Source organism: Mercurialis annua, linkage group LG7 (assembly GCF_937616625.2).
Source record: "Mercurialis annua linkage group LG7, ddMerAnnu1.2, whole genome shotgun sequence".
NCBI lineage: Eukaryota > Viridiplantae > Streptophyta > Magnoliopsida > Malpighiales > Euphorbiaceae > Mercurialis > Mercurialis annua.
The window spans coordinates 40,396,349-40,540,527 of NC_065576.1; the positions used below are offsets into that span (position 1 = coordinate 40,396,349).

General features: G+C 33.1%; 13 protein-coding genes across 14 annotated transcripts; 4 read left to right on the forward strand and 9 right to left on the reverse strand.

Moving 5' to 3' along the window:
* Positions 1-2,927: 2,927 nt before the first annotated feature.
* LOC126657584 (uncharacterized) lies at positions 2,928-9,052 on the reverse strand. The gene is made up of 6 exons (XM_056103802.1): positions 8,963-9,052; positions 4,427-4,628; positions 4,217-4,349; positions 3,834-4,109; positions 3,631-3,738; positions 2,928-3,368 (listed from the first exon to the last, which is right to left on the reverse strand). The coding sequence occupies exons 2-6, from the start codon at positions 4,624-4,626 to the stop codon at positions 2,928-2,930; spliced, it is 1,158 nt and encodes a 385-aa protein (XP_055959777.1). The 5' UTR covers positions 4,627-4,628; positions 8,963-9,052.
* A 42,039-nt stretch (positions 9,053-51,091) lies between these two features.
* Positions 51,092-53,659, forward strand: LOC126656566 (protein NRT1/ PTR FAMILY 5.2-like). Its single transcript, XM_050351160.1, has 4 exons — positions 51,092-51,227; positions 51,440-51,657; positions 51,939-52,510; positions 52,736-53,659. Exons 1-4 carry the CDS (start codon positions 51,098-51,100, stop codon positions 53,580-53,582), a joined length of 1,767 nt encoding a protein of 588 aa, XP_050207117.1. The 5' UTR covers positions 51,092-51,097; the 3' UTR covers positions 53,583-53,659.
* A 150-nt stretch (positions 53,660-53,809) lies between these two features.
* Positions 53,810-58,373, reverse strand: LOC126657574 (BRCA1-associated RING domain protein 1). Its single transcript, XM_050352282.2, has 13 exons — positions 58,214-58,373; positions 58,045-58,098; positions 57,881-57,951; positions 57,708-57,797; positions 57,321-57,616; positions 56,897-57,202; positions 56,473-56,573; positions 56,177-56,363; positions 55,956-56,065; positions 55,603-55,693; positions 55,152-55,317; positions 54,784-54,902; positions 53,810-54,323 (listed from the first exon to the last, which is right to left on the reverse strand). The coding sequence occupies exons 1-13, from the start codon at positions 58,309-58,311 to the stop codon at positions 53,943-53,945; spliced, it is 2,070 nt and encodes a 689-aa protein (XP_050208239.1). The 5' UTR covers positions 58,312-58,373; the 3' UTR covers positions 53,810-53,942.
* A 7,945-nt stretch (positions 58,374-66,318) lies between these two features.
* On the forward strand, positions 66,319-67,303 carry LOC126657455 (E3 ubiquitin-protein ligase MBR1-like). The gene has a single exon (XM_050352145.1). It carries the CDS (start codon positions 66,345-66,347, stop codon positions 67,194-67,196), a length of 852 nt encoding a protein of 283 aa, XP_050208102.1. The 5' UTR covers positions 66,319-66,344; the 3' UTR covers positions 67,197-67,303.
* A 44-nt stretch (positions 67,304-67,347) lies between these two features.
* On the reverse strand, positions 67,348-70,593 carry LOC126657183 (exocyst complex component EXO84B-like). Its single transcript, XM_050351835.1, has 6 exons — positions 70,456-70,593; positions 70,291-70,388; positions 68,333-69,828; positions 67,981-68,228; positions 67,765-67,889; positions 67,348-67,594 (listed from the first exon to the last, which is right to left on the reverse strand). The coding sequence occupies exons 1-6, from the start codon at positions 70,591-70,593 to the stop codon at positions 67,348-67,350; spliced, it is 2,352 nt and encodes a 783-aa protein (XP_050207792.1).
* Positions 70,594-71,547: 954 nt separating this feature from the next.
* On the reverse strand, positions 71,548-74,008 carry LOC126657479 (proteasome subunit beta type-1). The gene is made up of 7 exons (XM_050352172.2): positions 73,850-74,008; positions 73,670-73,777; positions 73,354-73,435; positions 72,503-72,632; positions 72,260-72,402; positions 72,081-72,167; positions 71,548-71,877 (listed from the first exon to the last, which is right to left on the reverse strand). Exons 1-7 carry the CDS (start codon positions 73,894-73,896, stop codon positions 71,803-71,805), a joined length of 672 nt encoding a protein of 223 aa, XP_050208129.1. The 5' UTR covers positions 73,897-74,008; the 3' UTR covers positions 71,548-71,802.
* A 9,599-nt stretch (positions 74,009-83,607) lies between these two features.
* On the forward strand, positions 83,608-85,889 carry LOC126657184 (exocyst complex component EXO84B-like). Its single transcript, XM_050351836.1, has 3 exons — positions 83,608-83,757; positions 83,830-83,927; positions 84,551-85,889. The coding sequence occupies exons 1-3, from the start codon at positions 83,608-83,610 to the stop codon at positions 85,887-85,889; spliced, it is 1,587 nt and encodes a 528-aa protein (XP_050207793.1).
* Positions 85,890-87,206: 1,317 nt separating this feature from the next.
* Positions 87,207-88,058, reverse strand: LOC126657185 (E3 ubiquitin-protein ligase MBR1-like). Its single transcript, XM_050351837.1, has one exon. The coding sequence runs from the start codon at positions 88,056-88,058 to the stop codon at positions 87,207-87,209; it is 852 nt and encodes a 283-aa protein (XP_050207794.1).
* Positions 88,059-93,021: 4,963 nt separating this feature from the next.
* On the reverse strand, positions 93,022-94,385 carry LOC126656409 (uncharacterized). The gene is made up of 2 exons (XM_050350978.2): positions 94,282-94,385; positions 93,022-94,117 (listed from the first exon to the last, which is right to left on the reverse strand). The coding sequence occupies exon 2, from the start codon at positions 94,114-94,116 to the stop codon at positions 93,787-93,789; it is 330 nt and encodes a 109-aa protein (XP_050206935.1). The 5' UTR covers position 94,117; positions 94,282-94,385; the 3' UTR covers positions 93,022-93,786.
* A 1,998-nt stretch (positions 94,386-96,383) lies between these two features.
* On the forward strand, positions 96,384-107,996 carry LOC126655951 (phospholipid--sterol O-acyltransferase). Of its 2 annotated transcripts, XM_050350364.2 has the most exons (16): positions 96,399-96,798; positions 97,538-97,673; positions 97,998-98,142; positions 98,845-99,014; positions 99,106-99,182; positions 99,480-99,693; positions 99,774-99,951; positions 100,515-100,614; positions 101,119-101,213; positions 103,618-103,669; positions 103,755-103,826; positions 105,948-106,116; positions 106,583-106,687; positions 106,759-106,843; positions 106,925-107,014; positions 107,462-107,996. In XM_050350364.2, the coding sequence occupies exons 1-15, from the start codon at positions 96,562-96,564 to the stop codon at positions 107,004-107,006; spliced, it is 1,917 nt and encodes a 638-aa protein (XP_050206321.1). In that variant the 5' UTR covers positions 96,399-96,561; the 3' UTR covers positions 107,007-107,014; positions 107,462-107,996. The 2 variants fall into 2 exon arrangements, with proteins under 2 accessions (XP_050206322.1, XP_050206321.1); XM_050350365.2 differs by lacking the exons at positions 103,618-103,669; positions 103,755-103,826; positions 105,948-106,116; ... (2 more) ...; positions 106,925-107,014; positions 107,462-107,996 and adding an exon at positions 101,417-101,625 and having other exon boundaries at positions 96,384-96,798; positions 101,081-101,213.
* Positions 107,997-108,243: 247 nt separating this feature from the next.
* LOC126655952 (E3 ubiquitin-protein ligase MBR1-like) lies at positions 108,244-109,347 on the reverse strand. Its single transcript, XM_050350366.2, has one exon. It carries the CDS (start codon positions 109,268-109,270, stop codon positions 108,377-108,379), a length of 894 nt encoding a protein of 297 aa, XP_050206323.1. The 5' UTR covers positions 109,271-109,347; the 3' UTR covers positions 108,244-108,376.
* Positions 109,348-110,805: 1,458 nt separating this feature from the next.
* LOC126654543 (rho GDP-dissociation inhibitor 1-like) lies at positions 110,806-114,315 on the reverse strand. Its single transcript, XM_050348438.2, has 5 exons — positions 113,788-114,315; positions 112,424-112,487; positions 112,107-112,328; positions 111,573-111,697; positions 110,806-111,030 (listed from the first exon to the last, which is right to left on the reverse strand). Exons 1-5 carry the CDS (start codon positions 114,070-114,072, stop codon positions 110,962-110,964), a joined length of 765 nt encoding a protein of 254 aa, XP_050204395.1. The 5' UTR covers positions 114,073-114,315; the 3' UTR covers positions 110,806-110,961.
* Positions 114,316-116,131: 1,816 nt separating this feature from the next.
* LOC126656188 (protein NPGR2) lies at positions 116,132-121,153 on the reverse strand. Its single transcript, XM_050350694.2, has 6 exons — positions 120,856-121,153; positions 120,128-120,420; positions 119,608-119,860; positions 117,510-118,726; positions 116,946-117,105; positions 116,132-116,692 (listed from the first exon to the last, which is right to left on the reverse strand). Exons 2-6 carry the CDS (start codon positions 120,395-120,397, stop codon positions 116,373-116,375), a joined length of 2,220 nt encoding a protein of 739 aa, XP_050206651.1. The 5' UTR covers positions 120,398-120,420; positions 120,856-121,153; the 3' UTR covers positions 116,132-116,372.
* Positions 121,154-144,179: the final 23,026 nt, after the last annotated feature.

Here is a 144,179-nt window from a genome sequence, read left to right on the forward strand (position 1 = left end):
TGTCCAATCACGTAGCCATTCCAGCTAGTCGGCTTGGTAACTCGTCGATACGTCGGTTACCTATTCAAATTATATGTACGTTTAATTTATAAACGTAAACTCGATGCCTAAACCCTAAGTTACAAACTTAGGTTATTCCAATTTGATCCTATTACGATTTGTAAACTTAAGAACCTTCAATCCCATTCTTACACTTGGTTAATACCATTAGTGGTGTTCAACTGATCAGTTAAGTCTTGTTTAATATGCTTATTCCAAAAGCCTAGCTCAAAACGTCAAGTTCCATGTCCATTTCACGCTATCGGAAATTATTTTTCGCTCACGGAAACCCCCCAGGAGGTCACCGACAAGGCAAGGCACGTCGTGCCAGCTTGGCACGTCGTGCCCATCATTTGTCATGAAGGGCACATCGTGCCCTTCACTTGTGCACGTCGTGCAGGGCACTTGCACGTCGTGCACCAGCCCGACGTACTGAAATTCAGCACGTCGCGCCCAGTGGCGGATCCAGAAACTTTGGATGGTGGGGTCCGTATATAGAAATATTTAATAAATACATTGCTATTTCACTATTCAATATTTTTTTTTATACGAAAAAAGTATATATTAAATAGTGTGAGTAAAAAGTTACTCATCATTTTATTTCGACTAGAAATTTATTTTCATGTGGAGTCAGATAATTAAAATACTATTTTTTTATAATTAATTAGAAAATTAAATTAGTAATTGTGTTTCCATAATATCCCAACATAATTAACTATATAAAAATTTTAAATGTTTTTTAATTAAATTTACACTTTTCAAATTTAATAGTAATCAATAAATAAAATATAAAACAAAATATATAATTTTAACTATTTATTTATATTTTATATATAAATAAAATTAAGATATAAAAATGATTTAATAAATAATATGTACTTTAATAAATTTTAAATTTGTTTATAATTTTCGTTTGAATTCAATAATTTCTAATATGGATCTCAATTTAATGAGAAATTTATAATTTTAATTTGACGCATGTGAACAATTATAAAATTTTAAAAGAATTTTAATTAATTTTTAGTTATGTTTGTTTTAGTTAACAAAAAAATCTATTAGATTAGCTAATAGAAAAATGGTTTGAGTAATATTTGTTATTCTATTATTATGAGCTAATTTGATAAAAAAAAACTATCTATGTAATTATGTAATGATTTTGATAAAATTATATAAAGATGAGATATTAATATGTTTAATTTAATATATATATATATATATATATATATATATATATATATATATGAGTATATAGGTAATCATTTTCTTCCCAAAATAGGTGGAGTCCATGGAACCCACCCTCCATAACCTACATCCGCCACTGGTCGCGCCCCCCTTCGATTGCGACTCAAACGATGCTTCTGGACCGTTTTTGATGCTTCAAGACACTTAAAATTCATACTAACACATACCTAACTCCATAATTATTATCCAAATCATAAAACGCATGAACCAAACTTAAAACAAACAAATTACGTGAGTTCAATACGTTTTCACTAAACCCTAACCTTAGGCAGAAACTAAACCCTATTTACAACAACCAATAACTGATTCTTATATTGATTTTATGCCTTAGGATGATATAAAATCATTTCCTCTTTCCAACGCAACGAGAATCGCTTAATTCCGAGTCCGAACGAAGAAATTATGCCAATCGCAAGTCCGCTCGCGTCGCGAGGTTATGTCGCACGTTGTGAGACATTGTCGCACGTCGTGCGACACCTTCCAACAGCCCCAAACATCGTCTCGACATGCTCCCGACACCCCTAACTCATTCTGACATGCTTCTACATCAATAATGCACAAAATCCAACTCAATAATCATCAAAAACGTCAAAAACGACGTGGTTACGATTAGTTCGACCCGATCGGAACACAACAGCCATGAATTCTTAAATAACAGCACCCAAAACAACAAAATTACCTTTATTTGAACCTTGGAACAGATAGAGGATTGAATTCTTGATCCAAAGGCGCAAGAATCGCTCGATTCCGTCTAGAAATGAAGAAACGGTGTCGATCACAAGTTTCTCGTTCCAAAACCTTTACCTGATACGTTTTTTATTTCTGTTGCCTCATCTTCTTCATCTTCTTCTTTATATATATATATATATATATATATATATATATATATATATATATATATATATATATATATATATATATATATATATTGCACTACAAGAATGTCCGGTGTTAGCGACGGAAATTTCCGTCACTAACACATGAAAATCCTTCGGTAAACTTAGTTACCGACGGACTGCCGACGGATACCATCCGTCGGCACGCTTTTCGTCGGCATTCATTGGCGACAAAAACTATCCGTCGGGAAATGTCACCGACGGAAAAAAAGTGGTCGGTAAATATATAAATCCGTCGGTGAGTTGTGACTAACACACCGACGAAGATCCGACGTTTTACCGACCGATATTTCCGTCGGCAAATATTGCGGCGGATAATCGTCGGTAAAACCGTCGGTGAAAGAGGGCCGTTGCCGACGTTGATCCGACGATATACCGACGGATATTCCGTCGGGAATATATACCGACGGACAATCCGTCAGTAACTTCCGTCGCCCCTTGTTTTCTTTACCGACGAATAATCCGTCGATGGTTGTTGTCGGAACGTGGTATTAAATTACCGACGGAATAATCCGTCGGTAAAGTAGAAATCCGTCGGTAATACGGCTTCATTTCCGACAAAAAAATTGCCGTTTTCCTGCCCATTATGGGATGTTTTTTTGTCTATTATACCTGTGCAGAATTACAAAAATAATATACACATACAAACAGACTAAATAAGAATCAAAAGTATCTATATATAAATACGGAATAAGCGTTAACAAATTTGTCGATGTTTATAAGCATAATACTGTATAGGAATACAAAAAACTAAAGTCTAGTAATATCCTCGTCATCTGGACCTGAGGGGGGCTGCGGGGGGCGCATGGCTTCTGGTAGAGTGCTCATCATCTTTGCCAGCTCCGAGCGGACCCTCTCAGCAATCCGCTCGTCGACGGAAGACTCCACATCCCTCTGAATCTCTTCCCGCATCCCTTGCACCCGAGCGGATACCTCTCTCTGGTTCCGCTCCTCGATATCCTCGGTCGAGTGAGTCTGCTGGGACGACGAGCAGGAGCCGCGGCGTACACCGGTGCCCTTGAATGACGCGATGTACGAAGCTGCAGCTGAACCAACTCCGTAAACCCGCTGCTTCTTCACCTCCTCGAGAGACAAGAACAGTTTGTTCTCGTCGATGGACTGCGGGGTCGACGAACTGCCCTCAGCCGGGGAGGACTGGGTCCCAGCTGCACGCTCTGCAAGGAAACGCTCCTGAAAAAATAAACAAGTAGTCAAGTTAGTACGATTTCGATAATCGAAAACAAAAATAGTTAAACTTTAAATTCCTAACTAAAATTCGGCAGCATCTCCTCTATAATACGAGCATCACCCATTTTCAGGGACTTTCTGCAAACAAACATGGACTACATACAATTCACAGTTCACAGTTCACAGTTCACAATTTATATTTCACATGTTTTAATTAACTACAATCAAGTAATAACGATTCAATTTCAAGTTACATCAGACTTACATGCTTATCTTGTGACCTCTTGTCGACAAACTTGTTCCGATCGTCCTTTGTCGAGTGCATACGAACATGCAACTCAGCATACGTCGCAGGACGACCGAGCTCCTGACTCTGAGACAAAAATCATAAATTTAATTCGATATAAATAATGAACATTTAAACACTATAATCATTTAAGTCTGAAGAATACAAATTTAGAAAATTACCAAAACGGTCATATGCTTCACAGCTGAGCGCGATCCTGCCGTGTGGCGCACCGGTCCAGTCCCGGGCCCTGACGGCTCACTCATCCTGTTAGCCCGAGCGATGGCGGACTTCCTCTTCGCCGCAACCGTATCCCAAATCGCATTCCATGCCGCCCAAATATCATCTGTGACACTGTTATCCCTAACACTCTTCATCGCGTGAATTGTGTCCTTGTAACGATTAGCAGCATGTCTCATAAAGACATCTCTAATCGCCTGCTCGGGATAGATGGAGTCCTACCAAAACTTCTTCTGCACGTATTTAACAAATGAATAGATAATTAATTAGTAAATTTAAATAATATGAAACTTAAAATTGAATAAAATGTTAATGTAAATATTACCTTGAACTCCTCCCAGTAGAACGTCTTCTGCTCCGCCTTCAATCCCTTCCAGGAAGAACCTTCTATGAACCAGCAGGAACGAAAGATGTACAGCAAGCCTCTGGAGACCTTCCCGCTGTCATGTAGCCGCTCCCTATCATTTCAAAACATAAAATTAGTTAAATAGTGTTTTATAACTAAACTTTAAAAAATGGATAACAGTGATAATACCTCAGAGCGTCAGGTGCGACCTTTAACCTCCCCGAGGCATCAATCTCGTACTCGACCTGCTGCTGGGCCTCCCTCTGCGGCCCAGGCGCCGCCTGAAGCTGCGGATCGTCCCCGTCAGGTGGAGCGTCTGTGGGGGGAGTGTCTCTCGGATCTCTCTGATGACGGTCCTGAACATGTCTGCGGCTACCCTGACCCCTCATATCTACAAAGAAGTAGATATGCACATACAATTTCATACATAAATAACAAATATTAATAAATAATTAATCAATTCGTCGATAAACATACATATAAAAACATAAATATCAGTCATTAATGCATGTAACAATACTAGTCATACAGATTCTATTACATTAATTAGCCTACACTACAACTCTTCGTAGTCCTCTGCTTCGTCTGATGAGGATGGTAGAAAATCATCGGCTGTCTCTGCTGTTGGCGTCGTTTCCAACGCCTCCTCATCTGCTTCCTCGTCCGGGTCAACCAAATTAGTCGGATCATCAGCTGTTTCCACATTAAGAGCATGTTCTACGACGTCGTCCTGGAAAGCCAGAATAACCTCATCTAGCATGTCAAGCTCAGATCTAGCCTTTATCCTGCATACTGCCCACCAGTCCTTTTTATCTCGTCTTTTACTTGGGTATGGTAAGTAATGGACTTGACCGGCCTGTTCGGCTAGAATAAAAGGTTCGTACTTGTTGTACCTCCTTCTGTGATTAACGTCTACCATGTTGTATCGACGATGCACTGACATACCCACGTTTGGAGTTGGATCGAACCAATCGCATTTAAATAGGACGGTCCTTTTAATTGGCAGCGCTAGATACTCTATCTCAATAATATCAGTCAGCATTCCATAAAAGTCGCTTACGGCTGGACCGAATAGAGACCCTTTAACACAAACTCCACTATTCATAGTAACTCGATCCTCGCCATAATCTTGAGTATTGAATTTGAACCCGTTTACACGATATCCCTTATATGTTTTGACTGATCTAAGTGGGCCTTTCGCAAGACTTAGAATATAGGGATTCATACATGTAGCTGGGTCCTTCACCTGGAGGACAGTAAACATTTACATGAGTCGGCAATTAAAACGAACGAGAAATAAAAGAAGCCGTACGTTGCCAATACTTACATGTCCTTCAAACCAGGACACAAATTCCCTTTCTAACTTTCCTTCAACTTCGATCTGCGTGATTGCAGGGTTGATTGCATGCAATTCGTCTTCGAAAACACTTTCAGAAGAATACATCAGAATTTGTGAGCTGGCACATTCAATTTTGTAACTCAGTAATATATTGAAATGTGTAGAAGCAATGCTTACTCTCTGTAAGGTTCGATTTCCGCACAATTCAAAAGGACGTAACTCCGGGCGGCGACATATTCATACTCGTTCAGATGTCTTTTGCGGCAAGCACCTATGGGTTCCCCAACTGTTCTGAAAATTGAAAGTCGGTCGACATCATCATCCATATCGGTATCGAATACCTCATTTCTTTGCAGTCGACAGGGTAACGTCGGATCACCATCCGTGAAATAAAAAGAGGCAAATTTTGCTGTTTCCTCCATTAGGTATCCGCTACTAATGCTGCCTTCCACCCGACTTTTGTTGGATACCTTTTTTTTCAATTTCCGCAAATATCTGTTCAATCATGAATTGATTAATACAATTAAACACTTCAAACAAAAACCGATGAATATAAAAGATATTTATTTACATCACCTTTCAAATGGATACATCCACCGATACTGAACCGGTCCAGCCATTCTAGCTTCGTATGGCAGATGTACAGGAAGATGTTCCATCGAATCAAAAAAGCTGGGAGGAAATATGCGTTCCAACTTGCAAAGTATCTTCGGGATTTCTTCTTCCATACGTTTCAGATCCTCGCCCTTAAGTGATGTAGCAGTTAACTCCCTGAAGAAGATACTCAACTCTGCTATAGGCTCCCATATCTCTTTTGGGAGAAGCTCACGCAGCACAATTGGTAGGAGTCGCTGCATAAACACATGACAGTCGTGGCTTTTCATGCCCATCATTTTCTGTTTGGTTGAATCAACACACCGAGACAAGTTTGACACGTAGCCATCCGGGAATTTAATTTGCTGAATCCATTCTAGCAATAACTTTTTTGCTCCTTGTCCAGAGCATACAGTGCCTTCGGATATCTACCAGTAGTTGGGTCTTGTGCTAGTTCCGGACGATCGCAAAAATCATTTAACTCTGCCCTTGATTTTGCATGGTCCTTTGTCTTTCCAGGAACATTCAGCACGGTATTGAAAACGTTGTCAAAAACATTTTTCTCGATATGCATGACATCCAAATTATGCCGAATCACATTTGTTCTCCAATACGGCAAATCCCAAAATATACTTTTTCTGTTCCAACCACACTTCTTCGACAAGTCGGCATTAATAACTTCTGCATGGGGCTCATATGCCCTCCTAAACCCTAGGTGGTCCACCTTTGCCAACAGTTCATCTCCTGTTTTCACCCTACGAAAATGGTTTTTTTCTTGTTTACCTTTTCGAAAATCGGTGACATTTCGACGAAAACGGTGCCCCGGAGGTAGAAACCTTCTGTGGCAGTCAAACCACGATTGTTTACCACTCTTAGTAAGCGTGAATGCATTCGTATCTTCCATGCAATATGGACATGCCAATCTACCTGATGTGCTCCAACCAGATAGCATTGAATAAGCCGGGAAATCATTAATTGTCCACATAAGGGCCGCTTTCATCTGAAAGTTCTGACGCTTGTGAATATCAAAGGTCCGGATCCCAGATTCCCACAATTGGTTTAACTCTGCTATCAACGGCTGGAGGAAAATGTCCATAGTGTTTTTCGGATTACGCGGACCCGGGACAAGTATCGTTAAAAACATGAACTCATCCTTCATGCACATGCCTGGCGGCAGATTATAAGGCGTCACAATTACCGGCCATGAAGAATAAGGTGACCCGAAACTGCCAAACGGTTGAAACCCATCAGTGCATAAGCCAAGTCTAACATTTCGAGGTTCGTCAGCAAAATCCGTATGCAACTCACTAAACCGTTTCCAGGCTGGAGAATCAGACGGATGACACATTTTCCCGTCTTCCATTTCATGTTCGGCGTGCCATGTCATATGCCCAGCTGTGGCTTTCGACGCATACAACCTCTGCAGCCTCGGAGTAATTGGAAAATAAAACATCTTCTTATATGGCACGTTGGCCTTTCGTTTTCTGGAAGAATTGCTTTTGGTAACTGGTTTCCACCGTTCGTGGCCACACACTTTACAGCACGTTAAAGCCTCATCTTCCCCCCAGAAAAGCATGCAGTTGTAAAAACAGCATTCAATAACCTCCACCGGCAACCCCAAACCTTTCACCAGCTTTTTAATTTTAGCAAAATTTGCTGGCATCTTGTTCTCCTGGCAGCAATTATTGCATTAAACTACAAATGTCGTCAATTAAAGCAACTGAACCCTGATGGCGACATTTAATGTCCAATATGTTAGTTGCTGCGGACAAAGGGGAATGTCTGTTATTCCCGGGCCATATTTCTTCTTCCGCCGAACGCATCATATCATAAAATCTCTGGGCTTCCTGATTAGGAGGCTCTTCATCAGTAAACATTTCAGGACCAGCTGCATCGATCACCATTCTCTGAACTGCATCAAAACCATCCTCGTCATTTCCGTAGTCAAACTGATCGTAATTACCCGATGGCAGTGCCCAAGGAGGAGGATCCAAGACAGTGCCCTCACCGTGATGAACCCACACTTGGTAATCTTCAACAAACCCAGACTGCAACACATGTAACTTGACATCTTCTGGATTTCGGTAATTTGTGTTTCTGCATTTTCTCCTAGAGCACGGGCATTTTATTTTTGCCCCACTCTTACATTCAGGATGTCGTAAAGCAAACTCGACAAACTCCTCAACCTTATCAAAAAATCCTTCCGCTAGCAATCCATTACTATGTCTAATATACATCCAACTGCGGTCCTGATTCATGTCTGTTGCACAAATAATTAGGTGGTTTACAGGCTCAAGGATAGCAACGTCAATGAAATTGACTGCTAAAAGGGTATGGACCTATCCCATTCGCAAAACTGGCGCCCCGTAACCCGACCACCATATATGTGTAGGAACGGAAAAAAATATTCGGCAGCCTTCCGGCGTCGTTCTCCTTAAGTGCGCTATGTACTATATCCCGAGTAACGCTGATTAAATATTCTGTGAAGAACAAGCGTTACGCGGTATATACCAATATGCACCCGGAGAACAAACGCTAGAAAAACCACAAAATATTTTTCTACCGTAACTACGCATATATTTTTTCGGCAGTCAGATTACGGAAGCACGAGTTTTGCGAACTGTACAAACTGTACAATCCCGCGACATTCAATAGATTGAAGTCACGAGACGGGAAATCTACGGCTAGGATTACGATTTTATTCGGTGGGAATAAAATCGTGTTTAATTAATTAAATTGAAGTGTTTTTAATCTAACTATGTAAATAAAATACAAAAAGAAGTAAAACCTACTTGTTGTAGGGCAGAACCGCACGCCAACGCTGGATCCCGGTCAGAAAAATCGGAGCAGGCGTCTACTGTCACCAGCTATCAGGAATCCACAACAGAGAGAGGTCTACAATAAAATTGTAATCTAATTGTTATTGTTTACTAATCTAATTGTTATTATTTTCTAATCTAATTGTTATTATTTTCTAACAAAAATCGGACAGCATTTCCCCTAAAAATGAGCATCGCCCATTTTTCAGGGAAAGCCTGCAAGCAAATAAAACATATACGAAAATATCCAACATACCAATTAAAGTTAATGTTTTCAATTTAAGATACTTCTCAATTAATCACAATTATTTTTAATTACTAACGCAAAAATAATACAATTGAAATCTAATTAACCAAACGTCTAATAATTACTATTTAATTATAAAATTACCAAATATTATAAATTTAGCCTACAATTATAAATTAATTAAGTAATTAAACGGTTATGTACTAATTACGTATTAAATTAACCTTACTTAACACATTTGACCTAAATTAAATATGTTTATCAATTAGGCTTAATTAACCGGTTAATTACTAATTAATTAAAAATGAAACAGTTATTTACCAAATAAACCTAATTAGGCTAATATATAATCGATTTTAAATAAACTAATTAAATAAACCTAATTAGGCTATTATCGAACCTAATTTAATTTTAAAAAACACCTAATTTAATTTAATCTAACCTAATCTAAATAAACTAACTATTTAATTTAACCTAATCCAAATAAGTTTAATTTAATCTAAATATTTAATTTAATCTAACCTAACCTAATCTAAATAAACACCTAATTTAATCTAACCTAATCTTTTTAAATAAATTATTTAATTTAATTACTACAATTATAATAACTTAATTTAATTAAAATCAAATTTTATAAAAACTAACCTAGGTTGACGGGGGCAAAATTGCAGGCAGCGGCAAGCGGCGGCGGCGGGCAGCAGCAGCGGGCAGCAGCAGGCGGCAGGCGGCAGCGGGCGGCAGTTCACTATTTTTAAAAGATTAAAAAATTAATTACAAAAAATAAATACAATAAAAATAATAATAAATAAAAATGTTACTACCCTAAAATCGCAAACCGGAGAAGATGACCGGCGGCGGCGTTGGTGGCCGAAAGAAATGGAAGGCGGCAGCGCAGCCGGAGGTGGCAGGGGAGGCGGCAACGGTGGAAGGCGGCAGCGAGGTGGGTGGAAGGCGGCAGTGAGATGGGTGGAAGGTGGAAGAAACGGCTGGAGAAAAGAAGAAGAAGGCGGAGAAGAGAAGAAGAAACGGCTGGAGAAATGGGGAAGAAGAAGGCTGCTCGCGTTTTAGGGCTAAATTTACCGACAGATTAGTCTGTCGGTAAATTTAGCCCTAAAACGCTGCGTTTCATTTAGCTGGGCATTACCGACGGATTAGTAAATAATCCGTCGGTAACCATAGCTACCAAACGCAGCGTTTAAAGATGTGGAAAAGTGCCGACGGATATGACGTCCGTCGACAAATTGTCCCGACGGATTCCTTAATCCGTCGGCAAAGGCAGTCGTAAAAAAGGCGGGAGTTTCCTTTGCTACTTCGCGCCTCAACTTCCTGGGAAATTGGCGACGGATTATGCCTTCGGTCGGTAAACGTCCCGACGGCTTTGTAATCCGTCGGCAATATCAGTCGGCAAAAACGCGGGAGTGTGCTTTCCCTCTTCCCGCCTCAAGTTCCTGGGAAATTGGCGATGGAATTTTATCCGTCGCCGATTTCCGTCGGTAATATGTTATATAGCGACGGAAATGCCGTCCGTCGGCAATTTCCGTCGCTATCTTCGGACATTCTAGTAGTGTTGGTTAATGTGCTCCTTCGGTCCTTCAATTCTTTAACTTACTCCATTTCTTTTTTAAACTTTCTATCTTAATCAAATGGTTAATTATTCACTTAAACTCAATTACTTACGTATTATTTATATCTAATAAATAATACTAACTCAAGATTATTATTTTTTGTCAATAATCCTTTAATTGCAATTTTCGAGGCTTAGTTGGCTAATTTATACTTTAGTCCTTGAACTTTTTAAAAATTGCAATTTAGCCCAAAACGCATCCGCGTCCAAATTTTAAAAGGTCTCCGATTGACTCGACAGTTTTACCACTGATACTATAAAACATTTCGCGGAACTTGGCGAAATAATTTCTATTTCGGAATTTATATTTTATTTTATGTGATTTTTCTAACCTTTTTCTCACATTCTGCTAATATCGTTTATTATAAATTATTTTAAATTTCTAATTTTTATTAATTTAAATCCATCTTAACTTAAATTGTCGGTATTTATGGCACATGGCACAATCCAATCACTTTAAAATATTCGGGGTATTACAGAGTACAAAAATCAAAAGACAAAAACATATATGTATAATAATAAATCACAAAAAGATAAAAAAGAGCGTATGTTATTATAGCACGACTAAAGTATCGCAAAAGGCGAGGCGATGTGGACACTCAACCATCAAAATATAACATAACTGCATGATTAAAAGTGCATGACATACGAGAAGCATTGAAGCATCTGATGAAAATAGTTGTACAACACAACTACTAAGGTATAAATACCACCATAGATAAAAGAAGCAATAACATCACAACAACAATAAAAAATTAAAAACAAAAAAGAAGCCAAAGAGATAACTTCTCTTCGATCTTGTAAGTAACTTCTAGATTTAAGCAAACACCTAAATCCAGAGTTATATCGGAGATCAAAGAAGTAGTAATCTAGCAACGATTATAAAAAAGATGAAGAAGCAGAATAGATTTCTTCAAACTTTTGAAATACTTACACGTTTAGGTGAACTTCTAGAACCATAGGTAGTTTTAAAAGTTTGAAAACCTATGATAGAGAAACACGGATGGACACAATCACCAAGTTGTGTCAAAATCTAGACATAAATATCTAGTGGACGCAAGCACTGTTAGGGGAGATTAATGATGGAATAGTATAAAACAACCAAAATCACACATCGCCAACGAAAAAAGAACCACGTCAAGAAGCTTATAAAAAGGATAACAACCTCATTTTCTACTTGTTCATTTACTGTTAACAATTAATACCACATCTACCCTACTGACTTATGGATCGAAATGAATTCAGATTCCAAAGTCCAAGTTCTCCTATCGCTTTTTTGTGTTCTCCTACTACTGGTCGCCCAATCCGTACCTACCTACCAAATAGTTCCACAAAACTCAAAACAGATCCTCAACCGTATCTCCAGATCCACTAATAAGATTAAAGTAAAATAAATAAACAGATAGGCTATTCAAACTGCAAATTCATACTAATGTTATCGTTTTTATTTAAATATTTTTAAGATTATTTATAAAATTGAATAATTTTAAAAGTAACAATTTAAAATTAAATCCTTATAAAAATTATAACTTACAATTTGATACTTATAAAATAAATATTTTAATATAAGTAAAATTAACAAAATTTCTTTTAATGATAACTTTTAAAAATTAAATAAGTATTCTATTCTTTAAAAGTTATAAATAAAAAAAGTTCTATTAGTGATAGCTTTTAGAAAACATTTTTTATTTTTAAATTTAAATTTATTTAACCATTGATAAAAATTATCTATTAATAATACATATTGAGATAAAATACAATATTATTTAATTTCAATAATTTGAAAACTAATAAAAAAATTAATAATTATATCTTTTAAAAGTTTAGTCATTTTTTATTTAAATTGAAAACTAATTAAACATTAAGAAGTATTATATCTTGATATAGCTTCTAAAAATTATTAATTTATTAGAAAATGAAATCACAAGCCGAATATAGAAAAACCCGAATTGGCAATTTTAGAGATTGTGAATAAAAGATTAAAATTCTTTTAAAAACAGAATAAAAAAATTAGAAGGAGTGAGAGATGAGAGAGATTGACATAAAAGGTTTAAAGTGGTTCGAACTACAAATTGATTCTACATCCATTAGTCAATCAAAAATTGAGACTTGAAACCACTAATCAAGATATACAATAAGTTTTCTAAACTAACTTCAAACTTAATATTTTATAGCTAAACACCAACTAATCTGAGTTTTCTCAAAGTTAAACTCTAACTTACAAAAGGTTGATTTTTTACGGTTAATCAAGAACTCATAAAATCAGGACTTTACAAGCTTACTCTAAAACTACAACAAACAATGATTAATTACAAGATGAATGTTTGTTATTTTAAAGGTGTAAATCATTAACCTTAAAACGTCACAAATGAATATATATTTATATCCATTGCAAAAGTCAAGCAAAACATAACAAATAAAACATATTTTGTTGGTAGATAGAGGGTCGCGCCGGTGACCTTCAAAACATGAAAAAATCTTCAAATGATGCTAATTCCACATGTCGACCATTCTTTGGGGCTTCCAAAATATATTTGTTGAATCTTTAACGGCTCTAATTGTAGCACCCTTGACCCCAATTTTTTACGTGCAATGTTCTTTAGAAAGTTAAGTTTGTGATCATTGTCAATGTCACGCCCGTGAAGGTGATGGTTGAACCTGCGATCCAAGAGTCGCGCTCGTGACTCCATTCTGTCATGGGCGTAAAAAAACAGATTGTTTCTCCAAATAGTGGGAAACTCGTTTTTCACTAGAAGATTCTGAATTGACCCGTGAGTGTTCCGAAATATTCGTACACACTTATTAAAATGATTAGAACACTCAAAGTTGACTGTTATAGTCAAAATAAAGGGGTATGAAAATATAAAGGTCCAACATTCTCCCCCTTTTTGATTTTAAAAATTAAAATGCTAAAACAACTAAGTTAAGTAAGAGATAAATTGATTTTGGCTCCTCCTTACTTTATGCACAAAGTATAAAAACAAATTTAAGGCACAAGCAAGAAATGTTCGAAAAACTTAGCATTTTAAGCATATGGAGACTTCTCCCCTTTTATCAAAAACAAAAGGAATAAGAGCAATTTAAAACATAGACAAATGAGAGATTTTGATACTCTCATTCAATTGAAGCACAAAGCACGAATTTGATATGCATATCAAGTCTAAAACTTAATTAATTGAACTATATGGATTAAAATGATAAAAGAAAATAGGACTAATATATCAAATTGAATTATACGAAAATCCAATAATTTATACAATTTTAAAGGCATGAAAGGGCACATCAAAAACTTAATGAGCATAAAATCTAAAAGTTGATTTTCCCCCTTAATAAAAGAAATTTTGAGAGTTTGGCATAAAAAGGGATCTCTGTTGGAAAAAAGAAAGAATATTTAAAACACATAGATTATTTTAATAAAAAAATATTACCTATCTTGTCATTTTCTAACATTCTTCCCTTGATCATCCACCATATGATTTATAAAATTTATTTAGTGGACATCAAATTCCACATATAAAACAAATCACTTACGTACACAAACAACTGTCGATCCTTGAAAGTTAATGCTTGAATAGTCTAATGGAACTAATCCTAATTGTGCTTTTCTTACATAAAAATGAACATTTTTGTGATCATATTTCGTACAATATACACAATGAATTATATGGTTCACATGTGAATGTATTTGAGGTGGTTTGGCTATAAAGGTTTCATGTGAACAAGTACAAGCATGTGAGGAAGTAGTGGCGTATAAAAATTTATGAATATATGAGTTCTTATATACTTTTTTGTAATACTTGTGACTGTATTGAGAAATATAGCCATATCTAAAGAGTCTTGTATAGGGGTGTAAATGAACCGAGCCGTTCGCGAGCAGCTCGGTGTTCGGCTCGATAAGAGCTCGGTTCATATTTGTTCGCATTCTAAACGAACCGAGCTTGAACTTGATTTATGTTCGTTAATATAAACGAGCCGAACATGAATATAGTGGTGTTCGGCTTGTTTATGTTCGCGAACAGTTCGAATAAGAGTTCATGAACAAGCTCGTAAACGAGCTCAATTAAAAGTTCGTAAACAAGTTCGTGAACGAGCTCGTATATAGTTCACGAACAAGCTCGTTTAGAAACTCGATTAGGTGTTCGCAAACTAATTCATATTTAGATTAATTTGTATAATTATGTTTCTAATTTATTCATCTCATATTCGTGAACGAGTTTGATTAGATTGTTTTTAATTTATTTAGCTCATATTCGTGTTTGTTTGTTTAAAAATTCGTGTTCGTTTATCCGCTAAACGAGCGGGCTCATGAACGAGCTCGTTTAGTACTTATCGAGTTCGTTCACGAGTTGGTTCGTGAACGAGGTATTTTAGTACTTATCGAGCTCGTTCGTGAACTTGTTCGTTTAGCGGCTAAACGAACGAACACGAGCTGAACACGAACCGAACGTGAACACTATAAAATCTAAACGAACCGAACATGAACACTCTGTTCAAAACTCGACTGAACATAAACTGAACATGAACACCTTGTTCGCTAAACGAGTCGAACATGAACACTTCAAAACTCGGCTCGGTTCTGTTCATTTACACCCCTAGTCTTGTACCCTTATTGCTCTTAGCCTTTTGAAGAAAAAAAATAGTTTAGGCCTAGTTGCATGCGCATGCACCTTTTTTATCCCAATTTATTTGACCAATTAAGGAGGAACTTCTATGGAAGTAATTTAAGAAAAAATGGCTTTAACAAATTTATTCACATTAGAACTAGAAGCATCTTGACTATAGTCAAGTCCAAATTGTACAGTTGGGTTTCTTTAAGATACAAGAATTGTATTCAAAGTCTTTTTCCCTTTTTGGAATATTGAAATTGAATCTTTTAAATCAAGAATTCCATTATTTAATTTATCATTTTTCTTACGTAAGTTATCAAGATTTAAATCTTCCTTAGGAATAGATTCTAAAGATGATTTGAGAGCTTCATTGGATAATTTAAATTCACAATTTTTTTAAACTTAAAATAAGCTTTTAATTTTTATCTTTTAAAGTTTCATCTTGACAAAATAATTACCACATTTCAAAACAAATTCATCAAGCATGTTATTAACATCATCATCACATGCATCATCATCAACATGTAAACATTCATATGATTCAACACTAATACCATTCTAAGATAAAAAGGGTGTAAGGTTTACCTTATGTGTTGGTTTATCCTCAAATGCCATGAAGCATAGATTGGCATCATATTATCTTTCATTATCGAATTGTGAGTCATCATCCCATAAAACCTTTGAGCCCCTTTTAACCCCTCTTCTTTAAGAGAAGGGTCTCCCATGATTGCCTTTTTTCATACCTCTTTTGCTCTTGGGCTCATTTACTCTTTTGGTGAGCCTTATGATCCCATGCTCATCCTTTTTCTTCTTATTTTCTTTATGTTGAAGATTACTTGTGAAGGCCTTGAAAATAATGCCATGTCTCTTGGAATGTCCTTTTAGATGCTCTTGATGTATGACATCTCATGAAGAAGTAGCATGCCAATCATCTCATCGATTCTCAAGGTGGACAAGTCATGAGCTTCTTCAATAGCGGTCACTTTGAGTTTCCATAAAAGAAGAGGAATAGATCTTATTTTCTATTGATTTTCTTTAGTCTAAAGTAATTTTCAAGCAACTCAAGATTTATGACAATTTTAGGGAATGTTGTTGTCATTATGGATCATCTTCATGAGACAAACACTTGAAGCCTTTATACTTTTCAAGAAGCAACTCAAACTTCTTTTCCTTTATTTGGATAGTGCCTTTATAGTAATTTTCCAATGTCTTCCACATTTGTTTGGCATAAGTACAATGTTAAATTCTGCCCCATTTCTTCTCTTTAAAGAAAGAAGAATAGTGATGGCTTTTTTATTTTGAGCATTCTCTTTTATTTGATCTTTGGATAAGTCATATCTCTCCAAAAGAACTTCAATGTTGTTGAAACTTTTAACTAGATGCTTCTATCCTTTGAGAAAAAAATTTCAAACCCTTTGTATATCAAGAAATTTATCCATTATATATTTCCAATTAGTGTAACTGAAGCAATCAAGAAACGATTTAAGAGTGATGAAGAAATTTTTGATTGTCATTTTCTTATCAAACACTCTTGCAATAAAGCATAAAGAAAAGCACTGAGCTCTAATAGCAATTGAAATCTGAAGCCAGGTATAGAAAAATCTGAATACGTAACTTTATAGATTGTGAATGAAAGATTAAAATTCTTTTAAAAATAAAATAAATAATTTAGAAGGAGGAGAGATTAGAGAGACCGACACAAGAGGTTTATCGTGGTTCGGATCACAAATCGATCATACATCCACTACTAAATCAGTAATTAAGATTTAAAATCCACTAATCAAGATTTATAAGAAATTTTCTAAGTTAACTTCAAATTTAGTGCTTTATATAAAAACACCAACCAATATGAGTTTTCTAAAAAATAAACTCTAACTTACAAAGGGTTGATTTTCGAGGGTTAATCAAGAATCCACAAAGTGAGGAGTTTACAAGTTTACTCCAAAATTACAACAGACAATGATTAATTGAAAAATGAAGGTTTGTTGTTTTTAATCACAATAAAATGCCTAACTTATGTGCGAGGAGTTAGTTGTAAGCAAACGTTTAAAAATCGGCATAGATAGCCATTTTTACAATCTCAAATTCTTTTATAGCCATTGATAGATCAAACCAGATTTTATTGCCACAATGGCAGCCACGTAACTGCAATCATCAAAAATTGTTGACATGGCAACATTCCTAACCAAACCACATTATGATTCGACCAAACCAAATTCAACCTCTAAATCAAATCAAATTAATATTATATGTATTATAAAATTATAAAAAGTTTAAAACACAATTAACACAAATAATTAATATATATTCTTTATTTTGAAATAAAATTTATACGGAAATTCTAACTTCGCCGCCTTCTATCACTCACACTCCAGCCGACTTCTCCATTGAAGCAGAAGACCAACTCAATCTTCTCTTTTTATGGAGAAAACACAGATCTTGGTCTTCTCTATTGAAGAAGAAGACCAAATTTGGTCTTCTCTTCCAATGGAGAAGAACAACAGCTCGGTCTTCTCCATTGATGGAGAACACTAACTGGGTCTTTTTCTTGTATGGAGAATACCCAAAAGGAGAAAATCCACATTTGGATCTTCTCCAAAGATTGGGTTTTCTTTGTTAATGGAGAAGACTAGCTGGTCTTCTCCAATGAAGGAGAAGACTCAGCATCCCGATCTTCTTCTTCAATGGAAACGACCGAGCTGGAGGATTGCTCCATTGGAGGAGAGTACCCTGCTGGTCTTATCTTTCAATGGAGAAGTAGTCCTAAGTGTGAGTTATTAGACGGAATTAAAATTTTCGAATAAATTTTATCTCGAAATAAAAATAAATAAATATTGATTATTTATGTTAATTATGTTGTAAACTTTTTATAATTATGTATTAAATATAATATTACTTTAATTTAAAGGTTGAGTTTGATTTGGTCGAATTATAATGTGGTTTAGTTAGAAATATTGTCATTCAACAATTTTAATGTTGGTAGTGATGTGGCGGCTCAATGAAATTCCGTCTGATTCACCAATGGCTATAAAAGAATCCGAGATAGTAAAAAATGGCTATTTGTGCCGATTTTTAAACGTTTGGCTATAACTGACTTCTCACGCATACATTTGGCATTTTATTGAGATTAAGTCTTATTTTAAAAGTGTAAATCATTAACTTTAAAACATTACAAATGAGTATAAATTTATACCAATTGCAAAAGCCAAGCAAAGTATAAACAAACAAAACATATCCTGCTGGCGGATAGAGGGTTGCGTCCATGATCCCCTATGTCGCGCCCGCGACCTTCAAAACATGACAAAATCTTCCAACGACTAAATTCACGTGTCGACCATTCTTTAAGACTTTCAAAATGTATCTTTTCAATCTTCAACGACTCTGAGTATCGCGCCCGTGATCCCAATTGTTGCACTCGTGATGTTTTTCAGAATGTTAGGGTCTTGATCAATGTCAATGCCGCAGCCATAAAGGTGATGGCCGCGTCCGCGTTCCAAAAGTTGCGCCTTTGACCCCATTTTGTCATGGGTGCGGAAACCAGATTGTTTCCTCAAAAATTGAGAAACTTGTTTTTGCTATAAGGTTTCAAATTGATCTTTGAGTGTTCTGGGATGTTCATACACATTTATGAAGATGATTAACATACTCAAAATTGATTGTCAAAGTCAAAATAAATGAGTATAAAAATACAAAGTTCCAACAGTAATTAAAAACATATGAGAAAAATTTATTTATGATTATTTGAAGAGGTATTACTTTTAACCCCCTGAGATTTGACATATTACTTTAGTTAAACTCTGAGATTTGACAAATTACACTAGTTAGATCTTAACATTTAAAAATTACACTAAAACACCCTTCCGTCATATTTTTCATTATTCAACTATTAGTTAAGAGAAATGATATACTATATACCCCTTAAAATTTGATATATTATACTAATCGACGCTTTTATTTTGTAATATAATACACTATACCACCATATATATTATTTAACATGTTTAGTTTTTCAAATTTAACAAGCTAAAAAAAATATAAATAATAGATAAAAGGAATTATTGTTTTGTTTTCTATTATAATTAATATTTTGTATTATGATTTACTTTTAATATAGAATAAATGTAAATGGTAATAAGTATGCATTAAAGATAGTAATATATTTAATTATTTTATAAAATAAGATAAGTTGAAAAAAGTTATATTATAAATTATATAATAATTAAAAAAGCTAAATTTTAATAATAAAAAATGTCAAAATCGTTATCTTGTTTATAGAAGTACATTAAAAATAAATGGATTAATTTCATATAAAAATCACCATCTGTATACGCTTTTTCATTTTAAACATGTCCTTTAAAATCTGTCTTTTAAATTCACCACCTTTTATTTTTTTGCAAATCCATCACTGATGTAGAAATCTGGTGTCTTTCTCATTGTAAATAAATGTTCTAATCTGACAAATATCCTAATTAAAACAAAAAAACACCTTCCTCTTTCTCTTTTTTGTCGATTTTATTAGTCAAGTCAATAAAAATGCACTGGATTTTTACATCGGTGATAGATTTGTAAAAAAATAAAAGATCTATGATACCTTTTAAATGGCGTGATTAAAATAAATAAAAAAATATAAACATGGTGATTTTATATGGAATTATCCAAAATAAATTAATGCATACTTATTACTATTTATATTTATTTTACATTAATATTAAATTACAACAAGAATTATTATTATAATATAAAATATTTTTTCTATTTTTTCTATTTTTTATATATTTTTTATCTTATCAAATATGAAAAATTAAATATATTAAAAATATGAATGGTGGTGAAATGTGTAATATTGCACAATAAAAAGGACAATTAGTATAATATATCAAATTTTAAGGAGCATATAGTACATTATTTTTCTTAATTAATAATTGACTAACAGAAAATATAATAAAAATGTATTTTAATATAATATTATAAAACTGAGGGATATTTTAGTGTAATTTTTAAATGTTCAGTGTTTAATTAGTATAATATGTCAAATTCTCAAGGAGTTAAGAGAGATAGAGAAAGAGACTTAAAAGCATCTTTAATTGACTCTTTAAAAGAGTCTAACTCTTTATTTTAAAGAGTTTAATATTAAAATAGCATTTTTAAGGACACTCTTTATAATAGAGAGCATCTTTTATAATGAGAGCATCTCAAATATAAAAAATATAATCTTTAGTTTTAATCCAATAAATTCTCTAATTTATAATTTATTTTATTTATTTTATTTTTATAAATATTAAGTAATATTAATCTATTAATTTATTCATTTATAATTTATTTATTTTATTATTTTATTATTTTTTAATGTTAATAATAAGATAAAATTATATTCTAAAGAGCGAAAATCATCAAAATCATTTTAAAATTTAAATTTTTGTTGATAAGTTTTGAAATAGAGAGTGAATTTGGCTGTCTACATGTAAAGAGCCAAATTCACTCTCTACTCTATATTTAAAATATAAAGCGTCTATTGGAGTTTATATTTTGCATCAATTTTTTTAAATTGAAGAGTTTTATATTTTTAAAGAATGTATTGGAGATGTTCTAATAGACTTCTGTAATGTAAATTTAAAATAGAGAGTGTATTTGACTCTCTATATGTGGAGAGTCAAATTTACTCTTTACTTTTTATTTTTTCAATAAATTTTCAAATTCAAACCACATGATCTATTTTTTTTTCCTTTAAAATGTATTTTTTCATTTTATTTCAACATAAAAAAAACAAAATAAATATAATAATTAAATTAATTAATATTTATTAAATAAAGTGTCATATTTTTAAAATTTATTAGTGTAAAATTAAAAATCATGTTCTTTATATGTAAGATACTCTTTATTTTCTAAAATATGCTCTCTAAATCAAAGATGCTTTAAGACATTTCTAAATAATATAAAATCTTACATGTTTATTGTTTTTAATTTAAAAGTATATTAATTTTAAAATTATATATTATAAATAAATTATTATTTTTATTAAAGATACGTACAAGATTGCAACCTCTTTTTAAATAGGGTTAATGTCACAAGAATTTACCAACTTTATTTTTTTTAATTTTAATCATGTCGTTTAAAATCTTTATTTTTATATACGAACTATTAATTTTTCTCAAATTCATATACCGTTTGAAAATTCGGTGACAATTGTGGAGTCGGCAACTGGATAGTGACATGTCATAACAAACCAGATAGTGACACGTCAGTAATTTTCACCGAACTTTTGAATGGTATATGAAGTTGAGAAAAAATGGTGGTTGGTGTATTAGAATGACGATATTTAAAAGGCGTGATTAAAATGACAAAACGTGTAATGTTGGTGAATTTTTATGACATTACTCCTTTTAAGTAAGTCGTGTATCGATATTATAGCTTTACAAATAGAACATGTGACCGTCTAAAAAATTTAATAATTTAATATTTGTCGCAACTAGTTAAGTAAAAATAATTATATTTGTATTATATAAAAAATAAAATTAATTACAAATTGAATCACGAGTTTTAACGCAAATTTGTATTTATAACAAGAATTATAAAATTTTACAGTATTATTTATCGATTTTCATTTTTTGATAAATCACAACAACGAACGAAACACTGACGTCCACATTGAATAAGTAAACAATCTGAAATTTTTTGATGTTTTGATTTGAAAAAATAAACAATTTTTTATTATAATAAATAAGCCTAATTAATTAAAAAAAACTGATCTTGTAGCCCCTTTTCGATCCTATTCTGACATTGAAAACTTGTCAATTTTATCCTATTTTGTATTTTATTGTTCAGTTATATCCCAATTTTTTAATTTTTGTCAATTGTTTTACTTAAATAATGAAACCATTCAATTAACTATGTTTAAAAATAAAATAAAATTTATTTTCATTCAGAAAATACAAATAAATCCTTTATTTTTAAAAATTAACTAAAAACCATAATCAAACTAAAACTAATTTAAATTCTTAATTAATTTAACTAAATCTGAATAAATTTTAAACATATACAATTAATATATGTTGTACATGAAAAACGTTTTTGAACTTTTTCCAAATAAAAAAGACATCAATTTAGTATTTCAGGGTTCAATTGAGACGATAAAATGAGAAATAAGGTAAAATTGACAAGTTCAACGTCGGAAAAGGATCGAAAAAAGGATCGAAAAAGAGTTATAAAGTCGTTTTTTAAAATATTAAACCTAATAAATAACCAATTAGACTGGATTTTAATTTACGGTCAAATCAGCTTGGTTTAAAACATTTAAATAATTAAAAATAATAGGCAATCCCAAGAATATGTGCTGTGCTGGTGAGGTTTTTTGTTCTGCTATTATTTTAATTTATTGCATTGGATATTGGACCGACATTTAAAACGGTGGATGATAAAGTTTTGTTTGGATGTGTATTTGGCATTAGGAGGGACAGTGACTTAATAAGTGAGCTTCATTGTTATGGTGACTTAATGTGTTTGGTTACCCTTAAAATTAAAAAAAATATAAAAATATAACTAAGTCCTCATCTTTGGTCTAGAAAAAGGTAGGGTAGGAGTAAGATTAATGTTAATGACATACTTAAATTAGCTAAAGCATGGTTAAGCACGTTTTAGGACTTAGTTTTACTAATTTTATTAGTTATGTGTCAATGTTGTAACTAAAATATTTTGTATAAATCAAAATATCTATATTCAATGCATGTGTGTGTAGAAAATTACAAAATTTATTACAAATAAGAACAACACTTAGCATTTAGTCCTGGTTCATACCTTTTGACTAGGTGCATGTCTGACTTATGCCTAAAGTTTTAGGTGGGTTAATTGTACTATTGATGGCATATGATATATAGCAATAAATTGATAGAACTAATGAATTAATTAAAAGGGTGAATTATCTAAAAAAAAATCAGATCTTAAATTGTTAATAAATTTAATATTATGATTTCACATTTTTAACATTTTATAAAAACAAATTACTATAAAACTCCTTATATTTATCATAATTCACATTTTTAATTTTTTTTATTTGAAAATCAATCGATAAATTTTTTTGCTTTTGTTTCTATCAGCGATTTATTCCTTTTGTTCATTTTTGGTGTTACTCAATAAAGTCGATAAATTTATATGATCCCTCACTTTGTTTTTCTCAACAATTTTATCCTTCACTTTTATTTTGTCAACGATCTCATCCCTCATGTTTGAAAATAAATTTACTCATCTTTTGATTTCATTGACTAACATCAAAAATGACGGATGGATTAAACTGTTGACGAAAACAAAAGTGAGAAATCATATCGTTTGATTTTCAAATAAGAGGGATTAAATTATGAAATTATAAAAAATATGAGACCTTATAATAGTTTGCTCTTTTTATAATTATATAGTTAATCACACTTTAATATTATAAATAGAATCATAAATTAGTAAATATTCTGAGCAAGTAGTGATGGGACATAACAAAATTCCACATTTCCAAAGAAAAGAGGGTCACCGCAAACAGCCTATTAAAAGGTAACGGTCTCATTCCCTTCGTTTTTTTACGTTTATTTATGATAATTACCAAATTTCCAGAAATACCCTATTAAGGTAAACATCGGAGTAAACTCGAGGTTCAAAATCCAAGTTCCTTCCTTGCCATCTGATATCATTTCTTGCAGGTAATTGCTTCTAAATCTTTTATAAGACAGCTCAACTTTACATTCCCGGATCCATCATTTAGCGCTGTTTATGGGAACCGAGAGTCCCCATAAAATTCAGTGGCTGGATCTGATAATGATGGAAACCAATAAAAAAAAACCCCTGAACACCCCAAAAGAAAAAGCCACATTACAGCCAGGAACCGGAGAAACGCTCCCACCACTTTTGGCCTCAAAGGAGGACCGCGTGCCCTCTAGCCCATTCACCCCGCTTGTTCGGCTGCTGGTGGAATGCTCGTCCATATTGTTTCATATATTCAGAACGTCCAACTCCAACATCGGGGAAAGCTCTGAATGAATACTTCAAGAAATAGTCAACCAAACCATTGAGAGCGCTTTAAAGCAATTCCGGGACGATATAGCTATAGTAATCAAGAAGGCCACAAGCACACTGATAGCAAGAAACCCAGCAGCAAGAGCAAGAGGAGGATCATAGGAAAGAACAAGAGTTGGAGAGACAAATGGAGACATAAGCACGAGGCCAGCAGTGCTAACCGCCGAAGCGGTAAGGCAAGAATACGAAGGACCTACGACAAATTTAAAAGCAGCAGGAAAGGGGCCGACAAAAACGCCATCGAAGGAGACACGAGTTAGGCGCTCGAAAATAGCCACTAAAGGAGTGGACCTATTGGAAGTACAAAGACAGATGGCAAAGTCCATGCATCCGACAACGGAAAACAAAGATATTCAACACACCGATACTAGAAGCTCAACTCGAGGAAAGTCATATTTGGTGAAACGCATCCTATCAGAGAAGCTACCAAAGAGATTCAAAATGTTCGATTTGGACAATTTCAACGGGACCGGATGTCACCAAATTCAAGTAACTAAATTCTACAACAAAATGATCTTCTTGGACGTTTTTGATGCTATTTTATGCAAAACATTCCCTACTACCCTTAGCGATACCGCACAACGGTGGTTCAACCATCTCAAAACGGGAACGATCACCTCTTAGAAGAATATTAGCCGATAATTCATGATGAGATTCTTCATGTCTCATTTTCTGCGGTAACTTCACATTTCGCGCGTTTTCTTTGATCCACATTAGGACTTCGATCATGTTTGTGTTGAGGGGCATATAGTTTCGTTCGTCATCAGTGGTACCATATCTTTCCTCGTATCTTCTATATGGGGCGAATCGCTAGCTCTCTTTGTGTCGGTGGATGTTCTCCTCATGTTTTAGTTTTTGCTTTTCCTTCGACTTCTCTTGTTTTGATTTCTTTGATTTGGATTCTTTTTCTATTATGGATCTTCTTCCTTTGTCTATCTCAAAGTATTCCTAGGCAATTTCCGTTAGATTTGAGAAAGACATCGGCTTGTTGACTAATAATTCATCAACCAGTTTTCCAAATCTTGTTCCTTCTCGAAGCGCTTCGGTCGACGTTAAGATTGTCGATCTTCATTGCTTTCTTATAGTTTCTCTCTCCTCTTGGATACAAGCTCTTAGTACGCTGGTGGTAGTCTTTGCTAGGATGTTTGTCAAATATCTGTTCTAGAATTTATTCGACAAATCTCTGTAATTTTTGATGGATCGTGACTTGAATCTGTTGAACCACCTTTGCACCGTTCTATTGAGTGTTGTAGGGAAAACCCAACACATGATAGCATCAGTTACGTTGAGTAATCCCATTGTTGCGTAGAATATGGATGTGTGGTCTCTCGGGTATCCTTCCAAATTAAAAATTGGTAGAGTTGGGAGTTTCATGTTGTCGAAATGTCACGACCCAAATTATTGAGTCGAGACCGTCGCTAGGGAATGAGAGTGGTAGCTCCAAATCCCGTAACAAGCCTAAAATCCTCTATAAATTTTTCTCAATTATAAATATATTATTCGTAAAATGTTTTCAGAAAAGTCTTTAAACAAGAGAATTATGATTATTAAAATATCATATTCGTTTTCTGAAAACCGAAGCGAAACAAATCTTAGAAACCAGGGTCTTACCAAGCGATATCTCATATCCAGCATTGCCCTGTTTCTAGTCATAATCACGATCAATTTCGCTATGGCAATTGGTAAAGAACTCAAACGGACAGAATACAATCTTTATAAATAATTTACATATATGTATATATCATATCAGACTTAGCAATTAAAATACCGTTTGAATTCAAAACATACATCATTTACAGACATCTACTAACCTACTGCAGCTCTACGAAGTAAAACATACTTTAACACATACTTCAAATACTTTAGACTTCCGGAACAAGAACTGGAAGTCCATCCTTCAAAATATTTTCACTTGAAAGGAAATTGTGAGGGGTCGGTATATGGGAATATACTGAGTGAGTTCATACAATACTGTAGAAAATTAATGAAAATATAAAACATCTTTGTATGCATCCAAATACCGAACTGGATGAAACCCTAAGTTCATTATGTTTCTTATACATTATGTTTCTCTATTAAGTTAGTACTTCTTATTTATTCAAGCAAAGCTTAGTTATTAGCCCAAGTCCGGGGATAGTTCCACCGTGCTGACTGGGCGAGATACAGGTCCCGGGATAGTTCTACCGTGTTAACCTCGTATCTCGATTGATGTAGTCCCGGGATAATTCCAACGAGTTCAACTCACATCAATCATCTTAAAGGACATTCTTCATGGCTTCATATTTTATTGAAAATTGGTTGTATTTTATGTGTATTAAGTTTATTATGACTGGTGTACACACAGTTCTATTGTTGCCCAATAGATAGCTTGTTTCATCGGATCTATATTAGGTTTTAAAACACTTAAATGCAATTATGCAGTTTAAATAAAGCATTTGATAAAGTAATGCAAGTATTAATAGTAAACAGTATAAATATAACTCACTAAACACGCTATTCCAAAACACCACGTTGCTCAGAAACCGTTAAACTTCTCGAGCTCCTTGTCCGGTAGCCGGTTGTCTCGCCGGATCTAAAATGATTTCAAATCAACATACTCACATTAGAATCCTATTCTAATATCGATTCTAGACTCAAGACACGATACACTAAACTCATCGCATATGGACGTATAGACTTTAAACTATTTCTGTCTATAAACTACTCTAACTAAATCTCGATATTGAACTTCTCGTTCAATTCCCGATATGGTATTTAGGTTTTTCTAAGAAAACCAATTGATAACCATATTCAACCTTCCTCCGAACCTCAAGTCATATTTTACACGTTTAACATCCGAATTTCGCATTTTTGGAGTCTGGAAGTCGATATCAGGTTAGGGGATCGTCGGATTAGGTCTTGGAACATCATTTCCTTCAAAAATGGGGAGGTGCACGCCGTGCACCCCCCCCTGGCACGACGTGTGCACCTCATTTGGGCACGTCGTGCTCAGATTTTAAGCACATCGTGCCCCGTCGTGGGCACGACCCTCGGCCACTGAAAATGGCCATTCCGACCTCCTAACTCGACATTTAAACACCCCAAATCAATATATTCACCAAAACATCAATTAAACTAGTCGGAAACGCAAGAAAACGTAACCTTAACGTTTTAACCAAAAATCCATCAAAAAAACTCACACGAACGACGAAACGACGTGCTTACCGTGATTCGCCACTGAAATACGATCGATTCAAGCTATAGAACATTGAAAACGGACGAGAAACGGAGATCGCGCGACGAAACGGCAAAAACGACGAAAAAATGATGAGTCTGATGATGAAAATGAAAAGAATGGGTTTAAAGCTTCTAGATTCTTCACTTTGAAGAAATCATCTTCTATATATATGGTTAACTTACACCTTGGTCCTTGAAAATTTCAAAAGTTGCAATTTAGTCCAAAACACCGCGTCCAAATTTTAAACGATCTCCAATCGACATGAAACTTTAACCATAAATACTATAAAATATTTCGCGGACTTTGGCAAAACAATCATTAGCTCGGGATTTATATTCTATTTTATATTAATTTTCTACGTTATTTCCTAAAATCCCGCTAATCCGCTCAATAAAAATTATTCTAAATTCCCGATATTATTAAATTAAATCCATCTTAACTCAATTTATCGGAATTTACAACACGTGGCACAACTTAATTATTTTAAAATATTTGGGGTATTACACGAAAATTGTTTCTTATATTATTTCAACTAATAGGAGCAATACCTTCGGTTTTAAATTGTCCAGGTCAAGCTCTTCTTCTTTCATCTTTTTTAGTGCTTCGACAATTTTCTCTCCTTTAGACCTTCTTCCGCTACGTACGTGGTTTTGCTCAAAAGTGGAAATTCAGAGGATTCACCCTCGTCTTATTCTTGGTTTTTATTCTTTGATTGTACCGTTTGGGGTATTTTTTCTGCTCCTTTTTCTGGTCTTTTGCTTTTTGCAAGAGCTTCTTCCTCTTCCACTCATTTCTTTCTCCTCGCATTCTGTCCGCTTCATGCAGGCAGATCCTCTTTGCCGCTTTGAGTAGTATTCCCTCGGTTTTCCTCATTCCTTTCGCCGACTTCGTTATTTCTAGGGGTGTTTTGCTCAACTTCTGGGGTTCTTCCTTCATTAATTTCATCTACATTTTCTAGAGTTTCAAGATTTTTTCTTTCAATTTTTACTCGTTGCCTGTGACGATTTGGGGGAGTGAGTTCTTTGCAAGTTTATGCTCTCCACATGTGCGCTAGCAGATTTTCTCACTTCTTTAGCAATTTTGTCAAGATTGGCATGGAATATTTCTAGCATTTTTGTTAGCATCTGGTGGTATATGTCTAGAAAACCCAGCGTGGGAATTGTCCGTTTATCCATCTAAAGATGGGAAAGAGATGGGGTTATTTCCTCTTATTTGCTGAGTTTGGTACTCGTGTGGAGCTTGGGGATTCAAGCTTAAATCCCCTGGTATAGTTGAATTTCATATGACCGTTGAAGCGTTTTATCCTGTTGGAAATGTTGGTTGCGGAATGACCTCCGCGTCCTGAGGATCTATCAGTTGCTTGTTCTTTGAATCTGTTGGTTGTATCTTTTATGGTCAATTCTGCTGGAATTCATCCTTGAATAGAATTTGTTTTGAGTTCAAAAAAGCTCCTTCATTCTTGAAGTGTTTATGCTTTCTCCACAGACGGCGCCAATTGATAGAGTATGTCTTCAAACTGGTGATTGACCTGCAAAACAAGCTAGACGATTAAACAGACGTTGGTTGTCTGATGAGCACTCTAATGCTTAAGTCAATATTGAGCTTAAGAGAGCAAATTCGTAATTCATTGAGCTGCGTGTATAGGCATGTTAGTGATATGCACTAGGTCAATCATGTTTGACCATGTATTGACTTTATCTTTTTGTTATTAATTAGTTGGCACTTTTATTATCATTTTATATTATGATTAAATGCTTGAATGGCTAATTTTTTTTAAGGTCATCAAGTATGTGACTTGATAGTAAAACCCTTAGTATCAATAAAGAATTATATTCAAACTATCCTTAGTCTTAATTGTTCATTAAGACAAGTATGATTGATTGATACTAATCATATATAAAAGTATTGAGTCAAATTATAGGTGTCATTTAAGAAATGAAGCACTGGATGACCAATCATGAGAATACTATATAGATCATTGTCGTAAGTATCTCTCATTATAGTAATATTAAACATATTTTTTGACCTTGAAATCACCATGAATTTCTAAATAGTTATTTCACATTTTGATACAGTCTTACATTATCTTTAATAGGATAATGGAATAGATTGTCGTTGGATATGAAAATAACCATGTGAAAATTGCGAGGTGATTGAGAAGGAATTTGTCCCTCAATTATTTGAGTAAGTTATCTATGGACCCCTTAAAAGGATAGACTGAAGAAAATGCATGGCCATGCTAAATGAATTGATAAAGAGTTATCCTTTTCAGTCTACTTGAAATAAGGAAACTAATGATTGAATATTATAAGGATGACAGTACTATGTCTTATATTCAAACTGGATATCATGAGACAAACGGATCAAAATATTATATATAAGGTTAAATCAGACAATCGATATTCATATGGATTGGATAGTCATAATGTCTTATTAGAGGACACTTATGATTGTGGGCCGAAAGTGATTAAGTATATATATATATATATATATATATATATATGTGTGTGTGTGTGTGTGTGTGTGTGTGTGTGTGTGTGTGTGTGTGTGTGTGTGTGTGTGTGTGTGTGTGTGTGTGTGTGTGTGTGTGTGTGTGTGTAATTATCAAAAAGGCGTTTTTGATATACATAAACTTAAAAGAGTTGTCAAAAACGTAGTGTTTGGATTTGATTGCAAAAATACGTTTTTTTAGTAAACCCTAGATGTGTTTTGTTCCTATAAATATACTCTTATGCCTAGGGTTTTACATATGTGTTTTTTGAAATAAAACACAAGACATAATCACTAAATATTATTCACAAATTCTTAATTGCTATGTGAAGCAATAGTGCTAGCACACAAGCGCTTGTTTTGGCAAAAGTTTGTTTCTGTGGATACTTGTAGAGGACGCATTTTTTTGGAGGCGTTTCTAATTCGAAGTAAGATATCACCAAAATGAACCACCTCCTTCCTTCCTACATTGCTGTTTGAATTCGACATTCGAGTAAGTTTTATTTATACAATTGTGTCTATCTCTTCAAATTACATGGATTTTGTTTTGTGTTTTTGATATATTTTTAAAATTCCGCTGCGTTATGAACCTAGAAAACCGAACAAGGCATCTCAAGTCTTTTTATAATGAGCATGGAGGAATACTTTGTAGAGTTGGAATAGGAAATGAATTCTTATTCAACGAATGAATTCAAATAGGAAACAAAATCCTATTTAGCAAGAGTCCTATTTAGGAATGACTTCTAATTAGGGTAGGACTCCTAAATAGGAACATTACTCCAACTAGAAAAGCATCTCTAAGATCCGAAAAATCTGGATCTCTAGTATCTTTAGAGTAGTTGAATCGTATACGCAATTTCATATCTTTAGCAAATCGTGTTAGATCTAAGATCTGAGATCTACCGAATCCTAGTAAATTCAGTCATCACTGAGTTTGGGCGAACCCTTTCGGATTGTCTATATTGGGCGAGTCCTCCGAGATTCGGCTATGACTTGTGAAGGCGAGTCCGCAGATTCTCCTTAACGGGAGGATCCGATGCGACTCGATTTCATTATATCATCTGTAAGTCGATTTCCATCAATTATCATAAATTTTACATTAGCACTGTCTTTTTGAAGAATAAATTATGAATTTAAATGTTAAAATATGGAAATATAGTTAGTTGATTCTTTGATGATACGAAATGGTAGAGGTTTAAATTGTTTTGACCGATTTTGGTATATAACTGAATTGTTTTAAATATTATGTGTAAATTTGAAGGGGTGAACTAGTCCTTTGCTCATTGAAGTTTATTTACATGTCATATTTTAGAAAAAAGGGTCAAATAAACCCCTAACATTTAGCCTATAGGTCAAGTAGGCTCTCAACGTTCGGAAAAGTGTAATTAAGCCCCTAACGTTTATAAATTATATCATATAAACCCTCGTTCTTAATACCGTTTCAACCTCTGTCTGTTTTTGCCAACGTGGACTCATAAATTGCCAATGTGAGTTGCCAGCATGGACTTAGCAACCTTATTCGGATCAATTAAGCCCCTTAACGTTTGACTATTGGATCATCATATATACCCTTAACGTTCAGAAAGGTGCAATTAAAAATTCAAATTTCAAAAAATTATTTCAGAATTTTAATGTTTGATTATATATTTTAAAAATTATTAAAATTAAAATTAATTAAAATTATGATAAAATTCATGTGTTTGATTATTATATGTCTAATAAACAATTAACACATCACATAATTTTTTTTAAAATGTTAAATTTTTTTAAAAAAATTAAATTGCCGATCTTCGTCTTACCCTATCGGCCATTTTTATCTTCCTCCAGCTACCCTTAAATCCACCGCTCCGACCATCAAATTTATAGGTATCCAAACTAACAAGCTCTATCACCACCAATGCTACCTTATCCACCAGTTTTCCACCTCCATATCCACCACCACCTCTATAGATGTAAACGATCACAGTTTAAATAGATCTACTTTGTTGAAAAATGCAGGTCATGAAAACTTTCACGGCTAAATCTTTTAACGACATCATCAAATTTAAAATTAAATCAACACCTAAAATCCTAAGATTAGCTTGAATAAGTTAAACAAGGAGAATTCCGCGGTTGAAGACAAAGCATGGCTTATCTATTCATACCATTGGAAGAGATGCAATATAGCTGGCTGTTAGAACCAGCATTGTAAACGGAGAAGAAGCAATATGAGCCAGGGTGCATCATTGTCGACCGTCTTCATTTGGACGGTCTAGTCTGCACAGCCATAGTCTTGTCCAGTTTTTCAATTTCTTAGTCAAGTAATCGGCTACTGGGCACTTCAAATTTCTTAGTAAAGTAATTGGACAATGGGCACTTCAATTCCTGATTATTTCTTCTTTTTTTCCTCAAACATGATTACTTCTCAAGAATGAAATTGTGGAATTTGTTTGAATTAATTCTTCCAAATCAGGTTGAATAATTTTCTTCTTTTTTCGTCAAATTAGAAGCCGCACAGCATCCTCTCCCAACAAAAAAAACAAACCCTAAGCTTGGCTTTCTTTAAGGCCACCGCCGATCAATATTTTGATCGGCGGTGGTCTCGTTTTCCTTTAATTTAGTTTTTATTTATATATTTTATATATGATCGTTGTTTTTTGCTATTTTATGTTTTTATTTATGGTTGTTCTCATCTCTCCTTTTATGGAGTTTATATTTTCCTCTGTGGAAATTTTATATTGTCCTTTATGGGATTTGGTGTTCCCTTTGTGGATCTTCTATTGCGGTGCAGATTTGAATCGTTTATGATGGAACTTTTGTTTTTAGATTTTCAATTGAATTCATTCAAATATATAATCCAGTTGAACAATTCAGATTGAAACTGTCAGAGCTGTAGATTGTATTTCGATAAAGTGCACTTTGAATCTAATGCCCAATTGACGAAATCCATATCAGTTGCGTCCAGAAGACATTGTGATGCTTTATCAACAATTTGTAATTTTCGATTTCATATTGCTATAATCGGGAATTCTTATCTTATAGATTTGCGCAAGAGGATTGCAGCTTTTGTTATTTAATTGTCTTTTAATGTATTCGCAAGAAGTTATATGCTTGAATTGTAATACTTTTTCTAGTGCTGTAATAAAATCCTACATTTCTTCTCAAAAAAAAAAATTCTTCCAAATCTGAAAACGTCTTTCTTTTCGGGGTTTTGATAGTGGTAATTGAATTTTAATATATAAAATTAAATACATTTTTATAAAATTAAATAAAATAAAATAAAAACCCTAATTCTATATTCGGCCTATTTAAAATAAAAAAAATAATTAGGATATTTATGGCTTATTTGCACTTTTTTTAAAGTTGGCAGTTCTAGCTGGCAATTAATGAGTCCACGTTGGTAAAAATAGATGGAGGTTGGAACAGTTTTAAAAACGAAGGCTTATATGATACGATTTGCAAACATTAGGAGTTTAATTGCACCTTTCTGAACGTTGAAGGTCTACTTGACCCATAAGCTAAACGTTAGGGGCTTATTTGATCCTTTTTTCCCATAATTTAGGTAAGAAACAACATTTCACGTATCCATTATTGCCATGTCATCTCCAAAATAAATTAGTAGAATAAGTGGACCATTATAATTTTTTTTAATGATCTTGTAATTATATGTAATTATATAAAAGATCACGATCTTTACATGTAGTTTCATTTTAATCACGACTTTTAAAAGTTGGCATTTATAAACACGACCTTTCATTTTGTTTCAAATCTATCACTAAAGTAATATTTTTTTATGACTAAAAATTCATAATCCTCCATACTCTAATCGAAAGATAATAAAATTTAGTGTCGATTTATAATTTGGGTCTTTAATTAATGGTTTAGTGAAAAATTTAGTTAACAAAAATACATTGAAATAATAAATTTGAAAAAGTTAAAAGGTCGTGCCTTTTAATGTCATCTTTTAAAAGTTATGATTAAAATGAAATTACAAATAGAGGTCGTGATTTTTTATATAATTAACTTTATTTATTATGGTTTGTCATAAAAAACGACATGACACAACAAATACCTGCAATAATAATTAATTTTTTATATTTAACAATTCATTTTTATTTAGTTTTTTTGGATCATAAGGCACAGCATTCCGCACATTAATTCTTAGGGAAACATGAATAATAAACTCTATATATAATGCAATAAAAAAAACTCTATATATAAAATATAGATCTAAAACTGTAAAACCGAATATAATTATAGAGAACGGAGTTTAGTTACATTTTATTTTAAATTTTTTTAATTAGAAAGGAAAAACGTTTGCGGGAGAATTTAAATTCATAACCTAATAGTTAAATGCTGCTGTTATTTAAGTTATAGCTGTAGGTAGCTTTTTATTTTTTGAAATTGAGCTTTTGGTAAGTTCTGTTTGAAAGTTGAATCGAATATGCGCGATACCCTCCAAATTTGACCGTTTATTTTCTGCACGTGCGGTTGTATCGCAAAGACAAAGAGTAATGTAGTAAATGGGCATGGTCAGGGCAGGTCAGAACAAAGGTCCAAAGTCTCAATCCATTGAACTTGGACACCTTTTTAAGTGTGAAATCAATCCATTTGAATGAGATATTCAACCAATTTATTTTAAAAATTAAATTAATCATATTTGATTTTTTGGCACATAAAAATATACTCCCTCCGTCCCGTTTAAGAAGGGACAAATAACTTTTTCACATAGATTAAGAAAGCATTAGTTACTATAGTACTTTCTTATTTTACCCCTATTTATGATAGTGTTGTATTTTATATATAGATTAATAGTTATTAATTATGGAAAGAGAAAAGGTGGTAAAAAAGGAAAATTTATACTCCCTCCGTCCCATTCTAATTGACAAAATAACTAAATTACAATAACCAATACAAACTAATAAATGACATAGATAGTTACTTCTATACCCCTCTATTGATAATGGAGCTAATTAATGCTATTAGTATATTAGTCAAATTCTCATTAAATATTCACCATTTTCCCATAAAAAGTTTAAATTTAAATGAGGGTAAAGATGGAAAGTTAAAGAAAAAAATTATAGTTATGTTAGTTTTGTCAATTAGAATGGGACACCAAAAACTCCATATTTTGTCAATTAGAGTGGGACGGAGGGAGTATAAATTGGCACAAAAAAAACGATATGGCCTTTTTAAGTGGGACAAATAAAAATGAGATATGTCCCTTTTTAAATGGGACGGAGGGAATATATGTTTGTATTTTATTATTTTCATATAAACTGGCAAAATAGCTAAGCATTACCTTGGCAATTTCAAATAACAATAAAAACTTAAGAAAAAAACAATAAAAATGCCAAAAATTGGCCTCTAATTACACTAATTACCATTTAACTCATTTATTTTACATTCATACCACAAAACACCAAAACTTTACATTCATGCCATCCCAATAAAAAAAAACATGTGGTCCCTTTTTCTCTTTCCCACGTGGTCTCCTTTTCTCTCTCATGTGTTCCCTTTTTCTCTTTTTCTCTCCACGTGGTCCCCCTTTTTCTCTCTCATGTGTTTCTCTTTCTCTCTCCTTCTTGTCACGTGATCCCCCTTTCTCATACACACACACCATATATCTAAATAATTCATTTATATAACATAAATTTTAAAAACAATATTACTTTTAATTCTAAAAACTTAAATTTATTAAATTTATTAAATTTTAGAAAAATACATAAATAAACAAATAATATAATTTTTATGCCATGTATAATTATATATTATGATGTATCTATCATGTATAAATATATATCATGTTAAAAATGTATCTATCATATATAAAATATGTATCGGAAAATGTATAAATATATAATGAACCTATCGAATTAGTCGGTTGATTCAATTAAATCGATAAAAATTAAAGATAAAAATTAAAATGTTTAATTAATTCGGTTAATTAAACTCCAATTTACTACATATAATTCACTTTCTCGATCAAAAGATTTTGAAAAAGATAAATTAGTAATCAAATATGTATCGGAGATGTATCAAATATGTATCGGAGATGTATCAAATATGTAACGGAGATGTATCAAATATGTATCGGAGATGTATTTATTTTTTAATCACGAAAACTGAATTATATTTAAAAAAACAAAGTAACATATTTATATTTTTAAATATAAATTAAATATATAAAACTTTAAAAAATAAAAACAAGCCGATCGAATTAGGCGGTTGATTTAATTAAATCGATAAAAAAATAGAAAAAAGAGTTTGAACGGCCGAATATGTATCAAATATGTATCGGAGATGTATCAGATATGTAGAAACGATGTATCAAATATATATCACAAATATATCAGATATATGTAATAATACTTATCATATTACGGGTTACGTGCGTAATACGTAAAGTAATTCTAGTACATTTTATAAGTAATCACCCTCTTCGCTACTTTTAGTTTATTCAGAAATATATTTATTCATAAATAGATAATTAATGTTTTAAAACTTATAAATGTCTTTTATTGATTGTATTCTAAATTAAGCTTGTTTATTTAAAAAAATGTTAGGTGCTGCATGTAATATTTAGTCCGAAGTTTTGAAACTACATTGACAACATCTACTTTTTTTTGTCTCTTTCTTAAATAATCCTCATCTTTACTTTTTTTGAATTTTCTTTGAAAATGGAGCTTATATCTACTCTATAAATATTTCAATTAAAAAATTAAAAAAGTAGTAAAATAAAATAAATATTTAAATTTAAGCAAAATAAAATTTTCACTTGAATCTCCATTACTTCATTTAATATTCAAATGAATTATATAAAACATAGGAAGCAGACCTAATAAAAATGAAGGACTTGAAGATAACTTTACAACCAAAAGCGCAATTCACCATTCTAAACTGAATGGTGAGTAAGAAGTCACAACTTTATAACCAATGGTAAGAAATGGTAATGGTCAACTATATTCTACAAAGGAAGAGATGGTGATAGTGAAAGAAAACTGATTATTATGACATTAAATGTAAACTTTTTGATAAAATGGAATTGTGCGTAAACTTTTTGATAAAATGGTATTGTGCGAAAATAAAGTTCATTTTATGACTTTTCTTGTTATTTTCTCAAAATTTAATGATAAATTAAAATATTTAAAATAAAACATATAGTATATTTTAGAGAAAATAACAAAAACAGTTATAAATTATAATGCTTTTTAACAATGGCCATCTTAACTAAAATTATTTCTTTATTACCATTATTATTTCAATTAATAGCACAAAATTCATTTAGTTTTCATTTACTGTTATTTTTCTCAAGTTTACATGTTTCCAAATTTCCAATCTTATTAACTGATTTGCTCAAATTTGCTCCCGCGTGTGACAGTGATTTTTATTCCAACACTTCAAACTGCTCTTCGAAGTTCTAACTTGCAAGCTCAAAATCCACGTGCAATTTTCCAACTATTTTGGCCATCCACTTCAACCAATTTTGCTGACCATGTCTCATTCTCTACTTCAAAATATATGATTGAATTTCTCTTTTAACAAAATCATATATAAACTTAATGACTAATAAATTTAAGGGTTTTCATTTTAAGGTCTTTATGAGTTTTGTCCATTTAACTTTTAAATTTTTAGTTGGTTTTATCTAGTTTTTTAATTTTATATTTTTTATCTATCCAATTCTCGAATTTTCATTTTATCTTACATGGTCAATTAATTTTAAATTTTTTTCTCTGATCCTTTAATTTTATATTTTTTTTAATTATCTAGTACCTTAATTTTCTATTTATTATTAAATAGAAGCTTTTTGAAACTATTCAGAAAAATATTTATAAAAATACTGTCAAAAAATTAAAAAAATATTCAAGATATTAGAAAAAAATATTTATAGAAATGCTGGAGATATATTTGATATATTTCCCAAACATATATTTCTGATACATATTTGATACATCTTCGATACATTACCGGTACATATTTGATGCATCTTCGATACATATTTGATATATATTCGATCGTTCAAAATATTTTTAATATATATATTTTTTCGTTTGGGTTAATTCCATAAAAAGTCACGACCTTTACACGAATTTTCATTTTAATCAAGACTTTTAAAAATTGCCATATAAAACCATGACCTTTCATATTTTTTCAAATCTATCACCGACTATTTTTCCGGTGAATTTTACCATTCATTTTTTTTCAAATCTGCCGGATTATGGTGGCCACGTCATCAAAAATACACCAAAAATTAATTTGGTGATAGATTTGAAAAAAAAATGAAAGGTCGTGGTTTTATATGACAACTTTTAAAAGTCGCGATTAAAATGAAAATTCGTGTAAAGGTCGTGACTTTTTATGGAATTAACCCTAAACAAAAAAACATAAAGTTAAAGGATTATATAAACCCAAATGAAAGTTTAGGACCATATAATATAATCTATAAAGTTAAAGGATCTTAAAATGGATTAATCCAAAATAAAATTTACCTACATATGTAAAATTAGTAAAATTAATATTAAATAGGTTTTTTTTTTATAAATCTACCTATTGCAAACATAAAATCTACAAATTATGTAATACAAATTAAAATTATAAATAACTAAAGAAAATTCATTGAGATATATATTTATAGTTTGTTAATTTTATTAAATTTGTACATTTATTTAATAATATATATATATATATGTAATATAAAAAATATATAAAACTGAAATACATAATTTATTTATTGGTATATTTATTATTAAAATGGACATTAACTTTGTACGTAGATATAATAATAATAGAATAGCATTTCTGCAATCAAATTTATAAAACTAAACCCATTCTAAAAAATTTGTATAATTAATACATTATTTCACTTGATCCCTTGTAAATTTTTAACATTTTAGTATTCTTTTAACTATTATTTGTACTTATATGGTCATTTTAGGCATAAAACGTTTGTTGTTTCATACCTGATGGATACCGAATCCTATTGCAAGTATAATGGAGCCGAGTTGCAGGAGATCCACTCTCAGGTGATACCGGACTCCCCCTGAAGATCCGAAGATATGAAGAAGACGCCGAATCTCTTAAGATCCGGCGACATAAAGACCGAATCCCACATGATCCGCCGACAGCGCGTCGGGTCCGGGATTCGGGTAATCAACTAAGTATGGAAATATTGTCCTATTCGGACACAAACACTACATATGGAAGAATAAGCTCTACTTTAGGAAGATAAGACTATTTAGGAAGACGTTCCTAAATAGGACTCTTATCAGATTAAGGTAGATCCCGACAAATCAGGAGAATCTCTACGATATTGCCGAATCCATATAAAGTAGGATTCACCTGCCTAATACAACTCTACTAGGTATATTCGACTACTATAAAAGGAGCACGAGATATGCCTAGAATCATAATTACATTCATATACTCAAAACGCTGCTCAAAGCTCTAAACTGACTTTAGCATCGAAGAGTTAATCGACAACCACCGTCCGGTTAGCTTCTACCCTGTTTTGCAGGTCTTACTCACCGGTTCAGAAGGCAGACTCCATCAATTGGCGCCGTCTGTGGGAAAAGCTTAACTAAACTTCAAAAGAAGGAGCTTTTCTGAACTCAAAAACAAATCTCATTGAAGAAGATGACTTCTGAAAGAGTAAACCTGAAGAATCAAACGTCACAAAGAAAACGAAAAGCAACAGAACTCTCAACTCCTCCTCCAGTAACTTTTGATGGGGAAGACTTCGGGAGAATAGCTGAAGAGCACAACGAAGCTCTGGTGGTGGCCATGATCATCGAACACTGGAACGTTGAGAGAATCCTGATCGATGAAGGAAGCGCAATAAACCTAATAACAAAAAAGACCTACGAAAGCCTAGGAAGAGACCTAGCGGAACTAAAAAAAAATGCCACGCCTATGGTAGGATTTGGGGGCTTGCCAATTAAGCCCAACGGAACAATTACACTCGATGTCAAGCTAGAAAGGACAAGGAAAAGCGATACTGGGGAGACCCTTCCTCCACGACTCAGCCGCCGTGACGAGCATAAAGGCACTAACCATGAAGATACCGACGAAACAAGGAATTATCACGATACAAGGAAACCGAGCCGAGGCGAAAAAGTGCTACGAACAAGCAATAAAAGAATCAGGCGAAACAATGGCAATAGAAGAAATCCTTAATCACGACATCGAAGAAAAAGAAACAGCACCCGAAGGCGAAACAAAGAAACTCCAACTCGACAAGGAGAAAAGAGTAAATCTCGGCGCAAACATGAACCCAAAGATCGAAAGCGAAATCACGGCCATGCTGAAAAACAACGTCAAAACCTTCGCTGCTAACGCGTCAGAAATAGTCGGAATAGACCCCCAAGTCATTACTCATGATCTAAATGTAGCAGAAGCGGCGAACCCGGTGAAGCAAAAGAAAAGGAAGTTCTCGGAAGAAAAACAGAAAATAATCGCTGAAGAAGTAGAAAAACTGGAGAAAGCAGGATTCATACGAGAAGTCCACTACCCCGAGTGGGTAGCTAACATAGTTATCGTAAAGAAAGCCAACGGAAAAAATAGAATGTGTGTAGATTACACCGATCTAAACAAAGCGTGTCCTAAAGATAGCTACCCTCTCCCAGACATCGATCAACTCGTGGACTCTACTGCTGGACACGCAATGTATAGCCTAGCCGACGCAGCTCAAGGCTACCACCAAATTCAGATGAAGGAGCAAGACCAGGAAAAAACTTCATTCATCACGGAGGGAGGAACTTACTGCTACACGGCAATGCCTTTCGGTTTGAAAAACGCTGGAGCGACATACCAAAGGCTTATGAATTTCATGTTCAAAGACGAGATAGGAAAACGAGTCCACGTGTATGTAGACGACCTAATCATCAAGAGCGAGAAAGAAGAAACCCATGCAAAAGATCTTGAAGAAACATTCAACATACTAAATAAGTTTGGAATGAAGCTGAACCCTGACAAATGAACGTTCGGTGTACAAGGCGGGAAATTCCTGGGATTTATGATATCTCAAAGAGGAATAGAGGCGAACCCCGAGAAGATCAAAGCAATTATGGACATGAAGGCACCAAGAAACATAAATGAAGTTCAAAAACTCAACGGGCGAATCACAGCACTCGGTAGATTCATGTCCTGCTCAGCAAAAAGATGCTTGCCTTTCTTCAAAGCCCTCAAAGGAACACAAAAATTTGAATGGAATGAAGACTGCGAGAACGCTTTCGAAGAAATAAAGAAGTTCCTCGTCACCCCTCCATTGCTCAGCAGACCGCTGAAAGGGGAGACGCTATATCTATACATCAGCACCACACACGAGACTATCGGGACAATGCTGGTAAGGGAAGAAGATAACGAGATGAAGCCAATCTACTACATTAGTCGAGTCCTGAAAGGCGCGGAGACGCGATGCCCCGAGATCGAAAAAATGGCACTGGCCGTATTAACCACAGCTAAAAAACTGAGATACTACTTCCAAAGTCACAACGTTGTGGTAAGAACAAATCAACCATTGCGAAAGGCGATCCAACGACCAGAAACTTCCGGAAGATTAGTCCACTGGTCCATCCAACTCAGCGAACACGACATAAGATACGAACCTCGTCCGACTCTAAAAGCACAAGCTTTGGCGGACTTTGTAGCAGAAATAACTCCAACCGAGACTGGTCAACCCAAACCAGCCTTGGTATGGGAACTCCACGTAGATGGAGCGTCGAACGAAAAAGGAGCTGGAGCAGGAGCAATCCTCAGAGGACCCGAAAAAATCAGAATCGAATATGGAGTAAACATCCAATTCACCGCCAGCAACAATGTAGCTGAGTACGAAGCCCTAATCGCAGGCCTCGGCCTCGCATTAGAAATAAGAACGGAAGTCCTAAAGATCTATAGCGACTCCCAGCTGGTGGTAAATCAGGTCAAGGGAGAATATCAAGCCAAAGAAACAGGGATGATCGAATACCTGGGACAAGTCAAAACACAGCTCCAACAGCTGGAAGCACAAGGAGGACAATGGGAAATCATTCAAATCCCGAGAGAGGAAAACACCGAAGCCGACGCCATCGCCAAATCAGCATCAGAACTCGGAGATCTATTTGCTAAAATGCAGTTAAAGGAAATTCTCGAATCACCAAGCACCAGAAAAACAGAAGTCATGGCAATCGAGGAGACCAACTCCTGGATGACTCCATTGATCAAATATCTAGACCGCGGCGAGTTACCAACAGACAAAGTCGAAGCCATTCGCACCATCAGAAAATCTGCCAACTACTCTTTTCACAACGGAGTTCTCTACCGAACCTCCTTGACTCATCCATGGTCTAGGTGCGTCTCGCCTCAGACAGGAGAATCCATCTTAAGGGAAATCCACGAAGGAATATGCGGCGCGCACGAAGGAGCAGTCACCATAGCAAGAAAAACAATACTCCAAGGATACTACTGGCCGACCATCAAAGAAGACGCGAAAACATTAGTCAAGAAATGTGATAAATGCCAAAGACACGACAACATCAGTCGTGTACCAGCAGTACCTCAAGGATCAATGGAGAGCCCGTGGCCGTTCGCCACATGGGGGATTGACATAGTTGGACCGTTTGAAACGGGAAAACATCAAGTGAAATTCCTAATCGTCGCAATAGAGCACTTCACAAAATGGGTAGAGGTAGCGCCTGTCGCAACCATCACTGCAGCCAAAGTAGAGGAATTCTTCAAGAACGAAGTAATATGCCGATTCGGCATACCCCACACTGTAATAGCAGACAACGGCAAACAATTCAATTGCAAGCGGTTCAAGGCATTTTGCAAAGGACTGATGATCAATTTGAAATTTACTTCGGTGGCGCACCCTCAGACGAACGGAATGACAGAAGTCACCAACCGAACCATAGCACAAGGAATAAAAAAGAGGCTTTCTCAGTATAAGGAGAACTGGGCAGAAGAATTATACAGCGTTCTATGGGCATACAGAACAACTCCTCGAAAAGGAACTGGCGAAACACCTTTTCAGGCTCGCCTATGGCACAGAAGCAGTAATTCCAGTAGAAATTGGCATACCCAGTATCAGGGTAAACTATCTAGAAGAAGGAACTAACGAGGCTAGAACAAGGCTATGTCTAGACCTACTAGAGGAAAGAAGGGATGAAGCGGCAGCCCGAGCCGCTACATACAAGAAGCAAGCTGCAAGATACCATAACAAAAGAATGAATTTTAGAGAATTCCAAAGAGGCGATCTGGTCTTACGAAACGCGGAAGTTGGCAGAGGAAACGCAGGAGTAAAGAAAATGCAGGCTAATTGGGAAGGCCCCTTCATTATAGAGGAAACTACTGGCAAAGGCGCATATAAACTAAAGACAATAACTGGGTCCATGGTACCCAGATATTGGAATATAGAGCACCTGAGAAAATATTATCAATAGATTAATTCATGGCATGTACTTATTTCCATTTTTGAAATAAAAAGGCGATTTGGCGACAAGAAGCAAATCTTATAGGCTCGCTCGAGACCTAATACATACAATTTAACAAGAGTCGTTTGAATCTTAGTTAAAAAATAATTTAGACTCGTCCGAGTCAAATAAATAAAAGGATCCGTTCGGACCTACAAATAAATTACACCAGCAGAAGTTTAGATTAACTTCTCAAAATAACAAACGAGTTTAGATTAACTCTACAACTAAAGAAAAGTAATGGTCAAAAGATCATTATATTCACAGAAGCAAAATTATAAAGGATCCGCCTACGATCCAATACAAAAATAAGGCGAAAGCAAAAAATAAACAAAAGCAAAAAATACAAAAAAGCAAAAAATACAAAAAGAAGAAAATAAAAATTAAGCCTTCTTCAGAGCATCTTGCTTCTGCTTATCAAGCTTCGCCTTCACCTCCTTCGCCAAAGAAGCAGGATCCAGCTGATTGACTCCAGAAAGATCGACGCCAGGATTCTGCTCCCGCAGCTTTGCCCCGATCGCCAACCGGTATTGAGTCATGACTTGGGAATAAAAACTCCCAGAGTCACCCAAACGCCGGCGGAGACGTCCCTCTTCTTTCTTCAGATCATCCCTCTCTTTAGTGAGAGCATCTGAAGAAGACTTTAGAGACTCGACTTCATCGGACAAAGTTCGAACCCGAGCCTCTAAGGCGGAAATCTCCCGAGTCTTGGCAGATACGGAGGACCTCAGCTGTTGGATCAGACCAGTCGCCTCGCCAGCTTCATCCTCCATTTTTTGTTTTTCGGAGAGCCAAGACTCCGAATCCTCCTGAAGCTTCTTCAGCTGATCCACCGCATCCCTTCGGCGGCGCTCCAAAACAGCGATGGACTGGACCACCTACAAAAGAAAGCAACAAATAAGAAAAATATAAAAATAAATCATAATATAAAGTAAAAGAAGACAGACATACCGAAAAACCGCCGAGACAGGCGAACTCGGCCAAACTATCGCCATGCTCGCGATCAATGGATTCGACGTCCTCTTTTATCATAATATTCTCCATGCAAGCATGAAGAATGGCGACGTTTGAAAGTCGAGGCGGATTCTGTGCGTCCGCCCAAGCTGCAAACCGAGGTGCCTCCTCGATAGACACCCCAGAAGATTTCTTCTTCTTGGGACGCTTGGCAGAAGCTCCAGCCTGGTCCTCAGCAGGACGCTTCTGGCCGGCGGTAGGCAACCCCTTCAGAGAAGGAACTGATTCCTTCGAAGGAAGCAAAGGCGACTCAGAAGTCGCAGCAGGAACTTGATCGCCAGAAGCAGGATCAAGATCCACCGAATCAGGCGTCGGATTCGGCACGGCGATCGTAGATGGATTAGGAACGCCACTAGTGACCTCGCCCATATCTACAGTCATATCGACATGAAAATTGTCAAGCAAATGTTCAAGAGAAGTCGACATCCTACAAAATAAAAACATAACAACAAAAGATTAGAAAAATACCTTCTAAAGGAAGACCCGCCAAAAGTATTTCACGGCGACTCAAATATTGTTCTAAAAGAACGTTGTACTTGGGCTTATCAAAACGACAATCCGACAACAAAGACAAGGCGAAGTCCTTCTCCCCATCAGCCAGATCAGGTACATCAGTAAGCGAAACCTTACTAGAAGTAAAACTCCGCGAAAAAGAGGAAAAAGAAGAATGTTGAACCAAGAAAAACTTAGGGGTCCAACCCTTCAAAGAAGACGGAAGACTAAAAAGAGATCGGTTCGGTCGACCACCAGCAAAAATAAATTCCTCACCCTTTCGGCGGGAGAAAACATAAAAATAATTAAAAAGAGCAAGCGAAGGCTCCTGCATCCGAACCCTACACGATTCCATAAAAGAACAAAGAAGGCGAATCGCGTTCGGATGCAGTTGACCCAAAGGAACACCTAAATTATGACAGACCTCTACAATTAAAGACTCTAAGGGAAACCTAAGACCCGCTAAAAGCTGTTCATGAAAAATTACTATCTTAGAAGGCGAATCGGTGCTATGATTCGCCCGATACAACTTTGCCGGTCTCAGAATAACATACGACTCAGGAAAGTTAAATTCCTCGGCATAACCAAGTATCTGCTCTCTCGACAAGGAGCTCCGGGTATATTCTAGCTCGTCACGAGCACCCTTCGCCCCCTCAGTTACTTCTGACATTTTAAAAAAATTTAAAATGGGGGGGAAACACGGAGTGATGATGAAATTAAAATTCTAAAAGATCAAAAGAAAGGAAAAGACGAAGAACAAGAAGAACAAGAGGAATAGAATCAAAACTGAAAACTACCAAGAAATTAAATTAGCGAAAAGGTAAAATACCTCGCAAGCAAATACGCAGGATCGAAAGAAAGATAAGGAGCAACTTGAAAACGAGGAATCTTGATAGCAGAAGAAAGAAACCCACAGAAAGCTTGAAGAAATCGAAAATTTAGCAGTTGCAGAGAAAGCAAAGGTTGAAGAAGAAGGAAAATGAAAGAAAATGAGCAATTATATAGCCTGAACCAAAGAAACTGAAAAGACGAAATCCCATAATTACAAATAAGGACCAACTAATAGCGCACGAAAACACTTGTCCTTCATCCAGTCATAACCCTCTACTGATAGACAACACGTGGCAACGCAGAATCTTACTAAAGATGAAACGTCGCCCACAAACATATGAAACGACTCGCCCGGAATATAAAACGACTCGCCCGTATAAGAGAACTCAGCTCCAAAAGAGCTAAAATCCACTAAGGCATAAATGCCAAACTACTTCAGCTCACTTGCGGGGGGGCTAATGATGGATACTGAATCCTATTGCAAGTATAATGGAGCCGAGTTGCAGGAGATCCACTCTCAGGTGATACCGGACTCCCCCTGAAGATCCGAAGATATGAAGAAAACGCCGAATCTCTTAAGATCCGGCGACATAAAGACCGAATCCCACATGATCCGCCGACAGTGCGTCGGGTCCGGGATTCGGGTAATCAACTAAGTATGGAAATATTGTCCTATTCGGACACAAATACTACATATGGAAGGATAAGCTCTACTTTAGGAAGATAAGACTATTTAGGAAGACGTTCCTAAATAGGACTCTTATCAGATTAAGGTAGATCCCGACAAATCAGGAGAATCTCTACGATATTGCCGAATCCATATAAAGTAGGATTCACCTGCCTAATACAACTCTACTAGGTATATTCGACTACTATAAAAGGAGCACGAGGTATGCCTAGAATCATAATTACATTCATATACTCAAAACGCTGCTCAAAACTCTAAACTGACTTTAGCATCGGAGAGTTAATCGGACAACCACCGTCCGGTTAGCTTCTACCCTGTTTTGCAGGTCTTATTCACCGGTTCAGAAGGCAGACTCCATCAATACCAATTAAAACGACGATTTGTTTTGTAATTTCATCCATAAAAAGGACCATAAATGTACAAAATAAATAGTTAAGAGACTATTAAAAGCAAAATGTTTATGAGGATCACTTAAATAAAAACTATTCTCAAAATGAAATAACAATTATTTAATAATATACAGTGACATATAATATTTAATAGTGTGAGTGATTTATAATATGAAAAATGCATTGATGACAATTATAAATAAAATATTTTAGTACTTTAATATTATTTCTAAAAATTTAAGTTCTAAAAATATCTAAATTTTTTTAGTGTATATATATATATATAGACCCCACCATATAAATATTCAGATCCGCCATTGATATTTACTCAAGTTATATGAACTTGAGGGATGAAATTAATAAACTATATCATTCATTATTAAATAAATGGTGTATATTAATAAAATACCATTTTAATTAAATTATTTTATAAATCCTAGGATCATCCATAAAAAAAAAATCTCTCTCTAAAATAAACTCTCTCTCTTTCAATGTTGTCAAAACCGACCCGATCATTAAACCGGTGAGGATAAAAGGTGAAGGGTTAGAGGTTCAACTGGGATTGAACCGGGGTCCAACCGGGAGTCAAAAATAATAATATATTTAATAATTATTAATGTAATTTTATAAGAACCAATATTTTATATAATAATAAATATAGAAAAATAAAATTATACATTACAAATTATAACATACTATTAAAATAATAAATTAAAAAAATTAAGTAATCTATAAATAAAAATAAACTCGTATTATTAAGGTCAAACCGATATTAAGTTTATATTATAGAAATAAATTAAATAAAGATGTAACAATCAAAATCTTTTCAGTAATTATGTGTCTATAATTTAATTAATCAATAAAAGGCAATTTTATTGTCTAGTTTAATTCTAAACTCTAATCATGTTTGTTAAAATTAAATAGCTATTAATATAATATAAATAGGAGCATTAAATATATAAATCAAGTTACCTCAGTGATTAAGAAGGGGAATAACATAGTTTGTGGTGTGGGTTTGAATTCCACACCTGTCACTGTTATTTTTTAATAAGAGGTACTCCCTCCGTCCCGTTTAAGAAGGGACAAATAATTTTTTCACATATATTAAGAAAGCATTAACTATTATAGTGTTTTTTTATTTTATCCCTATTTATGATATTGTATTTTATGTATAGACTAATAGTCATTAATTATGGAAAGAGAAAAGGAGGTAAAAAAGAAAAATTCATATAAATTGGTACAAAAAACATGATATGTCCTTTTTAAGTGGGACAAATAAAAATGGGATATGTCCCTTTTTAAATGGGACGGAGGGAGTATTTATTATCAGAACGAACCGAAATCGGGTTAACCGGTTTAACTGTTCAATTTCAATGCTTATTACGCCGGTCCTTACGGGCCTCTTATAATCCGGTTGTTAGTCCATTCCGAACCGGTGCTATGACTCGTTTCCGGTTTTTTCGGTTGAACCGGCCAGTACAGTTCGGTTCTGACAACCATGCTTTTTTTTCTTTAAAAACCAAAAAAACTAAGCACATAGTTTAGAGAAAGTGATTTAGCCGGAAAACCACCTCCTCCATCCTTCCAATCTTCACATTTTTTCTCTAATAAAACTCTATACATGTGGACCCTTCCATTTTAAGTGATTGACGATTGCTAACTAGAGGTGATGGTTTTGGTCGCTGAAAAATCGCTTCTATTTTTAGCTAGCGATTTTTCTCAAGATCTATTAAAAAAAATTATTGTTGGTTTGAAATTTAAATTTTTTTTTAATTGGATTAAGATTTCAAACTTAAAAATAAAAATTTATTAATTTTAGATTATTTTAAAGGATGTTTGTATAATGGTTGTTTTTGTCTTCTTAGATAATTTTTGGGTTTATATTGAAGATAAAACTTGAAAAATTTGAAAATTCAATAATTAAAGGTTTCAAAATCGTAGTTTCAATATCTGAACCTTATGTGTATTTGAATAATGGTTAAAAAATCTTATTCGATTACTGTATTAACAGCTCTCATTATTATCTTAGAATAGTTCTTTTAATTTGTTGAAGAACCGTTCATCTCTCAACTTTTTATTATTATAATGGAAGTTTTAATCTTTAATGACACCATTTATTTTATAATGAACGTTACAGATAATATACATGACCCTCTAAAATTCTTGTAACTATGATCTAACTGAAGTAAGTATATATTATTGAGGGAATGATCCTGCTAAACATAAAAGAAGAGGACTGCACCATAAAAGCTACACCTCTTCAAAAGGACCATAAAACCAAATCAGATTGTTTAGTTGATTTTTTTATTCATACCAAAACTAAAATGAAGTTTTTTTTATAATATTAAACCGAACTGATAAAGTGAAATTGGAACTAACGGTTTAGCCCAATTTTTGCACACCTCTAGTCCGAGTGTTACTAATATTTTAATCTCATTTCATTTTGGTATTAAAACTTTAATTTGTAGTGTTAAATCTTTTTAAGATCATCGAACTATATGATTTTTACAAAATGATTATTAAATTATGGTTTTTTTATAATTTGGTTATCGAACTTATTTAATCTGGAAAAAATAAAAATTAGATATCAAATTAAAACATAGGATAATAATTTAATACCAATCAACCTTTTAGCCCTCATATTTTTACATTATGATCATTTGCAGATTCCTTGACAAAGCAGGGGTGGATCAATCTCAACAACACCTTGGAAATTATGTCCAGTGACCCAAGTTGAAGAAACCAAACAAATGATCAAAATTAAAATGAAAATTTAATTAATTTCTCAAGCAATCGAATTTTAAATCTCAAGCATTCGTCACACTCTTCATGCTCATCACCAATTCTTCTTTCTAGAAAGATGTATAGTTAATTAAAATGAAAATTTAATTAATTTCTCAAGCAACCGAATTTTAAATCTTGCCGTATTGAAGATACCCTTATTTGGGTTTTGGCTTTATGATTAGAAATTTCATCAAAACAAACGCCTAGGACAAATTAATCCATTATTTTCAGTGTGATTACAAATGCAAAAATCTGATAAAATGTATAGCAAATCTGAGTACATTCGAAAAATTATTAAGATAATCTCTCAGCTTTTTTAATTGTCCATTTAAGTATGAATTAATTTATCAATAGATAATTATTTAAAATTTATGAATAATTTTTATAATTATTTGGGCTTTTTACACATTTTTAAAAAAAAATTAGAAAAAAATACTGATATGGAAAAGTTATTTTCAAACTATAAAAAAATTATTTACAAAAAGCCAGAATATAAAAAATTACTAAAAGACCACCGTCGGAATTAGCAGCCAGAGATTTTTGATGGATTTTTGATGGTTTTTTTTAGTATTCAAATTAGAACATAATTCAATCCTGATGGTAGATCCGGCATTGATTTTGCTGAATTTTATATTATCATGTGTGTATAATGTGAATCTGAGGTGGACCTAACGTTGATTATAAGTGGATATATTCAATATATTTTAAATGGACCTAAATAAATTTTATATTCATGTCAGATCGGAAAAAAATTAAGTGACGTGTGTTGAAATTCATAGTAATAAGAGGAGTTGATCTTAAAATTAAATGAAATAATATTTAGTATAGATTTGTATGAGACTTGGTCTTATACGGTACTATAATCATTTTGCACCAATATTAATGTAAAAAAAGAAAAACAAACTTCAGTATGCATTATCTATATACATTGACATGAAAATAAAGAAAGAAAGATTTATTCTTAACTCTATATTTTATTTCTTCTTCTTGTATTATTTTAGTAGTACTTGTCAATTACATCTACGACATTTTCAAGTATGTCGATAATATCTATAAAATTTGGACGTTACATCGTTAATTATATGACTGTAGAAATAAGAATTTGTTACACAATGAGGTCACTATAAAGAGGTCTTTGTCCTAGCTAGCTTTGAATATAACTTGTTTTATATAAAAAGCTCGATCTTACATGCTGTTTCGATCGATATCAGTACAAACTCCCCTGAATATAGGGATATCTAACCCTAAAAATGGAAGAGAAAGGCCCTGCAAACGGGAGAGATGATCGTGATTATACGGAAGATGGAACAGTGGATCTTAAAGGAAGACCTATTTTAAGATCAAACACTGGCAAATGGAGAGCTTGTGGCTTCATTGTAGGTAATCGTCATCTACATGCATGCTTTGTTTTGCACCAAACTTGGTCCAGTTATGTTACGCTTTCGTTTCTATTTCCGAAAAATGATTCTCAAACACTAAAACTTTATGTTTATATAGTGAAATAACTTCATATCATTATAACATATAGTATATTGTTTTAATAAAATGCAACAAATACTCATTATATATTATCCATTCTTGTGGATTTGTAGGGTACGAGGTGTTTGAGAGGATGGCATATTATGGAATAGCATCAAATCTAGTGGTGTTTTTGACAAATAAACTGCATGAAGGGACTGTAGCATCATCAAACAGTGTTACCAACTGGATAGGCACTGTTTGGATGTTGCCTATTTTAGGTGCTTATATTGCAGATGCTCATCTTGGCCGATTTTCGACTTTTTCCATTGCATCTGCCATTTATCTCTCGGTAATAATTAAACCACTCCACTTCCATATTGTACTATCTTTTTGACAATCATTTTCTTTCAATCGATAACTTTTAAAAGAAAATCATTAGTTTCACTTACTTTTAAAGTAAAATTTATACCAAATTAAAAATACAATAAAGATTCTAAACCACTCAAACTTTTAATTTGGAAGGTCAAGTTTCAAACTCGACTCGATATAAAAATATTCGACAAAAATGTCAAAATTCTTTATTAAATTCTTGTAACTTTGATCTAACTGAAGTAAGTATATATTATTCAGGGAATGGTCCTGCTAACCCTAGCAGTGTCACTACCAGCACTAAGACCATCACCTTGCGGTGCCAACATAAAAGAAGAGGACTGCACCATAAAAGCTACACCTCTTCAAAAGGGTGTCTTCTACGGAGCACTATACATAATCGCAGCCGGCACCGGCGGAACCAAGGCCAACATTTCCACGATGGGAGCAGACCAATTCGATGACTTTGAACCCAAGGAAAGGACCCAAAAGCTCTCGTTCTTTAACTGGTGGATGTTCAGCATTTTCTTCGGAACCCTTTTTTCAAACACGTTCTTGATTTATATTCAAGATAATGTTGGTTGGAGCGTCGGGTATGGTCTTCCGACCGTTGGATTAGCTGTTGCGATCGCTGTGTTTTTGGTCGGGACTCCGTTTTATAGGCATAAGTTGGCTGGTGGAAGTCCGTTTACGAGGATAGCTCAAGTGGTTGTTGCTGCTGTAAGGAAGCGAAGTGTTGTTGTGTCGAATGATCCTAAGGAGCTTCATGAGCTTAGTCTTGAGGAGTACTCTAAGTTAAAGAAATTCAGAATTGATCACACCCATTCTCTAAGGTGCTTTTAAAATTTTTGTTAATTCGGTTAAAAATGTTAATTTAACAGGTTTGATTAAAAAGATAAACTAATTTAATTGCGATTTGGCCCCCTTAAACTGGAATTTCTAGCTCCGTCACTGCCCCCATGCACAGATCTTTCTGAGTGAGAGTCCACCCACCATTATCACAAGAAATAGTTGGTCAACTTCTAACACTTAATTAATCTTAAAAAATTAACTTGCAGATTCTTAGACAAAGCTGCAGTGAAGAGCACAAACTCAACTTCACCATGGATGCTATGTCCAGTGACACAAGTAGAAGAAACTAAGCAAATCATGAAAATGCTCCCAGTTTTGCTAATCACATTCTTACCAAGCACAATGTATGCACAAATCCACACACTATTCATCAAACAAGGCACCACTTTAAACAGAAAAATGGGACCTCATTTCGAATTCCCACCAGCTTGTCTAACTGCATTTGTCACAATCTTCATGCTCATAAGCTTAGTCTTGTACGACCGCTACTTCGTTCCGTTCGCGCAACGCTACACGAAAAACCCTAGAGGGATCACATTGCTACAAAGAATGGGAATAGGCTTTGTTCTGCATGTGATTATAATGGTCACAGCTTGTTTAGCTGAAAGAAGAAGACTTAGTGTTGCTCATGAACATAATATTACTGAAAAAAAGGGTATCGTTCCGCTTAGTGTTTTCATACTTCTGCCTCAATTTGCTTTGATGGGTGTTGCTGATACTTTTGCTGAAGTTGCAAAGTTGGAATTTTTCTATGATCAAGCACCAGAGGGTATGAAGAGCTTAGGGACTTCGTATTTTACTAGTAGTTTAGGAATTGGGAATTTCTTGAGTAGTTTTCTGCTGAAAACTGTTGCTGATTTGACTAAAAGAAATGGTCATAAAGGGTGGATTTTGGATAATTTGAACATTTCTCATCTGGATTACTATTATGTTTTATTGACTATCTTGTTGTTCATCAACTTTCTAGTTTTCTTGGTAGTAGCTAAGTTTTTCGTTTACAATATCGACGTGGACGCCAAAAAAGATTTGCAGGAAGCCATTGAAGCTTCATAAAAGAAGCTTCATACCCAGGATTGCTGATGGTCATTCCTTGTTTGTAAATCTTCATAAATATAATACATATTACAGAAGCTTCACGACTTTTACATTTCCGCATTTTATTTCATTTTCAGAAGCATATGTTTCTAAAAAGTTGACAAATTCTTCTAAAAAATATCATTTCACTAATTCCGTTTCAACATTTTCCATTTCAACATTTTCATAGAGGTTAAAACCAGAAAGACAGAATAGCACATGTATTAGACTTCATTTCCAAAATCAATCAGAATTACAGCATCCTGAACAGGATTATATAGTTGCTAGATCAACAAAAATGTTACATATGATGAATTAAAATCTAGATCATTTTCTATGCTATACTAATAAGTTACTGTCATCACGAATACTATTTAAGCTGACAAAAGGTTGCAATTTGTATGAAGCAATAGACTCCAAAAGCCATGTATGACCAATGACTTGGGATCCAATTTTAGCAGCTAAATTTTCGGCTTCGCTTAGTCTCTGCCAGAGAATTGTAACTTCTTCTCCCAACTTGCACCCCAGTGGAGGATCAAGGTTATAGACAACTAATGTTCTTGAAAAAGTGGCCTGCTCATGACTTTGCTCCAATACTTTTTCCTTGTTCTTCAGAATATTTCCGCCGGCAGCAACTACCAAATTCTGGAGATCTTGCTTGTAACCAGACACAAAGTCACCAACGAAAATGAAATTCATGCCACTGAAGAGTTTTGGTGCCTGTGAACAATGTAAGCAAAGTAATCCTAAGATATCCAGAGCTTTAATGCAGAAAAGCAGCCATAAAACCAAATTCTTATATTTTGGTAACTAAATCTCAACTTCACCAGCAATGGCATGTGGACAACAAATATAGAATATTCGCAATAATTTATTTGTTTTAAAGTTATCAAACTATGTATTTTATTCAAAATGAATACTAACTTTTAAATAACTTGCTCAAATTATGAAGGTACACATTTTTTTCATCGAATATGTAAGAATGTTTTGCCTAAATTCATTTAGTGACCTCATATTGTTGGTAAAAGATTTGATTACTAAAATGTAAGAGTGAGAAAATTCGATAAGCTTTATAGAAACACTATAGTTTGGAAAGCGCAAAAAAAATTAACCACATAATCAACTATAATCTCCATCATTTGTAATTTCAAAAAATGTGAAGTTTCAGAAAGAAACTCACATTATCCAGCACACTCAGCCTGCCAGTTTTAGGGCCATTGCAGCATCCATGGCTGTCGAGACTGACTTCGTAAGGTTCCTCATCCACAGGACGCATAGACTTCATGCATGCCTTCACCCCTGCAAATTCATCAATTTGCATCTTTCAAACAGTTAGACATGTAAAGCATCAATAAAGACAGCAAAAGATTAAAAGGGCACAAATAAATTTTAAAATATGAACATAAAAATATTCAATATCATGATATTCTAGCGATGAACTTCATTGCACAACTCAAAAAACACATACTGGGCCAATTTGCCAGAATATTCAACTACTTGGCACAAATGAGAAAATGTAATGAAGTGTAATATAAAGATTAAACTCACAGTCAATAGTAAGAACCCATTTTCCGTTTAAAATAGCCATCAGAACTTTTAGTGTCCTGGTGCATGCCCCCTTCATATCCGTAGCTGCAATGACATGTGTAACATTTGGTTTCCAGAATTTGGTCACAGGCACATCAATCATGCTCCCAAACTCAACCAAAAGAACCTGTCCCAAATGCAAAAACTACGGATCAGCCATTTTAACAAATAAACATATTGTAGTCACACAAACCCAGGATTTCTTGGCCATACAATAAACATTGATCTCAATCCAAGAGAAGCTATTATAAGTGTTTAGGCTAAATAGCAATTATGCATTCTTATAGCACAAACAATTTCCAAAAACTCATAACTGGTACAAATGTGATTAGACACTTGCCAGTTGCCAGCCATGTTCACTGCTAATCAAGCTACTGTGTGGAACAAAGAAATCAATCTTAAATACACTAACCTTCTCCTCAGAAGACAAAGCAGATCCACAAAACACCCATTCCTCAGCTTGAGTAGATGAATCTGCCCCAAAATTAGGCTGTTGTAGGGCTCTGCATTTGGAAAAGCACAGAACACATCAAACAAATAGAACTATAGAAGTACATGGAGAGATTATTTCTTTTTGATTTTGGGGAGAAGAACTTGTGTCAAAACCTAGTGCGGCTACCAACTAATCAGATTAAGACCTAATGGGTAAGGATATGTCCGTTTAATGAGCAAAAAAGCAAACAAAACTGTCACTTAGATAAAAAGTCCTAATAGATTATAACTTCAAGATGCTGGAAACTACGAGAGCTAAGATACAGAACATACACTTGAGCTGGCATGAGATGATGTTCTAAGCTAGGTTTCTTAGACTTGGATTTCTTCTCATCTGGAAATCTGACTGATGTATGAGATGGACAAAGCATAAGGAAGTTTTCCTGAATCAACACAAAGAATAAGAAGTCATCAGCAGCCAAACCTTAACTCATTGCCGAAATTAAAAAAAAAACCACAAGTATATCGAGTTAAACAAGAGTAGAAGAACGTACATAATCCCATCGGCAACCAGAAACTTCCATCGCACAGGTAACATGGTAGCTTCTACGGCAAGATTTATGATAGCAACCAAGGGCTGCTCCCTTCATATCACATTTGCTACACTTTAATTTTGAACCTCTAGCCAGTTCTGCCTTCAGATTCTTAACAGTTTCATTAACATAATAGACTTGTGGAGCCCTACATGTCATTGAACACGGAATTTAAGACTGGTAGATATCAAAAGGATTTTCTGAGAGGAATTAATTACTTAAAAAAGAGTCTGTTAAAAAGTGCAAGCACTGCATACCAATCAATGCATGTACTGTGAACATGTAGGGCACTAGATAGAGATGATTCCTCTCCCTCTACCAACTTTCCATTCACATAATGCAGCATTGGACCTGTGCTCTGAAAAGCAAAAAATATGAATAAGAATAATAGCATCCAAGCATAAAGATACACTTTTCTCCATTACATGCAGTAAAGCTACTTGTTCAGTAACTTGTAGATAACGGGTTTGACGCATGGAATTAACCACTTGGCAAAAGGTAACGGAAGGCTGCATGTAAATGCATCCATGCTCGCCTATAGCCCAACAATAGCATGGAGCACTCATGCATCAGATGGGCTCTTTACATTTTAAATAAACTTCAACAATTTTTTGCAAACTGCTGCTCAACCACACCACTAAATAAGGATCATTCCTTTATTAACAAAGTTTGGATGTTTACCTTTGAGATTTTAGAGGACTGGCAAAATCCACAAATCATATTCCCTGTTGAAGAGTCTTCCAATAATGCCTGAGGCTGCCCATCAGTATGAGGTTGCACAGACTTAAGTTCTACTTGACTTTGAGAGTTTAATGGACTGATCATATTTGTGCATTGATTTAATGATCCATAGTCCAATTTCTTTTGTCGTTTCGGGTCTCTCAAAATCCCTTCCTCGGTTACAGAAGCAAAACCATGGCTTTCCTGCCGTGTCCTGTCATCAGGATTTCGTTTGCCTAAACGTGCTGCTTGATAATTTTCCGGGCTCTGCAATTAACAAAGGAAATTTCAAACAAAACCAAGAAAAAAAAACAATACAGAGTGAACAATATAGGCAAATAACTAAACGAACAAGTGTTAATAAAAACAATAATTGAATTCTCACATTATCACCCTGATCACAGCTATCATCTCCTGGACTTTTAACATCTCCAAATGAAGGAGGGCTACCAGCTGACAATTGATCTGCTCGATCCGTGATTATCGGCACATCACATTTATCTATCGCATCAATATTCCGAGCCCCATCTTCGAGAGAACAATTCACAGGAGCCGCAGGTAACTGATTGCTTCTTTGCGAAAACATGGACCTCCCACTACTTGAATTATCCTCCTTACTCAATTTATTATTGCAATCTGTACTTGCTGAAGTCGGGCATTGCTCCAAAACCTTCCCAATATCTGCAGGGCTCAACATACAATCTTAAACACTAAAGTACCAAATCAAGTCAAGAATACCAAGCAAATCAATGAATATCAATAGAAAGCATACCCGAGCAGCTCGACTGGGAGACATTAGCACAGAAATCCAAACTTCTATAAATAGACACCATGTTTTCAATGACATGTAACGGTCTCAAATCTGCAACCCATTTTACTAAATTAGCATAAACCCTAATTATCCAATAAACATTTGAATAAGCAATGTCAGATTATTAAATTTACCTCGTCCAAAATATTCAGCTTTACAAACAGGGCATTCTGAGGCAATCAGGTTCGTTTCGGGCAGGCAAGAACTGCAATAAATTCAAGTACCCAGAACAAAAATTTAGACATCTAATTAAAATGAAACATAAAAACAAAGAAAAATTGAAGGAAATGATAGAAACCTGCAAAAAATGTGATCACAAGGAAGCAAAAATGGTTTCTTCAGAAAGTTTAAACTGAAACATACCCACAAAAATTAGAGATTAAAAATTAGTACCCATTAATTCAAAACAACAAAAAAATAAACAAAAAATTATAATCAAATTACAAATAATAATAAATTACACACACCAGAGTGGGCATTTGAGTTCAAGGCCAAGTTTTTGAAGATGAAGAACCCATGGATTCATTGACCTAATGACACTATTTTGCTTCACTGAATCTGCCATTTCAATTAAAATCTACAAAACCCAAACCTAAGAATTTGAATTTGCAGTTTTGCAAATTATGGTTGTTCTTGCTTTCTTTTACTGTTGCTGTATCGGTAGTAGTGTAAGAAACGTTTATGGGTTAAATACTGTAGTTGATTGATGGAGGGTAGGATGAGTACACGTGGACGGACATGATTTTAGTTTTTTTGAGTTATTTGGGTTTTTGTGAAAAATTGTGGAATTAAGCGGTAAATTAGAAAATGTTTTGGCGGTTATGATTTGAGCGAAAAGTAAAGGTTTGGCGCGCCTTTTTTTAGTTTCACATATTTATGTTGTGACAGCTCTCTCCCGCGCTTTATAATATTTAAAAGACTTTGCTCCTTTAACTAGGGGTGAGCAACGGTCGGTTCGGTCATCGAACCGCCCAAAAATTTAAAACCGTTCGGTTTTTTAAAAATTTCGGTCACCGAACCATATTAACCAAATTATATCAAAACCGTATTAACCAAACCGAAATATTACAGTTTGGTTCGGTTCGGTTCGGTTCGGTCGAAACCGTAATATTTTTTGTATGATTTTTAGAAAGAAAAAAAAAACAGTTTTTTGAAAAACTAAATTAAAAAAATGGAAACATTTAACCTAAAGAGTACATGTGCTTTAAATTAAATCTATATTTATCGTTTTTTATTATAAAACTATAAAATTAAACAAGTTTAATATATAAATGTGAGTATATGAAAGTTTAAAACAACATAATTTTTAAATACGCTCGGTTCGGTTATTACGGTTATTTTTTTGTAAAAACCGTAAACCGAACCGAATAGTCAAAATTTTAAAAATTCGGACCGTAATCGAACCATATTTTCAAATTATATTTCGGTTTGATTAATTAGGTTCGGTTCGGTTCGATTATTCGGTTTTGACCGTTTAATGCTCACCCCTACCTTTAACTTATAAGCAATGGACAATTAACATATAAATTAACTTTGTTGGCAAATCAATACACGAACTTGGTGATTAAGGGCAATTAACTCGTTTTGGCAAATTAACTTACAAATTAAAGGAATAAATTGCCAATTTAAAATATAATTAACTTACAAATTTAAGGGTTAAATTGTTAAAATGGGGCAAATTGCCATAATCAGCAAATTCGTGCATTGATTTGCCCACAAAGTTAATTTATATGTTAATTGCCCATTGCATACAAGTTGAGAGGGCATATTACCACTTAAGTCATATTTAAAGGCTAATACCTATAAAAACCACTCACATTTGCTTCTATTTTTGTTTTCAATAAAACTGCGATTCTATAATTTCGTCAATTGCAACTTATTTCGTATTTTTATGTTTCAATTACATCGTAAATTAAAAAAAAAATGTTATTATAAAAAATAAATTTTATAAAATAATCAAATTTAAGGTCTATACCTTTTTCTAATTTGATAAATTCAAATAAATATTTTAACTTAAAATACATTCAAACGAGTCTTCTTTCCTACCAATTTTTTTAAATACAAAACAAAAAATATGAAAACGTATCTTCCTCGATATCTTTCTCAGCATCTTCTCCGACTCGTCATCTCGGAGACACTGCCGTCCTTCATGGGAGGACGAGCAGATCTGCTTCCATGCATAGAGGACGAGTTCTTGAGAAAGAACATGTTCTTCCTCAAGAACAGATCTTGAGGAAGAATTCTTTCTTAAAAAACGTTTTTTCATGGCGGCGATGTTTTGAGGGAGGCAGTAGCATATTTGAGAGGGATGGCAATTGGTCGGAGTTTAATTATTTATATTAAATAATTTTTTTATTATTAATTTTTAAATGTATATTAAAGAGTATTTTTGTGATGTTTATAAGATTAAATATTATTTAAAATATATGATAAATATAAAGGATTTGTTTTGAATTTTATCCAAAGGAAAAGAGTTTAATTTAATGTTTTGGGTTGCTATTGAAACATAAAAATATAAAATATGATGCAATTGACGAAATTATAAAGTCGTGGTGCTATTGAAAAAAAAGGTTGGTAGTGTTTGAGGGTAATTTGCCATATCTAAAGCCCTTTCATAATTTATATTCTAATTATTTTTATTTAAAAATTAAATGATATAATTTTTATTTTTATTAATTGTTTAATCTTTTGTCCGTTTTTAATGTTTGTAAACTTAATCAAGAGATTTAAATAAAAAAATCAATTTTAAGTTAATCTTTAAATTTAATATAAATATAAAATTAAAATTGTGAATTTTTTTAAAAGATTACTTATTAAATTTTTATTTTCATTTCTTTTACTTTTAATTTTAATTTCCTCGCACTATTTTAAAAAGAATTGAAAACTAAAAAATTATTTTTTCATGAATTTAAATATATTAATAAAAAAAAAGGAATTAAAGTCATTAATTTATTAAATTTCATGATAATATGATTGTTATACATTTTAAAAATATAAATTTAAAAATTTATTTGAATTTTTTAAATTATTTTTTCAACTCAGTTGACCAGCATCGAAACAAAAGACTAAAAAGTGGAGTTGATATAACAACCTGAATTGTTAACAAACTAATTAACATAATTAAAGATTAATTAATAAAACTAGTTTTGGGGTCTCAATTTTTTATTAACAATAGTGTCATGGTCGCTAAAATTTTCAGAGCTCGTCTAATTCCGTTGCTCGCAGTTAGTATCATTAGTTCTAGGCTAGGTAGCACGGAAACGAAAACGACACGAAATAAAAACGAAAAAACGGCAAATTTTTAAAATGAAGGACAAAAAATGCGAGAGAAACATATAAATAATAAAAAATATAGGAATATATTTATAATAGTAGAAATCATAAAATATTTTATATATTAAATTTTATTTATATATTTATGCCAATTAATAAAATAAATCAAATATAATTAAATCCAATAAAAATAAGAAGATAGGTTTTACTGTAGATAGAGTAAACAAATAAAAATTGTGGGTAACTGATTAACAAAATATTAATTGAGAATTTTTTAGGTTTTGTTATAACTATTTAATTTTTTTTATTTACATAAACGGCTAGAAACGTTTCCTTATGAGTTTTCGAGAGTTTTTGAGAGTTTCCAGTTTCTGAAACGTTTCCAAAACGGAACACGCAACTTCGTCGAAGTTTCTGTGCTTTTGAAGTTTCAATTAGAAGGGAATTCATATTCAAAAAAGATAAACATGCTTGAATAATATATCCACACACAATTTGTCAAAAATGATATAAAAATGTGAGATTTATACGTCCGGATCAGACGCCTTATCTTGTTGCATAGAAAATACAGCATGTGTGACTTCCTTCTATGTAAATTCACGAATATAAATATTGAATATTTTTTTTCCTTGAAAAAATATATAAAAAATCAAGTAAATTCAAAAATTTGTTATTTTTGATTTAAAATTGTTAATCACTTCAGAACGGTTGAGCCACATGTTCGTAATATCGGTTCATAGAAAATCCGTCAAATAGAAAACGAATAGTATGTGAACCTGGTGAATAATAAATGTTAAGGAAAGATCAAATACAAAAAATTGAAAGAGTGTCATTTGAAATATTCTAAAATTCAATAAATGATTAGGGCATGTTTATCTATTTTTCAGACGAATTTAAAACAGTTATATTAGTAATAAATAAAGACCTAATTACTTAAAAAAACTCCATCTTTAATATTTTTTTCGTTTATACCCTGATCTTGTAAGAAAATCATTTATATTCAATTTTGGATTTGTAGATTTCATCTCTACATAATATAAAAATATAATTGACAATTAAATGAATTAAAAGATGAAAAAATTAATAAAAATTAAATAAAAAGTTATATCATACGTCTAATTAGTATATAAATATAAAGCGAAGCATAATCCCAAACTTTTTTTAAAGTGAAAAGAGGCAATTTTAGTATTTTTGGGTAGAGATGAAACCTAAAAATTTAAAATTAGATACAAATGACTGTTTTACAAGATCATGGTATAAACGAGTTTAAGGTTAAAGTTTTGAGGAATTTGCACAAAACACTCTTTTTTTTAACTTATTTGTTCTAAATACCTCAATTTTAAAAATTTACTTTTTTACTCTATTTTTCTATTGTTTTTAGTTGTACCTCAATTAGCAAAATAACTTATTTGTATTTTTACTCTCCTTCTTTTAAACACATGCATATCTCATTTTCCTTTTTTGTCTCTCTCATTTTTCTCTTTCCTCTTTCTCTTTTCTTTTTTTTTTTCGTTTTTTTCTTTTCTCTCTCCTTGTCTCTCTCCTTTTTCTCTTTCTTCCTTCTTATTTTTTTCTCTCTCTTCTTTTTTTCTATCTTCTTCTTCTTCTTCTTCTTCTTCTTCTTCTTCTTTTCTCTGCAACTTTTTTTTTCTTTGTTTTTCTTAAATCTGCTTTTTCTATTCTCCACATTATACAAATGAACTCCAAGATAAAGAAATTTGAATAAAAAAAGAGTTTAAGAGATAATATGATGGTGATAGATGAGACAATTCTTCTTCTTCTTCTTCTTCTTCTTCTTCTTCTTCTTCTTTCTTTCTATGTTGTTTTAAATTATTTTCGCATCGTATTTTTGGAATTTTTTACAACTTTTGTTGAAAAAATCGTAATGTTCTTCATTAATGATATTTTGACCTGATTTTCAAATGTTTTAAATTAATTTTAGAAATCGTTTGAAAATATTTTCTCGAAACTGTTTTATACTGTTCGAAACCTTTATAAACGGTTTGAAACTGTTTTATACTGTTTGAAACCGTTATTTTTAAACTGTTTGAAAGTGTTTTTTAGAAACTGTTCTAGACTGCTTGAGATCTTTGGAAACGGTTTGCAGCTGTTTTATACTGTTTGAAACTTTTGTAAACGGTTTGAAACTGTTTTTTTAAAACTGTTATTTTTTATGTAAACGGTTTGAAACTGTTTGATACTATTTGAAACTGTTATTTTATAAACTATTGAAAAGTATTTTTTTTAGAATCTGTTTTAGACAGTTTGAGACCTTTGTAAACGGTTTGAAACTGTTTTATACTGTTCGAAACTGTTTAAAACTGTTATTTTTTAGACTGTTTAAAAGCATTTTTTAGAAACTGTTTTAGACTGTTTGAAACCTTTGTAAACGGTTTGAAACCGTAATTGAAACTGTACTTGAAACCATTTGAAACCGTTTTTAATAGATTTTTATAAGAACAAATAAATTAATAATTTACAGTTTTCTTTGTTTTTGGAGAAAGTTATGATCGTTGGATTTGAATTTCAAGTGAAATTTGAAGTAATTTGATTACGAATTAAAAATTCGAGCGGATCGGAAACTATATTTGAAATTAGCAATAAAATTGTAAGAAATAATAATAAAATCGTAGGATTTAATTTCTTGAAATGTTATAAGCTGGAGATTACAATTAATTTGTTGATTTGTTGATTGTTTTTGAAAATAAATCGAAAAAGATAAAAAAAGAAGAAGATGAAGAAGATGAAGAAAAAGAAGAAGAAACTGTGATGTAGAGTAAATATGGGGTATAAAAACAAAATAAAAGAGTAAAAAAATAAACATACAACACGCTGAGGTAGACAAATAAATATAGACAATTAGTGTTAACAAATGCTAATATTTCTATTTTTTAGGTATTTTGCTAATTCTCTCTAAAGTTTTTTAAGTAATTAAACCATAAAAAAATTAGAATAGGTGATAATTTGTTTAAAAGGTCTTAATTAAAATACGCTCACAATAAAAATATTAAATCATTATTTTCTGCCCTAATGTAATTGAAAAGGGGCCCATAATTGTAATTATGTAAACCTATAAAGCATCGGTGGTTGCAGTCTACTCAATTTCCTACTCTCTCGTCAATCAAAGAAAAGAAAAAGAATTTTACTCTCTCTTCTCGATTCTTCTACAATCTTGATTTCATCTGAAATCAATTCTTTTATCGGAAACAATGGCTGACACAACCGGAATCATTCTGAACCCACCACAAGCTCCAACGGTTGCTGGTGCCGAGGAGACAACCGGAATCAACTCGAATCCGAACCAAGAAATTGGTCAGATTTCAAATGCACAACAACCTGGTGCAACAATGGAAGACCTTCTGAAGGAGCAAACCCTACTAAAACAAAGAGTTCAGGCACTCGAGGATGCTTTACGCACACCTGAACAATCTGAAACCTCTTCAAGAATGCAACAAATGGCCGCCGCCTCTGCTATTCCCCTAATAAACTCCGGCAAGATTCTGGTTGCGCTAGGATTGGCCTGTGCCTTCTTTGGGCTCGCATTGGAGTGCATCTCGAAAAAACCGTAATGTACTTCATTGATTTCTGGGTAAGTAAATTCTTGTTTACACCATCTTTTTCTTGTGCGCATTACTAGCCATGGACAAATGCACAGAATAGTTTGTTAGATTGACTGATGATATCCCTTCAATTGTTAATCAGAGATTCTTTTTCATATTGTTATTAATGCAGTTTTAGTTTCTGTTCTTGTTGTTTCTTTACCATTTAATTACTGAGAGTTCATATTTGTGCAAGAACAATGATCCATAGTCATATTTCAGCACTGATTTAATGATCCATATGTAGTCCAATTTCTTATGCCGTTTCGGATCTCACATTTAATGACTGAGAGTTCATATTTGTGCAAAACTATCATGTCTTTCCTGCCGTGTCCTGTCATCTGGATTTCGTTTGCCTAATCGTTGAGGTTTCACTGAGTATCGAAAAGAAAATCGTAATACCGCATCAAGAATTTCGGGCCACGGCTTATGCAAGAGAAAGGGAATTAGTAGTTCAACAGATTGAGGCTGAAGTTCATCCGATCCTTCTTCAACGGCCATTCCATAACATGGGTCATTTGTTGAGAGCGATAAGGGAGCCATCAGAACAAGCAGAGTCCAAGCAAATTCCAGCATCCTAATCATCGATTGAATCAATGAAATTTCCTCTAAAAATGTTAGTAATTGTGCTAGAGAAGAAATGTTCAAGTGTAGATTGATTTGCTAGAATAGAAACTTGCTGAGGCACTGCCAGAATTACTCCTGAACCGCTATTCTCTAACACATTCGCATCACAAGTGAGGGCTTTTTCGAGTATGGTTATATACTCCATGAAGAGGTTTCCAAGTCCTGTTAGAACAGAACTTCCTATTTGAAAGGCAGCTAAAGGAGTAACATCTTTCGATATAGCCTGCAATAATTAAGAACTTCCCTCCACTGTTAGTAAGCAGGCAATATTCCGGTGGTTGTTGTCCGATGACTATGTAAGAGTGACCTTCATTTAAAATTCCAGATACAAGATATCTGCTAAAACCTAATAATCATTACCTGTAAATATGCCGATAACTTTATTGAAATGGTTAATATGTTTCGCTAAAATGTCTTCCATACAAGCTCGAAGATTCTTGATCAACAATGGGTGCAACACCAGTCTTATAGATACTTTATCCATTTGCATAGAAAATACAGCATGTGTGACTTCCTTCAATATAAATTCACGAACATAAATATTGAAAAATTTAAAAAATCGAGAAATATAAAAAATGTATTACTTTTAATATAGAAATTGCTAATCACTTACGGTTGAGCCACATGTTCGTAATGTCGGTTCATAGAAAATCCGTTAATTAGAAAATGAATAGTATGCGAACCCATTGATTAATAAATGTTAAAGAAATATCAAATACAAAGAATTGAAAGTAACCTTCTATGGGTTAAGTCATGATCAAAAGGAAAAAATTTATGCAAAAACCGATTGGTTGGCTGTTATAAATGTTTTTGTTCTTTTTTAGTCCAATGAACAACAGTTAAAGATTTTCATAAAAGTATGATGACGATGAATCATTTTGTTTGTCCCAATTAATGAACAGGCTTAGTTGATAACTCCATATCTTCACTCGGATTCGGTTTCCTTTTCAGTTCTTGCAGAACACTCTTCATCTACAAGTATTTTAAAACAAGAAAATAGGTTTTCCTGAGTCGGTGAAACAAAACTATATAAATAGACCTATTTACACTACTCTTTCTCTTCCTAAAGAATCACCACCATCGCCACCAACTAGTCGCAATGTCGACAACCGTGTCGCAGAACTACAACGTCGATGTCTCAGCCTCGTTCACCGTAGAACCTAACACTTCTTTAACTCCCAACGTCTCCATCCACCTAAAAGTCACGTCAACTTATGTTCCAGACGCCACACTTTCTCCGGACAAGTCCAACCCTACACCGGGATCCTTCCTCAATAGAGCGAACCAGATCGAAACCTCACGCGCAGAGAAATCTTTACTCATTCCAGGCCGTTCTTTACTGTTTTATAATAATGGTTCTTTCTTCGGCAAGATGATCTCGGATATGAACATACCCTTTTCTTTGGATAATCTTCAATGGAAAACAAGTCCAGGACTTGCCTCGATTTCTTTAGCCAATGAAGATGACCTTATCATGCAGATCGTCAGTTATGTTCGTTCCGTGGCGATCGAATATGCGACTTCTGATCAGAGGAACAAGCTGAGGTTTCTCCTGAGTATCGAAAAGAAAATCGTAATATCACATCAAGAATTTCAGGTAATGGCTTATGAAAGAGAGAGGGAATTAGCAGTTCGACGGTTTGAGGCAAATATCAATCGGATGCTTCAGCAACTGGGGTTTCTTAACAGGAGAGCGATAAGGGAATCATTAGAACAAGCAGAGTCCAAGCAAATTCCGGCATCTCAGTCATCGATTGAGGCTTTAGAGGAGGTGATGCATGATGGGGACGATCATACAACAAAATGCACAATCTGTTTGGAAGATCTGGCGATTGGCTCTCGAGTAACTCGTATGCCATGCAATCACAAGTTTCATAAGACCTGCATTCTGACTTGGTTGGGTACCGCCCATGTTTGTCCGTTGTGTCGTTCCAAATTGCCAACTATGTAACGGAATGCCTTCCTTTTTTATGAGCTTTCTAGGTTCTAATTTTTGTAATATGTATACTATTTTATACTACTATCTAACTAGACCCGAAAATAAACTGAATAAATATATTTAGCGATTTTTATTAGAGAATCTTGTTCAGGAATGAATTTTATCAATTATTTGCTTCAATCTTGTCAGGTTCAACATCTTTCATTATCTTCTCTTCATCATCTGCTGATTGAGAACTTATATCAGTGTCCTGTAAAGTTTCACTTGCATGCTCAGAATGATTATCAGGCGATTCTGCAAGATCATCAACAACCGTATCATTTAATTCTAATTCTTTTTTCTCTATCTCTACCATCCTTTTGATGGCTTCTGTTGCAGCTTTCATTGCCCACCCATCATCATCTATATCTCTGTACAACAACACTTCTAAATGTCAAACTCACTGGAGTATACGGAAACTTGCTGAGTCATACATTTTTAGAGTTTTGTTTTCATTAACGAAAATGTTCTGGAAACTCTAAAAGTATATATTTATAACTTGTTCTTATAGTAAATATCATTTCGTTCGTTAGAATATTACCTAATTGGATCAAATCCAGCTGATTCAAAGGCAGATTTCATTAGCATTGCAGGAACAAAGGGGTCCTTTGAGAAGTATTCTCCATACCTTGCGGCTTCCACTAGAAAATACATGTCTAGAACAAACTGTTTTTGGAACATGGACATGAATGAAATCGACTCAGCAACCAAATAATGCTTCAGAATAATGGAGTATAAATATACGTATATAATATACCTGATTTAAGAAATCAGAATGCCTGGTATTCAAGTTTCCTTCATTAGTTTCCCAAATCTGTTTGTTTTCTGAAATCCAGGCAAATATGGCCTCAATCAGCTCGCTTATTAGTTCCCTCAACCAATTTGCCTCATAAACATTGTCTTCAGAAAGTTTATTTAGTTTCCTCAGTTCTAAAAATAACATCTGATGTGCAAGTGCAACCAAATCAAAATGGCAATTACAAGTTAAATGTTGTTTATAGACTGCTAACCAATATAGCACATAAACGAAAATACTGAAACGTTGTTTCCAGAGTATCAGTTTACCTGAAATACAGAAGAGGGCATTAGTCCACGGCCCAAAGAGGAACTCGTTTCGCTATAAACACTCATATACAATTCCAATTTGCAGACATCAAGAGACGATAATCGATCAATAAATTGCTGAAAGAACTGATTTCTAAGCTGAGCAGATGCTTCCAAAATGAACATTACACTAGTATCATGTCCCTGCTGATGAACACCAATGGAGCCGCCTTCTTCTTGCGCAGTATCAATGGAATTTCCTCTAAAAATGTTACTAATAGTGCTCGAGAAGAAATGTTCAAGTGTAGATAGATTTGCTAGAATAGAAACTTGCTGTGGCACTGGTTCTGCCAGACTAACTCCTGAACCACTTTTATCTAACACATTCACACCATAAGTTATGGCTTTTTTAAGGATGGCTATATACTCCATGAAGAGGTTTCTGAGTCCTACTATAACAGAATTTTCCATATGAAAGGCAGCTAAAGGAGTAACATCCTTCAATATAGCCTGCAATAAAGTTATGAATTTCCGACCACTGTTAGTAAGCATGCAATATTCCGGTTGTTGTTGTCCGATGACTATGTAAGAGTAGTCTTCATTTAGAATTCCAGAGACAAGATATCTGCCTAAAATCCAAGAATCATTAGCTGTAATTATACTGATAACTTTCTTGAAATGGTTGATATGTTTCAAGAATACGTCTTCCATACAAGCTCGAAGATTCTTGATCAACAATGGCTGCAACACCAGTCCTTGAGTTTCTAGTAACAAGCAATATGTTATTGCAAATTGCACAGCTTCTATTGCCGTCGACAGTCTGCCACTTATATCTGATCTTGAACTAACAAATTTAGCAAAAAGCACGGAAAAAACCTCGATTTCTTGTTGAACCCACTGATTAAATTCTGATTCATAAGAAGATGTTTCTCCATAAAGCATTACAAAGCTTTTTGCTGCTTGAGATATCTCAGAGAACATAAATCTTGTTAGTTCTTTAGTAGAGAATCCATGAAAACATGTGTTTGATCTCTGAAATTTATGGATTCCTGAAGCGATACGAGAGTGGTAATACTTCAGCAGTAACTGAGTTGCTAGATTACTGTTTCCTAATCTACAAATCCGAAGTAGCGCCTTCTGCAATTCTGGAGCAAATGTTCTTGAATTTTCAGCGACAAGAGATAATTGCAGAATTAGCATGGTTTTTCGCTCAGAAACTGCGTTGCTATATAAACTGAGTAAATCTGATGAAATGTCATCTTCAAGATGTAACTTCTGTAAATTTTCTTGTTCCATTTCTAAAACTGATATGGCTTCATCTGTCCTGTTTTCAGAAATAAGTATGTCTAGTGTTTCTGAAACATTTCTGATATGAACTTCCAGTTCATTTATAGGAAATGATTCATCAAATATAAGTTCATCTGCGGACTCTATTATCTCCTCTGATAAAACATTAAGATATAAGCCATCGATGAGGTCTTTTACAAGCATTTTTTGCGTTGAAACATGGGTTTTTAGTTGCATTAATTCCCTTTCCATGTCTTTTACTTCCTCATGTATTCTGCAGGCAAAACACAAGTGGAAAACCTTAAACAGTAAATCACTCAGAATATTTGTTTTTAAAATCAAACTATCCGATCGGAGGTCTATTCGGTTCAATTCTTCCCTTAAACCACGTTTATATGATTTGACCTCTTTCAACCGGAAAACCGGAAAAAGTAAAAACTATAAAACTAGTTAATGTTAAACCATAAAAACCGTCCTGTTTAACTAATTTTCAATCTATTTGCTAGTTAATTTTATGATATGCGTTTAAATTTTAAATATGTAGACTTGTTGCGAAAATATGCACGGGCACTTGATTAAATCAACATTTTCTATTTCGGAAACTTAATATTGTGGAAACAAGGCTTCATTTTAACACAAGAAAGCTTAAAGTAACACTGATTTGGTAAAGTGTTCGTATCCGTGTCCGTGCTAGAACAATGAAATCAAGAAGGAAAGATGAAGAAACAGTACTAACCCAAAAAAAGCAGAATAATTAGCAAGGATATTGGCATGAAAATCCTCATCAGAAGCTTCCTTTATTTCCAGTAATTCCATACAAAGCCTTCTTATACCCTATATGACCAACCATAAGAAGAAGAATATGGCTCACAAGGATTAATTGGAAAGCAAGCCACCTTACCTTTCCAGTCATTGACTCCATCTCTGCTTCTTCAATTCTGTCACCGGAAACTGACGAGGTATCAGAGTCTGTATCGGGCTCGGTTGCATCCTCAGCTTGGTGGTGCTCTCTAAACCGGAATGTAGTTGATGATTCCATGCGAGAACTCTCATGAAACAAAGCAAAACAGAGCTCTGTATGCAGTTGCTTGGAGAGCTTTCTTAAGTGCACCTCTGCCTTTGGTTTCTTCACTCAACTGATATAAACTAGGCACCGTCTTTGTCCTTCTCTTTTCGTTATGTAATTCGATTTGGCGCCATTACAAACCGTTTAGCAAAACAAATTATTCTTAATTAAAATATTACAGATGTTTAAACTATGTTATAAAAAACCTAATTTTCAATCAATATATAAAAGTCTAATGCATAATATGCAGTATAAAGTTGGAAACCATTTTGGAGAAGTTATGTCATCATATTAACTTTTCAGTTCTAGTGAATTAACTCCATTAAAATGAAAATTAAATTATCAATGAGCTATGCCTCACATGTTATACTATTCCTGAAGGACCGACATCAAGCATTCCCGTTTCACCAAAAGTACAAAATATCAAATGTAATTCGTAATTGCAAATTAAAACGAATGTTAGGAGAACATAAAACAATTTCTGGTTTCCGCGGGGCAATAACTCTTGGACGTGAATGTTTTACTAATCTTGATATTGTTTGAAACAGTTAGCGGATGACGTCGAGTTCTGGTTTCATCAGGGCAATAACTCGATTGTCTGAGTATAGATCTGCATCACAGTTAGAAATTTTGATTTTGACTATAATAGAAAGGGAATCAAGGTGAGATTTGCTAGCAACTGGTGTTTAACTCAAAAATTATTTGCTTACTTGATGACCATTCAGTTCATTACAGACAATGCTAGAAGAACCAGAGAAAAAAACGGTTGGATTCCGCGCTCAAGAGCCGACAGCTAACCTTAAGCTGTAAATCTCTCATTATGTTGAGCAATGAAATTAAATATACAGACACGTTCATTTCATCATTCTTTGCTCCTCTCTATTAACTATTACTGATAAAACAGAATTTGCAAAAAAATCCGAATAATACAATCAAATGCAGATGTACTATATTGGGAGAACAATCACTTTCAGATAGTTTAAGATATTACCCACAAGAAAACTTTAAATTAGTAGTCAAACAGCATTTTCCAATACATGAACTGCAGTAGTACTAATTCTACAACCAGGAAATAAACTAGTCCGAATGGACTCATATAAGGCTACAAGCCAGCACCGATCAAGATGAAAATGCTCGGAAGACGACCAACTTCGGTAGAAACAAGTAATTTTTTGGGGTAGATCAATCTTTCCTAAGTTCCATATGCTCGCGATGGATGCCATCAGCATTTAGAACGACAATTTCAAGTCTATCTCCCTGTAACACAGACGTAAAAAATCGAGGATTAATCAATGATTCACTTAAACTGAGCAGCACAAATTTCTGCCCACATGAATCTACTTCAACTAGCACTCTTAATTGAAATAATTAACTCAAGAAAGGAAAAGAGAAGCACATTTTCTAATGTATCTACATTCCACTAAGAAACAAAAAAATGGCAGAAGAAGCAAGAAACTTACGGTGTATATATCCCTCTCGGTTGCAGATGCAAAGACAGTTTTCACCAAATCAACAGCTTCTGCTTCTGAAAGTGGAGTTACAGCATCCTGCAATGATAATATTATTTTTAGAAATATCTTGAAGATTTTAAGTCCATAAAATATCACTTTACAAATGTTAAAAAGCGAAAGGTACACACCACGGCAGGCAATAAGAGAGGGCTGGGAGACTTTAATTGGTTATCCAGAAAAGGCATAATAAGAGTGGAACCAGAACCCTGGGCACTATATCCAACCCTTTCATAGGAGCCAACAGCATCGTACGTGTAGACACAACCCTTCCCTACAATTTTAAAACATTAAAGATAAATAGAAATGCAAAGTGTTAACACCAAGAGGAAAAAGAGAGTTCAAAATGGCAGCGCCAGTCTCTATTAGTTTACCTTCACTATCAAGGCCACCCAGAACATTAAAAGCATAATAAGGAAAGAAGCGTTTGAAGTAGAGGGTGTTGGAAAGTAGTTGAGCCATGGCAGGGCAGCTCATTTGCTTGTTGTGTTGATGCTGATATATCTGACTTGGCAAATAATCAAAACAAAGGATAGCATTAATAGAAGCATTAAGGAATCTAACATGGTTCAAGACTGTTCAATGAAAGGATTGAGTACAAAAGATGAAGACATATATGTGACACAAGGTGTTGCACTCGTGACTAAGCATGAGAAAACATCCTCATTTCCTTAAGTTTAAACACCCACACATTTTACCTGCTGTCAGAAAAATACCTACATGCTCGCATAAGCAGAAAAGCAAAAGAAAAGAACTTTTAAGGTTAGCTCTGAACGGAATGCTTGTTGAGTTGTTCGTACTTCATAACACAATTTGATTAAAAATTCTGTTTTTATTAGTTAGAATTGATTGTACGCACTACACATATTCACTAATTAATATGAATGACTATGTATCAGAAGAAAATATGAAACAAAAGAAAGAAAAAAAACTTGTACTGAATGAAGAGAATGATCCGTTCATAGCAAAATGCAGGGTCAACAATTTAGTGTCGCAACTCGCAACATCAGGATCCATGACCTCATATGGATGCAGCTTAGCCATGCATATCCTTGGTTTTAGTGCCCTATTTCTCACAACAATCTCCCAACTAGATTTCACACAATATATACCTAAATGTTTGAGTGCAAGAGTTATATGAAGCTCTAAATTTGATGAGAACGTTTTAATCGAAAGAGTAACCCAAGCAAAGCAACAAAAACGGTAATGGTTATTAACGTCTTACCAAGTGTTTAGCATTGAGATGCTTCTGTAGGGCCTGTACATCAGCTTGAAAGCCGGACGATGCCATTACACTTTTGTCAGCTCTGGAAATAGCAAAACCACATCTCATGAGAATGCAAACAAACATAGAATTTCATACTTGTAGATTACAGTCAACAGCCAATAACAGTAATCAAGCGAGGGGATACTAAAACAGCCTACACTAATTCAAACAAAAACAATCAATCAATACCTTCAAATTAGCTTAAACCAAACCCTAACAGTTATAAAATACTAAAAAAAACAACATAAGATTGGGGAAATAAAGAAGCACATACAGGCGGCAAATTTTGGAGTAATCGCGAGTGAGAATGCTGTAACCAGTAGACATTCGAGTGTCTGCAGCTATGACACAGTAATCAGCGCCGGCAATCGCCACACAGGATCTGCAAACAATCAAATTAAACTACAAAACATGGATAAAACGACGACACTGAAAAAGAAAAAGAAAAACGTACCCTCCATTGTTATCATAAGGAGACCAGTTGGCTTGTTGCTTGGTCATGGTGTACGGAGAGATTGAAGTGAGAAGATTAAAGAAAAGTTAGGGCACAAGAGAGATGGATTGAAGCTAGGAGATGCTCGCTTTTTTTATTTCTTCAGATCTTCTTTCTGTCTTTAGCATCAAGAAAACAAATTTTAGCAATACGACGTCGTTTTTTAGCGAGATAACTGAGGCTTAATTTGGGCTAGCTCAAACAATCTTAGCCCAATAAAAGCGTCTTTGGATAATTGGGCTCCGTATTTGAATTAAATTAGATTAAATATAAAGAAAATTACATGAGATCCCTCAAAATTCGGCTAATTATCTGCCACGGCTCCTGATTTTTGGAGTATCTTATAATAATCCTCCTGATGTTTAAAAACGATCAGTAAACCCCCTGATGTTTGTGGCGGCGCTTGCTAAACTCCCTGAGTGCAAAAATCGGCGATTATTCAAAACAACGCTGACGTGGCAGCTCTTCCCCTCGTTTGACAAATGACGGCTCTGCACGTTGCTCTTTCCCATGCCAGACACGTCTTACACATGTCAGTTAACTTTCAAAATTTAAAATACAAAAAAAAAACGCTTGGTAACTTCCTCTCTCTTCTAACTTATCTCTTTGACTTTTGTGTTCCTCTCTTATTTTAATTTTTTTTTTTCCCAAAAAAAACCTTCGTCATCCTTTTTCGTTACTTGATCGCCTGCTAGGTGTTTGTCAGTCACCATTGTTTTTGAAAACGAAGCTTTTTGCTTTTTCTTCTTCGTTCGTTCCTTCGAGAAAAAGGAGGCATTTGTTAAAAAAAGATCAATCGAAGCAGACAAAATTGAGTATGTATGCTTTTTGAGTTTTTAATAATGGGTTTGTGTTTAAGTTAGTTGCTTTACATATATGTATAACTTGAACAGGGCTTGTTGGTTCACAGGTTTAAAGGGTTAAAAAAATGGGCAGAAAACGAAGGAAAATGGGGAGGGAAAGAGAAAGGGAAAGGGAAAGGACTCCCAAAACTCCAAAATCCCCTTATGTCTTACATGATACTAATAGTGACAGCATCGACGATGTAGTCGAAGGTACCCAACTTTTGTAAATCTTGACCCTATAACCTGTATGACCACTTATGTTGAACTGGTGTATTTAATAAACTGTTTGATTGTTATGGGTCCATTTATAATAATATTTTTTATATGGTTACTTTTGGTGAAAATTTAGATTTTGTGTTGGCTGTGTGAATATTTTATTTCGTTGTGTTGGCTTTGCGAATACTTTTTTGTTGCTGTGTTGATGTATAAAATTAACTATTATTATTGTGTTGGTTGGTTTAGGATTTGGAGAAATAATTGTCGTTGTTGTGTTGGTTGGTGTATTCAATACTGTGATTTGTTTAGTGTGTAGGTTGGTGCATTGGTGTTGATTTGTTGGTTGGCTTGATTGTTGAATGCATTGGTTGGTATTAGTTATTTCTGTTTTTGCAGTTTCACCAAGAGGCGTTAAATTATTCCAGATTAATTTATATCATCATGGGGATCTTGGGGAATTGGCATTATCATGGTGGGGATGCTCAAAATAGGGTATACAGCATTGATGAGGTTGAAATGTCCAAGCTTGACAAATGGTTTAAGAAGCTATACGACCAGTAGCGGATCCAGAAATCTCGGATGGTGGGGTCCATTTATATAAGAAAAATTTAAGTCATATCAAGTGAAAATGAAACTTTAATGATTATTGATAAAGAATTGTCATTTTTTAAAAAATATATGATTATTATTCACGCGATTAAATATACTATTTTTAATATATGCTATTAAATAATATTTTAGTCACTGGTCATTTTATTTTGTAAAATAACTCTTTATCAATCTTGTTATCATAATCGATTTGAAACATATCTAAAACACATCTCATAATTATCAAATCAAGAACGACATCTAAACGTAATTCAGAACATTTTATTTTAATAAATTAAATAAATTTATAAAAATATTATGTTTTGATAAGTAATTTAAAAATATTTGAATTATTTTAATAATATATGTAAGAAATACGTGTATCTTAATATTTCAACTTTAATTTCTTAAAACTTTTATTTGTACTTATCAATTTTTGTTTCAAAGTTCAAGTTTAATATATGTTTTATAGTTGTACAATGACCATTCAATTTTAAACGTAAAATTTATAGTTTTGGTTTCAAACATGCAAATTTTTAGGATTTTTATTGTTATATTGTTAAAAAAAGTCTATTAAATATATAATGCACAAATGAACTAGAAAATAAATTGTAATTTAATAATTTAAAAACCTTATTTAATCAATAATTTATGGATCTATTAAATTAGCTTAGTGGAATTTTAAAGGCCTAATTACTTAAAAACCACACACTTTGTAACTTTTTTTCATTTATACCATGATCTAGGAAAATTTTCAATTGTCCTTATTTTTAATTTTTATGTTTCATTTGTACCCCAAAATTAAAAAATTTGATAATTTAATTAATTTAAGGATGAAAATATTAAAAACAAAATACATAAATGATTAGCATTAACGTTTTATTAGAAAATAGGTTAAAAATGAAGGACTAATTTAATTTTTTTTTCAAATAAAAATAGGTCAATTAAACTCATTAGGGTAGAGATGAAACATAAAAATCGAAAATAGGATACATTTGAAAATTTTCCTAAATTATAGTATAAATGAAAAAAGTTATAAGGTGAATGGTTTTTAAGTAATTAGACCAATTTTCAAATATACAGTTTTTGTTTTCTCAAAAAAAGGTGGGGTCCATGGACCCCATCTTTTAACACTTGCATCCGCCACTGTAAATGATAAAGTCGTTGTGGATTACCATTGGTGTGAGACGGGAGTAGAATACCGGGATGGGATAAGACCAATAAACCATGAAGAAAATTTTATGGTAATGGCTAGGGTAGGAGCAAGGGCAGGGTCTCTTGAAGTGTACGTCAGGCATTATTCTGCTAAGGACATTAAGGAAATTAAAATTAGGTTTGTATAAACTTATAGCAAGATATTAAGCAAGTTAAACTATGGAATATAAGATACTTAATTACCTCAATTACTGTTGAATGCTGGCTTAGAAGAATAGATATTATAATTTATATAAAGGACGAAGTTAAATTTTGGTTGGATTAGGAGTTTGATTATTAAGATAATTGAGATTGAATCAAATACCTAATTCCAAATATGAATCAAAGCCAACTTAGTTTGAAAATTGTGCAGTATATGAGAACTCGAACCTGCTGTCACTCCGCTTCCAATATTCTCAGACTAATATCAAAAAAATTACAAAGATAATTAAATGAATTAAAAAAAAGTAGAGCAAAATCGATTAAATTAAGAGAAAATTACACAACTAGGCTCAACACGGGCTTTTATTACAAAAATACTAAGGGTCCTATATTCTTTCATCATTGCTATTTTTTCCTTTACTTTTATGAGCTAAAAAAGACAAAATATTACATGTTTTACGTGGAGCATCCCTACCCTATATCTGTCATTTTTATTTTTTTCTTTTCCTCTACTCACCCTACTCTCTCATCTCATTCCTCTGCTCATATCTTCATTTTTCTCTTAATCAATGGTGTAGTGCAAAACAGAAAAAAATAAACAACACCTATTAATCTAAATTGATTCATATCTCTTCACAAATTTAAAGTTTTCATCTTTATTAAGAGTATATATAGAATGAGTTTGAGGTCGGGTTCGGATCGGTAAATGGGCTGTACTCGTCCAATACTTCTTTTTTTGTCTTCCATGGTTGGGTTTACTTAGAGAAATGGAGGCGGTGGGTGTGGGGAGGTGAAGCTGGGGATTGTGTTTTGTGGTGGATGCTAGTACGGACGAGGAGGAGCTTAAGGTGGTTAAAAATGAGATATTGTTGGTCATTGAAGGTTACCTGAAAATTCAATTATGGGTTCATTGTTTTTGATTTGAGGAAAGGGATAGTAAAAAATGGTGGGATAGCACTTAGATGACATAAGTTGGTCTAAAAGAGAAATTTTGTAGGTTTTAAGGTGCAAAGGGGTTGGTGTTGAAGGTGTAATACAAGTTGTGGAAATTATTTGCATCTTCATTTTGTTTTTGCAAAGTAAACTTTTTAAACGATAATTTATGGAGCTGGTTTCAATTAGAGGGGTTGGTAGGTGCAAAGGGGTTGGTGATGAAGGTGTAATACAAGTTGTGGAGCTGGTTTCAATTAGAGGGATGAAATGACAAAAAAGAAAAGCTCAGGTACGACATTTTATGGAGAAAGTGCCGAAGATTGTGAATGTGAAAATAAGTCCAAAGATGATTCAGCCGTCTAGGTAGATAATTTAAATCAATTTGAGTTAATTAATAAAATGGAGGACCTAATTATAAATGTTGCTTTAGTTTTTTTGCTTTAGTTTGCAAATTATAGAATTTGGATTGGAATTTTGATATATATTTAGTACAATTGTTGTAATTTAACAGTGGATACACGTATGATACATATATAATACATTTATTGTAGTTAAAATAAAATAGATTGAACAAAAAAAATTAATTTATATTAGAAAAAAATTAAAATAATTATAATGTGGTGAATTTAATTTATGTAAAAAACATTAAAAATAATCAAACATACAAAAAGCCACTTGAAAGATAAATTAAAACAAAATATTTTCAAATTTTATATAACAGATACATTTTTGATATATCTCTAATACATTTTCGACACATCTCAGATATATTAGATAATTATTAATTTATTATTTAAAAAAAATAGTTAATCGACGTATAGATGAGTTAATATTTTTTTTTTACAAATATTTGATCGAAAAGTGAACTAGATGTAGTAAATTGATGTTTAATTAATTGACTTAATTGAATTAATTTAACTTTTAATTTGTAATTTTTTTTATCGATTTAATTGAATCAACCGATGAATATTTGATAGATATAAATATTTGAAAAACAATATTTGATACATCTACGATACATATACGATACACCTCAAATATATATCCAATACATTTGCAATACATATCTGATATATATTCGTTGTTCGGAACTTTTTTCTTATTGTCCCTTTTTAAGTTTTATTACTAATATTTTCATACATCTCAAAACTTATCGAAAATTTTATTACATGTATTACATATATATTTTGTATACATATTTGATATATCTCTGCCAAATAATTTATATATATGATTAATATATTTTTAAAATGTATTAAACAGATACATCGTTGATATATAATTTATACATAATATATACATCATTAATACATGTCTTTTAGATATATTTGTTAGATACATCTTTTATATAGAATCAAAACATGATAAATATATCCTTAATACGTATCATTGATAAATATTTTATGCAATTTGCAAAGCATGTGTCATATTTTTATTTTAATATATGTTATAAATACATTTCAACTATCCGTAAATTATATATTCAATGCGTTAAATATACAACTTAAATAAAAACACTATACATATACGATACATCTTTTATACATATCAGAAATAGTTTAGACGCATAATCAGAAATCGTTGCAAATAATAAAAAGAAAAATATATTTTAATACTATGAAGTGGATAATATTGTTATTAGTTCTTTTTTGTGTGTATATTTACATTGTATACTAAAGATATTTATATCGAGTAACATATAAAGATATTATTGATGCGTGAATTTCAATTAAAGTATGTGATACATGTATCTTTAATTTAAAATATATTATATATACACCTCAAAGACAATAATATATCAAATAATATCAATAACATTTTGATATTATATATACACCTTATAACATAGTATTATTTTTATGCTTCAATTTTTAGTGAATAATAACATTATTAAAATGTTATTGATATTATTTGATGCGTACATTTTAATTAAAGCACGTGATACATATATCTTTTAATTTAAAATATATTATACATGCACCTTAGAGACACATAAATAATACATATTAATAATTAATATATTTATTCATTTATTTATTTATTTATGTTTTATAAATATGAAAACATAATAATCAGATATGTCCTTGATAGATATCAGATACATAAATGATACATGTGTGAATAGTTTGATAAACTGACGCGGGAGTGACGCGTGTTAGACGCGTTTTTGACTTTTTCTGACGCGTTTTTGACCTTTTTTTATTTGTTTTGTGTGTGCCATGTGTTGCATTCTCATTGGGAAGGTATTAAATGTAAAGTTTCATTTTTTTTAGGTGCTCATGTAATATTTCAGCAAATTTAGCATTATTATTATTTTCTTCCTCTTTTTGTATAGTTTTGTTATTTTCTCTTAAATTAAAGACAAGGTTACCAGAAGAACGGCCGGAATAGATATTCTTTACTTTTTAATAGGAGTGAAAATTTCTACAAATTATTGAATAGCAAATTCATAAAATAATTATTGCATAAATCAAAATAAAGAATATCATTCCATACGGAATAACAATTCTATCCCGTACCTATTTCATGAACTAAACATAGTTTAAATATTATATTATTATCTAAAACCTCATATTTATATTTATTAATTTTCTTGTGAGGTGTAGAGAAGTATTGCTAGACTGTTTAATTTCTCGACACTGAATTATTATATTACTAGATCGATGCAATCAAATAAATTTACAGTTTTTTTTAAATAGCATAAATTTTAAGGTTAACAATACCAGTAGCATTAATGTTATTTCAATTTTTTTTGTATTTTTATTTAATATGATAATTGTATTAGTTGAAAAAATATTATGGATATAGTATCGTAGATGTAAATGTGGTAACTTCACTAATATAAAATCATTGAATATTCAAAATAAAACAATATAATATATATTTTTTCCAGAATATAATATATCAATTCATTGATTAAATTAAAATAAATCTTCATATTCAATATATATTAAAAAATTAATGTTTATAACCACAAAACTTTAAAATTTTACAAATATGAATAATATAATCAAATTCTTCAAATGTTATTACTTATAAATATCATTTTTCTAAGTTTTATAACTATACATGTTTTAAATTATAAAAATCTAATTTAATTTACTATTTTTCTTTCATATTCCATATATTATGATTTATATATACATATATTTAAAATTAATAATAATATAATTTAAACTTTTTAAATTGCATAACAAAAAAATTAAAAAATAATAAAAACTAAAAATCAATTCAAAATGAAGTTAAAAGAAGAGATATGTAACATAGATAAGAAAAAAGACAATTTCTAATTTACTTATCAATCTATGTTAACTTATTTGAAAATAAAATCTACCAATTAGTTTTAATAGTTACAACATTTTTATAACCTTAGTTTAATTTAATTATTATATAATTTATTAGTATAATATTATATAATTCATCTATTAAAGTTTATAAAAAAAATCATATTCAATAACTTATAAACAAAATAAATTACAATTTATAATCATATAACTTTTAAAATTCTATAAATTTAAACTTTGCTTGATTAAATTTAAAAGTACATTTTATATCATAATGTATAAACATGAATATATTAACAAAACTCTTCAAATTCATAATTTATAAACATCAATAAAAACCCTTTAGATTTCATAATTTAATTAATTAAACTTCAAATTTGTACTTCATAACTTAAAATTATTATCTTATATTAAACTAAATAAAAAAGTAATATAAATTAAATTTTATAACTTTAAAATACCATAATATGCTTAATGTTTTTTTTGATAATTAATATACTTAAAGTTTAAACAAGTCTTGTTGGACATGTCCTTGCAAAACCCATTTTGAAAGTATAATTGAATGAATGATCTCCTTAAATAAATTTTACTAATATTAAAAAAATTAATAATATTGTATTTACATGTGACGACATAAATTTTTAATTCAAATGTTATAAAAATCATCTTTTAATATCAATTTTATTAGTTTCTAAAAAAAGCTTAATAATGTTGCTAAAAACATTTTTTTATTTTTTTACTAATATAATTTTTCTATTAATTGATTGATTTTTTATATTTTTAATATTTAATTCTGATTTAAGAAACATATACAATCAGATGATTATTGTTCATGGTATAAATTTAACTTTCTCAAATGATCGTGATCAATGTGCATTCGAGAATTTAAAAAATCAACCTAGAATTTCCTAATACTTGCCTAAAATGATTTATTATTTTTTAATTTATAATATGTAGTATAAAGTTGGAAATCATTTGGAGAAGTTATGCCATCATATTAACTCATAGCATATGTAAAGTGTAATAAGTAACTCTCTTTTATTAAACAACTAACTTATAAAATTATGTCAACAAAATTACTACATATTATAAAGGCTTAATACATCATTTGACCCCTAAACTATACACTTTTATTCTCTAAGACTCTTAAACTAATTTGCTATTCTATTAGACCTCTTAACTTTATTTTTTGTTCTATTTAACCCGTCAATTGAAACTTTTTTGCCGATCTGACCTTTTTCCTCCAACGTGGCAAAAGCGCGTGTTTTCAAACGCTTTGAAGCGCGTGATGGATAATTAAAATGCATAAATTGTTCTATTGAACCCCCGAACTATACTATTTTGTTCTATTTGACCTCTGAATTTATTTTATTTTTCTATTGCACCTTCAAACCTTTAATTTTTACCTATTTAACCTTCTCGAAAATACAATTATTTAATTTTTATCCATTTAATCTTCTAGAAAAATAAAAAAAATATTGAAATTTAGTCAAATAATTACATAATATTACTTATTGTACATGTAAATATTTGTTTACATTTCAATAATGATAAATGAAGTTTGTCTGTTTTTAACGATATTATAAAATATATAAATTTACTATACTGTGATAATATTAAAAAAAGACTAATTTTTTTTAAAAATTATAATTTTTAGTGTGTTTCACAAATTTCCAATTTTAAAATTTTAATACTCCAACTTTTAATTTTTTGCAATTTCAAACTTTTCAAATCAATTCTGAATTTTTAAAATTTGTGTTAAAATTGGAAAACACGCTAAATTTCATGATTTTTAAAGCATTAAATGATTTTTTCAAATAATATATAAAGTACATCACTTTTTATTTTAAATTAAAAAAAATATTTAGGTTTAATATATTTTTTGACCCCTAAATCTTACCCTTTTATCCCCTATGACCTCTAAACTATTTTAATATTTCATTGGACCTCTTAACTATTTTTTTTATTCTATTTAACCTCATGTCAGCAAAGCCATGTCAGCAATTTTATCCACGTCATCGCGCGTGGAGTGGACATTCTGAATGAGGGGTTAAATAGAACAAATAAAAGAGTTAAGAGGTCCAAAAGAACACGAAATTAGTTTAGAGGTCGTAGAGAATAAAATAGTATAGTTTAGAGGTCAAATGATGTATTAAGCCTATTATAAATTAGACTTTAATATATTGATCCAAAATTTATTATTTTATAATACAGTTTAAACATGAAAACAATATACAATTTTGTATTTTTTGTAACTAACTTTTTAATATATTGTATCTTTTAACTAACTTTTTAAATTAAGAGTAATTTGTTTTGTTAGTAATGGCGCCAAAGCTAACAACATAACTAAAACAGAAGGACAAAGATGGTGCCTAGTTTTTATCAGTTGAGTGAAGAATCCAAAGGCAGAGTTCGATTCAAAGTCCACTTAAGAAAGCTCTCCAAGCAATGCCTTGTGAGCCAATTCCTCTGTTTTGTTTAGTTTCATGAGAAATTAATGAGTTTCCATATGGAATCATCAACTACATTCCGGTTCAGAGACCACCACCAACCGGAGGATGCAACCGAGTCCGATACAGGCTCCGATATCTCGTCTGTTTCCAGTGACAGAGGTGAAGAACCAGAGATGGAGTCAATGACTGGAAAGGTAAGGTGGCTTGCTTTCCAATTAATCCTTGTGAGCCATATTCTTCTTCTTATGGTTGGTCATATATAATAGGGGATTGGAAGGCTTTGTATGGAATTACTGGAAATAAAAGAAGCTTTTGATGAGGATTTTCATGCCAATATCCTTGCTAACTACTCTGCTTTTTTCGGGTTAGTAATGTTTCTTCGTCTTTTCTTCTCCATTTCATTGTTTTAGCACGGACACAATAACACCGAAACATAGTAAAACGATGTTATTTTAAGCTTTCGTGTGTTAAAATGAGGTTTTGTTTCCAAACTGCTAAGTTTTCAAAATAGAAAATCTTGATCGAATAAAGTGTGCGTGCTACTTCAAAATGTTGTATCTGAAGGAACTTTTCGGGAGACTATCTTGACTTGAGTAGTATTTTAAAATCGAGCTGGCGTCCGAAATAATATGGCCAAGAATTCACATTTCATATATTTATACAATATGTACTCTTATTTCCACAATCAGTCTACATATTTAAAATGTAAACGCATATCGTCAAATTTTAACTAGCAAATAGATTAAAAAGTAGTTGAACTAGATTATTTTTTATGGTTTAACGAGTTGGATAGTTTTACTTTTTACGGTTTTCTGGATTCAAAGAGGTCAAATCATATTTTTGGTTTTAGGGAAGTATTGAACCGGATTGACCTCCGGTTCCTGATTGAATCGGCCAATGCAGTTTGATTCTTAAAACAATGATTTTGAGTGGTTATGTACTGTAATTAACTTGTGTTTTTCTGTCCACTTATGTTATTACCTGCAGAATACATGAGGAGGTAAAAGACATGGAAAAGGAATTAATGCAACTAAAAACCCATGTTTCAATGCAAAAAAAGCTTGTAAAAGACCTGATCAATGGCTTATATCTCAACGTTTTATCAGAGGAGATAATAGAGTCAGCAGATGAACTTATATTTGATGAATCATTTCCTACAAATGGACTGGAAGTTCATATCAGAAATGTTTCAGAAACACTAGACATGCTTATTTCTGAAAACAGAATGGATGAGGCCATATCGATTATAGAAATGGAGCAAGAAAATTTACAAAAACTACATCTTGAAGATGAAATTTCATCAGATTCATTAAGTTTATATAGCGACGCAATTTCTGAGCGAAAAACCATGCTAATTCTGCAATTATCTCTTGTCGCTGAAAATTCAAGAACATATGCTCCAGAACTACAGAAGGCATTATTTGGCATTTGTAGATTAGGAAACAGTAATCTAGCAACTAAGTTACTGCTGAAATATTACCGCTCTCGTATTGCTTCAGGAATACACAAATTTCAGAGATCAAACACATGTTTTCAAGGATTCCCTACTAAAGAACTAACAAGATTTGTGTTTTCCATGATTTCTCAAGCAGCAAAAGCCTTTGTCATGCTTTATGGAGAAACATCTTCCTATGCATCAGAATTTAATCAGTGGGTTCAACAAGAAATCGAGGTCTTTTCCGTTACTTTTACTAAATTTATTGAGTCCATCTCAGATATAAGTGGCAGGCTGTCGACAGTAATAGAAGCTGTGCAATTTGCTATGTCATGTTGCTTGTTACTAGAAACTCAAAGACTGGTGTTGCAGCCATTGTTGATCAAGAATCTTCGAACTTGTATGGAAGACGTTTTCGTGAAACATATTGATCATTTCAAGAAAGTTATCAGCATATTTACAGCTAATGATTCTTGGGTTTTAGGCAGATATCTTGTATCTGGAATTTTAAATGAAGGCTACTCTTATATAGTTGTTGGACAACAACCGGAATATTGCCTGCTCACAAACAGTGGTCGAAAGTTAGTAACTTTATTGCAGGCTATATCAAAAGATGTTACTCCTTTAGCTACCTTTCATATGGAAAGTTCTGTTCTGACAGGAATCAGAAACCTCTTCATGGAGTATATAGCCATCCTTAGAAAAGCCATAACTTATGGTGTGAATGTGTTGGAAAAAGGTGGTTCAGAAGTAATTCTGGCAGAATCAGTGCCTCAACAAGTTTCTATTCTAGCAAATTTATCGACACTTGAACATTTCTTCTCGAGCAGTGTTAGTTACATTTTTAGAGAAAGAAGGCGGTTCCATTGGTATTCAGCAGCAGGAACTTGAGACTTGTGTAATGTTCATTAAGGAGGCATCTGCTCAACTCAAAAATCAGTTCTTTTGGCAATTTATAGATAGATTATTGTCTCTTGATGTCTGCAAATTGGATCTTTACATGCGTGTTTATAGTGAAAGGGAAACGAGTTCCTCTTTGATTCGTGGACTAATGCCCTCTTCTGTATTTCAGGTAAACTTCTTCAGTCTAACCTTTTGGAAACGAAACACCTAATAATACATGGAAGCTTATATATTTACAGTATCTTCTTGTAAAAACATTGTATTTCCCATTTCCATGCTATAATTAACAGTCTGCAAATAATATTTAACTATTACTGTTTTGATTTGGTTGCACATCAGGTGTTATTTTTAGAACTAAAGAAATTAAATAAACTTTCTAAAGACGATATTTATGATGAAATTTGGTTGAGGGGACTAATGAAAGAGCTGATTGAAGCCATATTCGCCTGGATTTCAGAAAACAAACAGATTTGGGAAACTAATGAAGGAAACTCGAATGCCGAACATTCTGAAATCTTAAATCAGGTATAAATATGTGTATATTATTTTTACATTCCATTATTCAGTAGCATTATTTGGTTGATGAGTTGATTTCATTCATGTCCATGTGCCAAAAACAGTTTGTTCTAGACATATATTTTCTAATGGAAGCCACAAGGTATGGAGAATACTTCTCGAAGGACCCCTTGGTTCCTGCAATTCTCATGAAATCTGCCTTCGATTCAGCTGGAGTAGATCCAATTAGGTAAAATTCTAATGGAAAAATGATATTTATTACAAGAATAAGCTGTAAACTTTCAGAGTTCCCAAAACTTTTTCGTAAATGAAAACAGAACTCCAAAATGTATGACTCGACAAGGTCCCGTATAATGCAGTGTATATGACAGTTTCAAGTGTTGTTTTGCAGAGAGATAGATGATGATGCGTGGGCCATTAAAGCTGCAACCGAAGCCATCGAAAGGATGATAGAGATAGAGAAAACAGAATTACTTTTAAATGATAAGGTTGTTGATGATCTTGCTGAATCCCCTGAAAATCATTCTGAGCATGCAAGTGAAACTTTACAGGACACTGACATAAGTTCTCAATCAGCAGATGGTGAAGAAAAGATAATGAAAGATGTTGAACCTGACAATATTGCAGCAAATAATTGATAAAATTCATTTGTGAACAAGATTCTCTAATAAAGATGGCTAAATATATTTATTCAGTTTAGTTTGGGGTCTAGTTAGATAGTAGTATAAAATATTATACATATTACAAAAATTAGAACCTAGAAAGCTCATAAAAAAGGAAGGCATTCCGCTACATAGTTGGCAATTTGGAACGACACAACGGACAAACATGGGCGGTACCCAACCAAGTCAGAATGCAGGTCTTATGAAACTTGTGATTGCATGGCATACGAGTTACTCGAGAGCCAATCGCCAGATCTTCCAAACAGATTGTGCATTTTGTTGTAGGACCGTCCCCATCATGCATCACCTCCTCTAAAGCCTCAATCGATGCCTGAGATGCCGGAATTTGCTTGGACTCTGCTTGTTCTAACGATTCCCTTATCGCTCTCCTGTTACGAAATCCCAGTTGCTGAAGCATCCGATTGATATTTGCCTCAAACCGTCGAATTGCTAATTCCCTCTCTCTTTCATAAGCCATCACCTGAAATTCTTGATGTGGTATTACGATTTTCTTTTCGATATTCAGTAGAAACCTCAGCTTGTTCCTCTGATCAGAAGTCGCATATTCGATCGCCGCGGAACGAACATAACTGATGATCTGCATGATAAGGTCATCTTCATTCGCTAAAGAAATCGAGCCAAATCCTGGACTTGTTCTCCATTCAAGATTATCCAAAGAAAAGGGTATGTTCATGTCCGAGATCATCTTGCCGAAGAAAGAACCATCATTATAAAACAGTAAAGAACGGCCTGGAATGAGTAAAGATTTCTCTGCGCGTGAGGTTTCGATCTGGTTCGCTCTATTGAGGAAGGATCCCGGTGTAGGGTTGGACTTGTCCGGAGAAAGTGTGGCGTCTGGAACATAAGTTGACGTGACTTTTAGGTGGATGGAGACGTTGGGAGTTAAAGAAGTGTTAGGTTCTACGGTGAACGAGGCTGAGACATCGACGTTGTAGTTCTGCGACACGGTTGTCGACATTGCGACTAGTTGGTGGCGATGGTGGTGATTCTTTAGGAAGAGAAAGAGTAGTGTAAATAGGTCTATTTATATAGTTTTGTTTCACCGACTCAGGAAAACCTATTTTCTTGTTTTAAAATACTTGTAGATGAAGAGTGTTCTGCAAGAACTGAAAAGGAAACCGAATCCGAGTGAAGATATGGAGTTATCAACTAAGCCTGTTCATTAATTGGGACAAACAAAATGATTCATCGTCATCATACTTTTATGAAAATCTTTAATTGTTGTTCATTGAACAAAGAAAGAACAAAAACATTTATAACGGAAGTTGCAGAAATTTTTAGGTTATTATGTTACTTTCATCATTAGATGAAAATATTAGTAGTTCATTTAATGGTGAAAAATGAATAAAATAAACTTTACTTTAAAATACATAAATCAGACAATTCCTTATTCTTATCTTGAAAATACGATATAGACAAATAAATCATTAATTTTACTCATTAATCTATTTATCACACTTTTTAATAATAAAAATCAGTATTTTAAAATAAGACCGGACCGGACGGTAGGACTGGTCGAACCGGGATCTGGCCAGTGTTTAGGTTCAAAACACACAAAAAACAGGAAATCTGGTTGAACCAGTTTGGACCGGACGGATCAGTCATTAAATCGGTTATTAAAACGGTTGGACTGCTATCGAACCGGATGAATAGAATTAGCGACGGAAAAATATGTCGCTGAAAATGTAAAATCCGTCGCTAATTTTATTTTTTTATTTTTCAAAAAATTTATTGATCCAGTTTGACCGGCGGTTAAAACGGGAACCGGGGGCTTCATCGATTTAGCCGTCAGTTCGATTTTTAAAACACTATTTAAAAATAAAAAATACTATATGTTAATCTATATCTATACTATCTATCTATCTATCTATAATCTATAAGTATTCTATAACTGTGAACGGGGGAGGACAGACAAAAATACAATAATAACCTCCAATAATTAAAATATTTACAAAGTTAAATACAAATGTAATTTCAATATAATTTAAATAATTAAGAAGTTAATTCTATAACAAACACAAACATTAAGAAGTTAATTTTATAACAAACACAAACATTAAGAAGTTGTTTACAAGTTTAATTAGTTAAGAAGTTAGTTCTAATACAAACACAAAAATTATAAACTATAAATTGATCCGATGTGGCTTACGAATTCCATCCATGAATTGTATTGACAAAGAAACAATTTAAGGAGATTTGCATTTTTAATAGAAGAGGTTCACTAGAAGGCTATTCAAACTTTGCTGGGCAGCATCATAAGATTATTGATTCTCTAAAATAGAATGATAATGTATTTAACAGTGTTAAGACAGTTCCAATGCAAGATCTTGAAAACAAAAAAACTAAATGTTCCAATAGCCATTTGGTCTCTTCAACAAACTAAAGATACGGATGTTATACGGCTCCTTCACCATTTTAAAACCTGAATGCCCTCAACTATTTAGCTTTCTGATTGTAATCTCATTCAACACATCTAATCTTCTATACTATATATAAAAGCACGGATGGGGGGGGGGGACAGGCAAATTTATTGAATAACCCTTTTCAGTTCATTACTAAATAAAGGTTTTATAGTCATTAACTAATTAGTTATTTAATTAATCACTATTGTAATTAAAGTCCTAATTAGAATAGGTAGCTAAATTATCTCCAATTTAATTTTTAGTATGTAAAAAATAACTAAATTCTCTCCAAATTAGTAGGAATACCTATCTTTTAGTTTGATTTAACTATAAAATTAAAATACTGTATTTGGTCAACATATTATTATTTAAATTTCTATTTTATTATTTTTAAAGATATTATTAATAAAACTAAATTAATTATTTAATTATGTTCATTATAAAAACAAAAGAAGAATAAATTCAGTAAAAAATTAATAACTAAATATATTATATTTATTTTTATAAAAATTCTTAATTAATTTAATATTAATTATAAATAAAAGATTGATATAATTATAATAAATTTACTAATATGTACATTGAAGAGTTACGTTACGAGCCACGTGCATAGCACGTAATGCGAAACTAGTTCTATAAACAGTCACAAAATTAAATACAAATTCAATTTTAATAATTCTTTTTAATTTTTTTAGTTGTTTAATTTTAATAATTATTTAATTGATTAAGTATCCAAATTAAACTTACAATTCAGAATCAATAAGTATTGAAGAAATATTGAAGGATGATTAAAAGGTTGTCTTATTAACTATGATTAGTGGGAAGCAGAGACCTACAATAATCAGGATTGTAAAGAGAAAAGGAATCTAAAGCTATCAATATTTTGTTAACGATAATATCCTAAAACAATGTTAGCTAATCCTCATAAATTTATATTAAAATTAAATTCCAAGTCAATTAATAAAGTTTAATATTATAAAATTTTAATTGAAATAGTATAGAGAAATATTTTTTAAAAAAAATTCTACATGATTTACTATATAAAATATTTACCTATGATAAATATTAATCCAATAAAAAATATTTAACGGGTCATATAAATATAATTCACGTGCTATAAATTTATTTAAATAAAAATAATATATAAGAATTAATTAAAATTTAAATATTATATTTAATAAATTAACGGGTCACATGAATATCGCTCACGTGCGTAGCACGTGGCGAAAAACTAGTATATAAAAGCACGGACTGGGGGGGACATGCAAATTTACTGAATAATCCTTTTCAATTTACTACTAAATAAAGGTTTTATAGTCATTAACTGATTAGTTATTTAATTAATCACTATTGTTATTAAAGTCCTAATTGGAATAGGTAGCTAAATTATCTCCAATTTAATTTTTAGTATGTAAAAAATAACTAAATTGTCTCCAAATTAGTAGGAATACCTATTTTTTAATTTGATTGAACTACAAAATTAAAATACTGTATTTGGTCAATATATTATTATTTAAATTTCTATCTTATTATTTTAAAAGATATTATTAATAAAATTAGTTAATTATGGTTATTATGGTTATTATAAAACCAAAAGAAGAATAAATTCAGTATGAAAAAAAAATTTAATAACCGAATATATTATATTTACTTTTACAAAAATTCTTAACTAATTTAATATTAATTATAAATAAAAAAATTGATATAATTATAATAAATTTACTAATATGTTCATTTAGAAGTTACAGTACGAGCCACGTGCATAGCACGTAATGCGAAACTAGTGTATAAAAAATACAAAAACTAACAAATATTGCCTGCTTACTAACAGTGGTCGGAATTTCGCAACTTTATTGCAGGCTATATCAAAAGATGTTACCCATTTAGTTGCCCTTCATATGGAAAGTTCTGTTCTAGCAGGACTCACAAACCTCTATCTTGAAGTATATAACCATCCTTAATTTGTAAAGCCATTGCTTGTGGTGTGAATGTGTTGGACAAAGGTGGTTCACGAGTAAATCTATCGACACTACTATTAGCAATATTTTTAGAGGAAATTCCATTGATTCTGAGCGAAAAGAAGGCAGCTCGATTGGTGTTCAGCAGCAGGATCTTATACTTGTGTAATGTTCATTCAGGAAGCATCTGCTCAACTCAGAAATCAGTTCTTCCAGCAATTTATAGATAGATTACTGTGATGTCTGCAAATCGGATTCGTATATGCGTGTTTATAGCGAAACCAATTCCTCTTTGGGCTGTGGACTAATGCCCTCTTCTGTATTTCAGGTATAGTTCTTCAGTCTGACACTGACAATTCGGAAAAAGGAAAATGTTCTGATATTCTGAAACTCTCTACTTATAATATATTTTTGTTGAAATACTGTTTTCCATTTTCTGTTTTGGGTGTTTCCTATTTTTATGCTATATAGATGAGTAGATTGCATACAAACATTTAACTGATACTGTTCTGATTTGGTTGCACATCAGGTGTTGTTTTTAGAACTGAGGAAATTAAGTAAACTTTCTGAAGACAATGTTTATGAGGAAAATTGGTTGAGGGAATTAATAAAAGAGCTGATTGAGGCCATATTTTCCCATATCTCAGAAAACAAACAGATTTGGGAAACTACGGAAGGAAATTTGAATTTCATGCATTCTAATATCTTATCAGGTATATTGTATATGTATATGTATATTCAGAAGCACTATTTCGTTGCTGAGTTGATTTCATTCATATGTATGTGCCAAATACAGTTTGTTCTAGACATATTTTCTAGTGGAAGCCACAAGGTGCGGAGAATACTTCTCAAAGGACCCCTTGGTTCCGACAATTCTCATGAAGTCCGCCTTTGATTCAGCGGATCCAATCAGGTAATATTCTACTAATTCTAGATTTCAGGAAAATGTTGAAACGTTAAATGACCAAAACATTTTCGCAAAAGAAAACACTCCAAAATGTATGACTCGACAAGTTTTCATAAAATCCAGTGGATATGACAGCTTCAGGTGTTGTTGCGCATAGATTTAGATGATGATGGGTGGGCCGTGAAAGCTGAAACCAAAGCCATCGAAAGGATGATAGAGATAGAGAAAACAGAATCATCTGATAATCATTCTAAGCATGCAACTGAAACTTCCCAGGACACTGATATAAGTTCCGAATCAGCAGATGATTTGGAAAAGATAACGAAAGATGTTGAAACTGACACTATTACATCAAACTATTGATTATTGAGAGTCCATATCCTAAATTCCTCATATAGAAATATTAGCCGGCATAGGCATATTTCATATATGAGCTGTATATTAGTTAGGCATATTAATGTTTTCCTTTTATGTAAAAGAGAACCCTAGCAATTCTCTGTATATATGTACTCACTATTAAGAATGAATGTATCAGACAATAAAACTTATTTTTACAAATTTCATTTTGAAACAAGATTCTCTCATTAATTGTTACATCACACTAAATATATTTACTTTTCAAAAATATGAAAGAAGTAGTTACTAGATAGTATCATAGTTTGCAATTTGGAACGGCAGAGTGGACAAACATGGGCAGTACCCAACCAAGTCAGAATGCAGGTCTTATGTAACTTGTGATTGCATGGCATACGAGTGACTCGAGAACCAATCACCGGATCGTCCAAACAGATTGAACATTATGATCGTCGCCATCATGTATCACCTCCTCTAGTGCCTCAATTGATGGCTGAGATGCCGGAATTTGCTTGGACTCTGCTTGATCTAATGACTCCCTTATCGCTCTCAACGAACGACTTCTGTTACAGAATGGCCGTTGAAGAAGGACCTGATAAACTTCAGCCTCAATCTGTTGGACTACGAGTACCTTTCTCTTGCATAAGCCATGGCCCGAAATTCTCGATGCCGTATAACAATTTTCTTTTTAATACTCAGTAGAAACCTCAACAATTAGGCAAATGAAATCTCGGTGGCAGGACACGGCAGCAAAGACATGATAGTTTTGCTTGCGTAGCCGAGTAAGGGAGTTTGAGAGACCCGAAACAACATACGAAATTGGACTACATATGGATCATTAAATCAGTGCTGAAATATGACTATGGATCATTGTTCATGCACAAATATGAACTCAGTAATTAAATGGTAAAGAAACAAGAAAAATAGAAACTAACACTGCATTAATAACAAGATCTCTGATGAACAATTGAAGGGATACCATCAGTCAATCTAACAAACTATTCTGTAAATTTATCCATGGCTAGTAATGTGCACAAGAAAAAGATGGTCTAAACAAGAATTTACTTACCCAGAAATCAATGAAGTACATTGCGGTTTTTTGGAGATGTACTCCAATGCGAGCCCAAAGAAGGTACAGGCCAATCCCAGCGCAACCAGAATCTTGCCGGAGTTTATTAGGGGAATAGCAGAGGCGGCGGCCATATGTTGCATTCTTGAAGAGGTTTCAGATTGTTTCGGTGTGCGTAAAGCATCCTCGAGTGCCTGAACTCTTTGTTTTAGTAGGGTTTGCTCCTTCAGAAGGTCTTCCACTGTTGCACCAGCCTGACCAATTTCTTCGTTTCCGTTCAAGATTGGAGCTGCGTTCAGATTGATTCCCTCGGTACCAGCAGCCATTCTGAAATCAAGAAAATCAAGATAATACAATAATCAACAACAGAGATTGTTGTTCATTAATTGTTGACAAAAAAAAACAAAGTTATAATTATAATCAGCCAATAAAGAAATCAAACCGACAAATCATGCATTCATGCTAATAGTTTCAAACAAAAGGGTACTTACCGATCAATGTGTAGAGTTTGCCGTCAAGGAAGATAATAGAACAGCCCTATTTTTTATAGGGAACTAGTGACAATAAAATAGAAAAACAATGGGAAAAGGTGCAAAATGATGTTTAGGGTGAAGCGCATATCAGCCCCTCATGATTTTCGGTCTCAAATATACACTTAATGTTCTCAAACTGGCTCAAGTATGCCCTTATTACTAACGGTTGTTAAACAACGTTAATTTTTGGTGAGAAGTTATTACATGAACGTAGTCAAACATGTCATCTAAAGACCAAACCAATTAAATTAGGACACATAATTTTATTTATCCATGTCATTCATATATTTATATTAATAGCTACTCCCTCCGTTTTTATTTAGGGACTGTTTGGTTCAAGGTTGGGAATGTGAATCGGAATGGGAATCGGAATGGAAAAGAATGGGAATGATTGTTTTCATTTTATGTTTGGTTCAAAATTAGTGTAGGAATGGGAATGGATAAAGTTTAATAAAAAAATTATTTATTATTTATTAAAAATACTTTTTTTTAAAATATTTTTTATATAAAAAAATAAAATTATTTTAAAAAAATTATTTTCGGAAAAATTAAAAAAATTATTTTCGAAAAAATTTAAAAAATTACTTAAAAAAAATTATTTTTAGAAAAAAAGATTAAAAAGGTTTTTTTATTATTATTTTAAGTATATTTTTTTAAAATAAATATTTAAAAATAGTTTTTTTAATAATTATATATTTATTATTTATAATTAAAATATTTTATAAAATTTTGATTCCCATTCCCAAAAGTCCATTCCCATGTGGTAAGAGGGGAATGTGTGATTTTCGTTGAGGGGGTAATCACATTCCCATTTCCTAAAATAATTTGACAAAACAAACACAAACAATGGGAATCATTCCCATACCCATTCCCATTCCCCCCCTTTTTGTGGCGAATCAATCGGCCCCTTAATTTTCCATTGGCTGAATACATAGTTTGACCCTTGAACTTGTACCTTTTTATCCATCTAATTAACCCATAAACATAACGTCTCCTGAACCTCTGAACTTGTCAAATAATCCGATTTGACCCTTGAACTTGATAAAAACATAAATATTGAACCCATCCGTACACAATTTTTTCTAAAATGTTTCAAGTGACAGGTGGCACGGAGGGGTTCAATATTTACGTATTTATCAAGTTTAGGGGTTAAATCGGATTATTTAACAAGTTTAGAGGTTCGATAGGTGAGACGTTAAGTTTAGAGGTTAGATGAGTAAAAGGGTATAAGTTCAAGGGTCAAACTATGTATTTTGAAAGACTAAGACGCAAAGGACATTTTGAAAGACCCAAACCAAAAACATCCAAAGGAGAACAAGGTTTGTTTATGCTAAATTTTAATCATTACCCATAAAATCATAAGAAAAAGAATTCACGTCGGCGAGAGTGTCATTCACGAATGGTTTAAGAGGTTAAATAGAATAAATTCAAAAGTTTAAAAATTCAATAAATTTAAAAGTTCAATAAAAAAAATTAAAAGTGGAACGGAATAGAGGGTTGAATTATTTATTACCCATAATTATATAAGTTTAATTTTAAATAATAATACTTTTTAAAAAAAATGCGGAAAAACAGTAATTGCGAGGCTTAATTACTTAACTTTTTTTCATTTATACCATGACCTAGGAAAATTTTCAATTGTACCTATTTTCGATTTTTATGTATCATCTCTACCTATTGAGTTAAATTGATCTATTTTCTTTTGAAAAAGAGTTTAAATTAATCCTTCATTTTTAACCTATATTCTGATAAAACGTTAATGTTAATCATTTATATATCTTATTTTTAATATTTTTTTCCTTAGATTAATTAAAATATCAATTTTTTTAATTTTGGGGTATAAATGAAACATAAAAATCGAAAATAGGATACAATTGAATTCCTAGATCGTAGTATAAATGAAAAAAGTTATAAGGTGAGTGGTTTTTAAATAATTAGGCCTAATTGCAACTATAATAATTATTTCAATTTTTTTATTTGGCAGATACTAAAATAAATTTAATTTAGATCATAAATCCATTTCCTGAAAACGATGAAGTAGTTCGTCGTTTTGCGCATCTGCTTCATAAAACGCAGTCCGCTCTCCAAACAACCATCATAAAACTTTTCAACTCCAAACTAATAATAGTCAGACTGAAGATCAGTCCCACACACTCCACATTTTCATGTATGTAACACAGTTACACACGTATAATACATTTTATTCTCTCTCCAAACAGAAAATGTAATATTGCTAAAATGAAACCAATAATAAACCTCCTGAATCTCTCCGTCGTCGCGGCGGTTCTGATTATTGTCGGCGTCGGAGGTCTGCGTGGAACATACGGTGATTCCGGAGAAGAGTATTTGAAACTATCGGGAATTATAATACCTGGTTTCGCTTCTACTCAGCTTAGAGCATGGTCGTTTCTTGATTGTCCGCTCTCTCCTCTCGATTTTAATCCTCTCGACCTTGTTTGGCTTGATACTACTAAAGTAAATAATACATAATAATCTCTTTGTCTGTGTTAGTAATTTATTTTCTATGATTTATGTTTATTTTTGTGAAATTTGAGAGATTATGCGTCAAAAATTAATGCATTATGTGATTATTGTGTCAATTTTAGTTATCGTAGTTAGTTAGCTTATAAACTGTGGTGAAATGTGTTTTAGTATCAATGAAGGAGACAATAATGTAATTCATGTGTTTATTTTACGTTTGTTATTCACTAAATGCTTGAAAATGTTGTTAAGTTAAAGTTTTGGTTGATGAAATAGTGAAATGCATGCTTGTTTTATGACTATTTGCTGTTTTTAGAGAGATTGTTATGCCGTAATCGATGCATTATGTGATTTGTTGTTTGGAGGATTTTTTATTGTCGCATTTTTTTAGAAGTTGAATTGTGGTGAAATGACTTGGTATAGTTTCTGAAGGTAGTAGTGATTCATGTGTTTGGCTTGGAAGCTTTTGCTTTTATTAGTTTTCTGACCTTAGGGAATGCTTGAAATAGTTCAGCTTGTGATACTGATTCAATAGTTCTGTCCTGTTATTATTTGTGGTTATTATGCGATAATCAATTTTTCGTTGACTCATTGGTTATTGGCTAAATCAGTCGGTTCTGTGCTCAGAATTTGTTATTATTGCATTTTATGATTTTTTAGAATATAAATTGCGGATTTTTTCCAAAGTTGATAATGTAGTGAAAAAAGTATCAATGATTACTATGTCATGCAGCTTCTTTCTGCTGTAAATTGCTGGCTTAAGTGCATGCTACTTGATCCTTACACTCAAGCAGACCATCCAGAATGCAAGTCACGGCCTGATAGCGGTCTTTCTGCAATCACTGAGCTTGATCCTGGTTATATAACAGGTTTTTTCTCTACCTAGTTTCATTTATGACCGTGTTTGTCAGTCTCAAAATTGCAACTTAATTCGATTTTTACTTAGTTAATTTTTTGGTCTGGAGATCTCATATTTCTTAGAACTCAATTCTATCTAAAAGTTAGCAATTTGAAAAAGATGAAATAGTTTCAAAAGTGACATGGTTTTGCAAGAATTCGAATTAATATATCTATTGCAAATGACTCAATTTAAAAATGGCCTGTATATTGTTTATTTTAAGCCAGTGATGATTGTTATGTGTTTCTGTGCGATATAGTTGAATGTAATGAACATTTAGTGTTTTTCAACATAGGTCCACTTTCTTCTGTGTGGAAAGATTGGGTTAAATGGTGTATTGAGTTTGGAATTGAAGCTAATGCAATTGTTGCTGTTCCATATGATTGGAGATTATCACCATCAATGCTTGAGGAGCGAGACCTTTATTTTCACAAGCTCAAGTTTGTATACGTTCTAAGTTGCTTTTACTCCGTCTTTGGCTATCTGATTGACAGATTCTGATGAATATTGTACACTTTTTATCGTTTGTTTGCTTAGAATAAGTTCTTTATGTTTGATGATACACTCCAAGATTCAAGAATACTTGGTAATTCCTAATACTGTATGCGTTGGTCCAGTAAAATTACTTTCTAAGAAGTTATTTGGTAACTGTGCTAAGCAAGAAGCATAACAGATTTAGAATTATCTATTCCCTAGGTACTCAGAAAGTCAGACTTGTTATTGTTAAACCAATAATGATGTTTGGATTGCTGTTGCTGCTTGCAGCTTTGAAATTTTCCATTACAATGTCTAAATCAAGGTGAACTTGTATTTACTGTACTTTTATGAATAGCCTGCAAAAATAGGATGTATGTGCATGCAATACATATAAAGTTGCTTCTCAATCTTAATCAGTTGGAAAAGTAACTAGAATTTTAAGCTTTTGTGCTTCAAGGAGATAAGTTAAATAATTCGTGTGCATTTGACTCGACACTACCAGTTCACTGTGCTGTAGGATCTCTTAACAAATAATTTATCTACCCCTGAATCCGTGTTAGTAATTTAGAAAATGATTGTCTGAATCAATATGTCATAAACTAGTTGGTGCGAGATCTCATGTTCTATTTAACAGATTTGGACTTCTGTTACATCCTCATTTGCAGGTTGACATTTGAGACTACACTTAAGCTTCGCGGTGGACCATCAATTGTACTTGCCCATTCACTGGGTAACCATGTCTTCCGCTACTTTTTGGAATGGTTAAAGCTAGAAATCGCACCAAAGCATTACAATCAGTGGCTAGACAAACATATTCATGCTTATTTTGCTGTTGGTATGGTGGACTTGAATAGATCTATTTGCCTAAAAGACAATTCCTTTAAAAGATGCCCTTTATTCAATCTTATACTGTTGCTTGACTGCAGGAGCTCCTCTTCTCGGTGCCACTGAGACAGTCAAAGGAACACTATTCGGAGAAACATTTGGTCTTCCTGTTTCTGAGGTTACCCAATTAGTTTATTTTCTTAGTTTATTTGGGCTGTACCAAATCTTTAAAGTTCCTGATGCTAAGCATGTCAAGCTATTAAAGACTTTCAATGATCTAATAAACTATATTATCTTTTGAAGGGATATGAACTTATGTAATCACTGCAAGGAGTTGCATTAGTAATCTGATTAATCTTAAAGTCGCAAATGCTTGTTGGAGTGTTAATAATGTGACTTTCACGAGCTTGTTAGAGTTAAGGCATCTCTCATGTGATTTTTAACACATTCTTGATATGCTTTGGCAAGATAACAGGGAACAGCTCGATTGATGTTCAATTCTTTTTCCTCCTCATTATGGATGATGCCTTTTTCAAAATACTGTACATCTGATAACCCATACTGGAAGCATTTCTCTGGGTCATCCAGGAAAAGTCATCAGACGTATCACTGTGAGGAACAGGAGTTTCAGTCAAATTACTCTGGATGGCCAACAAATTTAGTCAACATTGAAATCCCTTCTACCAGGGGTAAGACAAAAACTCTCAGAGTTTCATCTCAATAAGACAATAATTATCATTGAAAACTTATACAAATTTCACATTTTCAGCGACGCAATTGTATCCATCATTTGCAGAACTAGCTCAAACCAATTTGTCTAGTGTAGAATGTGGATACCCTACTACTCAATTATCTTTTTCAGCTCGTGAAGTATCAGATGGAACCCTTTTTAAAGCAATCGAAAATTATGATTCTGATAGCAAGAGGCTCTTATACCTCCTAGAAAGGTGGGCATGCTCTTAACTATTTCTATCTGGATGTTTGCATTTTTCTCTTGCTTTATTATGTCGAAAAAATTACCTGCTAGATGCATTCAGAATCATGCAATTCACTATAATATGGATGTAATTTGCATTGACCTTAGACTTCCATCGTTTTTTCTTGCATAATGTTGTTGTCTATAATTGTTTTGGCCTTTTCTTTATGAGCACTTTGGTAGTCCATTTGGATCATGTCTTTATCTCCTTATCAGTCTATAAATGTGGATCATTATTAAGATCTATAAGCATATCATGTTGTGATTTATTCAATCTTAGTGTAATTTAATATCTTCGATGGCACTAGTATGAAGGGTGTTCATTATTTTATGTTTTCAGAATCATGCGAAGCAAGAAATTGTCTGGTTTAATATTTAAATATTACTGAAAAAATGTTATATGACTTGCCTAAATAGTAAGATCCTCGTCATACATCTGCCTCTAAGTCTTGATGTCACGAGATGTATAAATTTTTTTATTGGAATTATTAGTGTGGTTCCAGTTCCTAATCTAAATTTTCTGTGCCATTTCAGGTCATATCATGGTGATCCTGTACTGAATCCACTTACACCTTGGGAGAGACCACCAATTAAAAATGTTTTCTGCATCTATGGAGTAGAAATGAAGACTGAGGTACAATTTTCCTCTTTAAGCAAATGTGGCCTTTTCTGCATTATATGAACAAACCTCTCTAGGACTGGTGTAATTGCATACATGCAAGATTTTTTTCGTTTTTCCTGTATTTATGCCAGAAATGGCTGCTTATGCATTTCCTTATATTGTATTTGGCTATAAGCTTTGTGCTGTTAAAGTGCTGTTCCATTTGGAAATATTGCTAACTGTATGCTGGATTAAAGTGCTTTAAACATGTTCTGCAGAATCAGTCTTTTAAAGTCATATTTGTGCAACTGGTTTTTCCTTTCTCTCTTTCTATTTTCCCTCTTTCTTTCATCCAGCCCCCTGCCTGAATATCACCATCACTAGGCATTGCAGAAAAATTCTGTATTTGTTTTCATTGTATTAACTGGTTATATTCTATATAGCTTACTTAATTGCTACTAGCTTGTTGTCATGCTAAATACTTCATTTTTATGACTAGGGGATGATGGTTTTGGTATCTTGGCAATGGAAAAACAGGTTGGCTACTATTTTGCGCCAAGTGGCAAGCCTTACCCTGATAATTGGATCATTACTGATGTCATTTACGAGCAGGAAGGATCTTTATTCTCAAGGTAAGTGCGTTTTTGCTGTTTCTGTATTAATATAAACAATTCATACATGTACTAGTTTATTCATCATTGGCATGATTGTGTACTAACCCATTCATTCCTAGCTTGAAATGATGATATTTAGGCTCTCTCCATGTCTGTGCATGTGCATTTTCTATTAAAATAAAAAAGAACTAATGTCATGTACTAAGAATATTTTCTGCCAGTGAGAAGCAGCTCGTGTAATACTCCTTTTGGGGTCTGGGAGACAAATTATAAGACACTAGTACTTAACGCTCAGCTGATTGCTCAGTGTGGCTTCTACTGTCATATAAAATATGAATTTTTTAAGTTGGTAGAAGGAGCAAGCCATCCGGAACAAGAACAAGACTATGCATATCTCAGTTGCTTCTTATACTAGTTTGAAAACCTCACATCTTCAAATTATTGTTTTTAAGAATATAGTGTGATTTTACTACTTTCTGTAGGTATGAAAATTGAAAATGAAAGAAACCTACTCTTTATAAGAAAAATTGAAGGGAGGTAAAGTTGATGAATAGTCATGTTATTGGTAAAATTAATCTTCACTTTCTAACTAATATGCTGAAGGAATTTATTAACAGAAGAAACACAATTCTGTCCAGGAATCTTAAATATTATTGCTGAGCTTTTTCATTTTATCATCTCATGTTGACATGAAGCATAAAGATGTTGGTAGAACTTACAATAATCGTTGGTAGAAAGATGTTGTTTCCAACACAAGTGTCCCTTATAAGAAAAAAAGGGAAAAGGGGCAAATATGCTCTTATGGTTTATAGCTGAGCACAACTCAGCCCTCAATGATTTTTTTTATCTCAATAAACCTCTTAACGTTTTAGAAGTGGTTTAAATACGCCCTCAGTTATAACATTGTTAACTATTTACGAAAATTATGTTAACTCTTGTATATGTGGACTGGGAAATGCTGACAATTCAATTCTTGCACGCCACCTCAGCCTCACTTGGTCCACCTTCACTTTCCTTTACCTAAAAATTTATCAAAAACCTAATCTAATTTTCTTCTCCTTCCACGCTTCCGCCTCCGCTACCAGCCTGCCTGCCTCCACCCTTGAGCCACCCAACCAAGCTCATTCTTCCATGACTTCCAACTCCCATTAGGTGAAACCCTACATTACTCCCACCGCTGCCTCCAATTGGAGCAATCCTCCATAACCACCATTTAAAGGAGGAGGATGCAGAGGACTATCCAAGGGACCGCGATAACGCTGCCGACAATAGAAGAAGAATGATACTCGTTAGGGCCACAATAATGGTGGTGGTTGCCGTAGTTAGAAAAAATGTTGATGTTGTTGCTAGAAAATGGATTATCAAAGGATCGAGATGGAGGTGGATGAGACCTATAAGAGAATTAAGATGGTCTTCAATTGATGTTGTTAATCGGAAAATTGTGCTCTTTCTGATTTGTCTTTGCAAATTTAAATGAAGATTAATTATTGAAGATGATCAGAGAAAGAGTTTGTTTCAGGGACAAATCTTATGTGTAGCCATTGAGTTGCCGTTCCAAATTTCTCCTTTTTTTTGCATCGTCCAAATTTTTGCTTTGAATTTCAGAAGTTCGCAGTGTGTTAAATTGTCTTCTATAATCAAAGATCTCCTCCATTTTGGTGTATAAGAAGTAGAAATTGACTAGTTCTTTCCCTAATGACATAAGATCTTATTGGTTTTAATGGATTTAGACATAAACATGTCTCATTATTCATTTAGGAATGGTGGTGGTGAGTGGGTTCTAGAACCGCATAGAGATGGCGGTGATTGGTGGTTGGAATAAATAAATGATACTATGATAATATTTTATTTGATGAAAAGAGTTAATATGGCAAATATGAGACCACATAAATTATTGTTGGCATGCCAACTAATTCTTTATGTGATGATTTGTTTCACCACGTCATTGAAATTTTACACCGTTTTAACTCTGTTACTGACGGACATATTTGAACCACCTTTAAAACGTTAAGAGGTTAATCAAGATAAAAAAACTCACGAAGGGCTGCTGTTCCCCGCTACAAACCATAAGGGCATATTTGTCCCTTTTCCCTAAAAAATGGCTTTCATAAATTTATAATGAGTAATTAATGGTTTAAGAACCCTCTTAGGCTCTTTCCTTTAGCTATCATCTTTACTATGTCTTTGCTGATAATACGAGATGGCATTCCTGTAGAGTGTTAATGATGAAACATGTTTGCCTGTTAACTTCTTCAGCTTGGGTATTTTGAAATGCGTGCCGTCTACCTTGTCCACATGCTCTTCAAACAGATATTGTTGCTGCACTTGTTGGCTGCAATTTAAAGAGACAACATGCTGTATATTGTTGAAATTTTTAGTTTTCTTATGAGTTGTAAGTCACAGAAATGTGCTCTTATTGTAGGTCAGGGACTGCGGTGGAGGGGAATCCTGGAGCTGCAAGTGGGGATGAAACAGTAAGCTTTAATATATCACATGTGAATAATAATTTCAAATTTCATATGCCGCTTTAGTTTCAGTTAACATACTACACCATTCCAGGTACCATACAATTCTCTCTCTTTTTGCAAGCACTGGCTAGGACCAAAAGTTAATATAACAAGAGCTCCTCAGGTAAATATAGTCAATGTAATGTGTGCCTGAATGTGCATTTGTGAGGAGCACCTAAAACTTAATCAGTATTCTCAACCTTCTAAAAAGTAAAGCAGTATCCTCAGAGTTGTCAAAATCAAGGTTCAAATCGATAATGGGAATGTTTGATTAGTGAATCGAGAATTGAATCGTAAGATTAGTTTTATCTTTTCAATATTAGCTTTAAATACATTATACTGACATAAGTTATATATGAGAATTCATATATTGACAAAATCTGAACTAAATAACTATTGAACACAAAAGTGACTATTTATCCTAACAAATAAAATTAGTATCTCTTTTAACATAAGTGCCTAGAAAAACGACTATTGTTTAGATTCTAACATTCTTAAAATAAAAATTACTACTTCCTCCGTCCCAATAGAGTTGTCCACTTTGAGAAATTTTTTTGTCCAGAAAACTCTTGTCCACTTTCAAAAAGTAACAATTTTTACACTCAACTTTCCTATATTACCCCTATTTAAAATCCACTAATGAGTAAATTGAAAGTAAATTATAAGTGGACCCTATATTAAATAAGGGTATAATAAGAAAAGTAAAGAAAAATTTACAAAATCCATAAACAATGATAGTTTTTCTTAAAATGTGTGATAAAGGCAAAGTGGACAACTCTATTGGGACGGAGGGAGTAAATAAAATTAGGTATCAAAAGATTTAAGTATTATCTAGGGTACTAATAAATTATTAGTCTAGCTTATAACACACTTCCGATTTATTGCATATGAAACGTCATGTTTTGGATCTTCTTTAATCCTAATTTTTTAATTTCTTTTATTTTATGAATCGGATGATTAAATTGAACGATTCGTTACAATTCATTATCGATTCCATAGATTTGGCATTAATTCTGATTAATTTACGATTCTTCTTAGATACAATTCCTTTTGGTGATGAATCGTGTCGAATTGTATAATTCTGATACGAGTGATTATGACCATTACAAGTATTTTCGCTCCTCTATCTTTCATCTTGTAAAATTAAGTTTCTGCTTCATTTTATTGACCAGTCATGTTTCTCTAATTTTAAGCTACCTTCTGTTCTAGAATTAGTTGGTTTGCATCAATGTTTTTAAAACCGGACCGGAAATCAAACCGGCTTCACAAGTAGTTCATGGTTCGACTGGTTCAACCCGTTTAACTCAAATTTTTAATTTTCATTATTAGTTAATACTGAATTAAGAAATTATACAATATAAAATATAAAATTTTATAAATAAAAAATAATTGTTAAATTTTATTATGTGAAAGATGATAATAAATGATTAATATTTAATTGAAAACTGAGAGCATGTGTGAGAGCGTGTAGGCTCTAGAGAATGTTTGAGAGAGTTAGTGTGAGAAATTATGTATATGAGAGTGTGTTTGAGAGAGAGGGTGTAAAGAAACTGAGAAAGTGTGTATGGGAAAATGTATTTGTGCGAGACAGTGAGTGTGTGAGAGATGCACATGAGTGGAGCCACATAAAACCAAATGAGTGTCAATTCGGCTCTTATTTTAAAAAACCCGGGTTCTATTGGTTTTAGGCAAAAACCGAATTTTACTGGTTCAACTCTTATCTTGACCAATTTTAATATTTTTGACTTTGATATCTAGCCGGACCAAACAGGTGACCGGTTCCCGATTAATGCGATTCGGTTTTAAAAATACTGGTTTGCATCCACTTATACATGCAAATAAGATGTACTTCTATTTATGCCTTGTAGTCTATAATTTCCTTGATCAGGCTTTTCAGCTCTATATTTTCCATCATTATTTATGGTTTTATTCTGAACATCAAGATTGAGTCAACATTACATCAGCACTTAAATGCTTATTAGATTGAATAATATCTCCTACGTTCTGCTGTAGTATCTGATATTAGTTCATGTGGCTATAAGTTATAAATGGGTTTATATTATTCGAGTCATTTGTCAATTTATGTTTTAATGTTATTCCATATCTCCATGGTGATCATAGTGTTAGTGTGTCACTGATTAATTGATATGCATTAGTAAATTTCCATCTCTAGTATGCTTGCCGTTACCTGAAAATTGAACCTTTCTTTGAGACTTGGTTTCTCGTTTGTTCTGAAAAAATTCAGTCAGATCATGATGGGTCTGATGTACAAGTGGAATTGAATGTAAAACATCAGCACGACACTGATATACGTCCCAACATGACAAGGTCTCAACGGGTGAAATACATCACACATTATGAAGATTCTGAAAGTATTCCAGGAAAGAGGACGGCAGTGTGGGAGCTGGATAAAGGTGAGTGATGCTCCCTGTATGGATAGTCTATAAGCAATAATTGACATTTAGAAACACGAGACTTGTAAAGTTGATTTAGCCTTCGGATAAGTTTAATGACTGCAGGCCTTGCAGATGATCTAATCTCAAGTGAGATCAAATTTGTAGTTCTCATACACTTTGCGTGATAGTCTATAGATTTGTGTATTTTGTCTAAAGCTGAAATTGGTTTAGGAATTTTGGAAGTATTGCATTTTCCGGGATCTGTCTCATGTAGTTGATGTTTTTTGAAATTTTCTGTATGAATGTGTGGCATCACTTTAAGTGAAATCACGATTTTCTTGGAAGATTCTTTCTAGAGGATTTTATGCTTTTCTGCAATGTTTTTTCATGAGAAGTTGATTATGTATCATCCTTTATATCTGAGTGCATGTTTGACATTTGTGAGGATTCGTTCTTTTAATTAAATTTACTTTCTCTCATGTAGCAAATCACAGGAACATTGTTAGATCTGAGATTTTGATGAGAGAGTTGTGGCTTCAGATTTATCATGATATCAATTCTGATGGAAAATCAGAATTTGTGACAAAAGGTGAAAATTGTGCAAGATGTTCATATTCAAGTCTGATCTTTGAATTTACCCTAATTTTTCATCTGAAACAGCTTTACGTGGGCCTTTAAGGGATGGTGATTGCTATTGGGATTATGGGAAAGCTCGCTGCGCTTGGCCTGAGTACTGCGTTTATAGGTTTTTATTTTCTCTATGGAAAATATTTATTTTTCGACCATTCCTGTCCTGTTTTCTCTGTTTGATTTATCCTGCATGCAGATATATTTTCGGGGATGTTCATCTCGGGCAAAGTTGTAGGTTAAAGAATTCATCCAGTGATGTACTTCATGATTACTTGTAGATTAGAAGGTACCCACTATCTTCTTTGCCTTTAATCAATGATTCGTAAATTTTAGTTGACTGATTGTGGAGTAACATCACAGCATAGATATTAGATAGATATTAGCTACAAATAACCAATTTACCAAAGAAGAAAATTTAAAGTACAAAATTACCGGAACCATAAAGCATTTTAGTAATGAAGTTCAATTGAAAAATTCAAAAAAATGAATAGATGAGGATATCTCCAGTGTATAGAGTGCCACATTTTCTGGTTCTACTACTTTTCATCATTTTGCCCAGTGCCTTTTAATTCTGTTGGTTCTGTAAGGATTTTACATCATCCTTAACACTTTTAAAAGTTGAAGATTTTGAAATTTAATAATAAATATTATTGCACATTTTATCTTGTTTTTCAGAATAATCTGTCTTTGTAGTCTCAGTTACTGACATTGGGCATTGGTTCCGTACTAACAGATTCTTGCCGATTATTGCCGCAATCTGTTTGGACGCTCTTTTAGAAATTGGGATTCAAGTTTAATGTGAAAATGTAGAGCTCATGATGGTTCCTGTCTTCATTTTGGCATTCAAACTTGGCCTCTTGGATTCCTACTTTTACTGCATTATACCTGCTGAGGTTAATTCTCCATGTCTGCACATCAACGGAATGCTTACTCTCTGCATGATTCTTCATAATTCTGGCATAGCCAATCCATTCTGGTAGCTTTTTAAGCAACCTTGTGCAGGAATCTCTATAACGCACAAAGTGGAATATCATGTTTGTATATGTTCATCAAGGATTACTTGATTAGGTGCTAATTGAGGAGAGCATCGTCAAGTAGTAAATGAATGGTTATGCAGAGAAACCATCCAAATTGAGCAACTATGGTACACCGTAAAAAGTTTTGGCTGGTAGGTTGATTCATTAGCTCAAAGAGCGTACAGATGGATGGCATGGTCTGTATTATAATCTGAATCACATTTAGTGAATAGTTGGTCCTATTTTATTTTATTTTATTTTCGTCAAATTTCTCGGTAGCTCAGTAAAAGAATGAAGAAAAATAGGGAAAGTATTATTTCGATATCAAAAACTATGTATTGTAAGTTTTATCTCTTCATTCTTTTACCAAGTTATCATTCTTTTCCTTTGAACTTGACAATTACTAAAGCTCCTGTTGGCTAAATTACGGCTTTATTTTGGTTGTGCTCCATTGATTTGAATCGAAGTTAAATACAGATTAAAAGCAAAAAGAAATAACTTGCACAATGTGAATGTTTATTTATTGTTACATCACACTAAACATGTTTACTTTTCTCAAAGATGCAAAAGAATAACTTGTTTTTGATCCAAAAATTTAAACTTAAAAAGCGCAGAAAAATACAGGAATTCTGCTACATAGTTGGCAATTTGGAACGACACAAAGGACAAGCATGGGCGGTACCCAGCCAAGCTTGAATGCAGGCCTTATGGAACTCATGATTGCATGGCATGCGAGTGACTCTAGAACCAATCACCAGATCTTCCAAACAGATTGAGCATTTTGTTGTAAGATCGTTGCCATCACGTATCACCTCCTCTAATGCCTCAATCGATGACTGAGATGCCGGAATTTGCTTGGACTCTGCTTGTTCTGATGATTCCCTTATTGCTCTCAGCAACTCACTCGACCTATAAGCTGAACCTTCTGTAAGCCGCCTCAAATTACCAAGAATTGGCCGTCGAATGATCCGACCAACTGCTGCGTACACACGTTGTCCTAATAATTCCCTTTCTCTTGCATTAGCCATCGCCTGATATTCTTGATGCGGTATTACAATCTTCTTTTCGATACTCAGTAGAAACTTCAACTTGTTCCTCTGATCAGAAGTCGAATTTGAGGTCACCACGGAACGAACAGAACTGATAATCTTCCTGATAAGTTCATCTTCATTTGCTAAAGAAACCGAGCCATAAATTGGAATTGTCTTCCACTGAAGATTATCCAAAGAAAAGGGTACGTTCATGTCAGTGATCATCTTACTGAAGAAAGAACCAGCGTCATCCGACAGTAAAGAACGGCATGGAATGAGAAAAGATTTCTCGGCACACGAGCTTTGGATCTCGCTCTGTCTGTCGAATAATCTCCGTGTTCGGTAGGATTTGTCCGCAGAAACGGTGGCATCTGAAACATAACTTGACGTAACTTTCAGGTCTATGGAGAAGTTGGAAGTTGAAGAAGAGTTACTGTCCATGGCGAACGAAGCGGAGACGCAGACATTGTAGTTCTGAGACATGGTTGTCGACATTGTGATTTGTGGGCGGCGGTGAAAATTCTTTAAGAAGAAAAAGAGTAGTGAGAGTAAGTATAGTGTTAATAAGTGTTTATATAGATGAAGCGTTTGTTTATGAACAATATTCCTTTTCCAATAAGGAAAAATAATAGGTTATGAAGTCTTCGATATGTTTCTTTCCTATATAGCTTATGTGAAAAAAATAATTAAATGTAAAAAATTAAAAGATTTAGATGATATAGAAGCGGTAAGTATATGTTCTTTCTTGAAAAAGAAATGAGCAATTCGTAAAATTACTTTCCTTGTTCCCCACTCTTATGGTATTTACCAAAAAAAAGATGTTTTAGAAAATAGTGAATGTTTGTCTTGCATTTGGAAATTAAGAGAATAAAGTAAGTTAAAATGAAATATACTTTTCTTTAAAAATAAAAATAAATGAAATATGAATTAAAAATAATTTTTTATTTAATTTAATGTTTAAAACAATACTATATTTCCTTGCCTCAAAGATTTAGTAGGTTGAGATATAACTTTAAAAGACATTATATAATATGAATAAAATTTTAACTCAATCTATCACGTCATTCGTGAACTGAGTCAATCATCATTTTTTTTGAAAGAGTGCATATTTTATTTGAAAGTTTAAATTAAAGGTTTTATTTAAATCATTATTATTAAAATTTAAATTGTATGTTTCATTAATATTAGCAAGTACAAATAAAAACATGCATTTAACATCTTAAAATCATCTTAATATTTCAATCTTTTACTTCTTTTATCAACAAAGGTTTATCGATAAATTTGGAGCTAATAAAGATCAAATAAGGTCAATTCATGATTTTAAACAAAAACATCCTCAAAATAGTATTTCGGATACAAAAAAACACTTTCAAAATAGACGTTTTGACTCATTCTTTCTCTTAAATTCCAAATGGTCCAATAATTTATTTTTACCTCAGCTCCAATCATTTTATGCCCACATCAGCTAACGGGATAAACTGGCCAAATTAGCCAAGCTATGGGTGTTTTTGTCCAAAACCATGAATTTATTCTTAATTGATATTGTGTCAAGTTGAAGGGACAAAATGAACCTTTGTTGCTTCTTTCATGTATTTTAATTTTTGATTCATATTAAAATTTAAAATCGTAATATTTTAAGTTTATTTTTGTATTTAATACCGTTCGAAAGAAAATGTAGAAGCAAAAATAAAAATTTAGGGTGAGAGAAAGACGGTAATATTGGAAAAAAAGACGGTAATATAAAAAAAAGGAAGACTATTCCATTTCTTTTTGAATAAATATTTATTATAAAAAATTTCATCATTAAATAAACTATTATCACTTTATGAAATTAACAAAATAAGCTAAAAGTAAAATAGCTCAAGAAAAAGTAGAAGACCGGTAAAATTACTTATTGATAACTGCTATCATCTTACTGCTCTTTCTTTTTTGTTTCTGGTTTCCGATTTCAAAATGCTGATTTGAAACTATGCAAAGAAAACTTTCTATACTTGTAATAGTTCTATTAGAGGAAGAGTGGTCCGCAAGTATTAAAAAAAAAACTCGAAATCGAATTATCAACTCGCTGAGAGAAACAAAAGTATTCATCATCATATCATATGTTCATGAAAATCTATGCAGTTCGTTGGACAAAGAACAAAACTTGCATAACAAGCCAACAATTTAGGTTTTGCCGAATATTTTGGTTAGCTGCTCTTTTTGATCATAAACGAATACTTTAGTTCCATATGACACCTTTTGTCATCATCTTCAAACTGCATCAAAGTAAAACAAAAAGAATTCAGTCAGTTCTATAGTGATGTAAAGAAGTAGAGTTTGTAATAATGTCAATTAACCATCCTGTTTACGGCTGTGCAAATCGGATTTCGGTTCAGTCAGAAGTGAACTTGTGAAAACCAATTAGTTTTTGAAAGATATAGAAACTAAACCAAATTAGAATGGTAAAATTTGGTTTGGTGAGGTTCGGTTTTACCAGACATACAAGAGTAAATTTTGTAATAAATTTTAAGTCAAAATAATAGTATATAGATCAAACACTCTAATCACTTGAACATAAGAATCTAATGTTCTTTCCAAAAAAATTGTATTGTAAATTTAATAAATTGGCTTTTCCGATATTCCAGAATTAAAAACTGAATTGAACCGAAAAACTTGGATTTATCATAATTAAACCGAACTGGTCATTTTCTACTCAGTTTGGTTCCATGTACAACTCTAACTCCGATCACACTACAGCCCACTTAAGGAATTCCAAACTCTAAATTATAATCATCAATTAGCACACAATTGGACATACCCGAAGCTTCGCCGAGTAAATTCCTCTTGCCAGAACACCAGATGGAGTAGTCTCTTCCTCCAAAGTATGCACATACGGCTCTCGTTGAGGAGCAAATGTACCCAACATTCCTTTGTTTTTATCAACTGAAAATCAATAGAAAACACCAATGAGTATGACATTATGAAACACAATAACAACCAAATGTAATCAAATGGCTCGGAAAGGAAAAGACGTCTGTCATTGTCTGAAGGCTACTTTTGAAGTATTAGTATTAAATGAAAAAAATAAATTAACAAAATACATATTGTTTCATTTTTGTTGTTATTTTGAATTTTGCACTGAACCTAGAAAGATTATCCATACGACCGACCCCAACTGCATCAGGCAAGAAGAAATCTTTCTTAGACCGAGGAATTCTCCTCGTATCGATTAGGCAAGAATTTAGACCAAGCAATTCTCTTCATATCGATTAGGCAAGAAGAAAGGACAATTTGTTCAGAGCAGCCTATGAATGTAATAACTTTAAATGCAGGGGAAAGTATGATTCCACACCTTGGAGTCCACTCTTCCAAACGGTATTAGAGTATGTTAGGCCAGAAACGATATTGTGCAAAACACTGAATGCTAACTTAAGCTGATATCTAGATCCTTCTTTAAGAGTAAAGAGAACACGGCTGCTCTGATTTGCGTCCACAGGCAAGGGAGTAATAATTTCCCCGAAATCACTGGATATTATTCCTATGGAGTGAAATTTCACTTCAGGTTCCATTCGGCCTAACAAAAAAGAAATATAAACCCGTCATGATATGAAGCACAGCAAACTCAAATACAATCAAGATGACCAATAAAAGGCTCTATCAACAGCAAACCATTTAAGTCGCTTTCAACGCAACCAAGCAACTTCTCTTTCCACCTTCTTAAGCTATCATCCTCCTGAAAAGCAATTTCATCCAAAGATTATAATTTCAGTTTGTTAAAGAATTAATACCAAAGCAAGCACAAATCATTTACACATTTCGGCATCGCTCAGCTGGTCAAATTATTTTCAGCCATCAATTAACATACTCGGACAACTTGTTATCCACAGGAAAGAAGTTAAGTTTACATAGGTTTAAAATGTTACATTGTTAAAACAGCGAAATATGACGCAGTCATGCAGATTTAATAGCAGAAGTTGTTTTATGTCTCTTCAATCAATTTCAACTGCAAATCTTGATTCCAACCACCAATTATAGAGACAAGTTAGCCAATCACAAATTAAACACCAAATAAGAAACCCTCCACCCAAAATAAAACATAAAGACAAAAGTGAAAATATTGAAGCATATGTAATCTTTATACTGCACAATTACTAAAACATTGTCCCCATTAGTAGCTGTTAAAATAAGGATCGACCCAACAGAAAAATATTGAACTTATGGCTAAATTTGCTTGGCTTCCTAGATTGAAACAGAACATTTGCTCAAACTTGCAACAGATTTTGTCCTCTCAGGCTGTGACCACTAGAGAAGAAATTGCATGTTATTCAAAACTGCAAATTTTTGTCATTGCATATAGTTTCTTAACAACCAATCACGACCTATGTTGCAAGGAAACTTTTCCAGTATTGTATTTCGGCATTTTATCCCCTTCGAAAATACTTCTAAAACCGTAAAACTCTTCCGAAACCCAATATTTATACCATATCCATTTCTTCATTTCTCATTTGATATTTTTGGTTTCGGCCTTTTCTAGCATTACATTTCGGCATTTTATTTCCATTTCGAAAATACTTATAAAACTTTAAAACCCCGAAACTCTACATTCGTAACATAATCTAACAAGAAATATGGTTCCTCCATTTTTCATTTCGATATTTTCTTTCGAAAATACTTATAGAACATTAAAACCCCGAAACTCTACATTCGTAACATAATCTAACAAGAAATATGGTTTCTCCATTTTTCATTTCGATATTTTCTTTCGAAAATACTTATAGAACATTAAAACCCCGAAACTCTACATTTATAACATAATCTAACAAGAAATATGGTTTCTCCATTTTTCATTTCGATATTTTCGATTTCAGCCTTTCCATTTAAGTACTACACATAGATCAAGACCTAAACAATAAAGCACAAAGATTGAACATAATCCAACCATAAACTCAGAAACAACAAAAAAAAAACAAGTTTTCATACACACAAACAAATGTAATAACAAAAAATAACAGAAAATCATTGGAAAAAAAAACCTTGTCTTTATCAATCTGGTCCTTGAGAGAGAGCAAAGGCCCAGGTACAAAACCACCACCACCAGAAACTCCACTGACTGTATTCTCCTCCTCTTCCACCTCCTCCTCCTCCTCCTCCACACCATTATCACCACCAGTACCAGCTTCATCAGCCGGTGGCTTCTCTGTAACATCATTTAGCCTAGTTTCTTGTATTCTACTCACAACATCAAAATCTTTCGTTGATGATGATGAAGATGGCCCTGCATCTGCTGCTACTTCCATTAATCCCTTCTCACCTTCCATTAAAAACCCTTAAAAAAGATTTAAAATTTCTTCTCAAAAGTTTTCAACTTTGGTTTCAAATTATTTATCTTTCACTACCCTTTTATATTTTAAACACCAAGAATCCCAGAGGAGAGGATTTAGGATACTATGTTAAGTTTAAAATTATGGTATTGTACAGACTGCTGATCTTGGGGCTCTCTCATCAAGACAGAGTTTGTTTGTTTGTTTGTCTAATTGTATTTGTACTGTCTTTTATTTTTCAAACTCTACAGTCCCCGCTTCAGACACTGTAGTGTGGGAGTCAAAAGAAAATTAAAGGCAAATTTGCTTTTATTTTTTCATTTTAGTCCCTCTAAATTCATCTATTTTGAGTATTTGACCAAATGTTTCTTTCTTTTCTTTACAAAACCTTTTAATATCCGGATATTTTCACTACTTTTTTTTTTGTTAAAGGTGATAATTGACTCTTAGAGTCTCAATTGTTAGTTGTTAGTTACCGAGGCGTAATTCGAATCCACAACCTCTCGATGCATTTAAAGACGCCTTAGGCATTCAAGTTAGGCCCACATTGGCCACTACTTCAATTGTATTAATTAATTATTAATTTATTGGTTATCCTATATGAGTTCATATTCCAATTTAAATTTCCTATTATGTTTAATAAATTAAGAAGAAATATGATTCCTCTTAAGTAATTTTCAAGAATGTATTATGTCTACATATGATTCCTCTTTTGTGAAGCTCAAGCAAATGTTAAAATATTAAGCAACCCACTTTTAAAAGATAATGAATAATTAGTTTACAGGATATTTACAAAATAATCCTTTCTAAGTTTTAATAAATGTCTGAAAAGATTAATTCAATTTAAATGATATCATTTTTTTTTCAAATTGTAAAGAGATATGAATAAAATAATTCATTAATTGGAATTAGTATTTGCTGGCTATATAATTTTTGCTCCCTAGACCATAGTGTAAATAAAATATATTATTCCTCACATATATAATTTAAATTTTTATTTGGTCAATTGTTAGTTAAAAGAATACATGCGGACCATTAATGAACCAATCACGGCGAAATAGGTGATAGTAAATTACATACATATGTTATTTCTTTGTATATGATTTATTGTGGAAAATAAAATAAAAATTTATGGAAAGGTCCTTGTAATATGTAGAATTTGCAGATTGCCCCCTCTGTAGACTATAAAGTGACTGCATTGAACACAGCAAAGCTTTTCTCGTGAATCTATGACTCCCTCTAGAGGAAATGTGACCACCGTGGAAAGAACCTAACTAATTATTCAAACTCGACTCATAAATTTAGTTTAATATTTCGGTTTTGGACATTATGACTTATTAAAAAAAAACATTTTCTCAAAAAAAAAAAACCATTATGGTGAGCAGAAGTACACCGACCAAATTAACTGACCGGACCAATAATTTTTAGTCAGTTTGGTCCGATTATAGATTTAGAATTGATTAATTCAATTTTTGACAAAACAATTGTCGGTTTTTGGTTATCGGTTCAATTTGAAATTTGAATTATTCAATTAACAAAACCGACTGAATAAATCTGGAATTTTTTTTTTATAAATCTAATTTACCTTGTATTTTTTTATGATTAAATTGAACGAGGCGAATTACCGACCCATTCCGTTTGTGTTTACAATTTCTTTTCTTTTTTGTTTGGTCGGTTCAGTTTCTATTAATATTTCTTATTCTATCGATTTGATTTTCAACATTCAGTTGATCAGTAATTCGTTTGGGGTTTTCAGCAACAAGAACAAACCGAATGCTCTCCCCTATAGAAAATAAAACTATGGATAGGTCCAAAATAATCGAACCAAAAAATCAGTCGAGTTTTGTTCGATATAAAAATTTCAATTTTTTGTAATTCTGATTCGATTTAATTTTGAAAATCTAAAATTAAAATTTAATTCTTTTCAATTTGAACCAACTGAGCTACAAGCCTACACCTAACCATAAAAATGCACCACCACCGTTTCTTAAAAAAAATCATAATCATTTTTTATCAAAAAGAAAAATACTTTGAAATTAATTGTTGCTAGAATTGCTGATCGAATAGGTGTAATTAAATTATTAATTAGTACAAAAACGAACAATGAATCACCATAGCCAATTTCTATCAAGCAGCCAGTGTATGACTGCAGCTAAACGTACACTCGGTATGAACATTTTCCTCTTTTATTCCTATTGAATTATATGCTACAATATACAATAATTCATATAAAAAAAATACATATTCTGGCATCATATACCAGAAGAACGCACAGCGGGATTACTCAGTAACGACGGTCATCTGAAAGGTTCAACGGGTGCTGTATCTTCAAGAAAAGTTGCTGCCTCAAAACATTCAGTTGCTTCCCGTAAGGAGGATGCACTTCCCTCGGCCTTGTATAGCAAGCCAAGATTAAACCATGCAGATGAATTCATTCTGTCAAGCCGTAGAGCATCCATCAGAAAGCTTCGGATTATTTCTTTCGATTTGATACCAAGTCGTCTGAGAACGACAGCTGTAGATACCAAACTCGGGACATGGATGGGATCGATTTCCAGAGCACTAGCAAAGGCCTTTAGAGCTTCTTTATAAAGTCCCTTTCGCTCATAAATTACACCTGCAAGATAATCAGAAAATAAATAGAAATCAGGTTCCGAAACAAATTATGCCGCAAACAGATTATGAGCGTGCATTTGGCCTACACCAAAAATTAGTTTGGTTGACCGTAGATAAAAGAAAAATAACCACATTTCTAAATCAAAAACGCATATTTCTATGACCGAACGCCCAAAAATCATGGATTTTAACTGTAGCTTGAGAATGCAAAAACAAAACATTATATAAAATTAAAAAGTAATGCTTATATTTACCAGAAATATGACATCTTGAAGCTGAGTAAGGACAGATGGCCTTTGATTTGGAAAGACAAATCTCGGCATCATGCCACTGGGACAAGCTTATGTAGACGGAAGCCAAATCGTGCCAAACCTCCACTTCCAGTTCCAAACTTCTTGCAGGCTTTTCATTATCCTGCCAATGTGTAAGCAAAAGGTTTAAGAAAACAGCATACCATAATAATCGAGCAGCATACTTTATAAATAAACTATACGGATGATAGAAATTAATACATTACTTGTAATCAAAGAATGGTTTCAAGAATTTCAATCTAATATATCCAACTTCTCATACTTCACCCCCAAATAGTGATATTTCCCTCTTATATTTTAATTTCACCCTCTATCTAGACAATCTTGACCTAAAACTTACCCAAATACTTCATATCGCCTGGACCAAAGGGCAGGGACATATGCAAATTACTCAACTAATAGACACATTGGAAAAGAAAAGGTTTCAAATAGGTGGAGCGACAGATCAAATAAGTCTAATTATTTAAAAATAAGCTACAAAATGCGGCTTAGAAGCTAGAGTCTGACCATATGTGGCCTCCTCCCAGATCCAAAACTCTTAGTTTGAACTTGAAGAATGGCAAGAAGCTGTCCATATGTCTTAATGGCACTCGTTAACTGACCCTGTGCAATTTGAAGTTTAGCTCGAGTTCTCAACAGTTCTCCTTGATCCCATTTCCCAGTTTGATCCAACGCGGCAGTGATAATAGTTTCAGCATCTATGAATTGATTCTGAGCGGATAAGATTCTAGCTAATAATAGCCACCCTTTCATATTCGATCCATTTTCCAGCTTCAACAAGCGCTTTGCATAAAAAACAGCCATATCTAGTTTCCTTTGCTCTGCACTTTCTAGGCTGAGATGGTAAAGAATATACGGGTCATCCAACTTTGTCGTTTTACCTGCCAATTCAAGGACCTGAAGTGCCTCGGATTGTTCTAACACCCTCTCGGAATCTGCAATGGCTAATTTAGAATGCGCTGAAAGTGATATACCTAGCAAACAATTGGCAATACTTTCCAATTGATCGCATCCACTCTCCAAATTTTCAAGGGCTCTGCGAGAATAAGTGATTCCTTCTTCTGCGAGTTTAGGAGTATCCCCACAAATCTTTGATGCCAGTAATAAACCAGCAACACAATTCGGGTCCTCTCTACTGTGTAACAATTTCCTCAGTAGATTTAAAGCAACCAAATTCTCACCTGCACCATGATAGCAAAGAGCAAGCGTATAATGCAATTCTTTCCGATCAATAATACCAGGAAGCAACTCCTCAACTTGGTTGGCTAAAGCCTTCAAGTCCCCGGACACTGAGAGAGCAAAAGAAAGATGATCCAAGATTGATACATCCCATTCAATCTTTTTAAGAGAAACTTTCCTTAGTAGAATCATTAACAGAAGTATAGCCTCTTCTATGTTGTTTCTAGGTACAAATGAACTGTCCATTTGAGAGCGAAGGTTTGGGGGGCTTGCTTCCCCGCCATTGTACAAAAGAAAAATAGCAAAATCTTTTTGAATCCTTGCAGTTGTTTCTACATCAAGATTCCAGTGATGGAGAAGAGCCCGTCGATATGACATGATTGCTTCACGAGGGGAATCAGCAAGTTTCCATAATTCTGGAAGCAACTCCACAGCCTTATTTATTGTCTCCTGCAATTTACAGTCAGCAGCAAAATTTTCAGGCAAACCTTCTGGTAATGAAGTTTCAACAACGTCCAGAATAACTTTGCAAGATTGCGCAGCTTCTGCAAGAATCATTCAAAATATATCATTAGCCGGAGAATTCCATTTCAATTCATGTCTCATCAATCTCTATATACTCATCATTTTGATTCTATTTCGGACAAAAGGAACATGCATGAATGTGAAAAGTTAGTTCTCAAAAAGAAAGCGATGCATATCACTATAAAGAATACAACTATAAACATAAGATTTTCTGTTTTCACAGCACATTAGAATGTAGGAAAAGAGATAGGTGCTCAAAACAAAATATTCCTTATAAAAAAATGACAATCAAAAGAAGCTTGACACATAAGTTTAATACAGTGCACCGTTTTCTTAACTTGGTTCATTACTTTCTAAGCAAGCAATCTTAACTACATAATTTCCTTATCACTGTTTAACTTAGGAGAGAGATAGAACACATGCATGTTGAGGATCAAAATAAGGATATTTTGAAACATATTCCTTGTCATAGCAAATCATTTTAGTTTAGAAATAAAATGAAAAGGGAAGGACAAGAAAAGGCATCTAATACATGAAAACAAAAGGTTCCTGACAACGAAGTAGCGAGAAACCAGTTATTTTTTCAGCTTAATTTCATTAATGCCCACTATTACAATTTACAAGGCAGCCTAAGGTTGCCTTTTGCAGTTCCCGCTACTTATATTAAGACTTTTTATCACAAAATTGTTGAGTTTTCAATATCCAGCAAAATTTGTATAATATATTTCTACATGCAATATGTAATTAATTGATAATGGAAGGTTCAAACATTTAGAATCACAATAAACATGTTATACGAGACTAACATAGTCAGGACAAATGATAAGCTAGGAAAAAAATTCATGAAGGAATAAACTGAAAGCAAAAAACAAGAATATAAATCATAAAGCAAGAATAGTACCATTAAACCTCCCGAGATGTCGTAGTGATTTTGCTTTGAGAAAGACTGCTTCCAATAGCAAATTGACAGCATGTATCGACATTGGTGGGATAGCATTACTTTGTGAATGTCTTTTCGGGTGTTCTCCTTTCCTAGAAAGGGCCAATTTCATCTTGGGAGTTACTGCGGCCATATCTATTCCTTCGAATACATGTAAAGCAGCCTCTATGTTTCCTTTCTGATATTCAATCCTTCCCAATAAGGCTCTTGCTTCCTGAAAGTTGCAGACGGCATCTTTAAAAAAAGTGAACATAATCCATAAAGTTAACGTAATACAGAAATCAAGAAAGACGCCAGCTAACTGATAACTTAGTTATCAGAAAACTCTATATAAAAGGATATACATTGATAATAATGCTGAAACATTATGAAGACAACAACTTCATATTTGATACATATTGAAAACGACGATTTCACATTATCGATAATGAAGACAACAATTTCAGAAAAATAATTAAAAAGAAACTTAGAAGAAGCGAACCTCATAGTTCAAAGAACCACGCTCACGAAGAGTTACTTCAGCTTCTTCTATATTGCTGGTACTCGTATCCGGCCTTGAGTCAACTTCACCATATTTAAGAGAGAAAGCACCCACCGAGTAATCCTCCTTGCTTGCAACAGAATCAGACGAGTGTGGCGCTTCTTCTACCGGCTTTAATAACTCTCCAGAGCATAGGCACTTCATAATTTTGCCTAAATCTTGCCTAAATATATCTCTCCTTCGCCTTTTTATCTTAAATTTGCTCTTCATAATGCGTCGTCAAACTCAATGATCTTCAAGCACCATAAACATCACCAATTAGAACCTCAGTTAAAATTCTAATATACAAACTTTAAAACAGTCTACAAATAACTTGATGAAGAACTAAAATTTGGCAGACTTAAAAACCAAACTGACAATAAAACAGTAAAATGCCAACAGAACATATCAAAATCTAGCATAAGTAAAACCAACACTAAAAAAACAGTGTAAGAACACAAATGCAATCAAAATTAAGAGATTAAAGAGACCAACTTTAGCATAATTAAAACCAAAAAAAAATCAAAAATCCAAACCCTCAAAATTCAACCTCAAAACATAAAAAAAAGGGATTAAAACTGTGGCAATTACATTAAAACCATCGACAATTTCACAAAAAAATACATAATTCTATCACATTCCATAATCTAAAAAATTCTTACATGAAGAACAATAAAAAAAGCACTCACCTTTTATTATTCCAAATTAGGAAAAAATCCCAAAGGGGCTCGGGACCAAAACCCATGTCCTGAATTTTATGCAAATCAAATCTCTTTTCTTTAAATTATCAAATCAAAGCATCCACTAATCCAAAAAAAAAAAAGCGAATTTCTTTCCCTTTTCTTTTTCACTTTTGATGCTTTTGATTAATTTTGATCTAAATTTTAATAATTTAATTTCTGGGTTTTACAAGAACAGGGTATGGAATTTGAAAACTGGATCGTGAGCAAGAAGATTTGAGATTGAATATTATTTTATTTTTACTAAAAATAAATTTAATATTGAAAGAGAATTAAATATGGTACTCCACTTTTGACAGGAAAAATTCTGTTGACGGGACCCACTTTTATTAAATAAAACATTAACAAAAGTACTTAATTTAGGTGGAAATATATACATTTAAACTAGGCCTAATCACTCAAAAACCCCTCACCTTTAAACTTTTTTTCAATTCTACCCCGACGTTGAAAATTTGTCAATTTTACCCACTTTTGAATTTTCCGTTTTCAATTGTACCCCAATATTTTAATTTTTGTTAATTTTTTTACTTAAATGATGAAATCATTCAATTAATTAAGTCTAAACATGAAATTAAATTCTTTTTTATTCAAAAAAGTACAAATAAGCCCTTTATTTTTAAAAACTAACTAAAAACCATAATCAAATTAACACTAATTTAAATTCTTAATTAATTTAACTAAATTTAAATAAATTTTAAAAATATACAATTAATATATGCAAGACATGTAGAATGTTTTAAACAAGTTTCCAAACGCAAAAGACGTTAATTTAATTTTTCAGGGTACAATTGAAACACAAAAATGCAAAATAGGGTAAAATTGACAAATTTGCAACGTCAGGGTATGATTGAAAAGGGGCTAAAAGGTCGGGGTTTTTTAAGACATTAGGCCTTTAAACTATATAAAAAATCATTTTGTTTTTTTATATAATCCCTCTGTCACGTTTAAGAAGTCGCATATTTCATTTTGAAATGTTTTCTTAACTCTTCATTTTTTTTTCACCAAATCCCTATACTTAAGGATGAGCAAAAACCGAACCATACCGAAAAATCGAACCGAACCGCACCATAATTCTATTTGGTGTTTGATTTTTCGGTTAGTTTAGTTTAATTTGGATTGAAAATACAAAAAGTGTGGAGTTTGTATTATGATTTGGTTTTGGTGGTTCAGAAACCGAACCGACCGAATAACCGATGAAACGGAACCTTCAAAACGACGTCGTTTTGAAGGCACATGTGAGCCTTGTGAAAGTGTTGGGTTTTATTGGTTCATAACGCAGCGGAATTTCAAAAATTTATCTAAAAACCCAAACCAAGATCCATGTAATTCGAATTAAACAGAACAATTACTTACTTGTATGTCGAATTCAACAGCAATGTAGGAAGGAAGGAGGTGGTTCACTTTGGTGATACCTGGCCTCGGATCAGAAACGCCTCCAAAAGAACGCGTCCTCTACGAGTATCCACACGAACAGACCTTAGCCAAAACTAGTGCTTGTGTGCTAGCACTATTGCTTCACAAGCAATTTCGAATTTTAGTGATTTAGTGAATAATGAATTTCGTGATTCTCAAACCAACTGCTTAATGAGTATTTATACTGATAAATAACACTAGGGTTTGAGACAAATTCGAATTTCAATCTCATTGCAATTCTTCAAGTTTATGTTTATCAAAAACTCCTTTTTGATAATTATCCATATATATTAATTACTATATTTATTATCTTCCAAAAAATAATAAATTAAGGAAAACACTTATCCTTAAATTTCGAATTAATATATATATTTATTAATATATATATATTACGAATTATATATATATATATATATATATATATATATATATATATATATATAATTAATCACTTAATCACATTGGGCTTGTACAACCCATAACTGTTTTGGGCCTGTTCTTAGTGTGCGACCCTGTAGGTTCATATAACGTTGGCAGTAGGCTCGAAATCCCTATTTCAGCCCACAAGTCATAAGTGGCCTCTAGCAAGACATTATGACTACCCAAGTTATATGAATATCGATAATCCGATTTAACCATTTACAATAATATTTTAATCCCTTTATCTCTCGATATCCAGATTGAATATAAGGCATAGTTATGTCATCCTTATAACATTCAATCATTAGTTTCTTGACTCTAAGTAGACTGAAAATGATAACTTCTTATCAATTAGCATGGCCATGCATTTACTTCAGTCTATCTTCTTCAAGGGGCCCATAGATATCTTACTCAAATAAATGAGGGACAAATTCCTTCTCAGTCACTCACATTTCTCACATAGTTACTTTCATATCCAATGACAATCTATTCCATTATCCTGTTAAAGATAATGTAAGACTGTATCAAAATATGAAATAACTATGTAGAAATCCATGATGATTTCAAGGTCAAAGGATTATACTAATAGAACTGTAATGAGAATTACGTATGACAGTGATCTATGTAGTATTCTCACAGTGGGTCATCCAGTGCCTTATTTCTCAAATAGCACCTATGATTTGACTTAATATCTCATATACATGATTAGTAAAACATAATCATCAGTCAACATCATACTAGTCTCAATGTTCTATTAAGACTAGGGATAGATGGTATATAATTCTTTTATTAAACCTAAGGGTTCTACTATCAAGTCACATACTCGATGACCTTAGAAAGAATTAACCATTCAAGTATTTTAATCATTAATATAAAATGATAAAAACTGCCAATCAATAAATAATAAAATGATAAAGTCAAAACATGGTCAAACATGATTGACCTAGTGCATATCACTAACAGAAAGACCCCTCAGACCAACCTAAAATGACACCGTTTTATATGCCCTATATAAACTCCCCTTATAACTGAAACGCTAATTTTCTACCAAACCCTAATAGCCACACTCTCTCGAATCTTCTCTCATTTTTCAGTCTGCCCCTCTCTCACTAAACCTAAGTCTCTCTCCCTTCTCTCTTACATTCAACCCATTTTCAGAGAATGAAACCCTAATTTTCTCTACTTTTTTTTTATGATTTACTCTATATTATACAATACTTAAGCCATTAATGATTTTTCTATTCCGTTTTTGTGTTCCTGAATCGATTGAGTTCTAATCTAGCCTTCGTTTAGATTTATCATCGATCCTCTGATTCTATTATTGTGAGTTTGTTATTTCTTCTATTTCGTTTCTGACTTCTTAGTTGTTAGTTACTTTATGATTATTTCTGATTTTGATGATGATCGTTTCTTATTCTTAACTTGCATGTTGAGGTTCTCTGTTCGAAAAATGGAGGCTTGATGCAAGAGGTGGAAGCTTGAGTTGAAAAGGGTATGAACAACATCTCTGTATGAGTTTGAATGTCTGTGTTTTCTGGGTTTGAGGGTCTGTCATGTGTGTTTGATACCTTCATTTTCTGGGTTTCATGGGTCTGTGTTATTTTCTCTGTTTGATGGTTTGCTTCTTCTGGTTATTCATGTTTCATTTTGCAAAAAAGGAGGTTTGGTTGTGGAAGCTGTAATCTGAATCTCAATCGTTTCAAACACTGAAACAAGGTAATGTCTTTGTCTACTCTTTTCCAGTAGATCTGTATTTTTTCCAGATTTTTGATAGTCTAATTTACATTTTTCCTTCATTGTTTGATGGTTTTATGTTTATTCTTTGCTTTTCATGTCTCATTTGGATATGGAGGCTTGGTGGAAGCCCTGGCCCCTGATTGAACTTCATCTGTTGCTTTAATAAATTCACATTCTCTGTGAATCAGTGGAAGCATCATAGTCCATTATCTGATCCTATCTGCTTTCCAATTTGAAGATTGTTGCATCCCATATCCTTGGTAAGTTCCTGAGTTCTGACTTCTTAGTTCTGAGTATTTTTTGTTTTTTTTAATTGTTTTAGCTGGTTTAAACATTTTGTAGTGTTTCTGATTTGTTGTTTTCCTTTTGCAGATGGCTGATTCTGGGCAACTTGGGGTTGCTGCTACTGCTTCTGATGATCCCCTTTATGGCATGCTTGATCCATTGCCATTCCATAGAGAGGAGTAGGAGCAGCAACCTCTTGCTGCTGATGAGGGTACACCTCAGCCCACTCAGCAACGAGGGAAGGATGCAACAGAGCCTGGCAATAAGCCAGTTGAAAAAAAAGGAAGCAGATAGAGGTAAGATCTAAAGTTTGGGACCACTATGAACGTATTGTTGATGAATGTTCTGGGAAATCGCTTATGACTAGGTGTCCATACTGTGGTAGAGTTTATCATTCTGATACAAAACTAAATGGTACCTCAACACTTAGAGCCCATAACATTGCATGTTTACAAAACCCTCATAGTAAAGACACTAGGCAATCTTTACTTACTCTGCAACCTGTTGTAAAATGTGAAGAGTGGGTTTGGAATATTTTCAATCATGTCATTTCTAAAATTTTCATTCACCTCCTCATAAGAATCAAAAACAGGCTTAAACAAACAGACAGTGCCTAGCATCAAATAAGTGGAATTCCATCTAGTGGCAACATCAAGACAGAGACTCTTTTTAGTACCAAGTTTAGCATCTTTAGCAAGATCATTGAATTGTTTAAGCCTAGAGGGACTATTTTTAATATATCTAATGCAATCCCTAATTTTTTTTAACAGAAGTATTCATCTCTTTTAAACCATCAGAAACCACCAAATTTATGACATGTGCAATACATCTCATATGCAAATACTGACATTTAGATACATCAGTGCCCCATGAAATTATTTTTTTCTTAAAAGCAGCAATTGCAATATTGTTATTTCCAGCATTATCCATTGTGACAGTGAAAATATTTTTCAAACCCCAAGCAAGCAAGCAATTTTCCAAAGTTTTACTTATGTAATCACCTTTATGACCACAAACAGGGACAAATGACATAATTCTTTTATACAGCTTCCACTCATTATCAATCCAATGACATGTAACACACATGTAATTGACTCTTTGAATACTAGTCCAAGTGTCAGTGGTGATGGATACTCTTTGACTCTCATTTTTTAAAATTGTTTTCAACTTCAACTTCTCGTCTAGATATATTTGGTAACAATCTCTGTTAACTGTCCATCTAGATGGGATTCTGAACCTAGGGCATGCAACATTCATCAGCTTTTTGAATCCCGTTCCATCTACAAATCTAAAAGGAAGTTCATCAACTATTATCATGAAAGCAAGTGCATTTCTAATGTTTTCTTGTGAGAATTTCCAGTTTCCCAACTGCCCCTGAAATTTGCTACTTGTTTGTCTTAATTTTATGTCACCACCCTTCGCATATCTGGCTCATTATATGTGACCTCAAACATGCATTTTTTGGAGATATGTGATTTATCAATCATGTTGGATGAAATGCTTGTTAGTGAGGATGTAGAGATACAGAATATGGGTAAAAAAATGAGAGAAAAATTTAATAAGTATTGGGGTGATCCCTTTAAGATGAACAAATTGATTTTCTTCTCTTATGTTCTTGACCCTTCATCTAAGTTCAATGATTTGCTGTTTTCTCTTAGCAATTTGTTTGGCAAAGATCATGGTAGAGCTTTATTTGATAGTGTGAAGTCTGAATTGTATGCCTTATTTGATGAGTACCAAAGTGCATACTTGACTGGTGTTAGTGAGTCTAGCTTTCAGTTAAGTTCTAGTCAGCCAATAGAGGGACATGTTTCTAATCAAATGCCAATTCTGAGTCCCCCTCCTGCTAAGAGGCACACTTTTTTAATGAAAGCAAAATTTACTGAGCATAACAAAGGGCAAGCTGAAACTGGGCCAAGGAAATCTGAGTTGGAAATTTATTTGAATGAGGCCCCTGTTGAGAATGATGAGGATTTTAATATCCTTAAGTGGTGGAAGCTTAATGCTGGAAGATTTCCAATCCTTTCGAGGATGGCTCGAGATATCCTTGCTGTCCCAATTTCAACAGTAGCCTCTGAATCTGCATTCAGCACTTCTGGCAGAGTGCTTGACTGCTTTAGGAGTTCATTAAATCCTAGAATTGTGGAAGCCCTAGTGTGCATTCAGGATTGGCTCAGAGCTGAAACCATCCCTCTTGTGGTTGAAGAATGCCTTGATGAGCTTGAGCCTTTTGAACAAGGTTATGAATTCTTACTCTTCTATTTCTTTTCATTTTTTTGTTATGTACTTAGTTTGTTTGCTAATTTCAAATGTTTCTTTTATCCAGACTTGCCAAAATGAAGTGCTTGTTGATTTTGGTTTTTTTGGGGGAAGCAAACTGATGTAGTGTTGCTGATTTGTGCCTGATTTTTTTGGTCCCTGTCCTGACTTGACCCTTCTGAAGTACATTTTTGGTCCCTATCTGAGGCTGAGGCAGTGAGACTTATGCAATCTGAAAAGGTGGAAGCCCTAAACTATTTCTGTTTTCATAATGTTTTTATGAAAGTTTATAAACTGGTTTTATATGTTTATAAACTAACTTCTTTTAAGTGTTTTTAATAAGTTATACTTTCTGTTTTTAATACATCATTAAAAACTTTCAATTTTTTTTAAAGTTTGAAATAATAAATCTAGTTTGAACTAATGAGTTTAGTCATGAGTTTGAACTTGTGATTTTGTTTGAAGTTTGAACTAATTAGTCCAGTTTTGAGTTTGAACTTCTGATTTTGTTTGAACTTAGAATTTGTTTGAACTATAATCTGTTTGAGTTTGAACTTGAACTTCATGATTAGCTTGAACTTTGAACTAATCAAACTTGTTTGAACTTGAAATTACTGAATTAGTTTAAACTGGTTTTTGGGCAATGATGATGCTTCCACCTACCAGTCACATAGGGCCTTCTGATTTGCATGATGAGACTAATTGCAACTGTGCGAATTGGATCGCCTTATATTGATTTGAAAACCTTATTTCTGAGCCCCCTTTTACTTGATTTTTTTACTTTTTTTAAATTGATTACTCTTTTGCTAGTGTTAGTAACTTATAAAGTAAATAAAACTTTAAAAATAAATTTGTTTTAATTTCAGTTGCTCACTTGATCCTGCTGGTTCACTAATGCTGATGCCTTCAACAATATTTTTTGGATGCTTGATTCTGCAAGCAATGAAACTGATGATTTTTGTATATCATTTTATATTTTTTTGCATATAAATTAACTGTTAACTTCTATATATTAAGAACACAAATCTTTTGTAATATTTAAGCTTATTAATTTTGCATACAATTTTTAAGGTGCAATTGTCTGTAAACAGAATTGTGTTCATTTTGAGGATACAAAGTTCATATGTATCCACATAGATATACTATATATTATATAATGTTTATTATGTTGTAATTTAGTAATTTTTAATAGAATATGATTAGTATTTCAGTTTTTAATTCATCTAGTCTGTAACAGAGTAGTTTATATTTTGATTTTTTTGGATTGATCTTATAATTTTGATGGTTTATTGTTATTTTCTGTTACAAATTTGGAATTCACTTCAATTTCATTTTCTATTTTATAAATTTGATAAAAGGCTTTTTATAAAAAAAAATGGGCTTTTGAAAATGGCTTCGGTACAAGCCCAAACCGATTTATAAAACCGAAACTGAACCGAACCGAAAGAAATTTTCGGTGAAAAAATACTTCGGTGTTTGATAAAAAATAAAACGGTTTGGATTGCAATTTTGGTAGCTTCGATACCCTCGGTTTTCAGGTTTTCAAAACCGAACCGAACCGACCAATACTTTGCCCTAGGTATAAGTGGAGTATAAAAAATAAAGTGGCAGAGTAAAGATATAATTGGTGACACGCTTGGGGTATGTAAATCAAGTTAGAATTTTAGGGTTAACAAATGCTAATATTTTCCTAATTTAGGTAATTTGCTAATTCTCTTTATAATTTTTAACTCTGCAACGGTTAAATGAGAGAGATCGTCATTTTACTAGACTGTGCCAGTTTTTAGAAAGCATTCACACACTCTCCCGAACAGTTCCAAAAATAAATCGAAACAACCTCGATATATTTTCAATTTTCATACTCATCGTACCACATCATATATACCTCATATATTATCCATTTAACGTAAAAGATATACAAGATTCAATTTCGAGTAATGACCTAATCGTTATATTGTTCGCCTTCTTTGATAGGATGACATATTGTTCGCTTTCTTTGATAATTCACTTAGGTTAAAAACATGTTATTAACCATTTTTAAATATTTTTAAGTAAAAGAATATATTATATGGTTTTTAAAAACTCACTTGCATGAATTTAATATATAATCATCAAGTATTAAAATAATTTTAGTAATTATTAATTGAAGAATGAAAATAGATATTACTAAAAATATTTTATTTTCATTTTCATATAAATTTTCAATTATATGTACTAATGAAATTTTATTTTATTTAAAAAATAAATATCAATACAGTAAGCAAAACATAAATTGGAAACTAAAAATTTGAAAATTAAGCATATAAGTTATAACAGTATTAGAAGGCCTAATTACTTAAAACAAAAACCTCACTTTATGACATTTTTTCGTTTATATCCTGATCTAAAAAAAATTCATTTGTACCCTATTTTCGATTTTTGATTTTTAACTGTACCTCAAAAATTATTTTTTTGACAATTTAATTAATTAAAGGATGCAAATATTAAAAATAATTAAATAAAAAGAGTTATATTATACTTGTTTCTATTTGAAAAAATACAATCAAATCCTTTAAATTTAAAACTATTCAAATAAATCCTAAAAATTAATCGTTTAAAATTTTTTATTTAAAAAACTTCCAACCCACCATCGTACTCCGATAGATTTTTTTACAAAAAATAAATATTTTTTTTAAAATTTATTTTTCCGGATCTCGGGCGAGGAGGAGGAGTCTCCTCCTTTTAAGAAGAGGAGCAGCAGCTCTGCTCGAGCTCCTCTTCCTTCAAGGAGGAGCTAGAGCAGCTCCTCCTTTATGAAAGGAGGAGCAGCAGCTGTTCCTCCTTCATGAAGGGGAAGCTAGAGCAGCTCCTCTTTCCATGGAAGGAGGAGCAGTTCGTGCTTCTCCTTCGAGGAGGGACTCAGAATTTTAAAAAAAACGTAAAAAGATTTTATTTTTAAAAATTTTAATTTTTATGGATTTTAATTTCAAAAATTATTAATAATTAATATAAATTAAATAATTATTATTATTAGTTGATTTTTTTTAGAGGAGAAAGTGTTTTTGTACAATTAATAATATTAATATCTAATTAAAATATAAACTAAATATGAAGGACTTTGTTAGCCTTTTTTCACATGAAAAGAGATTAATTTAGTATTTCAGAGTACAGTTGAAACATGAAAATCTAAAATAGGATACGATTGAATTTTTTTTAAATCAGGATATAAACCAAAAAAAATTATAAAGTGAGCTTTTTTTAAATAATTAGACCTTATTAGAATAAAAAAGTTCATATTTAATAGCCCAACAATCAAATGAACTTTTACCAAGAAAAATAAAAATGGGCCCTAAAATTTGAAATAGAAGCCCATAACACATTAACAAAAAAAAAAGTTACAACAAAAAATTTTCGAAAAGGAAAAATTATCAAAAGTTGTACTTTATAATGAACTAGCTTTAAGACTGTGTGTTGCACATTTTTTATTTAAAAACTAATTAATAGTATTTTTTTGATAATTGGATATGGTAAAACATATGTGGGAGATTTTGAATTTACGATCTAGCAGTTTGTTGTGCAATGCTAATACAATTTGAGTTATAGTCGTTGGTAATTAATATTTTATTTTAGCTATAGTTATAGGAATTAGTTATGCATTTTAATAAATATTCTTTTAATTAAGTATCAGTAGTTGTTGAATTGTTTTCAATAAATAAAATTTATAAATTTATTTTAATTAAAAGTGTCGGTTTGCTTCTTATTTTTTTTTAAAAAAAAATTCATCTCAAATTTATACAATTCTATCTTTTCTATTTCAAATTTCAAATTTTTTTATTTACACAAAACGACTAGTCATTTCATATCTTTCATGCTAAATTAATTTCATAATAAACTAAAGAAAAAACATGGTTTCAATTATAATATTAAATTATCCATTGTAATTAAAATTTATATATTGTACATTTCTTCTTCTTTTATTAGTTATTAAATTAATTAAAATAGAACAAAACATAATATATATTTAAATCGTCAATTTTTAATTACTTTATGGATAAATGAATATAGTCCTCTAGCTATATATTACTTAGAAATAAAGTATATATATATATAATTATATCTACATTTTTATTAATAATTATTTTAATATGTTATTTGGCAAAATAAGTTACTTTCAACATAATTAGACCTATCAAAAGGTTAAAATTAAACATAAAGAAGTGATAATAGACTGGAAGGTTTAATAATTAGAAGAAGAAAAAAAATAATGTAGTCTATTTATATATATTATGGTGAGATAAAAAATTAAACATTTATTTTTAATAAATTTGATTTAGTTGTCTTAACAAATAATCTATTGTAACTGACTAAAGTTAATTAAAATTTTACAATTGCATAATTTTAAAAAATATAAATAATAGTAATGTGAGAGTGAAATGAAATCTTAATATTTTTTTTATATATTAGAATTAATTTTTTAACGGATATTAACATTAATTGATGATACATTGATAGTTTTAACTTTAATATTATTAATATATTAGCATTGTAACGTTTGAAACTCAGGGGGTTAATTAGCTAAGGAAATTAGTAAGTTAAATAATATGAAAGATAAACAAATTTTTAAAAATCTCTTCACATGCCTAAAAGTATATTTTATTTGACTCCAAAAATAACAATAAAGCAAATATGCCAATGGAGATGATTGTTATTTTTAGGGGTACATATTTCATTCAAATTAAATTCATAATGTTTTTTTAAAAATGAACCAACACATAAAAAATAAATAAGGCTTAATTTCTTAAAAAACCCCCACCTTGCACTTTTTTTCGTTTATACCCTGACCTTGTAAAAACACTATTTGTACCCAATTTTGGGTTTTTATGTTTCATCCCTACCCAAAAGCATTAAATTGTACTCTTTTCATTTAGAAAAGAGTTAAAACATACTTTTTTCTATTTTAAAAATACAAATAAATCCTTAAACTTAAAAAATGATCAAATATATCCAAATAATTAATTAATTTTTTTAATTATATAAAATAATAAAAAAAATTAAAAAAATTATTATTATTTTTAATTTTAATTTTTTTGTTAGAAATATTTTAAAAAAAAATTAAAAAATAATTAAAAAAATAAACAAAAAATTCGGAATTATTTTTAAAAAAAATTTTAAAAAAATTATTATTATTTTTAATTTTTTGAAGAAGATGGTATTTTTGTACTATTAATAACTTTAATATCTAATTAGTATATAAGTTAAAAATGAAGGATTGTTTTAAACTCTTTTTCAAATGAAAAGAGTACAATTTAATGCTATTGGGTAGAGATGAAACATAAAAACTCAAAATTGGGTACAAATGGTGTTTTTACAAGGTCAGGGTATAAACGAAAAAAAATGTAAGGTGAGGATTTTTTAAGGAATTAAGCCAATAAATAAAAATAATGATGATAATTATTGGCCATCAATATTATTTTATTTCTGTTAATATTCAAAATAATAACATTTGTAGAAATAATTTACATAAATAAAATATCATGAATCATTTATAAAATAATAAAACAATGTCAAAAGAAAATATATCAAATTTGTTCAAAAGTAACTTTCAAAATAATTACCATTTATACTTTAAATTAGCATTTTAAATGTTCATATTTTAGCAAATGGTGATTATTTTAAATGTTAATTTTTTAATGTTAACATCTATTAAAATTGTAATTAGTAAATGGTAATTATTCCAAATATAAATGGTATTAAATAGTGAAGAAATATATGCATTTAATAAGATAATTAATAGACATTATTAAATATATTTTTAAATTTAGCATTTTGAATAATACAATTTCAGTGAAAAAATGATTAATTAGGAAAGAAAAGCCAAATAATTGTTTTTACAAACAAAGAAACATGAAAAAAATTCTATTCTGTAAAATATGAAAAAAGATATAATTAATATTATCAATTAATTTTTTTTAAACAAAGATTAGTAAATAGATTTATATTAAAAATATAAGAATAAAATAATGTGGCTATATTGCTCTTGCATGCTTTATATCTACTGGAATTGTCAATAAACAATTGAGATATTGGTTATTGGTTGTTTTTAATTTTGATATTTTTATTAGATTATGGATATTTTACAGTTTTAGATATTTAAAAAAAATTAAAATGCAATATATATATTACAATAGATAATTAAATGAATAAATAACCACACGTATCATATAATAATAAAACATAATATAATTAAATTAAAAGCAAATAAATCACTAACCTTTTCAATGTCATCTAATGGCAAAAATGACAAATATTTAAATTTCAAAGGAGAAAATACTAATTTTAAAGAAGAAAGTGCTAAATATAAAACACTGAAAAAGTAATATATTAACGAATAATATTAACTAAATCATTACATTTGATAAATTTAAAAGAGAAAAGATCTTCTAAAATATGAATTGAATAAATAACATATTCATATTTTTTTTTATCTTATATTGTAGAACTATATTGCTAAATTCACAATAACTTTGTCAATTTCAATCGGACAAAAGAGCAAATAAAACATAAGACAAAGAATAACAATCTTATGAACAAATATGCAAAATATATTACAAACGATCTAAGAACAAATGATATAACCACAATATGAAAAGAAAGAGCAACCAAATGACTAACCTTAGTAGAAAAAAGGGTGAAGAGTTGGTCATTATATATAAGAGCAGAGAATAAAAATTTAAAAAAGGAGCATTAAATTCACTAATCATACCATATTAAATAGTATTAATTAGAAAAATGTTAATTTCAATAAATTTTCTATAAAAGTGTTGAAAAAAACGTTATAGAAGTTTTAAGAAAAAAAATGTTAATAACTTATAGTAACAATTTTAAAAAGGAATGCTACCTAATTAAAGTGCATTAAATTTATTAATTTTATCATACTAATTAAACAGAAATTGTCACGACCCATTTTCATGAATCGTGACCGGCGTTAGGGTATGGGTATGGTTGTACCAAAACCCGTAGCAAGCCTTGCGGATAACAACTTAATTATATTTAAAACAATAAACCTGCAGAAAATCACATGCTCGGGGGCAACCGAGACTTCAGCCTAATCTAGCAGTACATATAAACAGCATATATTTAAAGTACGCTTATCTCAAATAATGTCAATAGCATGGCAAACCATAAACACTGTAATCATGCCATAGCTGATAATATAATAGATGGACCAATCCAACAATCAATAGTCTAAAATAATAACGTATAAGACTAAGACATAAATACTGATACTACTACTGCGGTCTAAGAGTTCAAAACAGTTTGACTCATTTATTCTGAAATAAAATAAAGAACCTCCGAGAATGAAGAAACGGAGATCGACCAAACGCTCAAATCATAAACCTGGAAAATTTGGGAAAACAACGGGGTCAGATTTACTGAGTAGAGTTTATATAACCATTTACATTTATTAAGTTAAAAACCTTTAAAACGTTTAATAAAACATTTTCATTATGGATTATCAATGAAACCCTAAACCACAATTCTAAATCCATTGTCGTGTCGGTGAGACGTATCTCAATAACCGATCCCCGACTATTCACTTAATAAATAGTGAGCCCAGGAGACGCATCTTCCACCGGTGCCCTCACTAAGGTGAGACGTATCTCAAACCTACCTCAATACCATAATCATTACCGGTGCGCACGCAGTCCCGATGATGCCCATCGAGTAGCACGTTCCAAATCAAATCCACAATGCCGAAAACAGTTCGAAAGCTGTTTATACATATACATATATACAAAATATAATAGTTGCTTAATAAAGAGGTAAATAGAGATATAAACTCACTGCTTGCTAAATCCACGTGATCCTGACAAGCAATCTAACTCTGGTTCGCCTCTGAAGTACGAACAGTCGACGGGTCTAAATAAAATATAAAATCATAATTAAAATCAAACCCTAACTCTAAAGAGTACTAGACAACACATAGGACTAGCACAACGCAAAACCAAACCACATTTAATAAACACTTATATTAAATGCATTCCAAATATAATTCAAGATATAGAATACAAATCATATTAATTAAATATTAAATTACAATTTTAGTAATTTAATAAACAAATTAATTTAACCCAAGTTAAAAATCCGTATCAGTGAGTCAGCCGAGTTATTAAAACTACCAAGCTTCTTCCCACTTGTTGGGCGACCACAGTCTAACCCAAAACAAAACTTTATTAAATTTATAAACCCGAGTTTATAATTTAAAATACTTTAATAAAACAATTATCTATATTAAAATAGAATTTAATATCTTATAATTCAAGTAACCCAAGTTACACCCCAAAAACTTAATTAAATAAGTCATAAAAGTTTAGGAACTAAATTGTACTTTAGCCAAATAGGGACTAAACTGTACTTTAGCCAAAAAGGCTAAATGGTACTTTAGTCAATTATGAAATCCAATAAATTTCTCATTCTTAATTTACTAAATAATAAATCAATTAGAAATCCCAGAGTTATAACTTAGTTAAAATATAGCTTTAGAAACTTTTAGGGACTAAATCGCCAATTAGCCAAAATAGACATTTCCATCAAAATTAAATATAATTACCCGAGTAATTATATTAATTTACGTTATAAAATATTTAGCTTATTCAAATTAAACCAAACGAGTTCAAGTTATTATCAAAATATAGGACAAAACCAACTTTAGGTATTTATTTGTTTTAAACAAAACATTACAAGGACTAGAAAGGACTTTTAGCATGAATCCAATTTCAACAACCAATGAAAACTAACCACGGCATCATCTTCTTCAAGAAACCAACATTTCAAATTGCAATTTCATGAGCAGAGCCATGAAACACAAGGACCAAGTTCATAAACTTGCTAACCATTAAACTTACACAATCAGTAACAAAATTGCCTAGAACTAAGCTTGTGTTTAATCAATGCATCAAACAAAACTCTACTCAATCATAACATAAAGTCACAGCAACAATAGAAACGTAATAAACGAGCCATGGCCGTAACGATGGAGTAAAACAAACCGAGATCTTAAACTAATGTCGACTAATCATCCTAAGCGACTCATAATCATTAAATGAAAGAGATCAACGTCAAAGAACAAAGAAAAGGGATCGGCAGAATCAAAATCAAAAACCATAACAGAAACAATGCTACGTACCAATGCGATGGAACGGCAGCGATTAAAACGAGATCGGCGTCACACCGTTTTGCGTAAACGAGATAGGGAAACGTAGGTATGTGAGTCTAGAACGTCTGGAATCAAACGGTTCTGATTTCGATTAAGAAACGAGGGAGAACGATAAGAATTACGTAAAGCCGTTCAAAACCAAAAACTGGAAATTTAAATGCAAACTCACCGATGATTTTCTGTCAACTTCGGAAGAGATTACGGCTAGCGATTTCTCAGCGAAAACGGAAAGGAAAGGTTGCTATGAATTGTTTGCAGCGTGGTGAACGTTTTAGGTCAAAAATATTAAGCATTTAAACGTAGGAATTAGGTTAAAAACGAGGTGGAAGTGGGGTTGGTGAAAGGGCAAAACTGCCCTTAACAAACCAGAGCAAAATTTCACAGTCCCGTACGGGACAGGCACAGTCCCGTACGGGACAGGCACAGTCCCGTACGGGACTGTGCGTGAAATTCCCAGGTCTCTTACGAGACCTGGGTTTTTCTTCCTTGGTTCAACCATTTGGTTGAACCAAGACCCAAAGGAACCGAGAACCAAACCAAAAGTTGAACCGGACCGCGAACCAACCTTAAATCGAACCATAAAAATCATAAAGGCCCGGAAAAATACCGAAAAACCCTCTGAAAAATTTTAAAAAAAATACGGGATATTACATTCTCCCCAACTTATTAAAAATTCGTCCTCGAATTTAACACGGTAAGTAATTCACACCAAAACAACACGTAACACAATTAAGGATCATAAATAATCACAGAAATCAAGATATCGTACCTCACGGAAAAAGAAAAGGATAGCGATTCCGCATATCCAACTCTGTCTCCCAAGTACACTCCTCTACAGAATGATTGCGCCAAAGAACCTTGACCATCGGAATCTCCTTGTTCCGCAATTTACGCACTTGCGTATCAACAATCTCAACTGGCTGTTCCTCATAGGACAGCTCCTGGTCAATCTCAACACTCTGAGGCACAATCACATGCGAAGGATCGGAAATACACTTCCTCAACATAGAAACGTGAAACACAGGATGCACCAACGACATGTCTGGCGGCAGAACCAGACGATATGCCACAGCTCCAATCCTCTCTGAAATCTCATAAGGACCAACGTACCTCGGTGCCAACTTTCCTTTGACACCAAAACGAACCACGCCTTTCATAGGCGAAACCCGAAGAAACACAAAGTCTCCCACCTGAAACTCGATGTCTTTTCTCTTCGGATCAGCATAACTCTTATGCCGACTAAAAGCTGTCCCCAATCTCCGTTTTATCAACGGTACCTTCTTTGAGGTAATCTGAATAATCTCAGCACCAAACAACTTCCGCTCGCCGACCTCTTCCCAGCAGATAGGAGATCGACACTTGCGTCCGTACAAAGCCTCATAAGGTGCCATCTCAATGCTCGCATGGTAACTGTTGTTGTAGGAAAACTCAATCAACGGCAAATGAGTATCCCAGCTACCCTGAAAATCAAGAATGCACATCCTGAGCATATCCTCCAACGTCTGAATAGTCCTCTCAGACTGACCGTCAGTCTGAGGATGAAAAGCTGTACTGAAGTCCAATCGAGAACCCAAGGACTCCTGTAACGCTTTCCAGAACCTCGAAGTGAAGACAGAACCTCTGTCAGAAACGATCGAAACCGGTACACCATGCAAACTGACAATCCTGTCGATGTACAACTGAGCCAACTTCGAAGCAGGATACGAAACCTTGATCGGAAGGAAATGAGCTGACTTGGTCATACGGTCAACTATCACCCAGATGGAATCGTACCCCTGTCGAGTACGTGGTAAACCAACAACAAAGTCCATGGCAATCCGCTCCCACTTCCACTCTGGAATAGGTAGTGGTTGTAGATAGCCAAAAGGTCTCTGATGTTCCAGCTTCACCTGCTGGCAAGTCAGACACTTGAAAACGTACTCTGCAACATCCTTCTTCATTCCGCTCCACCAATACGTACCCTTGAGGTCATGGTACATCTTGGTAGATCCCGGATGAACACTGTAGGCTGATCTATGCGCTTCCTCCAGAATCTGGTCTCTCAAACCATCTGAATCCGGAACGCACAGTCTAGAACCAAACCTGAGAACTCTGTCAACAAAAACAAACTCGGAATTCCCATCCAGATGGATCTCGTCCATAATTCGTTTCAATTGTGGATCCTCAGCTTGTAAAGCTTTAATCCTATCAATCAAAACCGGCTGCACTTGCAGATGTGCCAACAAACTCCCGTTCTGAGAAACCTGAAAACCGTAGCCCGAAGCTATCAAACCATGCCACTCTTGAACAATGGGTCTACGTCCAACCTCAGAAATATGGGCTAAGCTGCCCGAAGACTTGCGACTCAATGCATCGGCCACCACATTAGCCTTACCAGGATGATACTGAATAGTACAGTCGTAGTCTTTCAGCAACTCTAGCCACCTCCTCTGTCTCAGATTCAACTCTCGCTGATCAAAGATGTACTTCAGACTCTTGTGATCAGTGAAGATCTCGCAAGTCGCACCGTACAAGTAGTGCCTCCAGATCTTCAGAGCAAAAACCACAGCAGCTAACTCCAAGTCATGTGTAGGGTAATTCACCTCATGCTTCTTCAGCTGACGAGAAGCATAGGCGATCACCTGTCCATGTTGCATCAGCACGCAACCTAAGCCAATCCGAGAAGCATCGCAGTACACAGTAAAACCCTCCATGCCAGAAGGCAACGCCAAAACAGGAGCTGTAGTCAGAATCTCCTTCAGCTTCTCGAAACTTGCCTCACATCTGTCGGTCCACTCAAACTTAACACTCTTCTGTGTCAGCTTAGTCAAAGGTGCAGATATTCGAGAGAAATCCTGCACGAACCGACGGTAGTAGCCAGCTAACCCAAGAAAACTTCTGATCTCGGTAACTGACCTCGGCCTCTGCCAATCCATGACCGCCTCGATCTTCTTCGGATCAACCTTGATCCCATCCTTCGACACCACGTGTCCTAAGAAGGTAACCTGTTCCAGCCAAAACTCGCACTTTGAGAACTTAGCATACAACTGATGCTCTCGCAAGGTCTGTAGTATAGTCCTCAAGTGATAAGCATGCTCCTCCTCACTCCGAGAATAAATCAGGATGTCATCAATGAAGACGATAACAAACTGATCCAAAAACGGCTTGAAAACCCGATTCATCATGTCCATAAACGCTGCTGGTGCGTTAGTCAACCCAAACGACATGACCAGAAACTCGAAATGCCCATAACGCGTTCTGAAAGCAGTCTTAGGCACATCGACATCCCGAATCCGAAGTTGATGATACCCGGATCTCAAGTCAATCTTGGAGAAACACTTCGCACCCTGCAACTGATCAAACAAGTCGTCGATGCGAGGAAGAGGATATCTGTTCTTGATGGTAGCCTTATTCAACTGCCTGTAGTCGATACAAAGCCGAAAGGAACCATCCTTCTTCTTAACAAACAGAACTGGAGCACCCCACGGAGAAGTACTCGGTCTGATGAAGCCACTGTCCAGAAGTTCTTGTAACTGCTCCTTTAACTCCTTCAGCTCAGCAGGAGCCATCCGATACGGCGGTATCGAAATAGGACCAGTTCCAGGAACAACGTCAATGCAGAACTCGATATCCCGATCAGGTGGTAATCCAGGAAACTCCTCTGGAAATACGTCAGTGAACTCGTTCACTATAGGGACAGTGTTCATACTGCCCACCTCAGCATCCATGTCTCGAACCACAGCTAAGAAAGCTTGACAACCCTTACTCATCATCCGCTTTGCCTTGATCGCAGAAATCAGATTCTTCGGTGTCTCCGCCTTTTCCCCTTGAAAAGAAAAGGGTAGATCACCTGGAATCCGAAACTCAACCGACTTCCCTCGACAGTCGATCGAAGCATAATGGCGTGCCAGCCAATCCATCCCCAAAATCACGTCAAATGAAAGAACATCCAAAACAACTAAGTCAGCACGCAAATCCCTTCCATGGATAACCACGGAACACGATGGATACACAACATCCACCACCACACAGTCAGACAAAGGAGTAGAAACAGATAAAGGTTCACCCAGACTTGTTGGTGTTACACCCAACTTAGCAGCAAAACACGTAGACACAAAAGAATGAGTTGCACCCGCATCGAATAAAACAAATGCATCTACGAAAGAGATCTGAAGAGTACCTTGCACCACTGCGTTAGATGCATGAGCATCCTGAGGAGTCAAGGCGAAAACTCTGGCCTGACCCTGACTCTGCTGCTGAGAGCTCTGCCCGGTACCATAGCTGCTAGAACCTCTACCGCCGTTGCCACGGCCTCCAAAACCACGCCCTCCAGAACCTCGGCCCCGCTGGCCACCAAAAGAAGCAGCAGGTTGAGAAAACCCTGCTGGTGTAGAGAACACTGGTCTCTGACTCTGATAGGATGGCTGAGCGACACTAGCTGCCGACATCTGCTGTCCAGATGCCTGACACTCTCTGGCGAAGTGACCCGGCTGGCCACAAGTAAAACAACCCCCTGGTGCTAAACGACACTCGCCTGGATGTCGACGTCTGCAGTTCTGACAGAAAGGAAAACTAGCACCTCCGCTGTTACCGCGCCCAAAACTGCGGTTGCTACCGCTGTTGCCTGAACTGTAAGTGTACGGCTGATAACTCTTCTTGACACCCCTCTTCTTGTTCTTGTACTGAGAAGGTGCCGATTGGTAGCTACTGCCACCACTCTGCTGTCCAGGGCCAGAAGACTTCTTGGTCTGAGAAGGACCAGAAATATCCCCAAACTGCAGTAACGAGCTCTCCATACGCCGAGCACTGTCTACTACGTCTGTAAAATCTCTGCGTGTCTCGGTCAGCAAACTCACAAAATCGCGCCCTAAGCCTTTCACGTATCTGTTGTTCACCCTCTCCTGATCTGTCTGCAAGTCCGGCGCGAACCGACCCAACCTCACGAACTCAGTCGTGTACTCGGATACTGACCTATCATCCCTAGTAAGTGAAAGCAATCTGTCTCTGTGACCCTCTGTCACTGAAAACGGCAAGAAGAAAGCTCTGAATCTCGCCACAAACTGAGCCCAAGAGATGGTAGCCATGTCAGCATGAACAGAGCTACGAAACCAGTTTCCGGCTGAACCCTTCATTGACATCTCTACAAGAACGACGGTCTGACGCTCCGTAGCCTGAAGTCGCCGAGCATTCTGCTCAACCTCCTCTAGAAAATCCAGCGCGTCTCCAGAACCGTCAAACTCCGTTGGCTTTAGCCTCATGTAAGCCAATACCAGATCCCTGTCAGTGGTTCCAACACCACCAACTACTGCACCACCAGCATGTGGTTGCTGTTGCTGGGCAATCTGACCCAAAACCGCATACTGATCCTGCAAAGCGACCTGTCCCGCTTGCAGCTGAACCTGGTTGAGTTGTAACGCCGCGACTCCAGCCAAAAACGTGTTGAAGTCGAAGTCGCCCAACTCAGGTTGTGCCACACTTGGCGCTTGAGCACCTCCTGCAGCACCGCGTCCTACGCCTCTGCCTCTACCTCTGCCAGCTTGGCCTCGGCCACCACGACCTCGACCAGCTCGACCCCGACCAGCTGGGCCTCTGCCTGCTAGTCCTCTACCAGCATGAACCTCTGGTTCATTCTGATCCACCTCCATAGAGATCGCGTCATCAGCCTCAGCATTTTGCTGAGCCGCAGCACGAGTACGAGTATTCATTCCTAAGAATGAAACAAGAACAATTTAAATAACACATAAAATTTCATACCCAAGCATGAAATAAAACAAGCACCAATTAAGATTTCCCGAGAAATCAACAACGATAAAAATTTTATTCACCCAAGTGAAAACAACCACATAATAAGCAATAAGCAATTAAATCCACACGACTGACTCACGACATTCCTATAGGAGTAGGCAGAAAGTTTTTGAAAACAAAAGATGACGTTTCAAAGACAAGACTCGAATCCTAATTCCGCAGTAGTTCCTAGGGTAAATTAATCACTTAACATGCCAAATAAGTTAACACTTAACATTTAAAGAGACCTTGGTTTGAAACCAAAGCTCTGATACCAAGTTTGTCACGACCCATTTTCATGAATCGTGACCGGCGCTAGGGTATGGGTATGGTTGTACCAAAACCCGTAGCAAGCCTTGCGGATAACAACTTAATTATATTTAAAACAATAAACCTGCAGAAAATCACATGCTCGGGGGCAACCGAGACTTCAGCCTAATCTAGCAGTACATATAAACAGCATATATTTAAAGTACGCTTATCTCAAATAATGTCAATAGCATGGCAAACCATAAACACTGTAATCATGCCATAGCTGATAATATAATAGATGGACCAATCCAACAATCAATAGTCTAAAATAATAACGTATAAGACTAAGACATAAATACTGATACTACTACTGCGGTCTAAGAGTTCAAAACAGTTTGACTCATTTATTCTGAAATAAAATAAAGAACCTCCGAGAATGAAGAAACGGAGATCGACCAAACGCTCAAATCATAAACCTGGAAAATTTGGGAAAACAACGGGGTCAGATTTACTGAGTAGAGTTTATATAACCATTTACATTTATTAAGTTAAAAACCTTTAAAACGTTTAATAAAACATTTTCATTATGGATTATCAATGAAACCCTAAACCACAATTCTAAATCCATTGTCGTGTCGGTGAGACGTATCTCAATAACCGATCCCCGACTATTCACTTAATAAATAGTGAGCCCAGGAGACGCATCTTCCACCGGTGCCCTCACTAAGGTGAGACGTATCTCAAACCTACCTCAATACCATAATCATTACCGGTGCGCACGCAGTCCCGATGATGCCCATCGAGTAGCACGTTCCAAATCAAATCCACAATGCCGAAAACAGTTCGAAAGCTGTTTATACATATACATATATACAAAATATAATAGTTGCTTAATAAAGAGGTAAATAGAGATATAAACTCACTGCTTGCTAAATCCACGTGATCCTGACAAGCAATCTAACTCTGGTTCGCCTATGAAGTACGAACAGTCGACGGGTCTAAATAAAATATTAAAATCATAATTAAAATCAGACCCTAACTCTAAAGAGTACTAGACAACACATAGGACTAGCACAACGCAAAACCAAACCACATTTAATAAACACTTATATTAAATGCATTCCAAATATAATTCAAGATATAGAATACAAATCATATTAATTAAATATTAAATTACAATTTTAGTAATTTAATAAACAAATTAATTTAACCCAAGTTAAAAATCCGTATCAGTGAGTCAGCCGAGTTATTAAAACTACCAAACTTCTTCCCACTTGTTGGGCGACCACAGTCTAACCCAAAACAAAACTTTATTAAATTTATAAACCCGAGTTTATAATTTAAAATACTTTAATAAAACAATTATCTATATTAAAATAGAATTTAATATCTTATAATTCAAGTAACCCAAGTTACACCCCAAAAACTTAATTAAATAAGTCATAAAAGTTTAGGGACTAAATTGTACTTTAGCCAAATAGGGACTAAACTGTACTTTAGCCAAAAAGGCTAAATGGTACTTTAGTCAATTATGAAATCCAATAAATTTCCCATTCTTAATTTACTAAATAATAAATCAATTAGAAATCCCAGAGTTATAACTTAGTTAAAATATAGCTTTAGAAACTTTTAGGGACTAAATCGCTAATTAGCCAAAATAGACATTTCCATCAAAATTAAATATAATTACCCGAGTAATTATATTAATTTACATTATAAAATATTTAGCTTATTCAAATTAAACCAAACGAGTTCAAGTTATTATCAAAATATAGGACAAAACCAACTTTAGGTATTTATTTGTTTTAAACAAAACATTACAAGGACTAGAAAGGACTTTTAGCATGAATCCAATTTCAACAACCAATGAAAACTAACCACGGCATCATCTTCTTCAAGAAACCAACATTTCAAATTGCAATTTCATGAGCAGAGCCATGAAACACAA

Bases quoted from the DNA above. Each gene is read 5' to 3' on its own strand.
- LOC126657185 (XM_050351837.1), bottom strand. From the start codon at position 88,058: ATGTCGACAACCGTGTCGCAGAACTACAACGTCGATGTCTCAGCCTCG.
- LOC126657184 (XM_050351836.1), top strand. From the start codon at position 83,608: ATGAGTTTCCATATGGAATCATCAACTACATTCCGGTTCAGAGACCAC. The intron at 83,758-83,829 runs GTAAGGTGGCTT...CATATATAATAG, and splicing joins TGGAGTCAATGACTGGAAAG to GGGATTGGAAGGCTTTGTAT. The intron at 83,928-84,550 runs GTTAGTAATGTT...TATTACCTGCAG, and splicing joins AACTACTCTGCTTTTTTCGG to AATACATGAGGAGGTAAAAG.
- LOC126656409 (XM_050350978.2), bottom strand. From the start codon at position 94,116: ATGGCTGCTGGTACCGAGGGAATCAATCTGAACGCAGCTCCAATCTTG.
- LOC126655952 (XM_050350366.2), bottom strand. From the start codon at position 109,270: ATGTCGACAACCATGTCTCAGAACTACAATGTCTGCGTCTCCGCTTCG.
- LOC126656566 (XM_050351160.1), top strand. From the start codon at position 51,098: ATGGAAGAGAAAGGCCCTGCAAACGGGAGAGATGATCGTGATTATACG. The intron at 51,228-51,439 runs GTAATCGTCATC...GTGGATTTGTAG, and splicing joins AGCTTGTGGCTTCATTGTAG to GGTACGAGGTGTTTGAGAGG. The intron at 51,658-51,938 runs GTAATAATTAAA...TATATTATTCAG, and splicing joins CATCTGCCATTTATCTCTCG to GGAATGGTCCTGCTAACCCT.
- LOC126655951 (XM_050350364.2), top strand. From the start codon at position 96,562: ATGAAACCAATAATAAACCTCCTGAATCTCTCCGTCGTCGCGGCGGTT. The intron at 103,827-105,947 runs GTAAATATAGTC...GAAAAAATTCAG, and splicing joins ATATAACAAGAGCTCCTCAG to TCAGATCATGATGGGTCTGA. The intron at 106,688-106,758 runs GTGAAAATTGTG...CATCTGAAACAG, and splicing joins ATCAGAATTTGTGACAAAAG to CTTTACGTGGGCCTTTAAGG.
- LOC126656188 (XM_050350694.2), bottom strand. From the start codon at position 120,397: ATGAAGAGCAAATTTAAGATAAAAAGGCGAAGGAGAGATATATTTAGG. The intron at 118,727-119,607 runs GTACTATTCTTG...TGATTCTTGCAG, and splicing joins ACATCTCGGGAGGTTTAATG to AAGCTGCGCAATCTTGCAAA. The intron at 116,693-116,945 runs GTAAATATAAGC...ATTATCTTGCAG, and splicing joins TTCAAGATGTCATATTTCTG to GTGTAATTTATGAGCGAAAG.
- LOC126657574 (XM_050352282.2), bottom strand. From the start codon at position 58,311: ATGGCAGATTCAGTGAAGCAAAATAGTGTCATTAGGTCAATGAATCCA. The intron at 58,099-58,213 runs GTGTGTGTAATT...GGTATGTTTCAG, and splicing joins GAACTCAAATGCCCACTCTG to TTTAAACTTTCTGAAGAAAC. The intron at 56,574-56,896 runs GTAAACATCCAA...TTTGCTTTTCAG, and splicing joins AGTCCTCTAAAATCTCAAAG to AGCACAGGTCCAATGCTGCA.
- LOC126657479 (XM_050352172.2), bottom strand. From the start codon at position 73,896: ATGACCAAGCAACAAGCCAACTGGTCTCCTTATGATAACAATGGAGG. The intron at 72,403-72,502 runs GTAAACTAATAG...TTAAAATTGTAG, and splicing joins GGGTGGCCTTGATAGTGAAG to GGAAGGGTTGTGTCTACACG. The intron at 72,168-72,259 runs GTGTGTACCTTT...TTATCATTGCAG, and splicing joins CTCTCTTATTGCCTGCCGTG to GATGCTGTAACTCCACTTTC.
- LOC126657584 (XM_056103802.1), bottom strand. From the start codon at position 4,626: ATGAGGGGTCAGGGTAGCCGCAGACATGTTCAGGACCGTCATCAGAGA. The intron at 4,110-4,216 runs GTAATATTTACA...AAGTTTTGGTAG, and splicing joins TCTACTGGGAGGAGTTCAAG to GACTCCATCTATCCCGAGCA. The intron at 3,739-3,833 runs GTAATTTTCTAA...TTTTTGTCTCAG, and splicing joins TGAAGCATATGACCGTTTTG to AGTCAGGAGCTCGGTCGTCC.
- LOC126657183 (XM_050351835.1), bottom strand. From the start codon at position 70,593: ATGGAATCATCAACTACATTCCGGTTTAGAGAGCACCACCAAGCTGAG. The intron at 69,829-70,290 runs GTTAGTACTGTT...TTTTGCCTGCAG, and splicing joins AATTATTCTGCTTTTTTTGG to AATACATGAGGAAGTAAAAG. The intron at 67,595-67,764 runs GTAATATTCTAA...GTTGTTGTACAG, and splicing joins GCTGGATTTGATCCAATTAG to AGATATAGATGATGATGGGT.
- LOC126654543 (XM_050348438.2), bottom strand. From the start codon at position 114,072: ATGGAAGGTGAGAAGGGATTAATGGAAGTAGCAGCAGATGCAGGGCCA. The intron at 112,488-113,787 runs GTTTTTTTTTCC...ATTGCTTTTCAG, and splicing joins ACCAGATTGATAAAGACAAG to GAGGATGATAGCTTAAGAAG. The intron at 111,698-112,106 runs GTGTGGAATCAT...ATTGATTTTCAG, and splicing joins TTGGAAGAGTGGACTCCAAG to TTGATAAAAACAAAGGAATG.
- LOC126657455 (XM_050352145.1), top strand. From the start codon at position 66,345: ATGTCGACAACCGTGTCGCAGAACTACAACGTCGATGTCTCAGCCTCG.